The sequence below is a fragment of the Tursiops truncatus genome, chromosome 3 (assembly GCF_011762595.2).
Source record: "Tursiops truncatus isolate mTurTru1 chromosome 3, mTurTru1.mat.Y, whole genome shotgun sequence".
NCBI classification, from domain to species: Eukaryota; Metazoa; Chordata; class Mammalia; order Artiodactyla; family Delphinidae; genus Tursiops; species Tursiops truncatus.
In genome coordinates, this window is record NC_047036.1 from 79,531,225 (window position 1) to 79,660,135 (window position 128,911).

Sequence of the window (128,911 nt, forward strand, 5' to 3'; positions counted from 1 at the left end):
GCATCATATAGCTTTCAGGTCTTTTGTTTCCTTAGGTAGGTTTATTCCTAGGTATTTTGTTCTTTTTGATGCGATGGTAAATGGGATTGTTTAATTTCTCTTTCTGATCTTTTGTTGTTAGTGTATTTGAATGGAAGAGATTTCTGTGTATTAATGTTTTTATCCTGCAACTTTACCAAATTCATTAACTAGCTCCAGTAGTTTTCTGGTGGAATCTTTAGGATTTTCTATGTATAGTATCATGTCATCTGTGAACAGTAACAGTTTTACTTCTTCTTTTCCAATTTATATTTCTTTTATTTCTTTTTCTTCTCTGATTGCCATGTCTAGGACTTCCAAAACTATGTTGAATAGAAGTGGGGAGAGTGGACATCCTTGTCTTGTTCCTGATCTTAGAGGAAATGGTTTCAGCTTTTCACCATTGAGTATGATGTCAGCTGTGGTTTATCATATATGGCCTTTGTTACATTGAGGTAGTTTCCCTCTATGCCCACTTTCTTGAGAGGTTTTATCATAAATTGGTGTTGAATTTTGTCAGAAGCTTTTTCTGCATCTATTGAGATGATTATATGTTTTCTATTCTTCAATTTGTTAATGTGGTGCATCACACTGATTTGCGGATATTGAAAAATCCTTGCATCCCTGGGATAAATCTTACTTGACCATGGTGTATGACCCTTTTAATGTATTGTTGGATTCGGTTTGCTAGTGTTTTGTTGAGGATTTTTGCATCTATTTTCATCAGTGATATTGGCCTGTAATTTTCTTTTTCTGTGGTATCTTTGTCAGGCACAGGTGTGCTGCTCCCAGCACTCCAGATCAAAATGCCAGGTTCTTCACACAGTAAGCTGCGGCCATCTTGAAGTGTCCTGTGCAGTGCTTGTGCACACGGCCCACTGAGCTGAAATGCATGTAACCATTTTGCACTAGAAACTCCAGTCTGAAGCACTGAGTGCAAAGCTTCTACATACAGCACCCTATGAGCAAGTGAAACTAGACTAAGTGCAGATTCTATTTTCATTTCCCAGGAACTGTTAATGGGCTTTGTTGGTGACATAGCTAGATGAAAATATCCCATGGGCTTCTAAAAACAGCACTCTAGAGTTTGGGAGAGGTCACCATTACAATGCTGTGGAAACCATGCTCTGAAACATAGTACTTAAAGATAGGAAAGTCGATGGGATTGCCAAGGGAGAATGTGTCAAGAGAAAAAGGAGAGCTTTGTACATTTTTATGGATTTCAAACAAGGAAAGAGGTCTGAGATAAGGGAGATAAAACATGCACTATGTAGCAGGCACTATTGTTTGCCTCTCAGGCACATTTTTCCTCTTTCATTTTTGCTGTCCAAGTCCCAGTTTATTCCATGTTGCCGTACTTCACTCAGGGAATGGTGAGCTACTGCCAGCTCCAGGGCTAAATTCTAAGTGATCTATGCTGATCATCATGCTCCATTCCTCTTGCCGTAGATTGATTTAGGCACATACACATACATATATACACATACACATACATGTATACATACACACAAGCCTGGCCAATGCATTATGAGGGGAAACCTGCTGTGGAGACTGCCAGGAAAGATATATTTGCTACCAATAAAAAACACATGTGAAGAGGAGGTCCTCTTCTCCTGTGGTTGTTGTGCCTCTTTGAACTGCTGCAACAACCTTGTAGCAATGAAGGAAACTAGCTCAAGGATGGCAGAGTAGAAAGTGGAAGGAATCTTGGCTCTTGATCACGTCACTGAATTGTTGTTTACCCTACAGACAAAATATTTCAGAACTATGGGAGGTAACTTCTCCCCAGCGTTTTTAAATCAGTTGAGTAAGATTTTCTGTTATTGTATTTGCAGCCAAAAGCGCAAATTAATACATGAATTAAAGTCAGAGACTTCGAGTCAAGGTGAGTAAGGATCAACTGTGTCAAATGTTTCTGATAATTCAAGAATAAGGAAAAAAAGTCATTGGTCTAGTTTCAAACCCAAAACGAAAATCTAATTTTGTAAAATATACATGTGCTGTATTAAATGAATGCAGGTTAGAAGTACATTTTAATCATACTTGTGTGAATAAATGAAAAATATATGTCAGAGTTTAATTAGAAAAGAAGAATGACTAGGAGGTAGATGATGGATGGATGCATGCATGATGAATAGGTAGGTAGATAGATAAAATAAGGGGATTTGGGGCTTCCCTGGTGGTGCAGTGGTTGAGAGTCCGCCTGCTGATGCAGGGGACACGGGTTCGTGCCCCGGTCCGGGAGGATCCCACATGCCGCAGAGCGGCTGGGCCCGTGAGCCATGGCCGCTGAGCCTGCGCGTCCGGAGCCTGTGCTCCGCAACGGGAGAGGCCACAACAGTGAGAGGCCCGCGTACCGCAAAAAAAAAAAAAAAGGGGGGGGGATTTGGTACAAGGATTTGACCTTATTGATTGTGAGAGCTGGTTAAGTAGTCTCTATAAGGTTGTTGACTTTGCATCTGATGCTGTAGCTTGAAGTCCACATAGCAGACAGTTGGGAAGGGAAAATGAATATAAAATGAGGAAGAGCAAAAACAATCTCAAACTCACAAGGATGAGCTAGAGCCCATGAGAACAGTCTGACAAATGTGTCCGTTCTTGTTGCCTCTCACCTTAATGGAATGAGTGTCCTGTGGGAACCAGGGCCCTTCATCAAGTCAAGGAGACAGAGACACTAACTCCAGGGGTGGCAGACTCCAGGGGTGCAGTCCTGGCCACTTCCTCACCCTAGGTGAGCCAGCAGATAAGCAACAAGATGTCTAACACACATATGGCTGCTTCTTCACCTCTGCTCTCCAAATCCCCCACAGAAATATCCCTTGTGGCCCACCCTAACTGGCAACAAACAGGTAAAGGAATTTAGGGGAATGTAATGTAGCCTAGCCAAGGTGACACATTACAAAGTCATCAAAACTTGCCTGTCTCTTATGAAAGAAAGAGTCAATAATATCATTGTGTTACTTTTTGTAATCTAATAAGATGGCCTTTGGAAAGAACATTTAAATATTAATATGCATCCTTACCAGAGCCGTTTAGTAGCATCTGTTTTGAAAAATACTTGCACCTGCTCAGGCATCCTACTATTTCAATTAGAAGTTATAAATAAGAGAGCATATCACCACTAAACTTGGTGAATATGCAGATAGTAAGAATATATATTCTGAAAGCACTTGCTTTTACAGACATAAATTCCTTGTTCTGATGGCAAGAAACTTCTACCAAACTTCCATCCTCTAGTCTTAATTTTGCCCAAATTTATCAAAAGTACTGTTGTCCCCACACAGAAGATTTAACCCCATAATGAAGGTCATGTGGGAACAAAGTAAATGTAAAAAAGATATTATTTAATATCTGAAAAACCTATTTTGCCAAACATGTTTTTCTATGTTATAGTCAAACTAAAGTCTCAGTGGCAAATAAATCATAGATATGTTCAGAACTATATAAAAGGCAAAGTCAAGAAGTATGTGTTTACTACTGATTTCACAATTAATTAGCCTGTATCCACTTGGGCAGGTCAGTTGACCTCTTTGCGTCTCTCTTATTTATTAATTGAAACACATGAAGCAAATTCTAAGATTAATCTCTGACTCTGATTCTATATAAATAAAAACCTTTAGATGTATCCATATATTTCATTCCAAAATATTTAGGGAGTATAGAATAAAACAATTTAAAACATAAAAATACTTCTACTAACTCCTCTCACACTGGCATAAATATAGTGTAAGCATATCATTAAAAGAGGTATTAACTATTGTTTTATTTGCATAGACCAAAAAACATAAATCCAGCCAGAGGAATTTTGCATCAATTGTATCACACATCTTTCCTTACACATTTTTATTTGTACAAATTAATTAGAAACATTTAGTCCCAAATAAACAGACAATATGCAAAGAAAATATATATTGCTTAAAGATACATGTGACCACATCCGCTTTGAGAACAGCAAAGAGGGTAGATTTGCCCTACTACATAATAACACTTCTGTGATATAATAATAAAGTGGTCAGACAAGTGGATGATGCAAAAAAAATAGGAAGCACAAACTTAGACTCATGCCATGTATATGTAGGAACTTGGTATATCGCAAAGTTTACACCACGGATCAATGGGAATAGGAAGGACTGTTACCTAATAATGTTAGAGGAACTGGTTCACAATAATGGAGAAAAGTAAACCTATATTCTCACCTAAAACTATGAACAAAGTAGCTTCTAAATGAATTAAAACTTAAATGTGAAATCTAAAACTATAAAAAGTGAATAGACGATAATGGAGGAAAACATTTTGTGACCAATGTGCAGATAAAGGACTTTTGTACCAAAAGTATAAACCATAAGGCAAGGAAAAGATAATGGACTTGATTATCATTAAGAATTTTTATTCAATAAAAAATACCATGAAAAAGTTAATGATAATAAATTGGGAGGTGATATTTACAATATTTTAAACCAATAAGGGACTAATTTTCTGGCATCCCAAAGGAATTAAGAATCAACAAGAGAAAAGAAAAGCAATAGAAAAATGGTTAAAATATATGATCAGGCAATTCACAGAAGAAACATAAATGAATATGAGATATATGAAGGTATGTTAAGAGGATGCTCAAATTCACTGCTAATCCAGAGAAATGCAAAACAAAAATGAGAATTAAAAAAATAACATATGGAAAGACGTTCATCATCATGTATCATTAAGGAATTGCAAATAAAAATAATGATGAGATATTACTACACACTTATTAGCGTGACCAAAATCCAAAACACTGACACCGCCAAATGCTGGAAAGGATGTAAAGCAGCAGGAACTCTCATTCATTGCTGCTGAGAATACAAAATGGTAGCCACTTTGGAAGACCGTCTGGTAGTTTCTTACAAAGCTAAACATACTCTTCCTATACAATCTCTTTGGTATTTACTCAAATGAGTTGAAACTTAGGTCCACACCAAAACCTGCACATGAATGTTTATGTGAATGAATGCTTCATTCATAATTGCCCAAACTTGGAAGCAATCAAGATGTCCTTCGATCTATCAAGGGATAAGTAAACTGTTACATCTAGAAAATGGATTATACTTCAGTACTAAAAACAAACAAACAAACAAAAAATTATCAAGTCATGAAAAGATGGAGGAAACTTAAATGTATATTACAAAGTGAAAGAAGCCAATGTGAAAAGTCTACATCCATAAGATTCCACCTGTATAATACTCTAGAGATGGCGAAATTAAGGAGAGAGTAAAAGGATCTGTGGTTGCCAGGGGCTGCGGGGAGGAAGGGATGAGTAGGCAGAGCATAGGGTATTTTTAGGGCAGTGAAACTATTCTGTATATTATAATGGTGGATACATTTTATTATACATTTGTCAAAACCCATAGAATGTAAACAACCAAGAGTGAACCCTAATGTGAACTATGGACCTTGGGTGATAACAGATGTGTCAATATAAGTTCATTGAGTATAACAAATTTACCACTCTGGTGAGGGATTTTGGTAGTAGGGGAGACTGCATATGTAGGGGTAGGGAGTATATGGGAAATCTCTATACCCTCCAATCAGTTTTGCTGTGAAACTAAAATGGCTCTATAAAACAAAATCTATTTTTTTAAAGACAGAAGCAATAAAATAAATCAATAAAACCAAAAGCTGATTTTTGTTTTTTAAAGAGCAACAAAAATGGTAAACCTCTAGCTAGACTGAAGAAGAAAAGAAGCTACAATGTTCCTGATTAATATCAGGAACAAAAGAAAAGGAAAACATTACTGCAGATCCTACAGACATTTAAAAGATAATAACTATAGGCCAAAAAATTTACAACTTAGAGAAAATGTACAAATTCCTTGAAAGACACAAATTGTCAAAACTGAAAAAGCAGAAAATCTGAATAGTCCTATATCTACTAAAACCAGTCCATATGGCTTCACTGGTAAAGTTCTATCAAACATTTAAAGAAGAAATAATATGCCTACACAAACTGTTTTAGAAAACAGAGAAAAGGCACAGCAAAAGAAACCATCAACAAAATGAAAATACAACCTACTGAATGGGAGAAAATATTTGCAAATGATATGACTGGTAAGGGATTAATATCCAGCATATATCAACAGCTCATACAACTCGACATCAAAAAAACAAACAACCCAATTAAAAATTGGGCAGAAGAATTGAATAGACATTTTTCTAAAGAGGAAATGCAGATGGCCAACAGGCACATGAAAAGTTGCTCAACGTTGCCAATCATCAGGGAAATGCAAATCAAAATCACACTGAGATACCACCTCACATCTGTCAGAATGGCTATCATCAAAAAGAACACAAACAGCAAATGTTGGTGAGAACGTGGAGAAAAGGGAACCCTTGTACACTATAGATGGGAATGTAAATTGGTGCAGCCACTGTGGAAAACAGTATGAAGATTTCTCAAAAAACTAAAGATAGAACTACTATATAACCCAGCAATTCCACTCCTGGGTATAGATCTGAAAAAAAACAAAGACATTAATTTGAAAAGATATGTATACCCCAATGCTCATAGCGACAATATTTGTAAACTGTAATTGCCAAGATATAGATGCAACCTAAGTGTCCATCAACAGATGAATGGATAAAGAGGTTGTGGTGTATATATATGGTTGGACTTGGGGTGCATTATGCTAAGTGAAATAAGTCAGAGGAAGACAAATACTGTATGATATCACTTATATGTGGAATCTAAAAAATACAACAAACTAGTGAATAAAACAAAAAAGAAGCAGATTCACAGATACAGGGAACAAACTAGTGGTTACCAGTGGGAAGAGGGAGGGGCAATACAGGGGTAAAGGATTAAGAGGTACAAACTATTAGATGTGAAATAAGCTACAAGGATACATTGTATAACACAAGGAATATAACCCATATTAACTATAAACGGTGTATAACCTTTAAAATTTTAAATCACTATATTGTACACCTGTAACTTATACAATATTGTACAGCAACTATAATTCAATTTTGAAAAAACTAAAAATTACACAACACCATAAACAAAATGACAAATGGTTAATACCCCTAATATGTAAGATCCTTTATAAACCTGTAAGAAAATGACAAAATATTCAAAATCAAAATGGACAATTAAAAAATTAGCCAACATATTTTTAAAAATTTTCACCTCCACTATTTTCAGTCATCAAAAAAGGAAACAGGGATCTGCTGGTGGGATTGGAAAATGATCTCTCAGAAAGGCAATTTGGAAATATTTGCCCCAAATCTTAAGACCCACAAATTCCACTTCTAAAAAGTTATAGTAAGGAAATAGTGATGTGCCAGGTATATTTCTTAAAGTTTTATTTATAATAAGGAAAAATAGAGTCTATATGCCCAACAGTGGGGATTGGTTAAACAAATTTGTGTTATGCAGTTATTAAAAAATATATAAAACCCATTTTATATCATATTGCTGTTATATCACATTGTAATATCACATTATTAAGTGAAAAGCAGGCTATAAATTAATACACATACACACATCAAACATATAAATACACATACATGTGTGACCACAATATTTTAAACATTATATTTAAAATATTTTAAAAAATATTAACAGTGTGGGCTTCCCTGGTGGTGCAGTGGTTGAGAGTCCGCCTGCCGATTCAGGGGACGCGGGTCCGTGCCCTGGTCCGAGGGGATCCTACATGCCGCGGAGCTGCTGGGCCCGTGAGCCATGGCCGCTGGGCCTGCGCGTCCGGAGCCTGTGCTCCGCAACGGGAGAGGCCACAACAGTGAGAGGCCCGCGTACTGCAAAAAAAAAAAAATTAACAGTGGTTACCTACAGACAGTGGGGACAGTGCTGGAATTTTTTTTACTCTTCTTTGTATTTTCCACATTTTCCAGATTTTCTACCATGGGAAAAGATACTTTTTTTCTGGGAGTCTGAACTTTGTCATTTTCACTATGTCTTATTTTCACAATTTTTGCCCTTTATTTTTGATACCAAATAAACATTAATAGCTCAAAAAAAAAAAAAGAGAGGAAAGGAATATACTTGTCACCTCAACCTACAAGATCAGCGTTATCCTACTCAAACTAGAAAAAAAAAGTTATAAAATAATACAACAAAACTACTGACAAATAGCACCATGAATATAGATGTAAAATTTTAAACAAAATATTAGCAAGTTGAATCCAACAGTATATGGAGAAGGGAAATACACCTTGATAAAATAAGGCTTATCTGAGGAATGCCAGGTTGGTCTGACATTTAAAAACCAATGTACTTCATATTAATAAGAAAGAACAAAGAACACATCTCAACAGACATTTATGATAAAATGTCTCCACAAACCAAGAAGAGGTTAACTTACTAAGCCTGATAAAAGGCATCTATGAAAAACTTACAGCTATGATCATACTTAACAGAGCAAGACAAATGCTGAGATAAGGGATAAGCCAAGGATGTCCACTCCCAACCCCTCTCCCATATCAACACTGTACTGGTGGTAAGGAAAGGAAAAAAGTATACAGTTAGGAATGAAGGAATTAAAGCTCTTTTTATTTGCAAACAGGATCATGTACATAGAAAGACCTAAGGAAATTATCCTCCCCCTCCCTTGCAATCTACTGGAATTAATAGTTTAGCACATTGGCAGGATGCAAGGTCAACACAAAAATCAACAGTATAACTATACACTAGAATCAAAAAATTGGTAATTGAAATAAAGTACTTACAATAGCATCCAAAATACTAAATTTGGGACTTCCCTGCTGGTCCAATGGTAAAGAATCCGCCTTACAATGCAGGGGATGTGGGTTCCATCCCTGGTCAGGGAACTAAGAACCCACATGCTGCGGGGCAACTACGCCCGCGCACGGCAACTACTGAGCTCAGGCGCACCTCAACTAGAGCCCGCATGCCGCAAACTACAGAGCCCACGTGCCCTGGAGCCTGTGCGCCACAACTAGAGAAGAGAAAACCCACACGCCACAACTAGAGAGAAGCCTGCACACCTCAACGAAGATACCGCGTGCTGCAAGTAAGATCTGACGCAGCCAAAAAAAAAAAAAAAACTATCAAAAGTCATCTAAAAAAAATACTAAATTTGTAGAGATAACTTTAACAAAGTAAGTGTAAATCCAATTCACTGACAACTGAAAAAACACTGCTGACAGAAATTAAATACATAAATAATTGGAGAGATAAAGCATGTTTGTAAACTAGAAGATTCAGTGTTTTATTAAGATGCCAAGTCTCTCCAAATTTATCTGTAGATTCAACACAATTTCAATAAAATCCTAAGAAGATTTTTTTGGTAGAAATTTACAAGCTGACTAAATGTATAAAGAAATACAAAGGACCTAGAGTAGCCAAAACAATTTGGAAAATGTACAAAGTTGGAGTACTACTCTTAGTACCTGACTTCAAGAATTATTTATAAAGCTACAGTAATCAAGATCATTTTATTTTGGCCCAGGGATATTAGATATAGATAATAGAAAAGAAGAGAATGTCCAGAAATAGACACACATGTGGTCAATTTGTTTTTTTTTTTTATAAAGGAGTCAAAAAATTCAATGAGGAAAGGTTACTCTTTTCAATAAATGATGCTACAGAAACTGGACATCCATATGGAGGGAAAAAAATGAATCTCAACTCTTCACATTGCACAGAAAAAATTAACTTGAACTGAAACAATGATCTAATAGAACAGCGAAAACTCTTCTAGAAAAAAAAAAGCTTTGAGATTTTAGGTTAGACAAAGATTTCTTACATGGGATACAAAATGTATAAAATATTAAGGAAAAAAATTAGAAAATGGACTTCGTAAAGATTTAAAACTTCTTTGCAAATTACTGTTAGGGAAAAAAAAGGCAGACCATAGATTTGGAGGAAATATTTACAATATACATATCTGATAAAGAACTGGTGTTCATAATATATATTAAAAGTGCTTATGGAGGATGTTGATAATGGGAGACACTATACATGTGTGGGAGCAGAAGGTATATGGGAAATCTCTATAGCTTCTGCTCCATTTTGTTAACACTGCTCTAAAAAATAAAATGTCTTTAAAACTACAACAGATAAAAAAGCTTACAGTTCACTAGCAAGAAAACAAACAACAAAATAGGCAAAAGATTTGGCAGGTACTTTACATAAGACATACAAATGGCCAAAAAGCACATGAAAAGAGATCAATATCATCAGTTATCAATAAAATGCAAATTAAAACCATAATATGACTGCATTACACAACTATTACAATAGCTTAAAAAAACTTGACAGTAGCTCATGCTGACAAGGATGCAGAACAACTGGAACTTTCATACATTGCAAAGTGACACAGCTGTTTTATGTAACAGTTTGGTAGTTTCTCTAAAAGCTAATAAAGTACTTACCATATGACTTACCAACTCTTTTCCAAGGTATTTACCCAAGAAATAAAAACATGCAAAAAACAACTTGTAAAGGAATGTTCAAAGAAGTTTTATTCATATTAGCTAAACACTGGAAACCCATTTGTGAGGTGAGCAGTATATCCATACAATGGAATTTTACAAAGTCATAAAAAGGAACGAACCACGGATATATGCAACAACATGAACTAATCTCAAAAACACTATGTGGAGGAAAAGACAAAGTGCATACACTGTATGATTTTTATTAATTTACGTATTAAACTTGTTAGACAAATCTAATATGTAGTATTTTAAAGCAGACCAGTAAGTAGTTTCCTGGGCTACCGTTTAAGTATGGAGATTGACTGGAAAGGGGCAATGAAAACTTTTGGAGTGACGAAAATATTCTATGTCATGAGTATGTTATATATTTCTCAAACCTCACCGAACTGTGCACTTACAGAGCAACAGAGCACTTACAGAACTGTGCACTTACAGAGCAACTTATTGTACATATATTACACCCCAGTAAAGTTGACTTAAAAAAACCTCTCATTTGAGAGTTTCTCTTCTCAGGATGTAAATAGCTCCAAGAGAACATTCCTCCTGTTCTAACAAGAAAAAAGATGGTTAATCTAAAAAAAAAAAAAAACAAGTTTTTCTTGAACCCATTAGAGAGCAGAGGTCACCAGGCAACCAAGTGAGCCGAATCATAAAGAATGGCAAGACTCTCCAAGAGGAGCTAATATACATTAACTGTATACTATATTTGACATATTATGACAGGAAGAGAGTGTTTTATAAAGCAGGTAGGAAGAAATCAGTTCAGTTTGAATGAATTCTTAAAGACTGTGTGTGGGCTACTGCTGTGGTTTGCAAATGCAGCAAAAACACAGGGACGCTTCAGGAAATTTTAAATTTTCAAGGGAAACACAGTGACAAATATCTATTGGCCCAAAACAACATTAACTACCAGCTTGAGATGGTTCAGTTTCATCATTATATCCCATTACATTGCAAAGCTGTTTTTTGATGGTTTCTTTGATAAACAAGTACTGGGAGAAAATCAGTATGAAACAGGTGATAAGGGTGGCTGTCTCCAATCTGATTCCATGATCTGAGAAGTTGTACAACAGGTGCACATATCCCATGAAAAAGTACATAAGGTTATTTTAAGAATAAAAAACAAATATTTTTCTTTTAATACTCCAAAAACTAAGATTAGAAGGGAACTTCCTTAACATGACAAAGGTCATATACAAAAAAACCTATGGCTCATACCATACTCAGCGGTGAAAGACTGAATTCTTACCTTTTCCAACCCAGATGGGAATAAGGTAAAGATGCCCATTTTTACCAACATTATACTAGAGGTCATTGAAAGGACATTAAGGGAAGAAGAAAAGGCATCAAGATTGTGAAGATACAATTTTTGTCTTTTCACAGAAGATGTGTTTTTCTACGTAGAAAATCTCAAAGAATCTGGAATTAGAACTAATTAGTGAGTATAGCAAGGTCACAAAATAAAGGTCAAATCCAAAAAACAATGAACACCTAAAAATTGAAATTTAAAAAAACATAATAGTAGAAAAATATGAACTACTAAGGGGTAAATTTAACAATATATGTGTAACATTTGTACACTGGAAAACCACAGCATGTGATGAAATTAAAGACCTAACAATGGGCATATATACTGGGTTCATAAGTCAGAAGTCTCAATATTGTTAAATTGTCAATATTCTCCAAATTGATTATAGATTTAATATAATCTCAATAAAGATCCCAGCAGGCTTTTTGGTAGAAATTGAGAAGTTAATCCTAAAATATATGTGAAAAAGCAAAGGAATTTAGAATGCCAAAACAATCTTGAAAAGGAACAAAATTTAGAAATCATACCACTTGATTTCATGATTTACTATAAAGTACAGTAATCAAGATAGTGTGGTGTTAGCATAAGGGCAGAAATATAAATAGGCCAGAATAGGGAGCCCAGAAACAGACCCAAACGTATATGGACATCTGATTTTCAACAAGGTGAAATAAAAATTCAGTGGAAGAGGACAGTCTTTTCAATAAATGGTGCTGGAAAAATGGGATATACATATTCCAAAAACAAAATATGAAAACCCCACTCCAACATGCAGTTTTGATCCATATCTCATACTACATACAAAAATCAACTTGAAATGAATCACAGACTTAAAAGCAGTTCCTAAAAGTATAATCCTTCTAGAAGAAATCATAGGAGAAAAAAATCTTTGTGACCTCACGTTAGGCAAAGATTTCTACACACAAAGAATGAATCGTAAGAGAAAAAAATGGATAAACTGGACTTTATCAAAAATTTTTAAATTCTGCATTTCAAAAGACTGTTAAGAAAATGAAAACACAAGCCATAGAGTAGGAGAAAATCTTTGCAGCTTATCTGATAGATGACTTGTATCAACAATCCTGTTTTATAAAGTTGGAAAAAATGTGAACAGATACTTTACCAAAGAGATAAGGATGGCAAATAAATACACTAAAAGATGTTATCACTGGTCACTAGGGAAACGCAAATTAAGTTACCACTGCACGCTTATCAGAATGGCTAAAATGCTAAATGCTCACATGAGTAGAGTTATAAGAACTCTCATCTATATCTGGTGGGAACATAAAATGGTACATCCACTTTGGAAAATGGTTTGGCAGTTTTTTATAAAGTAAAACATGATTTACCATACCACCCAGCAATCCCACTCCAAGGTATTTACCAGAGAAAAATGAGAATATGTCTATCCAGAGACCCTTACATGAAATGTTTGTAGCATCTTTATTCATAACTCAAAGACTGGAAACCCAGTTGGTGAATGGTTAGAAACAAACTGTAGTACATCCAATACGAGAAATGCTACTCAGTAATAAAAAGGAGGGGATTTTTGCTATTTCACTTGAGAAATATTGCAAATGCAACCTATTTCTCTTGCATTATAGTGTCTTTACAAGTCGTGTTCTTTACTTGTGAGGAGGAAAAGATAGTGGCATGCCATCTAAAAACATATTTCCTCTCAAAAGATAAAATAGACAAATCAAAATGTTTTATATTTTCCTACTACATACCACATCTCTGAATATCTTTTCACAAAGTATCATTAAATTTCTTAAGTAGCCATAAATAACAGAAACCAATTTTTCATTTATATGTAAGCACATGCATATTATTTATAACAGTGGAGTTAACCTCTATTATTCAAGTCAATAAATATTAAAATCCCTAAAAATATTACTTGGGCCCTTCTCTGCCAAGTTTAATTTATGGAAATGACACTTAGTTGTTTCTCTATTTCTCAAGTGTCTCAGGTGATTTGTCAGGTTTAAAAACTGGAAGATAGTAAACAGACTCTAGTAATAGAGATGCTGATAAGGCATACAAAAGTTTCCAATAATACTAACAGATCACGTAACAATGACAAGAAAGAAAAGTTTGGTAATACTAGCCATTTATGGAACATAGCATTTCTGGGAGACATCAAAATAATGAAAAAAACAGATATGTGAGGCACTGTTTTAGGTGCTGGGGATACATCAATGAACAAAATAAAGGCCCTGCCCTACTGGAACTACATTCTAGTGAAGAGACAATGACAAATGAAAATAATAATAATAAAGTCAAGTAATGGTTAAGCATTAGAAGAGAAAGCAAGATAAGGAATGTAAAAATAAGAGCAGAATACTAATTTGGAGACCTGAGATGACATTTGAGCTGAGATCTGAATTAGGTGAGGAACAAGTTTTCTGCAAATCAGGGATAAAAATATTCTTAATAGAGGAAACAACAATCCAAAGACCCAGGAGTATTCTCGGGTGTATTCTAAAAACAATGGAAGTAACGTGAGTGAGGCAAAACAAACAAATAGCTAGGGGGAAAGTGTCAAAGATTACTGAGCTGTGAATGCCGGTCCATTTATCAAAAATTATGGAACATTTGGAAGTTGGTTTTTTTCTTTTTTTTTTTTTTAACTGTCAGTGATGGAGAAGAGTTGAATCAAGTTTTATTTAAAAAAAATTTTTTTTTACAGTATGAGGGCCTCTCACTGTTGTGGCCTCTCCCGTTGCAGAGCACAGGCTCCAGACGCGCAGGCTCAGCAGTCATGGCTCACAGGCCCAGCCGCTCCGCGGCATGTGGGATCTTCCCGGACCGGGGCATGAACCTGTGTCCCCTGCATCGGCAGGCGGACTCTCAACCACTGCGCCACCAGGGAAGCCCAAGTTTTATTATTTTAAAATTAGGTATCTATTAGATATCTAAGTGGAGATGACTTCATGGGGAGTGGTTGAAGCTGAAGATACTCAGCACAGAAATGGAAGGAGAAGGAAAAACAGTAAAGCTGTTGAGACAGAGAAAAGAAATTCAAAGGTCGTACGCTAGCAATACCATAGGAATTCCAAAAAGTAAAAAGAACTGGGCAAGAGGCAAGACGTGAGCAAATAAATAATAAAACCACACCTAGACTTAGCACAGTGAAACTGCACAACACCAGAGACAAAGCAAAGGTTTTGAAAGTAAAAAGAGAATAAAGCAATAAGTGCCAATTCAATTCCATAGCTCATTCTATAGACTGGAAACCTAATGGCAGCCTACAATAATGAAATTACAATGCAACCCACATTTCTGCATGTGAAGTATGTATGTCATCAATACAATCGATTATCCTTAGCTCATTTAATAGAATCATTATAAGCTAGGGAGCTTCTTGAAACTGTTTATACCTCTTCAATTTAATATTTAGATCAAAACGCAAATGTAGAATAGAATTTGGAATTAAATTAGGCATCTCCTTCATTTGGGAGTTTGAACTACCAATCCCATTTCAAGTAAAGGTTGGGTTTTCTGGGTTTTTTTTTAACTGAAGGACAAGATGGCTAATGGCCTTTTACAATAGAAAATCTGGCACATGAAGCCCCACTGGAGAACTTGTATAGATACTTGAAAAAAATCTGAAAAGTATTTTTTAAATTCTACTTTACCAAGTAATCTCATCTTTCATTATTTAACATAGGTACTATTTCCTAAATGTAGGTCTTTCTTTATAAAGAATCCAAAGATTTTCTGTAATAAAATCTACCTATTAGGTAGGTGCTAAAAAAAAGAAAAAAGAAACAAAATTAGCGTAAAGCATTCTGCAAAATCACTATAAATATATAGTCATTTCCAGGAGAAAATGTAATTTCAGTTGAATTATTTTCTTTTAAATGTCTAAAGTAAATGCCTTAAGAATTTAACGCAGAAGTTTTGACACTGTCTCGATATTTTTGTTGTGGCACTATTGCCTAGTTGCTTCCTTTTAAACATATTCCATCCATCAATCTTGCATAAAGTGCTGCAATAATATGTAATAGGTTTTGTTTGTATTTTTGAATTGAGTCTTGAATGTAAATAATCTTGTTTGATAGAGGTATCTATGTTAATATGCTTGAATGTATCAATTCAGAAACATTTAAAAATTTTTTTTTGCATTATTTGCTAAGTAGTGAACTACTCAAAATTTTAACAGTTAAGCCCCATTAAGCAGTTTACATTTAACTTTCAGATGAAGCTGGGAAATTCTAGGGAAAAAAATCCTATGTTTTAATGATTAGTTGCTTTTTCAAATTCCCCCACCTTAAAAACCCTCATAGAGTTATCCATAGTCCAATGATCATTTTCTAGTCAGAAACAGTAATGTGGTGCAAAGACAGAATTATGCCATTTACCCTTTGTGCATACTCTTGATAAATTTCAAGGAAATGAAATCTGTGTAAACCAGCCTATAATCTACACAAAACTTTCGTTACTTAACCTCAAAAACAGATCACAAAAGGGAAATTACATATGTAATCTATGTTTTACGCAACTTTAAGGTTCTAATTTTATTAAGCCCACTCACTGTGAAGTTAATGAATGAATCATTCACCCTCATTTTCCACAGCTTTCCAGTCTGAAAATTATCTTCTAACATACCCTAAGCAAAGAATATTTTCTTTATACGCAAACAAGCCATTGCTTTTAGTAAGAATCATTTATTGTATATTATTAAGGTGGAGGGTTAATTGGTACAGTACTATGCATAATCTCTCATTCTCGAAAAATTAAACACAAATGGATAAAAATGGCAGATCAGAATGAGCATGTAAAAAGACAAAAATTAAGCATATTTTATAGAGAATTTTTCCTGTTATATCTATGTACTAATGTTCTTCTTCATGTGTCTTAAAAAATTTATGCCTTGTTCCTTTTCTACATAATTGCTGATTCTTAAAAATAATGAACATATTTTTCATCAATTAATAAATGTTACATACAGTTTTAGATTTTTCATTCAACTCAGCTATTAGTTGACTGAAATATTCAACTAAACGTAGCATTATTAAGAAAGTTAGAGCCCATTCCATTGTCTCAAAAATGTAATACTGTTTTATGAAATTTTCACAATAGGATATAATGCAAATGTCCCAGCTACAAAGTGATGAATTAAAAATGCCAACCCTGATCTGTTTGCTATGTTAATATTATGATTTTATTAAGCATTATAATTTTTTATTAATGCGATCTTATAGAATAAAGTAATCATTTATACTAATAGTGGAAAAAACTGAAAAAGCTTAAAAAATGTGTACCAGCACTAAACTGTTTTATCACTTTTATATTTAATTATAATCAGATGTTTTAAAATTTGAGTTATTTCTCTTGTTACCTGACATACCAGGAAAAGACATTCAGGGTAACTCTGGGGTGGGGGGGATAAAGAAGCTCTGTTTTGTACACGTAGTGTAAATTTTAGACCTAATTGGATAAAAGGAAAACATTAAAAAATATATCTATGGACAAATTTCTGTACATCACTCCCACAGCTAATCAATAGATACATTTAAGAATATTATAGGAATATATCAATACACTTATATTTGTCAGTTAAGGTTCAAATTTGTTAGATCACAGCACACATCCAAGAATGTACGCCACATGATTAAAAAATTCCCACTGAATATAACAAAATAAAAAAATCTGTAAATAAATATAAGGCATTCTAAAATAATATCTGCAGAAAATCGAGTCCAACAGATTTCTATGATCTAAATTTTACTTCATAGATTCATATATTCTTCAAAATAGATTTAATTATAGTGCTACACATTAACAATATTCAACTGCTTATCAAAATATCCTTTTCTATAAGCTAAATGTTACTACTTAAAAAAAAAAGTTAAGTGCTTGAGGGAATAAGAATGCAGCAGAAAATTACAGGAGCCCACATATCCTTTTTCTTAAATTTAATTTGTCATATATAAGGTTTTTATATACAATCAGTGTGCATTGTAACAGTTTTTATTAAAAGTCAATCAAGTTTATCTAAAATGTTACCTGGCTGCATAGCACATTTGACATTATTGCCCACATGAAAAGGAAAACAAATGGATTTACAATAACTTTTGGCCATTTGGATTCTGAAAGTGTTCATACACCTACCCTTTTAAACCAAATGCATCTGAAAAAACTGTTTCCAGAGCATGCAGTTTAGATTTTACATTATCATCTCACCATTCTGTTACACAATATTGACTAAAAAAGGGAAAGGAAAGAAATAACATGTATCTAATAAAATAGTCAATATAAAAAGGACTAATGGAATTAAGTGGCCCCTTTCCCCATTTTTTTACATTCTAAACAATGATTCCATCAAGACAAATCATTAAAAAGTGTTATTACACTGATATATATATTTTTAAATGATAAGAAGGCCTGAGTTGGTAGGGAAAGGAACAGTCAAAAAAAGCCTGAGAAGGGGAAGGAAGTAAGGAAAGCTCATTTAATACATTTACAGTAATTTACAGCCATTGTTTGTGTGTGTAAAAAGGCATAATAATAGATCACAAACAGGAAATTCCTGGCTATTTTACAGATATAAGTACAGAATTTAAATATTCAAGCTTGTGATGAAAAGCGGCAAGGTGGTCGCAGTGTACATGTAAACAAGTAGCTTTGGAAAGTGAATAAAGTCCTTGAGTGTGTTTTCTTTATTAAGAAAAGAACTCTCTTTCATTCCTTCCTGAAACAAGATCACAGGTCAGAGTAAAGTTCATATACAAACATAATTTAAATGGATGTCAGTCTAAAACCACTGACTTAAAAACAGTTTTATCCAGCCTATATGGAAGGGCAGTGTTGAGGTCCCTGTAATAGTAAACATTTTCCATTTCTTTAAAAAAGAAAAGAAAAAGTACTACAATATTTGTAGTACAGTGCAGCATAATCCTTAAATATAAAAATAGTTTCTCTTCTGTTGGGATAATAGACCTTGCATCCTGGAAAGAAGTAACAATACTGCTACTGATAGAAGATCTGTTTATATCTTTCAAGTCATGTAAGGCAATTACTGTGTTGGTTTATGATATATGGCTAAAAGAAAAGTCCAGAAAGACACTATCAGTTTTTGTTATGTTTTCCGACTACTCCAGGTATGCTCAGGTGTACTTCTGTGTTCAATTGAGTGTTCAAATGGAGATCTGGAGCCATAAGGAGACCTCTGATCTAGTGGTGATCTAGAGCCACTGCTGGAAGCTCTATGGTCCAACTGCCAATCTGAGTGATACCTATAATCCCTGGAAGATTTATGGTGTGTATATTCAGAACTTGACCGATGGTCTGAATGCAACCGATGATCTGAATGAGAACGATGATCAGAATGAGTTCTGTCTTTTAAACTTCCTTCCAAATTTGACCTGTGGTCTCTACTCCTGTGATCATCCAGTTTTCTGTGTTTCTCTCTATCACTATAGTATCTAACAAAAGAGAAATTAGGAATTTTAGTTAAATTAATAATGCTAATTAAATGTTTCCAAATAAAATCTTATTAAAAATAAAACAAAATTGCTTTAAAGCATACTTTTAATTGTATACAAATTCAGTGTTTCATCACAAAACTTTATAAGTGAGCTTAAAAATCACTGGAAATATCTCTGCCTGCCTTTGGAAAAACTATTCCATTCATTAAACTAAAGTGAAACCATACAAAGCACTTCAGGTAGCATCTAATTTCTCATGCTCATTTTAGATTGGTTGCTACTTTTTATTCTATGCATCATTTGTCTTAATACATCTTAACTATCTGAAAGTTGGAATTAAGGTAACTACATGAATCTAAAATACCCCTGAAATCAGAGCCTTTTATGAACCTGTAAGCAGGAAAAAAAATAAAAACCTCTAAAACAGTCTATGAAATAAATTTGTAAAAGAGAATTTTTATTGGTTGGTGATGCCTATTAAAAGCTTCCTTAATTTGATTACTTATATAGTAAGACTTGATATATGTCATTGTGAAATTTACTCCATACATAAATGCAGCAGTTGGCTAAAAAAAATTATGGCAGTTTAATGAAAAGTAATCTCTAAAATGTTTGCCTTTTCAAATAAAATACACCAAACATAATTTAATGGTTTTTGGTTCACAAAAGGTCCTTATTATAAACAATATAAATTGTTATATAAGTCTGTGAAATTACAAACATTTACCACAACAAATATGGCTTTTCCTTTTCATTGTGTGCCTTTTTCCAATTTTAAGAGCCATTATACAATTGACATGTTTATAATGTGGCTGTGTGTCTCAGAAATTACTGCAGTGAGCACAACTAAAATACAAAAAAACCTACTCATTTCCTTATTTCTGATCTTTACTTTTACTCTTCTCAGTATTTTTGTTTGGCTTACAGTAATGATCACTATAATGAAAATATTCCCTTACCAACAAAGGAGTAAAATATATTGTTATTATATTCCAGTTATTTACTACTTAAAGGCTTCAAAAATATAATAATATATGGAGAAAACTTCCTGATTTCAGGACTATCTCAGATTGCTTTAAGTTTAACCTCAATGAATTGTTTTCACATAAATTAATTATTCACATAAATATTAGTTTTTTTTAATGGAATAGAATGTAGAATTCACTACCACCTCACTTCAGCCACAGTCCATCAATCTTTTATTTTACCTTACTTACTACATTTTGAAGAGTATTTGAGCCAATATTCTCCCAAACCAGAATAATGAATCCCATGACTTACAGAACTCCCTACACTAAACTTTTTCTTATTGTATACTTTGATCTTAAATTTATAATTAAAAATCCATTTTTATAGAGAAATTCAGCTCTTAACCAAAAGAACTATATTTCAGTTTTTCTTATTTACAAACAAAACCTTTACCTTACATAAGACTTATTTTGATTACCTGAAGACTGAATTGGCTGATAAAGTCAAATACAACAAATAAAATAAAGAAGACATCAATAAGCAAAATTTTAAAACTGTTAAGTTTACCTGCTGTCTTGCTTGTAGTGATCCCAATCACGATGATCTTTACCATTACTAAAAGAAGAATAGGGTCTTTTCCTAGAGTCACTCTTTTTATAAGAATCTCCCTGATGTCGGTCTTTATGATGATCATGATATTGAGATAAGTGCCTATCAGATGAGTAACTGTCCCTGCTGCTATCATCATGATTTGTATTCTCTTTTAATCTTTCCACATCTGTTAGATAGAAGTGTCCAACTTTTGTTAATGACTTAAAAAAATACATGGTAAACAAAAGTAACTTCACTGCTAGATTATAAGAACTTTTCAACTCCAACTAACAAAACCAGTTCTCAAATACAGGCAGTTACAGCATTTAGAAATGGCTTTACAAAAGCCACACTAAGGCTTACAAATAGGTTACTTTAATCTGAAATGTGAACAATCACAACCGAAAAGTATAAGGCCCTTTTCCTTCTCAGACTATACTTTTGTGACCCTTACACAGAAAGAATACTATTATTCCAAATAATGTTTTTTTAAATATATGTTCATTTCAACAATTATTCTATAATTTTCTAGAAACTGGTAATAGGTTGATTTATGGGAAAGTTAATAATAAGCTAAAAAGGATTATTAAGATACTAGATACAATATAATAACATGGGTATATATCATCTAAAACACCCCCCGCCAAAAAAAACCCCCCCAATTTTAAAATTTACTTTCCAAAACAATTAGCAAGACTTACTTACCTGGATTTCTAATCACTTGAGTATTCAAGTTGCTGTTCTGGTCATTATTTTGCTAAAATAAATGCACATAGGTAAGAATCTTTTAAGTGGCTTCAAACACCCTTATAAAAATCAGGATACAGAAAACCCTTATGCTAAAAGAAGTTCTCACTTAAGATATTAGAATGTATAAATGTAATATTTGCAGATATTTTTTAAAAGTATAAACTATTTGTCCCATGACTTTTTAAAAAGTTTGACTTTGAAATAATTTTAGACTTACAGAAAAGATGCAAAAATAGTACTGAGGGTCCCCATATGCTTTTTATCAGATTCTCCTACTGTTAATATCTTATATAACCATGGTATAATGATCAAAACTAAATAATTAATACTGGCACAATACTATTAACTGAACTACAGACTTTATTCAGATTTCACATTTTTCCACTGAGATCCTTTTCCTCCAGAATCCAATCTGGTACTCCATTACACTCAGTTTTCATGTCTTCTTACTTTCCTCCAAACTGGGACAGCTCTTTAGGTTTTTCTTGTCTTCCATGACCTTGACACTTTTGAAGAATACTAGATAGCTATTTTATAGAGTATTTCTCAATTGGGGTTTATCTGATATTTTCTCATGATTGGATTGAAGTGATGCTTTTTTGCCAGGAATTCCACAGAAGTGATGTACCTTTTTCAGTACACAGTGCAGGGGGTTCATGATGTCAGTATGTCTTATTACTGGTGACATTAACTTTGATAGCTTGTTTAAGGTGGTGTGAGGCAGGTTTCTCCTCTACAGAGCTATTATTTTTCTCTTTGTAATCAATAAACATCTTGGAGGAGATACTTTTAGACTATGCCAATATCTTGTTTTCTTGCCCACTCATTTTAGCTTCCCTTGGAGGATCTTACCTGCAACAAATTTTATTGTGAGATTTTCTATTTCCTTTATTCCTTCTACATTTATTAACTGAATTCTTCTGTAAGGAAAAATGTTTCAATAACATAAAGAAAAAATGATGCATTCATTTACCTGAGATTCCTGCCGTTTTTTAATAGCATGCTTATATAATTTATGTAATTTTCTTGCATCAAACTCAGTAAACTTAGATACAAAAATCCACAGGTTTCTAGAAGAAGAAAAGGCAAGTTAGTCTGGTGGAAAATATTTAGCTTTTTAATGAAATCCCTTCCCTCTACACAGAAATACACACATCTTAGCCCTCTATGGAACAAGGTTTCAGGAGATTATTTCTAGCACTTTTTTTAAAACTTCATATATGGATAAGATTCCAAATAAAACTGGACATTGTTAACTTTTACTTCTCTTTCAAATTCCTTCATTTTACAATCTTTGGATTTGAAAAGTAGTAATCAATCCTAATTTGAAACCAAAGGGAAGTAAACTTACTTACAAATCAGGAAGGGACTCATACTGTGGTTCAGATTAGATACAAAAGGAATAAACTATGTTAATAGTTTGAGTAAAGATACCATCAGATAATATGGATTAAGCTTGTGAATTAAAGGTCCTGAATAATGCATTAAAAAGCAACTGTCATTTTATAATTGTGATGTAATCGTCATGAGAGTAACATGATCAGACACTGTAAACCAAGGACAGTATTGTATCTTTAGGTCTCTCTTCCCATCCCAAGGCTGGGATCAGTAATTGATCATGGTACTCCTTCATGATAAATTCAGATGCAGTCTCTGAATCCTTCTCAACACAGCTTCTTCAGAGGCACTAATAATCAGTGACACTAGAATTGAAGTTTATCTGCCATCACTGAAAAAGTAACAGCTTCATATATTTACAATTTTTTCTTGAACCACTAGCTTTACAGTAGGTATGTTAAAGATTTTGAATCTTGCTTATATAAACAGAGGAAAGAAATTACTAATTAGCCAATGATGGAGGTTTAGTGGACTACCCAATATCAACATCTTTGCTGAGTCAAGCAATAGATTTTTGTTTTTGCGATACACAGGCCTCTCACTGCTGTGGCCTCTCCCGCTGCAGAGCACAGGCTCCGGACGTGCAGGCTCAGCAGCCATGGCTCACGGGCCCAGCTGCTCTGTGGCATGTGGGATCTTCCCAGGCCGGGGCACGAACTGGTGTCCCCTGCATCGGCAGGCGGACTCTCAACCACTGCGCCACCAGGGGAGCCCCAAGCAATCGATTTTAAGTGATTTTTAAAAAATAATAAACTCTGTGTTGTGTGAATAATGACTTCCCAAAAGAAAGCCATCTCTCAGGATATTAATGGAAGAAAGAAGGCCTAAGGAAGCAAAAATTCTTAGCTAGAAAATAACTATTCTCATCCTTTTTTATGGGAGAAATAAAGTTATACAGAAGCACTTAATTGGGGGATTTTTTTTTTAAGATTTATTTGTTTATGGTTGCGTCAGGTCTTAGTTGCGGCATGTGGGATCTTTCGTTGCGGCGTGTGAGTTTTCTCTTCTCTAGTTGTGGTGTGCAGGCTCCAGGGTGCATGGGCTCTGTAGTTGCAGTGCGCGGGTTCCAGAGAGCGTGGGCTCTGTAGTTTGCGGCATGCAGGCTGTCTAGTTGAGGTGCGCGAGCTCAGTAGTTGTGGTGTGCGGGCTTAGCTGCCCCACAGCATATGGGATCTTAGTTCCCTGACCAGGGATCGAACCTGCATCCCCTGCATTGTAAGGCGGATTCTTTACCACTGGACCACCAGGGAAGTCCCAATTTGGGGATTTCTAAACAGCTGAGACATATTTCTCTCAAATACCAAGCATCAATTGCCTATGACTACAAAACATACATTGTTACAAAGGCTTGAATGAGATAACTGTATAAAGTATCTAACCTGTGTCTGGCTAGGTACTTTATACAGTTTTTATATTTTCAAAGCTCTTTTCTATTACTTAATTCCACAAATAACCAGCCTTTAGGTAGGCACAGTCAATGTAGCAGACAATTTTTCAAATAAATGAACAAATGGGGTAATGAGGCTAAGTGACTTGCCTAAACTCATATAGCTAGGTAAGGCTAGAAGGCAGGGCTCTGGCTCCTAATTCTCTTTCCACTAAGATGAGTAATTCCCAGCTTTTTGATTTTGGACATTGATATGTGTGAAGAGCTGCTTGCTAGTAAACTCCTAAGTGTTAGTAAATTTTGGAAATCAGAAATCTGTGAGTCATACAAAAATTGCAAAATTATCCCAGCATGTGTGCATACAGAGATGGATATCTGGTGATTTTCTAAAAGAATTCTTACCAGTGTTGTTAAGACAGTTGTGGCTTTCTCAAGTGTTTTCTTTCCTTTTTGTTTTATTAATTATAAATTACCATTTATAATTTAGTTTGTGACAGCTCTTTGCTTAACTGTGTATATGATGATACCTATTCCTCATCAATATTTTGATCTATAATTTTACAAAAACTAGACTATAAAATTGTACTGCAGTTTAAAGAGCAGTCACCCAAACCCTTATATTTAATGTGCATATGTGTGTGTAATACTCTCAAAATTTGCTTCTATAGTGATACTTCATATAGCCTGTAACACTGGGCTATTTAAATAAATTATGGCATATTAACAGGCATATCAAGTTATAAAGACTAATATTAGCAGGCTATTTTAAACTAATGGGACATTTTCACAATACATATGCACAGACTATTTTGTTTCTTAATTTTCAACATCATGAAAATTTTCATACAGCAAAGATAAAAGAACTTTACAATGATCAACCATATACCTAATACCTAGATTCTCTTATTAGCATTTTACTGTGCTTGCTTTATCACATATGATTCCATTATGTCCATCCCTCTGTCAATCCCTCTAGTTTTTGTTTGATACATTTCAAAGAAAAACAGGTATTAGTATATCTCCCCCCTAAATACTTCAGCATGCATATCATTAACTGGAGTCAATATTATTTAGTTTTTTCTTTTGAAACACTCTTTAGATTATACTACTCTCGGTAATCAACTATCAGTGAAATGAAAGAATGAAGAAATAGCTAATACTGAGTCATGAAAGCTAATTCTTTCAACAAATTTGATAAAAGTTTATCAGATAGCAGTTGGGAAAATTAAATCATTCCTAAATATAGTAAAATCCTTGTAATTTACATCTAACTTAATTAGCCAAATCCTATTATTATCCATTGTTTGACATTAAATTAGAATAGCTTATTTAAAAAAGTATCAAAACGCTGATTAAAAATGGGCAGAGGACCTGAGTAGGTATTTTTCTAAAGAAGACATACAGATGGCTGACAGGCACATGGAAAGATGCTCAACATCAGGGAAATGCAAATCAGAACCAAAATGAGATATATCACTTCACACCTGTCAGAATGGCTATCATAAAAAAGGAAAAACAAGTGTTGACCAGGATGTGGAGGACATGGAGCCCTCATGCACTGTTGCTGGAAATGTAAATTGGTGCAGCCACTATGGAAAACAGCATGGAGGTTCCTCAAAAAATTAAAAATAGAGCTACCATATGATCCAGCAATTCCACTCCTCCGTACTTTTCTGAAGGAAATAAAAACACTAATCCGGAAAGATATATGCACCCCCATGTTCACTGTAGCATTATTTTTACAATAGCCAAGACATGGAAGCAACCTAAGTGTCCAACCATAGATGAATGGATAAAGAAGTCGATCTCTCTCATTCTCTCTCTCTCTCTCTCTCTCTCACACACACACACACAAATATTACACTGCCATAAAAAAGAATAAAATCTCGCCATTTGCAACAACATGGATGGACCCAGAGGGTATTATGCTAAATGAAATATGCCAGACAAATACTATATATTTCACTTATAGGTGGAATCTAAAAAAACAAAACAAATGAACACGTAACAAACAGAAATAGACTCACGGATACAGAGAACAAACTAGTGCTTGCCAGAGGGAAGGTGCATAGGTGCATGGGCAAAATAGGTAAAGGGGATTAAGAGGTATAAAATACCAGTAAGAAAATAAATAAGTCACAGTGATGTAACGTACATCACAGGGAATATAGTCAATAAATACAACAACTCTGTATATTTACAAATCACTAGGTTATACACCTGAAATTAATAGTGTAAGTCAACTATATTTTAATAACAATAAAGTAAAATGCAAATTTGGTCCTGTTTAAAAATAAATGAAGTTAAAATTATGACTAATGTTCATGAGGTTCTATTAATTTATAAAATACTTGAGTTATTTATTAAAGATAAATGAGTGTAATCTGGTTTTCATTTTGTTACTACAACAAAAGGCTAAAAAAATCAGTATGTCTTTAAATTGTTAAGAATACTGTGTTAGGGCAGTGGTCACCAGATGATATTAAAACTTTCACTATTGGTATGACATTAACCTTGAAATAAAATTTATAAGCAAACTTAGAGAAAATTAATTAAATGATACCTGAGTGAAGTGAAATCCACAGCAGCTGAGAAAATTCATCGCCTTTAAATGAATTTATAGACTATCTCTAGACTATCTACATTCTACAGTTAACTCAAAAGAGTAAAGAGGTAGGAATTAATAAACTGTGTTTTTATTAGTAATTAAATTTCTTTTTAAGAATACTTTTTTCCCTAGAAAAAACCTAGTTGAAATTAGATTCTGGTCCTAATTATATCACCTGCTGAATTGTGTGATCTTGGGCAAAACTCCAGACCTGGAACTAGCATAAGAGTGAGCGCCTTGTTGTTAAAGTTCATGCCCTATGCGCCTCCTTGGCCATTACCCCAGTCCCAGCCCTACAAAGCTGTTCACCTGAGTCCATTTTTTTCTTCTGTAAAAATGGAAGTATTAACTATTAAGATTGCCTAAATACAGCATTTTTAAAAGGATCAATTAGAATGACGCATATGAAAGTACTTTGATATACAAACGAAACACAAATATACATTATTATGGTTATCACTTGATTGTAAGTGATTTTTAAATAAAAACTAGTGTTGCATTTCTTCACCATTTGGCCAAAATATTTATATATAAACATCTATAAGCAAGAAATAAAGCAGATAATTATGGTTACTGTAAAAATTTGCTTAACGTCAACTGCTGTATAATTATGGGTGAAGTCCCTATCTTTAAAATTACAGGTAAGGTCTTGATCTTCCTTCCTTTTGTAGAATCAGTAATTGTAGCTGTGTTCTGTGGGTTGGAGTGGAATAGAGCAGGGTGGTCGGAAGTTCAACCTTAACACAAGGGACTCTCCCTTCTACATTTTTCCCCAATCTTTCTCTAAAGACAGCACTCAGACCAGAGCAAAAACTAATTTGCTTTTGAAATATTTTTCAGTTGGGGTCTTTCTGTTCTTTCCCATTTAAAGGAATCTGGTATAACCAGAGACAGTGGCAGCAGGAATAAGTACCAAGGAATATGAAATCAAGGTAGATTGGGAGAAAAACAAAAGCTAATTTGCCCAGCTGGGTAAAAAGAGGAATAAAACCTTGGGAGAGGGCTTCCCTGGTGGCGCAGTGGTTGAGAGTCTGCCTGCCGATGCAGGGGACACGGGTTCGTGCCCCGGTCCGGGAAGATGGCACATGCCGTGGAGTGGCTAGGCCCGTGAGCCATGGCCGCTGAGCCTGTGCATCCGGAGCCTGTGCTCCACAACGGGAGAGGCCCGCGTACCGCAAAAAAAAAAAAAAAAAAAACCTTGGGAGGTAAGGGCGAACACAAAGAAAAATGTCTCCTGGCTATTTGGTCTCTCTTCTTTTAAAGGTTTTTTTACCCCCCTCCCCCATTTCCTAATAACAACCTAAACCTGAAATAACATCCAGTTGTATTAGTCGACATGTAATTTCAACGAGATGCTGCTTATTTCTAATCTAGAAAGCAGGTAAAATAGATATTCTGCCTTCTTCACAACATCAAAAATCTAAACTCTAACTATATTAAGGTTTAAAAACTGGTATGTAGTACACAAGTTTTGTCAGAGAAAATAAGCTCCTTTACACTAAAAAGTAGAAAATAACTTTAATATAATCCTTTAAATTAACTAAATTTAGCTTTAAAAATAACTCACTGCATTTCCTTTTTCCCTAATTTTATCACAGACAAGCAACAATCAAGAATATGTCTGGGAGCCACTGACAGAGAACATTTATTTAACTTTGGATCTTGAATATAAAAAGATAGAGGAATTCCGCTATCTTCTCATTTAATCCTAGTATATATAATTAAACTCTACTGTATTCATGTCCATGTCCTGTGGTTCTGTACTTTAGGGGTCCCTGTATGAGTTGATAAGAGCTTGAGAAGGATGGAGTAATTCTATTTTATAGTATTTAAGGAAAGCATTAAGCTCCGGTGTATATATATTCCAACCATAAATAAAAGATTCAACTAGACACTATGAATAGTACTTGAGAATTATTGCCTCTCATTCTGCATAATATATCTTATCATTATCCTTCAATAACTGAAAAATACGCAGTGCCTTATCATTTTACAGATGATAATACTGGGGGGCTCATAGATATTGGTAACTGTTTAAGGTCACAAAGCCAAAAATTAGCCAGGATGGAACTAAGCATGCATGTCTTGTGATGCCAACTCCAGTGATCATTCCATGTCATTATAGGCACATGACTTTAGGCTCTTCTTCATGTCTGTGAATGGTTTCAGTTTCTTTAGACATGAGCTCAGTTTCACTTGTTTTCAAAAGCCTAGTGATCACGATCAACTTCTATCTTCTCTTTCTAAAATGGGGGTCCTGGTTGAATTTAAGAAGAAAAGGGACAAGGATAGAAGTTTTTTTTTTAACTTTTGTGTAATCATCATGCCTCCTCCAGAAATGTGTCATTAAATTTTTTGTTTTGATGTATAGCTGCACTACATGTAGCAAAGTAATCAGAAGGCTAATAAACAGATATCAATGACTGGTTTATGCTCATTTTATTTTTTTCCTATCCTGTCCAGTAGTCTGGCTTAACAGTGTCCTGGATTTGGTAATCATTAAGTGATTGATTAGTATCATATCATAGCAGTTCAGATTTATAATTTTAAAACCAACTGTAACTTTAAAATCAATCGAATTGCTGCCACTTCTAAGATGAAGAGGAAAACAGAAGTCTGCATTTTACATTGCTTGAGGACATTGAGTTTTACAAGGCTTTAGTCATACTTAGAAGATGAATTGCTAAATTTATGTAACAAATTGGTATACCAACCTCTGAAGATATTACTGAGAATAATTTGGTAAATTGTGGAGATTTTTAAAAATAAAATGCAATTTGAATTTTAATGAAATGCCTTTCACTATTTATTTAAAGGCAGAGATGCTACCTGTGGTTTATCATGATGCACAATTAAGTAATCACTTATTTATAAAAAGCTTTAAAGTTAAAGGAAAAAGTGAAAGCAATCATCCTCAGGTTACCTTTTTAAACTTTTTGTTACCTAAACTTCAGAAGTAGAAAAAAAATTGAAATACAAGAGACAAATAGATGGTTACAAAATTACAAATTTAACACTTCCTGAAAAATACATCACTTACTTTCTCCACTGCTTGATTTGTTCAGGATTTGTATACTCTTTCAGACATTCCGTGATATGGTCTCCAATTTTTATTAAGCACTGTCTAGTATGTTCCAGTTGTTCTCTTTCTGAAAGGCCTTTCTCGGGCCTATCAAGTTGCTTCAAAGCTGCTTTGACAGGCCTCATTCTTTCTTTACACTTTAAAACAGGAAAATAAGAATACAAATACATGTATTAAAACCATGAATTCAACAAAGATCTACTTCTTTCAATCATACTTACTTACCTGAGTAAATATAGCATTGTCTAATGCTAAAACGAGCATTAAATCTCACCTCACAGCTCTTAAACATCAAGCATTTCTCCTTCAGACTTTATTCAGAAAGCAAGGCTTTCCATTATCATTTAAAATCAGTCTTTGCCTAAGTAAAAGCCTTGGATTTTACTTACTTTTTATAAAAATGGTTACTTTTTACACTGTAGAACACCATTCTAAACAGACTTAACGTTAAAAGATAACAAAATATTTCAGAGTATAACAATATTATGTATTGACTATAATATAGAATAAAATGTAAAAAAAGATCTTTATATATTGGCAAAGCTATTTTTATATATAAATACATAAATAATAATCTTTATATAATATATTGGCAAAGCTATTAACATCAATATAGCTAAAAGTATAAACTGTCTATTCTTGGGGCCGAAGTAGCTAATGATGAATTTTGCTTCTATCGTATTTGGGCAGTCGGGGACGTGGGGGTAGTTGATGGAAACCAACCTCTTCCTTGGCCTACAGAGCACTAGCATGCTAGTAAAAGGACAACACACCCAAACTGTACCATTCAGTAAAGTCCAATTTGTGTAATAAAAACTGTTAACCTTATACCAAAACCAGAATTAAAATATTACTAAAAAAGCAAACTGCAGATAAATTTTATTGTATACAAATGCAAAAACAACTTTATAGTAATTATATCCATGAGTAGCAAGTTGAGTTAGTTTGGGGAATGTAAGGATGGATCAACTACAGACAATATATTTAGTTGACCCAATGCCACCATTTATTTACATCACTGCTGTGAAGGGCCTTTCTTATTATCAATTAAGTGTCTATATTATATGTGCAAATTTGTTTATGAGTACTTTATTCTGTTTTATTGACCTATTTCTCCAAATCAGTTGGGAAACTTTCCATTTTGTCAGGAATAATTTAACACTGGAATCATTTATTCTTTAGTTAAAATCAGAACTCAGCCAAGCCTAATGTCTTCTTTAAAAAAGGGAAAATTTAAATTTCCTTTCTAATTTTTAGTGTTACTCATATTTGTTCTCTACATTTTCTGTTTCTTGTTCAATTTTCTAGTTTATATTCTGCTAGGAAATTATTTATTCAACATATGTAGGCTGGATACATACTATATTCTAGGCGTTGTTCTAGACCCAGAAAACAGAGTGGTAAATAAAACAGAGACCCTGCTTTTATGGAACCTGTAGTCTAGTAGGAGAATAGAGCCAATAAGTAAACAAGACATAGTGTTTAAGATGGTGACAACCATGATAAAAAAATAAATAAAGCAAGAAAGAACAGGGAGCTTTCTACCTTACTTAAGCTTTCAGAGAAGGGTGATGCTTGAGCAGGTATCTAAAGAAAATGAAGGAGTAAGCCATTTCAAGCAGAGGGAAGAGCAAGTAAAAATGTCCTATAACTTGTCTGACATGTTCAAGGGAACAGTATGAATTCCAGTGTCGCTGGAACCAAGTGAGTCAGGCAAACAGCAGGAGATGATGGGAGTAAACCATATGCTGTATCTTTTAGACTATTGTTATGAATCTTTTATCCTGAACGAGAGGGAAAGCCATTCAAGGGTTTTAAACAGAAAAGTAACAAGGGGTGACTTTATTATCCCTGTAACAGTTATTGTCAGTCTGGGCTGCTGTGTGGAGTACAAACTGGGGTATGAAAAGGGTATAGGGTGAGATGCGAAGGGTGAAAGCAGTGAGAACAGCTATGAAGCTATTGAAATAATCTAGGAAAGAGATGGCTGTGGCTTGAACCAGTGTGTTAGAGCCAATATGATTTACTCATTGAATGTGAGTGGAGGAAAAAGAGAGGAATTGATGACTAAAATCTATGCTAAGGTCAAGGCCTAAAGATGGGAACTGGAGCAATGATAACTAATGTTTATAAAGCACTTATTAGGTACCAGAGGCTGTGTGTTCATTGCTTTAAATTTGATTCTGACAATAGACCTTTGCAATACCATTCACTCTATTTTATAGAAAAAGAAATTGAAGCTTAGAATGAAATGACATCTGTGAAACCCAGTTTTGACCTCAAACACTTTCTTGACTGCTAAATTATACTGCTATCTAGGAAGGCAGATCAATAAGACACAAGAAAATCAAGAGATGCTAAATGAGGCAAAGATGTCAAGGAAAATGAAGACTGGGAAAAGACCAGTGAATTTCTTAATAATCAGAGCTATTCCCGAATACAATAAAATGTATATACCAAGAAATTTTTTTTTTTTTGCCGTACGCAGGCATCTCACTGCCGTGGCCTCTCCCGCTGCAGAGCACAGGCTCCGGACGTGCAGGCTCAGCGGCCATGGCCCACGGGCCCAGCTGCTCCGCGGCATGTGGGATCCTCCCAGGCCGGGGCACGAACCCGCGTCCCCTGCATTGGCAGGCGGAATCTCAACCACTATGCCACCAGGGAAGCCCCCAAGAAAATCTTAATCATACAAGCTCAGAAAATCTGGAGTCCATGTTTAAAACTATTCCATTATTCCTTTCCATAATACAAGAGATTTTAAATCATTTATGAAGGTTAATGAAGAAGAAATTCATGCACTGGGCACAAAAGAAAACTTTCCATTTCATCGGTTACATGAACAAGTCAGATGGCTAAGGAGGAAATGTGGGCAAAGAAGAGGCAAGAGGTGCAATTTCACTTACCTCAGTAATGGAGCACATAGTGTAGGGGAAGCAGTTCAGAAGAGTTCAGTGTTTTCACCTCAGAAAAGCAAAAGCACACCATCACCCATTCCCACCCAATACAAAGGGGGTAAAAAACAAAAACAATAGAAAATGGATAGAGAGGCTAGATTAAGATCTAGGCCATAAATAGAAAGGTTAGCCTTAAAAGTTGCTAAGGAATCACAACATGTGAACCTGGAGAAAAGATAAAAATGAAAGTCAAGAGATAAGATATATGTTCATTCAAGTAAGTAAGATGGAAGACAGGAGCTGCAACAGCTTACTTGGGAATGTCCCCAATATTCTCAGAGATTAGAGGGATGTAAACAACAGCCAAAAGTGAGGAGGACAAGAAAACTGTGGCAGGAACTATGTTATTTAAAGAGCGTATCTGGAACTATATTAGGGCATGTAATGGAATCAGTAGGAAATGAATAAATGCGTTCTCAGTCTTAATATCATCTAGTCAGAGTACACAATAGGAGAAAATGGGACATGAAGATGAGCTGGGGATCTAAAAGGACGTAGTAGGTCGAACACAAATATAATTTTAGAAGGTGAAAATTTCCATCTTTCAAGTATAGCATTTGATTAGTATCAGTGATAAAACTGACTTAAGATTACACCCATAAGATTATTTGCGTTCCTGAATATATACAGCAAATAAACCCTTTGGAGAAAGGCCAAGATAGATTCTCCCTGACTCTGATGAATATAAAAGCATGGTAGCATGTAAAACCAGTAATATTTTAGACCAATGTTCCTCAAAGTGTGGTCTATGAACCTGTGTTAGTCCAAAGCAGGATAGGTACAGAAATTTTAGAAACCTTTATATCAGTTTGACAGTGCAAATTTATACCTACTGAATCTAGTAATACAACACCAGGGCTTATATTTTATATTCGTTTCTTCCTAATTTCATTTTTATTTTATTTTCTAAAAACACTGGTCTGTAGAAGATTAGAAAAGAAGGGTCCTTCACTGTAGATAAAAAGCACTGTTATATGGATAATAGGCTCAGGAATTGAAAAGTTTAAAATTCTAAAGTTGGAGGAAAAAAAAGTTTATTCCCTAAATACCTCTTCTTAAAATCTTTAATTTATGAAGAAGTTTTTCTAGGTTGATTCTAAATTTAGGATACCTTTCAAAATTTAAATCTATTGCTTTTGTCAGCTTGAACTGCAATGCTATCAAATTCAAACACATTTCTAAAGTTAAAGTTTTAAAAGATGAATATAAATTAAATAAAATGCTATATGAATTATTCCTAATAACCAGAAACTTTACTACTTACTATGCTGAATGTCTTCTGATCTAGCTCTTCCGATTCTTCAGATATGGGAACTGGTTCACCACTTGCAGTGATATGAACTGGAGCATCCGACACTGAAGATTTCTTAGATCTTTCCTTGCTATCAGACTTGGATTCACTCAACTGATGAAAAAAAAACACAACAACAAAGGCAAAAATGATTAATACTTCCAGAAGAATTACGGTCCCATTTTATTCTATAAAGTTTACTCACATTTAACATTCTTATCTATTTGATCTTTCCCCCATTTTATTTGGGGAAACCAAAAATAAAGCTATTCTGTAACATTATTTATTAGGTAAGGCATCAAAAAGGATTCAAACCTGTTCTTCTCCTCTACTAGATACCCATATGCATTTTTAAAGAACTCAGTTATTGAGACTAATTGGGCTGACAGACAATTTATTCTCCTAAACTGTAAATATGCTGTTGTGTCACTTTCTAAGTTTTATATTATGATTTGCATACCTTTTCTTCCTTTATGTCTTTTTCTTTCTGTATAGCTTCTTTTACTTTGTTTTCTCTTTTCTCTTTAAAATCTTTTTCCTTTATATCTTTCTTATCCTCTTTTTCTTTTATCTCCCTTTTAAGTTCTCTTTTATTTTCCTTTTCTTTCGCTTCCCTCTTTTCTTCTGGTTCCTTCTTTATACAAACATCTGGCTCAGGTTTTTCTTCACTGTCTCTTTCTGTTTTAACTTTTTTATTTGGATGTTTCACAGAAGTGATCTCATCCTGAAAAGTGCAAGTATGGCCAATGTATTACTAACCAAATCTTGACAAAGACTAATTTCTTTTCTTTGCATGACTACGTATTGCGTGTATGTGGATTCTGAGAGAAGTAACTCAGAATCCCATTAGTAATGATACATGCAATATTTACCTTCATATAAAAATTAAGGTAAGCCAATCCCATTCAAAATTCATAACAAAATTAAAGGAGACAGAATGTCTTCAAATGGCAAATGTTTGAAAAGGAAGGACCTTTGCTCTATCCCTGTAGTGAAATATAATATTCTATTGGATGGGTAGAAATTCTGTTCTGTAAATGAGACTACATAGCAAACTATAAAAAAGAACTTCAGTATCTAAAAGTAAAATTTCAAGCCTTACTTCAAACTTCAAATGTAAAGCATACTAAAAATATGCCATGTTCCCTTTCTATATAACAGGTTGCTTTTCTAAAACACATTCTTACCTTATCATCATCTTCATCAGACTTTTCTGAGGGCAGGGGAGAAGAATCGCTCTTTACTTCCTCTTTCATTTTTATAGACTTCATTGCTTTATTCTTCTTAGCTCTTACTTTCCTCCTTTTTGAACCTCCCTAAAAATAATTATTTTTATTCTAACCAACCCCACAGATTCCATTAAAAAAAAAATCTTAAATACCACATCTATAAAGCTAAAGAACACACACTCCAACTCAATCCTTAATCTGCTGGCACTAAGCTACACCAATCTTAGAAAGTTATTATCAACAAAAGTGATATAACTTAATGAATCAAGTACAAATTAATGTGAATAAATGCTAACCAACTGTAATTATTTCTTAAAAAAAAAAAAGAGAAATAGGAGGGTTGTTCACCTTCCTAAATTATTATTATCTTCAACTAAATCCAATGTCACCAGAGATAGCCTTAGAAATTTTTTGTTTGTTTGTTTGTTTTGCGGTACGCGGGCCTCTCACTGTTGGGGCCTCTCCCGTTGCGGAGCACAGGCTCCGGACGCACAGGCTCAGCGGCCATGGCTCACGGGCCTAGCCACTCCGCGGCATGTGGGATCTTCCCGGACAGGGGCACAAACCCGTGTCCCCTGAATCGGCAGGCGGACTCTCAACCACTGCACCACCAGGGAAGCCCAGAAATTATTTTTAATAATACACAGGTAGTTATTGACACTGTGGTCACAGGTAAACTTTCAAGGGTTGCTTTAGTTTCCAATCACCTCTGTTTTAGTGTCTTTTTCCTTCTTTTGTGAAACGCCCTCATAAATAAGCTTGGTGATCTTTAATGCTATTCCTTAAGCTGCCCAATGTCTCCAAATGAAACAATAATGGAAGCCTGTCCTCTCAAAAAGCACTCCACTCTACTCCAAAAGTTGCTCCCACTCTCTTTCTAAATACTAGGAAAATACAGATCCCATTCTGAAAGATAGGACTCACTAGAGGTTTAACATGAATGCTGAGATCATTTAAGGCAAAATATTACCATATTCAAATAAAGCTAAATTACAGATAAACATACTGATGAGCCCATGCTAACCACGGGTGTCTAGGGTGATCAGAAAACTAGATTTATCTTATTCAAAAGTAAATGCTCTTAAGCATATGTTAACTTACTGAACCAGAAAGCCTCTGAGCTTCTTTTCTTGCAAGATCTTTACTAAGTAATTTGATGAGGTAGTCCGCACGTGTCTGTAACTGTTTTGCTTGTGGTTTTTTATCAGGATCATCTGGAAGAATCTGAAAAGCAATTAATTTTTTCATCTTGTCTTTAATAAATAACATGAGAAATAATAATCATTGTTTAAAAAAGGGTTACTCATTTAAAAACTATGTGTAATTCACTAACAAGTTACAACTCTTAAAATCTGTAGGAATAAACAGCTTAAAATGCAAAATACATTTTTTATAGCTATGCCACAAAGATTCAATTTATCTGGGAATGAATTCTAAATACATGAGAAAAATATCCCTCTATTCAAAATGAGACTACACAGTATGAGGTTAGAAATTTCTTTCAAATATATAATGGTGTATTGGCATTCAGTGTTATTAAACATCATAGTATTCTTAGATTTCCTTCCTTCTCAACAGTATATTTTAAGTATAAAGTATACAAAAATTCCTAGAATATAAAGTATCATCTATCAGAACTTCTAGGGTAGCGCAGTGGTTAAAAATCCGCCTGCCAGTGCAGGGGACATAGGTTTTCATCCCTGGTCCAGGAAGATCCCACATGCTGCGGAGCAACTAAGCTCGTGCACCGTAACTATTGAGCCTGTGTACCACAACTACTGAAGCCTGTGTGCCTAGAACCCGTGCTCCGCAACAAGAGAAGCCACCACAATGAGAAGCCCGCGCACCACAATGAAGAGTAGCCCCCGCTCGCTGCAACTAGAGAAAACCCGTGCGCAGCAACGAAGACCCAACACAGCCAAAAATAAAAAATTAATTAAAAAAAAAAGTATCATTCATGTAGAAGATGACCCAAAGCATGTACTGTGAGGAAACTCTTACAATGAAAACATAAACTAATTTTGTTTTACAGTAGCAAATGACAAATATCTGAAGGTTCCCACTTGTCCATGAAGAAGTAAAATATAAAAAGATAAATGATAAGCATAGGGCAATGCTTCCAATGTTTTCCATTCTAGGCAAAGAAATGATTATAATAACTAGTGTGGTGGCATCAAATCACCAAAACACCTAAACACTTTGTTATTTTAAAAAAATATATAAACACACACACATAAAAAACAATCCTCTTTTGCTTTTGAATAACATAACTGAATGACAGGTTTACTTTTAACCTGATACTATGAAGAAAAATATACCTATGCCTTAATAACAAAAATGTAATTTCAGAGGTAAAGCAGAATCTAGAGATCATTTAAATTCAATCCCTTCATGAAAACCAGATTCCAAAGAAGCCAAGGTCACACAGCTAACTAGAGCCATGGTTTCCTGACTCCCAGTTGAGCTTATTTCTAACATAATTTGAAAGCAAAAAATTCAATTTAACATCAGTGGTCAACAGAATCAAGAAATATTTAAGTACCTTGTGTGTCAGACTGAGGTCAGGATCCATTTTAATCATTTCCCAGCTTCCATATCCATATTCGTAGATACCAATTAACAAATTGGAATCATCTTCTTTGCCCCAGTCTATATCAAAATGAGCTGCCTTCGTGTGGCATGGGATGATATACCTATCATTAAAGTTAACAGCCACTGTCAAGTTATAATTGCCTTATTAAAAATTAATTTTGAAAAACATATATGAGTCATTACAACTTCTAAATACTATGCTTTATTTTAGTTTTAAAAACATTTTATTCAAATTGGCCAATGGCATAAAAAACATTTTTAACATACATTCATATCCAAATTATTGAATAACAACAAATATTTTACAATGGTAAAGTAAAAAACTCACTGCTTTCTTTCTTCTGGGTCTGAAGGAATGGATTTGTGCAACGGTATTAATTCTTCTTCATGGGAGATGACTAGCTTGGCATTCACTTGTACTCCTGATATTCGGAATGTTGGACCCTTTACTTTTCCAAGTCTACCACCTTATTTGGAAAAGAATATTAAAAAGTATAAAATATATACTACGAAACGCAAAGCAAAATATGTTATTACTTATATAAATAAGTACTATTTACCTATATTTTATTTTATTTATTTATTTATTTATTTTTTGCGGTATGCGGGCCTCTCACTGTTGTGGCCTCTCCCGTTGCGGAGCACAGGCTCCGGACGCGCAGGCTCAGTGGCCATGGCTCATGGGCCTAGCCGCTCCGCAGCATGTGGGATCTTCCCGGACCGGGGCACGAATCCGTGTGCCCTGCATCAGCAGGCGGACTCTCAACCACTGTGCCACCAGGGAAGCCCCTACCTATATTTTAAAGTATTACTTATTTGTGTTAAGGGGAGGCTTGCTGGCAAACCCTAAATTTCACTCGAGATTTTTCAGTACATACTACTGATTATAATATAGCACATGAAGATTCACAAAAAGCATTTCATGTACTTTAGCAAATGCATAAGATACATCAATCTATTAATATGTCAGCCTTTCTAAATAAGAGTTCCAGAATGATTTTTTTCAGTACATATAATTACTGAATCTTATCTATTTTTATTTAGATAGATGAATTACAAAATAAGTATAAAGTAACTAGGCTAAAACCATTATCACATGTGTATACTTATAATATCTCATCTATACTAAAAATATAGTACAACTAACAATAATTCCTGATGTTACCTCCCAGCCAGAAAATATACCAGGCAGATGGATTCTACTGCCTTCAATGATATAATTCTGCTGCCCATTTTCTCTTACCCAGAAATGGCCTTGCTTTGTTTTATAAAGCATCTTTTAAGACTAATGAATAGGTAACTTAAGATATAATACCTAACTAACTCAATAAAAGCATATTTTGAAACTTCCATTTACCTCTCTTTAAATCACTTTCATTTTAGTATTACCTGTTCGTTCTGTTCCTGAAGAATTGTCCTTTAAAGCTTTAATGCAACCATTATGTACCAATTCTCCTAGTCGTCTTAGGTCTGTCTCTGACTTATCAACTAATTCAGCATCTCGAGCAATTGCATCTAATCTATAATAAAATAATACAATTTTCAGGTAAATATGCAGAATAAAATGGAGCCATTTAAGACAGATATTATAAGAGTAAAGTTCTATAATTTTTTAATTTCTATACACTGAGAAAATATGAATAATAAATGTTCAAAACATCTTTTTCATCATCTAAAATAATTATGTAAGTATTTCATTGTAACTTCATGCAAGTCATCTCAAAATAAAACAGAAAATATCTCTATTTTAAGATGGAGTTTTGGGGAGAAAAACAGAATTAAACCAATCTGAGTCTCTGCCACTCTATAATTAAGATAGTGGTTATAGCGGTTATTGAGAATAACCGTTAAACAAAATTGGTCTTTAAGTCAGAGGCTAGGTTAGCAACTTAGCTTCTCTACAGATGAATCTGCTATTTTATAAGCTTGTGATGAAAAGGTAAGAAAAAGCATTTGAAAAGTAGCTTACAATTATAAAAATGCAAATGTTTTACAGGCCATGTATTTTATAGAAAACTTCACTTGTAGATAAAACTTTAGACACTAGAAAGGATTAAGGATAGTACAAAAAGCTTTCAAAAATCTATCTGAAATTTGCTTTCTACAGGTTAACTTTATAAAAACCTTTTACAGCAAATTTAACAACAGTATAAATAAAGCTGACAGCATGTGATACATTCTATAATTCTACTGAGAATGACAGATGTATTTACCTTTCCAGAGGGCCACCAAATTTCTTGTAACTCTTGATAAACCTAACAGAAAATAATTGTTTGATTTAAATGTGGGCTTCACTATTCGTTAAAAAATAGATATAAATATATAGAAATAATACTTGTTAGTGTAGAAATTCAAGGCACTGTTACTAACAAAAATGAATAAACTATGCTAGAATCAAAACATTAAGATAAACCAAGTAAGACAAGATATATTTTTTAACACCCAGGATGATGTTTAGAAACTAATATAAATAAAACAGAAGCTAAATTTTATTTTAGAAATTATTTTTTCCACAAGACAAAAAAGGTTCAAGGCTACCAGAGGAAGTGTCTCCAGAATTATCAATTACATTACACCTCCTCACATTTCAAGTGTAGATAAAAGTTTACTGAATATAGCTTTAATTCAGATGTATGGTATTATACCAACAATGGAAAAATAAATATTACTTAAGCACAAAGCTACCCAAGTGGTTGATGGATGAGGGAAAATATCCAGGAGAAGTAGAAGTTGAAATGCCTCTTCAACTAGAGACAGAAAGTCCAACAAATCAGGTGGTCATAAAAGTACCCTAAACAAAATCTAACAATATATTTAGTTTTCTGGTAGAAAAAAATGAGGAAGAACTTTATTAGTCAGGTCTATGATTTAAAAGAAAAGAGTTACAGTGGCTTGAAAGAAACAACAAACTCTCAAAATACAACAACGAACAACCTTTCACAAATTTCATATGCAAAAATATTACATAAACAAAGTAAGCTGCTATCCCATTCCCCTTAAATAAATTTGTATATATGAACAAACATATTTTGAAAGAAAACTACAATTTATCCTGCCTGGCCAATCTTACCTCAACTCCTATTTGGACATATCAGAAACACTTTTAACATGGTGAGTTTCAAAAAACCAATCACCTCTGTGTAAAAAACTAGAAAAATATGGAACTAAATTACTCCCATGTAAAGAGTAATGTTGGGAGTCATAAATACAGTCAGAATTTTTAATAAATAATCTAATGTACTGAAATATACATTCATTATTCAAAAGGGCCACTATTCTGAACCACATTAATAAAACCAAAATAATATAGCAGTCTAAATAGAGTACCAATAAATAACACAGCAAAGATTAATGCCAAATTCATTTTTTACCCATAGTTATAAAGAACAACCAAAAGCAGAACCACCCAATCCCTACACAATTATCATATATTTGCCTCCTCTAAAACTTTCATCTTAATCTTTAAAATTTATGGAATTTGTTTTAATTTCACCCCCTACTAAAAGCAAGTTGAAGTAAAAATGGTCTTATGTCATCTTACCGCCGAATTTCTGCATCACTAAATCCTTTAATATTTTCCCGAGGGATAGTTCGTGGTCTTCCACGTTTCTTTGGCCTTTTCCGTTCTGAGACTGAATCACTATCAGATCCAGAGTATCTCCTACTTCTACTGCGCCTCCCTTCACTTCCATTGAAACTAATCTGGAATTTGAAAATAAAATTTTGCCCAAGTTTCGGTAAAGCAGGCTTCTATGTTAAGGGCAAAGAAAACATTATAAAAGATTGACAAAATTAACAAATATGTATCAAAAATATTCTATAAACAAAATTAAAAAGCAAACAAAACAGAAAAAATAGCACATTAATGACAAAGAGTTATTAAGAGCCTTAACACTTAAAACATTCTCATAAATCAGGAAAATATCCATTGTCCTTTTGTAAAAATATATGAAAGGTTATTAAAAAGCAATCAAATAACATAAACACAGAATTATACAACCTCACTGGTATATTTCTTAAAATGTGAATTAAAGTTACAATGAAATGTAATTCTTTCTTTAATCCATCAACTTGACCAATACTAACTAAGCAATAATAGCCAATACTGGTACTGGTATAGAATAACAGTCAAACATCTCTGGTGTGTATTCAAACTGGGACAGAGGGCAGTTTGGCAATATTGTATCAAACGTCTTAAAATTTATCATTCTGCTGACCCAGCAACATCCCTATTAGGCATTTTTCTTGATATCAGAAATGTAAACGAACACTGGCCAAGTCATTTTTATCATATAAAAAAAAATTGCAAACAATCTAAATGTTCATCAAAAAAATATCAGACAAATAATCTATACAATAGAAAGCTGAGAAGCCATTAAAAATTTTGTAGAATGACTAACATTCATTATATACTGTCAAAAGGAAGAAAGCAGGTCCCAAATTAATGACTCCAATTAAACCTGGCAAATGATATGTATGAAAAAAATACTAGAATTATGTATACTATATACTATAATAATAATATTACTATGATATCTCTGAGTGGACAGACACTCTTCCTGCAAGTCTTTGGAGTTCTTCCAAAGCCTCAGTACATATTCTGAATCCCTAATATGCTGAAAACTAATTGAAAGTCAATGATGGTATTTAGTTCTTATTTGTTCTAACCTTCTCCCATCCTTTCACTAGATCTAATATAATGCTGTGCTTCCCTTGCACTATAAAAAGAAACCACTAAGGGGTTTGCAGAAATAAACACAAACAAGAAACTACACAAACAATTACTCTCAGGCCAAACACAAATTACTGGGCTCCATTTCTGCCTGGGATGTAAAAGTTGGTATGCTGCTCCTGCCCTAACAACAAATCTAATCTACAAAATCATAACTTTTGTTTTTTTTTTTTTTGCTGTTCGCGGGCCTCTCACTGTTGGGGCCTCTCCCGTTGCGGAGCACAGGCTCAGCGGCCATGGCTCACAGGCCCAGCCGCTCCGCGGCATGTGGGATCTTCCCGGACCGGGGCACGAACCCGTGTCCCCTGTATCGGCAGGCGGACTCTCAACCACTGCGCCACCAGGGAAGCCCCAAAATCATAACTTTTATTACACGCATCAAAATCACAAGGCAATCTAGTAGTCTAAAATATAAGGAAATAAAGCAGATTATAAGAAGAGATGGAACCTGGACACTGGCTCACTTGTGAAGAGCATGAATGGCAGACATCAAGTACCATTCAAGCAGGAAAGAGGAAAGTCAGCTAACATTTGCTAAAGACTGAGTGTGAGCTACCATGAGAGCAGAAGATCCCTGGGAACCAAAGACACAGGGAGAACCTGTACCCACTCTCAGGTGCTTCTCCACAAACCTCCACCAGCTGCTCATGAGACAAACTGGAAACAGGGCTGGAGATTACAGAAACTTTCCTTCACGGTGAAGGCCTAGAGAAAGAGAGTAGTTACCTTTGAGGGGACAGGCAGAAAGCCTGGCCAGACCCTTCTCACCTACTGAACCAAGGACACAGAAGAAGACCTAATATGGTTGTAGGAAAAGAAAACGAAAACAAAAAACTAGCAGGGCAAGGATTAGGGTAGGGTGGGTTCCTCACTTTCCTCAGACTCAAAATTTAAGGAGATACCAAAAAATTCAGTAATCAGGACAAACCATCTTGTAGTGCAACAGTAGTCTAAAAACAGAAGTTAACGCAAAGAGCTCTAACATTCAAGTTTTTCCTTTTGCCACAGGACCCAATATAGCTTGGCATGGCGCTGCTACCATTATTTAAAAATCTACCATTTTGTTCATTTAGGCCATAAAATAAACACCAACAAATTTCTAAAAATTCAAATCACACAAGGTATGCTCTCTGACCATAAAAGAATTAAACTAGAAATCAATAGCAAAGATACTTGACAAATCTCCCAAATATTTGAAAATTAAACACCACACTTCTAAAAAAAACCCTATGGGTCACAGAGGAAGTCACAGAAGATATCGGAAAATATTTTGAAATAAATGAAAATAAGAACACAACAAAAATCAGAATTTAGGAGATTCAGAAAAGGCAGTGCTTAGTGGGAAACTTGCAGCATTAAATGCTAATATTAGAAAAGGAAAGTCTTGATTTAATGATCCAAGCTTACACCTTTAGACACTTAAAGGCCTAGATGGCTTCCCTAACGCTGCCTAACATTTAACGAGAAAATAATAACCTATCCTACACAAACTCTTCCCAAAAATAGAAGAGGAGGGAACACTTTCCAACTCACTTTATGAGACAGGCATTATTAAATCAGATGAAATCATTACTAGGGAAAAAAAAAAAGCTAAGAATCAATATTTCTCTAAACAAAAAAGACAGTCCAGATGTAAATACTCTTACAATACAGAAATATCTTTTAGATTAAAAAGTCACCTGTTTTGCACAGTTTCTCATTCTGGGGAGCATATAAATTTCTTCAAGTTCCTTTTGTCTTTCTTCCTCTTCTAATCGTCTTCTTTGATCTTCAGGAATGATTTCTTCCCAATTCTTTGAATTTCTTTCAGGTTCCAACTCAATGTCATCCTCATCCATATTTGAAAAGTTGGCAACCTGATAAATTCCAGAATGTTAGCAGAATAAGATTAAAGAAGAACTCATCCTTAAATTATATTTTTCTTTTTTAGCGGGAAGGAAGAGGTACACCAGAATAAGATAATATAACTTAAATAGCCTCAGGATAATGAATATGACTATGGGTTAAACCAAATATGACTGCTAAGTTTATTTCTTCATGAGGTCAAAGTAGATCAAACCAAATGACTTCTAAGATTTCTCTTCCAGGAATGATTCTCTTTTGCCTTGCTTATCAACAAAACTATTACCAATAACAGAACTAGAGGAAGTTAACAGAGTAACAACAAAGTAATTTATAGAGTAATATGCTAAATCACCTTCTGCAGAAATTACCACACCAGTCCATTAACTACAAAGTGCTATAGAACAACCCGAAATTCTTATTTTTATTGATCATAAACGAAGTACCTAAAGAGCTAATGACAAGACAGAAGGAGCTCTGAGACCATAGATAAATTTATTTAGGTTCCCTAAGCCCTAGTTTATTCAACTCTGAAAACCGAGGGCTAGTAAGAGCTCACTAACTTTTGTGAGGATTAAGTAAGATAATGCATTTAAAGAACTGTGCAGAGTCTGGTACACAGAAAGCACTCCTTAAAGCTAACTGCCAATACTAGTACATTAAAGCTTACAGATAACGGAAAAGACAAGAAAACTGTGCTCATGCTATACAAGGAATGGGGCTGAAAATATAGTGCTTATTCTCTCATGTATGCTATCTAAATGTTAATGACAGCCTTAAAGCCAGCTGTGTATGAGTGGCAACTCACTGGTATAAACATAATCTGTATTTATTCAAGTTAACGTATCAGTGACTTTTTCAAATTGCCAATTAGTCAAATTAAAAGCAAATAGTATAACAATGTTTAAAAAAACAAAAGTTCATTAGACAATACCCAGAGTGAGTGCCGGTTCCAGAAAACTTTACCTCTCACCAGGATTACTGAAATAGTCTTCTAACTTTTCTTCCTGCTTCAATTCTTGCCCACTACAGTAAATCCTCTGCACTGCAGCCAGAATGATCCTCTGCACTGCAGGCAGGGTGATCCATTAAAATTGCAAAAGTTTCTATTCACTGCTGTGTCTGTGTGTGGCACATTGCAGGTGCACAATAAATATGTGTGAAATGAATGAATGACATTAATTGACCCTTAAAAACCTCAGGTTGTAGGAAATGGCTAGGATATAGAGGAAGCTGCTTCTTTATGCTAAACAACTGGCACACACTTTATGAGGCTGGTTGACTTTAGGACTCCTTGCAACCTTTTAGCCCTCACCTAACCAGGGGTATTTGTCAGTGTTACTGCTTACTTTGCTTACTTTGCCTGACTGATTTGAGTCAAACTTGAAAACTTGAGTTTTCTTAGTTGTGATAATGCTTAAACTAATCTGATGTCAAAAACTGCTCCAATAAAGATTAGCTAAAGTCTTCAGTCATGAAAACGTAACTGTTCATAAATGATTTGGTCCCTTTCAAATCAGGTCACTACTGGTTTGTCAGAATAAGAAAGAAAAATTTTTATACACCATAGCAAATTTTAAGACAAAGATGTTTTTAACATTTTTTAGATTATCATGCTGATCCTGCTTAAAGAAAGAAAAGATGAATAAAACACTAAATGACAAAAAAAAATCATCCCTTATCAATTTATATAATTATAAAGAAAAATTAAAAAAGAAAACTACCTTGAACTGAGAAAGTAATTCATCTCCTACAGTTAAAGGTCCTGGTTCATTTTCATGAGTTTCAGCCCTCTTCAAGATTTCATCTATATCCATTTCCTAAAATAAGAAAGAAATCTTTATTTTAAATATGCTTTATGTTTTAAAATAAATATACTTTACATTTATAGCTTAAAAAATGACACATTTTGAGACAAGTTTGTTTTACCTGGGGCTCTTGTTCTTCTCCCTCGGGCTCCTTAAAAAGTTCCTCAGCACCAAACTTTAAAATGGCTGATAACTCTTCTTTATTGAAAGGAGTAGAACTAAAATCAGGACAAACAAAAATACTTAACACTAACAGTCACAAATTTAACATTTACATAGCACTTCTATGAGTTATTGACATAGTCACCTTTACAACAGTTAATATGACATAGATAAGTGAAGCATTACTAGTATACTTATTTTAAAACTAAAGAACTTGAAGCTTAGGGTTTTCCCCCAAGATTACAAAACTAGAGTGGTGAAACCATGTACTGAATGTATGCCATTGACTAGAAATTAGCTCAGTGCTTTAAAAAATAACACTAAATATAGTACTTCAATGACCTGTTTACACTATGTAACATTTCAGAAAAATGAGTATAGTATGATTCTAAAAGGACTTTTTTTTTTAAGTAAAGTAACTACCTTGAGGGAGCAGAACCCGTGTGTAATACTGTCTTCCCAGTTGTGTCCATTCGTTGAATCACAAGATGATCTAAAACCATCTTCTTTTTGGCCCTTTCAAGAATATCCTCTTCAACTGATCCCTTTGTAACTAGACGATAAATGTTCACCTGTAAAGATACACACGATGAAACTTAAAGTGCAGTAAAAAGGATTCGTTTTGCTAATGTTAAATGCCCAAATATCGGTACACAGACTGATGTTCATCTGACGTAAAATTTTCACTGGTCAAAAGCAATATGAAAATTAAAAAATATAAAACTAAGTTTCTTCAGTTTAAAGACTGAGAGTATGTCCTTCCTTCTTACATTTTGGTTAATAGACTTTATTTGCTTCATTTTCTTTTTATAAAGGAATGACAGTAATTTTTAAATTATCTTTTAGCTGGGAAGGAGGGGGAATGGTAATAAACTTATGACAACCTTATACCAGTTCCCTTAATTCTGATTAATGTTTCATCATTCCAATAATCCAAAATTCCACAAATCACCTGCCAAGTTAATGATGAAGCCCTGCCATTAAAAAAAAAGAAAAAGTTTTCCAAAATAGACAAAAATTGATGTGTAGTAATTCTGCCCTACTTCTCAAAGTCAGTGGTTCTATATCAAACAATACCACCATATAGGGATATTATGAAAATTTATGGAAACATTTTTAGTTTTCAGTGATTAGGTGGGCTTACCAGCATTTAGAGCATAGGGACCTGGGATACCAGGCATTCTTCATTAAACTGGACATTTTGGCTCAATGAAAAATTATCCTGTGCCTTTTGAGTCTTCCAAATGATTTTTAAAAACCGTTCTAAATTATCATGAGTCTAAATTATAACTGTTTTAATATAAACATGAAGCATTTTTACAAAGTTACAATACACACTAATTTTTTCAGGATTGGAACTACTGTATAAATCAGTAGATAACTGGATATTATTTGCATCTTTATCAAAAGTTATTTCTAAACATTTATAGTATTGGGTCACCAATAAAACTCATCTGTATTAGTAACCTACAACTACTCAGTTTGTAGTTGCTGCATGCAAATATTTAAAAGGAGGTCTTAGACTCCTTTGATCAGATTTAGAACCAACTACTACTAAAATAGCAAGTACATGAAGCACAGGAATCTTATATGTCACCAATAATGAAACAGTAAAGAATTTACCTCATTAATAATAAAAATATATTTCATATATATACCTATGTTTAAAAATTTTTGTTAACACAATGGTAAGAAATCTGTATTGCATTATTTTGTGATCTTATTTAGGTATTCATCCCAGAGTTCTACCACACAGCTTTCTATAGTATCTTGTCTTACTGGTTCTTTTCCTAATATGTATCCTCTATTTTCTATCCTGTATTAGAAAATGTGGTAGCCAAGGTCTTTAAGTAGTATAAGTGGAATGTTTAGTCTAGCCATGTGTTGAGGATTTCAATATAGGAGGTATCTTGTTCAGTGCAATTAATCACTTTTCTCCATCTCATTCATAATACAGGAATATGCTGTCTTTTCACATATACATTAGGCCCAGCTCACCTGTGAGAATATCCTATTTCCTCACTTTCTCATCTTTGACAGTCTATAATTTGTCTTGGCATGTTGTTATCCCTACTTCAAGTTTCCCTCTCTTTTATAAGAATTATATGAGTAAAACATTTTTTTCCTTTTATATTATGGATTTATTTTTCAGTAGAAAATATGAATGTTTAAAAGTAAATAAAACGTGCCTTTTTGTGCTACTTGCTCATATCTCCTACTTTGAAGAAGTCTGAGAACACTACTGTAGATGGAGGTAAATGAATTAAAAGTACAAGGACCAAGACATCAAAAGGATGACAGATGGTTTTTCTCAAGGGCTATTACAACTGTGCAAGACAGTTGTACAAAACTTATGAGAATGGCTTTTTTGCATGGAGAATCTTGTGAGCACATGGATAAAACACAGCCTAACAAAAAGGAAGCAATGTACTAAGCAAAACTCTTTCAATAGTTAAAATAAGTATATGAAGACATTTTAAAGTTTATATACTGAATGAAGAACATTGTATTCTATAGCTGTAAACTGAATTATGATCAAAAGAGAGTGCACGATCTTATTTAGGCATAGTTTTCTCAGTTCTGTCAGAATTTCCAGGTGATTCTGGTAAATCTGAGTTCCTCAGTACGGTATCTGTTCAATAGCAATATGACTGTTCCAACAATCTTACCAGAAGGATAAACCAAAATCACTTCTAAACACTGATCATAAAAAAGATTCTAAAAGAGTAAAATAGGGCTTCCCTGATGGTGCTAGAATCCACCTGCCACCGCAGGGGAAATGGGTTCAATCGCTGGTCCGGGAAGATCCCACATGCCACGGAGCAACTAAGACCGTGCATCACAACTACCGAGCCTGTGCTCTAGAGCCTGCGAGCCACAACTACTGAAGCCCGTGTGCCTAGAGCCTGTGCTCCGCAGCAAGAGAAGCCACCGCAATGAGAAGCCTGTGCACTGCAATGAAGTGTAGCCCCCACTTGCCACAACTAGAGAAAGCCTGTGTGCAGCAACGAAGACCCAACACAGCCAAAAGTAAATAAATAAAATAAATTTATTTTTTAAAAACTTTAAAAAAATAAAAATAAAAGAGTAAAATAAGGAGAATAAAAAAATACCTGTTTCTTTTGCCCAATTCGATGAGCTCTAGCCTGTGCCTGAAGATCATTTTGTGGATTCCAATCAGAATCAAATATAACAACAGTGTCAGCTGAGGCTAAGTTAATTCCTAAACCTCCAGCTCTTGTGGAAAGCAAAAAGCAGAAATCCTGTAAGGAATTACAAATAGGCACAATTTTAAATTTTTCTAAACTGGGACTGTGAATAATCAATGTGAGACTTTTACAATTGAATTTCTGAATTTAAAAAGTATTTTACCAATAAAACTGAAAGGTAGTTTTAAAAATTACTAATAAAATATATAAACATCTAGCAAAACCAATCAACAAGACTCCAAAATACAAATATATATATGGGAATAATAAACAATTCATAAAGAATTCTAAATCAAAGTGGGCTAATTTATTTGGAAGCAAATCTAACTGTCCTATATTGTAATAGTATTGATACAAAAGGGTAAAATTCCTCAGATTTAACACAGAATACTGATTTAAAAAGCTCACTTGCAAATCGAAACTGGCTACCACCAATAAAAAACTACAAGTTATGTATGACTAAAATAATGACTAAAACAATTTATTTACAATTTTGAAAGCATTCATACCTCTGATCCTTCAGCATTAAAATGATCTAGAGCTTGTTTCCTCAGCTCTCCTTTTATTGATCCATCTAATCTCTGGAATAAAACATTAAAATACTGCATTGTAACAGAATCAAAACTTTAAAAAGGAATTAAAATCAATTATGAAATTAAGTATGAAAATGCAGCATTGCTTTTGCTAACACTAGAAGGTACTTATAGGTAGGAAAGCAATGCCCAGGAATTCTGTCTCCAGAATCTGTGCTCTTAACCACTGGAACTACTTTCGCTAAGAGTAAATAATAGCACTGGCTGTCATTTTACCTGAGACCCACCATAAGAATACATTTTACATGTGAATGACGTATACAGCTATATGCCCAAAGCAAGTTTCATGACACAATGTACTGTGATATACCCTCATTATTTTATGATTAAAAAAAAAAAGTTGGTACAACCCATTAAACTGATTCCCAGATCCATTAATGGGTTACAGCCCACAGTTTAAAAAACAGTCCAGTGTGGTTATGGACCAACACATTGACGTCGCCTGAGAACTTAGAAATGCAAATTACTGAGACCCATTTCAGACCTACTGAATCAAAAACTGTGAGAGAGGGATCCAACAAAAGCCCTCTGTTTTAAAGTATGAGAATCACTGATTTGGGGCACCATGGCTCTAGATGAATAGCCCACATTTGAGTATACTGAGTATTCACGGGTGCCTTGGGCAAGTAATTTGCCTTTTTCTCCTTGTAAGTTTCCTTCTCACTAAATGGACATAGGAAGTAGTGTACTTCCTTCATACAGAGGATTCAGTTAGAGAACATAGTAAAACACTTAGCACAGTGTCTGACATATTGAGTGTTTACTAAATATCACCTAAACAAGAATGTCCAAAATCAAAAAAGTTTTTAAAGTATTATGTTTCTTTTTCACTAAAAATTACAATTAGTAAAACCTTTCACTCTTTCTACTTTTTCCCCTAAATGACTACATGTATCTCAATCAAGTTTATATCACCCAACACCTGCTCTTCATAGCACTTACCAGAGTTGTAACATTACATTTGTAATTACCTACTTAATGGCTATCTCCCACACCAGATTGTAAGCTCCAACAGAGCAGGGATTATGTGTATTGAGGTTCATCATTATAATTCTACTTCTACTTTACTGCCTGTACTAAATATACATCATTTATTAGCTGTATATGCTATGTGTTCGCTATGTTCCAGGTACTGTTCATAAAATTGCTCTAAGGACTAAAGTAAAGTGCTAAGACTGACTCTAATATTAAACACTCATTCATATTAGCTGTAATTATATTGAATGAATTTCAAAATAAATATTGAATAGACGGAATATAAGCCCATTTTGGTCTTTGGTATATTTTCTAAAGTCATGTAAGTTTTACTCAGCAAACTATGCATTAGAATAACTATGAGCTCATAATCTTCAGAATCTGCAACAGTCCTGGCAACATTCACAAGAACTGCTCTCTCTTATCCTTCCTAAGACTAAAGCCTAATACATAAGGCTGCCCCTTAGGATTTGAACACAGGAGAGGAATACAAACTTAAAAGAAAGACTGCTTTGCTATAAGGTCAAGAAGAAAAAAAAAAAGAATGACAAAAATTTTTTTAACAGATCTATTTTCTTAAACAGAGTATGATTTATATAAAATCTATTCTTCATTTACAAAAGAATTTCAAAGGTAATTTTGTAGAACACGCCCAGGAATTAGATGAAATTTAAATCAACCAAAAAGACAAAATGAAATGCTTACTTGAAAGGGGAATTGACGATACTTCAAATATTCTGCAAGTATATCTAACATCCGCACCATTTGAGAAAAAATAAGAACTCTATTGCCTCGCTCTCTTAGGCGAATTAACAGTTTGTCAAGAAGAATTAATTTTCCGCTACTACGGATTAAGTGCTATAAGGAAACAATAAATTACAACTGTTATGACGCGTTAAAAGAACTATATCAAATGAAATAAATGCCCAACAACACCTGTTTCTTTATTTTAAATTGAGATTTTAAATTTTCATAATGTTGGAAAGTTTATTTCAGTTTTTGAAATTTTCTAGAAGCTTTATCAATTTGCTCTATGACTTAAGCTAAATTTTCCTTGCCATTTAGCACCTAGGTTTTTGCTGTATTTTCTGGAGACAAAAAAACAAAAGCACTGTTTCACTCTATTTGCCAGTTATTACACCATTTCTCCAAAAATCTTAGCTGAAAAACAATACACTGAAAGAAGCAACAACTAAGTAATCAAAGGTCTTGAAAGAGTGCGAAAATGTATTCTAATTTATATGTATAAGTCACTGATAGCACTTCAAAGCACTACTATGGCTGGATGACAATTGTGCCTTCTTCACACTCTTCATTTGTCTTCCAGAAGTGATAGGAAATGTAAGATCTAAGGTCCAGATGCCCTTCTTAAGACTACCATTTGCCATGTCACGAATTCAGCACAATCACTATTAGTGAATTTTTTCCACAATGAAAAATACACTAAGGGGTTTTTGCTGGATAAAGTGCGACAGTCCATGGTTAGAGAGATTTGTTTTTAGAAAAATGATCGAAATGATTAAATGGATAAATTATAATTTTAACATCTTTTTATAAAGACTAAAAAATAAGCAGCACCATTATTTAAATATACCATTAACCAAAGAGAACTTCTAGCCAATATATTAAAGCACTGTGCCATTTTCAGTTAAAACTGAAATAAACCTTTCTAGAATTTTGCTTTACCACAAAGTTATAAAATTTTTAAATTCTTACTTGTAAGGCCTCCTGTTTATTATAGAATTCATTATTATCTGGTGGTTTAATGAGGTAGCAATGGTTACAACATTTCTTTAGCTCCATCATAATATTCAAAAAGCCTGAGGTACTGCCCTTGGAACCTTTGCTGAGGGCTTTGTAATTCCTAGTTAATATCCATCTGTTTAGAAAAATGATTATGAAAATGATGTAGCAGAACAATTATCAGGATGAATTCTAAAACCATAAAAAATCAATTAAGTACCAAAGCAAAACTGCACCATTAAGAAGTTCAACTGCATATACAATGGACCAAACTCTGTTCACAAGACTACTGAACCTCATTCATAAGACTCATGAGAACACATAACTTCTTATCCGAACCATTAACTATACAAAGTAAAGGCTTAACATAACATAGTGAATATAGTATATTAATCCCTTACCCCAAAAATTTATTTTTAAAATGGTCAACTGTATTATCTATCTTAACCTTCCTACAAATTTCACTATACTGGGTACCTAATACGTCATGAGGATATCTGGTTTAGCCCCACTGCCTTCTCTAAATTACAGTTACACAATACACATGCGACTTAGAGAAAAATTGTGATTACTTTATTACTGCAAATTATACATAACATTTCCTCTCACCATGATCTAACTTGACTAATATCTTTTATTTTCTTCCTTTTTACAAAGTTAGTCTTCGAAGGGACTTGAAACAATTATATCTGATTTGCCTCAAAATGACAGGAAATAGGGGAAGTGGGGGTGGCTAGAGATAAAATAAGACTGGCTATGAGCTGAAAACCAAGCTGAGTGATGGAGTTTAATATATTACCCTATTCTGCATATGTTTGAAATTTTCCATAATAAAAATGTGAAATTTATATAATAAGTGTATTTTTTAAGTGGATGACACAGATTTGTCATAAAATATGTTTCTGAGAATTCAAATGCATGTAGCAGTGCATTTTATGCAATTAAATGTTTAAACAGATATTAGGACACATATTTCTTTTTGATTCTTTGAAGTGTTACTATATAGATCCAACATACATAATTTATACAAAATATGATTATTAACATTCTTCGAAAAGCAGGGGAAGCCTAAAATTTTGTTCTAAGTTTGTTTTTCTGGCTTCTACTTCTATCTGTCAATTATATAATCATCATAATTACATAATAATGCCTTGGTATCATGGCAATCCTAACACTTAAAAAGAAACCCTCCATAATGTAACAGTACGAAATAGAGAAAAACAATTAATGATGTGTTATAAGATGAATTATTTAGTCTTATGTCACCCATGATCTTGGACATGCCATTAAATCTCTCTGCCTCAATCAATATTCCAATGAATAAACCCATTCTAAAATTCAAGAATTGTTACTGCTCTAAGACCCAAATGGGGCTGGGGGGCACCTGGATGAGAAAAGGACAGGGATTATATACAATTAAATGTTCAGAACATGTGCTCTGTTTACAGCTTACTTGTAATATTGTTTCTGTAAAGCACTCATTTCCATTCTTAAAATCTGTTCAACCTTGGCAGGAAGAGATTTTTCCACATCTTTCTTAACCCTGCGTAACAGAAATGGCTCAAGCTCCTTGTGGAGGCTTGCATAACCATATTCTCTGCCTTTGCCATGTTCTTCTTCAAAATCTTCCCAGGAAGAAAACCTTAAAAATTTAAGCAAATGGAAGAATCACTAAAAGAAGTCAAATTGCATTTGAGATTTTTCAGGATAGTCAGATGTAAACAAAGTACAGATTTTTAGGAAAAAAAAAAATTAGCTAAAATGAATCACTTCTAATAACTATCTTTCCAAGAAATCTATTGTATATCTATATAGAGGTAAAATATAAGTTGTTTCATAAATAATTTTTGACTTTCCTTGAGTTAAATAAAGGTGAAATATTTTCAAATACGGGAGTAATTATCAGTAAAATATTTCTCAAAGAAAGTTCTGAATCTATTCAAAGAAAATATGTATGTGAACTTGGACGAGTTGTTTACCCTTACTTATTCTGGTTTCCCTCATTTAGAAAATGGAATTTTCTAAGAGCACCTTGTTACTGTTGTTACTGCTACTGTTAAGTACTAAGAATGATACTATTTCCATTTTTTAAGCAAGGTATATTTTGAACCCAGGCAAAATCAACTGTTGTAATTTATGTGGCTCAAGCTTATTTACAAAATTGGAAAATTAAAGTATTATTTCAAACATGAAATATTCCATCCCATTTCCATTTCTTTTCTTCTTAATAATCCCTGGTCCAATGTTTGGGACAATAAAACCTCCTTCTGACCTTATTACCTACACTAATTATTTTCCTGCTAAACTTAGCATACAAAACTAACAGTAACATTGTATATCTCAATTTATCTTACTTTTCTGGCATAATGAAATGTAGCAAAGACCAGAGCTCTTTGAGGGAGTTTTGCAGAGGAGTTCCAGTGATAAGGAGACGGTGATTGGACTTAAAATCTATTAAAGTTTTATACAGAAGAGAATCATCATTCTTTAATCGATGTGCTTCATCTACACCTATAAATGCCCAATTTAGGCCTCCAAGGAATGCCTTAAAATGAACAGAAAAACATAGTTAATATTTCGAGAGAAACATTAAAATGGGGCAAATTTAAAAACAAACCTATATCTAATATTCAGATAAAAATTATGTATTATTCTAAGATTTATTGGAATCTTCAAATCAAGTAACTCAACATGCAAAATAAAGTTCCTTCCATGACTAACTGAGCCATTAGAAAAACAAAATATAATATAATAAAATGAAAGTTTTTTTTACCAGCTTACATATTGAAAATAAAACTATAGTATCATTTAAAAATTTTACAGAAGATTTTTAAGCCTAAGCCCAGTAGAAACCTCTATTAATGTTAATTTGGAGAAAATATATTTGGAACAGTGTCTTACTCCAAGTGTAGTTATAATTTACTGTATAATTTTTATGAATTGTATATCTCCAATAATATAAACGTGGGTCTCTGACTTAAAACAGAGACAAACCTGATTCTGCTACTTAATAGTTGCATGACCTTAGGCAAGTTCATTAACTTCCTTGAGAATTGACTTTTCTTCACAATAGGGACAGCAATATATTATAAAATAATTATGAAGAATTAAATAATAGGTATAAAGCATTTACCCAGTGGTAGCATAATCCTGTTAAGTATCTTCCTCCTCTTTAAAGACTTCACAAATCAACAGACACTACACCAAACTAGTTTCATATTCTTTGGCTTGTTTTTACAACACTTTAAAAATGTAAAAATCATTCTTACTTCAAGGATCATAAAAAAAATAAACAGATAAGCCAGATTTGACTCACAGGCTTTAATTTGCTGACCCTTGATTTAAGTTATCTTCTCATCCTATCCACAACATATGGTAAAGGAAAAACTGATGTATACCAAACAGAGAAACACAGATAATACACACCTTATCCTTCAATAAGATTTCATAAGTTGTTAACAGTATATTAAACTTTAACCGTTTGGTCTGGGGATGCATCCATTCATGAGTTCTTATCTATCAAGAAATTTCAAAGACAATTTTAAGACAAACAGTAAAAAAAAAGTATACTGTTACTTGAATATCTAAAATAAAATCCATTCAAAATACACAAAAAACTATGTCTATATGTTTAGGTAATAAAATAATTTTAACTATTCTTTATATAGTCCAACAAGCTACACTGATCTTATCATAAATAAAATATAAATACTCCAGCATATCAAAACCTTCTATAAAAAAAGACACATTTTTAATATACACTTTTTACTGAAGGAAGTTCTCATTTGACGAAACACAAATGATTTTTTTTTTTTTGAGGATGAAATATTATGTCTGGGGTTTGCTTCACAATAACTGGGGGGAAAGTACCATGTAGAGGTACAGATGAAACAAAACTGGCAGGAGTTAAAATTGTGAAGTTGGACCTATGCACATGGTAATTTATTATACTCTTCTGTAGGCTTTCATGTATATTTGAAACTTTCAATAAGGCAGGAAAAAATATATATAAAGTAACACTAAACCAAAAATTAATTTTTATTAAGCCAGTCAAACACGTATTGAATCTTACTGTGTGGCAAGCTTAATGCTAGAAACTAAGACTTTATAAAGACAAATCAAGATGTGTCCTAAAGACAAGTTTGTCTAAATTTCTAAATTTGTGACGAACAACTTACCATGTTTCTGCTGTTGATGTCACCTAAATAAACCACAGCATTCATTTGAGAAGCCCATGTTTGAATCTCCCTTTGCCAGGAAGTGAGAGTGGAGAGTGGTACTACTAATAGAAAAGGTCCATATAATTGGTGTTCATGAAACAAATAGTTCAGAAATGAGATCGTCTGTATTGTTTTTCCAAGGCCCATTTCATCAGCGAGTATGCAACTATTTCCTCTACAAAGTTAAAAACAAAAATCATGTATGCAATAGATTCAAATTTACAAGAAACCTTTTTACATAATCCATGTACAAGTTTATATGAAGTTAAATAAGATGAATCTGATAGTATTATGTATAATATGCCACTTATATTAACTATAAATAATAAATGTCAAGGCCATTATAATAGTGTAAGAGAAGAGTTTATCATTTTAGACCAGAAGCAGCTAAAAGATTAACAGCATTACCTATAATCAGATATGTAGACAAGAACACAACCCATCACAAGTGGTAGAGCCCAGATAAAACTACAGCTATGGTAGTTTTTTTAAAAAATTGCACCTCAGTCACCTCTATTGCCAAGAACAGAGTAGGGGACATAGGAGAGAGGAAAGAAAAATAGAGGCCTAAATGGATATTAGAAATAACTGGAAGAGAAATAGTCCAGAACTACTGTGAAACAGAATGTATACATATTCTGATTTCAATTTCAATAAAAATTTATTTAAATACTGCAACGATCAAAAGGTTCTTTCTTCTTAATATGTAATAAGTACTGTTTATATAATTGGAAATTCAAAGACCTGCATATAAACACCAAAGGGTCTTATTCTTTACATTGGTAGAAATCTTTTCCAAACCCTGTATTTGTAAAATTTTTACCCTCTATAATAGACAATTCAAAATATACTTACTTGACCCAAGAGTGAGCAAGCCAATTTAAACCATTCAGTTGATAATCTCTTAATTCTAATCCCTCATGTCCTCCAATATAGGATGGCTGCTTCTTCAGGGCTACAAATCTTGGCCTTTGTTTTAAAACCTTTAGTAGAAATAAATGTTAATATGAAGAATTCTTAAACATAAGAAATCATATTAAAAGATGAAGATCTTTTATCTTTTACCATAAATTTTAAAATTTCATTTCAAATCATCAAGCCCAGAAATTCCATGACTCAAAATATATCTGAGGATTCAAAGAAGACTGTTTTCTATTACTGTAACAGTGTAAAGTAAAATATTTTGCTCTCTTTTGTGAATAAAATGATAGATAAGTTCTTACTGAAATACTTGGGTCTCACATGTTTCACAAGCAAAAGCTATGTTAAACTCATTCATTTAACCATTGCTCCAGCACTGACCTAGAAATAAACCATAAAACTGGTTTAACTTCCCATTTGATTTCTGATTTCTAAATTACCATTATGAATTTAATTCCATCTTGTAATAAGAAAACAAATTCTAGTAGTACAGACCCCAAACTATTACTAATAGTAATTTTAAGTACAAAGATATTATATTAGGCAAGGTAGTCCTGGATACTTTCTTATGGGGACATCCCTCTTTTCCTACCATCACGGAAAATATTCACTACTTTTTAATAAATAAATAAATAAATAAACAAATAAATTTATTTATTTATGGCTGCATTGGGCCTTCATTGCTGTGTGTGGGCTTTCTCTACTTGTGGCAAGCGGGGGCTACTCTTCATTGCGGTGCACGGGCGTCTCATTGTGGTGGCTTCTCTTGTTGTGGAGCGCGGGCTCTAGGCACACAGACTTCAGTAGTTGTGGCAGGTGGGCTCAGTAGTTGTGGCTCGCGGGTTCTAGAGCACAGGCTCAGTAGTTGTGGCGCATGGGCTTAGCTGCTCCGTGGCCTGTGGGATCTTCCTGGTCCAGGGCTCGAACCCGTGTCCCCTGCATTGGCAGGCGGATTCTTAACCACTGCGCCACCAGGGAAGTCCTTCACTACCTTTTAAATCAAGCATATACATCTAGTTTCCAAGGAATTTTCCCTTTTTGATCTCCCTAACCCACTCCCCACAACTACCACCACCAATTTATTATCTTTCTGATACAGATTCACTCAACAAGGCTAAAAGACAGTGCCACATGTAAGATGGAATAGCAATTACAGGAACATCATTTCCTGTAAGACCTACCATCCAAGCAGTTCTCTCCTTTAGCCTATGTGAAATCAGGATCCAACTCTCTATGTAGGCTTGTAATATTTATGATGCATAAATATATTTTCAATAATTAAAAATGGCAAACAATACTTACTTTGCAGTCTTTAAAAGGAGTAGTTTTTGACTGATTCCTGCTGAAATACTCATCTATGCACGCCTGAAACTTTTTGGAAATGAGAGCTCCATCTTCCCAGCTGCACTCTGAGTACGGAAGGCCCTGCCATTTGCAATAATAATCAGGATAGCCAGCAGCTGACTTTTGATTTGAATGAGCTGTGAGATAAATCAGGTATTTATTTTACTTTTTACACTGAATCTTATCCAAGGAATAATTCTTGGTTAAAAGCTATACAAGTAAAAATTAGCCAGCTGATTTACAATGCTCTATTATTATTATTTTTATTTTTTTTGTGGTATGCGGGCCTCTCACTGTTGTGGCCCCTCCCGTTGCGCAGGCTCAGCGGCCATGGCTCACGGGCCCAGCCACTCCGCGGCATGTGGGATCTTCCCGGACCGGGGCACGAACCCGTGTCCCCTGCATTGGCAGGCGGACTCTCAACCACTGCACCACCAGGGAAGCCCCTATTATTACAGTAAGAGCAAGCTACTGTATTTGATGTGTAAGCAGTAAATTTAAGATTTTTTTCAGATGACTTCAAGCATGGAAAGATAAATGTTTAATTAGAATCATTTATTACTAACCAATTATTCGCTCCACTATTTGATACTGCTTATGGAGATCATCTGTAAGTTCTTGCTGGCAATTATAATATTCCACATCTTCTGGAGAAGCATTTTTCAACCTGAAAGATTATTAATCCAAGAACAGACTTAAAAATCTCCCCCAATAACCCATCCCCCAAACACCATCTGTAGCACAAAATCTCCCATTTTGCCACTCATCATGTGAATCAGTTTGAATAATGAAGAAACTGAAAAAGAAATAAAGTTAAGCATCATTAATTTTTAACTCTAATATAAAACATACCATCTTTTTGTTTCCTGATCTTTTTTCTTATAATTATCTAATTTTTTCATTCCTCTAACATTCTGCTGCTTAAGGGTTTCTTCTGTCTCCCAAGTATTGTGGATATGTGACCATCCTTTCCATTTAATTAAATACTGGATCTCTCCTGGTTCCTTGTTTTTTTCAAATCCTGCATTTGGGTCACCATCTGCTTCAACTGCATAGATGGTTGTAGTAGCACCAGTAGCTGAAAAAAAAAGCACAAATACATTCCATATAATTCTGTTATAGAAGCATTTCAACTCAAAAACTCAAGAATATAAATAGAAAAATATATGCTCTTTTAAATAAAAAACAGGGTGTAAGAATTTATGGGAAATTATATTACACATTTATAAAAGAAACTCTGAATTCTAGAACAGAAAGATTATCTAATTTAATTCCCTCGGTTTTAAAATTAGAAAAAAAAGGTCAGAAGGACAGCAGCTCACATGAGATCATACAGCAATATATGATAACTGACGACTGAAACATTAATAATTGGAAATTAAAATAACTAAAAATCATCTTTGAAAACTACATTTCCAAAATCACTATGTGGAAAAGATATCTGCACCCCCATGTTCACTGTAGCATTACTTATAATAGCTAAGACACTTTGGAAAGAGCGTAAGTGTCCCTTGACAAATAACTGGATTTAAAAAAACGTGATACATACATATACATATACACGTACATATACATATATTATTATATACATATATTACATATATACATATACATATATTACATATACATATGTTAAGACATACATTTTAAGACATATACATATATTAAGACATATATTTTATATATACATATATTAAGACATATTTTAATATATGTCTTAATATATTAAGACATATATTTTATGTCTTAAAAAAACTGAAAGGAAAAAAATGTACGTCAAGGTAATTAAAAAGTAACTTACATATTTGAGATAGAAGAAAGAAGTTTTAAACCAAACCATATGTCAAATTGAAAATACTTTAAAAACAACCATTTATTTAGGCATGGTAACAGAAAAACTCAAACGCACAGGTTAAAAATTCCCTAATATCCACAACGTATGATGAGATCAAATGGATACTTCCTGGGAAGAAAATATTCAGGCTAAGCAAAGTATATTTTATAGCAAATAAGAAAAAAATCCACCCTCTTGGCTTTCAAAGTTGAAAAACCTTCAAGAAATACTTTACTCTAATAAATATTACTGAAACAACCAAAAAATAAATGTTTTTTAAAAAACTACCTCCTTTTCTCCCAATCCGACAATCCATAAACCGTTCTATTGTTTCAAATTCCTCTTCCTCGGGTTGAGGAACATCCTCTCCACAGACTTCAAGTAGGTCATCAGAATCTGTTTTCATTTCTTCGTCTTCCTTATAGCTAATATTGACAGTTGCTTGTCGACGAGAGCTTCTTTTATCATTATCATAGTCTTCTTCATCCTCCTCCTCCTCCTCAGATGAATCAATCTGTCTCTTTTTTTGTCCAATAATCTTTTTTCCATTTTTTGACTTAGATCTAGTGAAGACCAGGGGAGAGAGGTGTTTTACAGAAATACTGGCATAAAAACAAGATTTGAGAAACTGTGAGAAAAAGAACGAATACCTTCTATAACCAACAATTTTCAGAATCAAACCAAGAACATACTATGCTTACCTATTTTGAGGTTTTCTACTTCTAACTTTGTTTTTTGGCTCATAATCAGATTCTGTTTCATCACAACTACTTTTATCTCTTTCTTCTTCAGATTCTGAATCTGAACCAGACTGAGATGGAGATCCTGACCCAGACATCTGCCAATCTTCACTGTATGTAAAATATATAAAGGATGTTATTCATACTTATCATATTGCAAATTATGTCTGATAAGATATAAAAATAATCAGGCTAAATTACATTCCAGCTGATATCAAAAATATTGCTTTCACCATTATAAAAATATTCAAATGTCTATAGAATAAGAAATATGTTAGAAAATATTCTTCATAGGTTTCTCCAACTCCATAGTTTTCTGTTAATTATTTAGTTATACCTCAATGAAAGGCAAATTAAGTGGATCTATTTTGATTATTAGTATAGATGAAAACACAGTATGCTAATTTGAAGAGTCACAGTGTTTAATTTTGAAAACCTTGTATAATTATTATACTTGCCATTTCAAAAAGAGATTCTAATCCCTTTAATTTTCTGGAGATTGTGACTTTTAAAAACATACTCTTCAAAAATGGTTTTTAAAATACAACACATTCATCAAGAAGCTTAAAATAAGGTATCAGAAAATGCAAAAACAAACAAAAAATTCCATCTTAACCAACATTCAATTATTACCTTAACTTTATTACTATTTTTAGTCTATTTAATTCCAATTAACATGTAAAGAAAAAAATATTGGATGCACTATTAATATTCTGCTATAATATAAACTTCAAATGAAAGATACACATTAAGTTCTTACATATACACTACATCCTGTCTCACAGCTGCTGTGCTACTCCATTGCTCTGCATGGCTTGCATCAATTATGACTGTGTTAGGGGTTACAAAAGCAAGCACACATGATAAAATTTGGTTTATGATAAAAAACATAATAGAGAAGCTAATTTTTTTATCTTGAGATTTTTTTTCAGAGTTTGCACATTAGACAATAGCAACAGCCAGCATATATGAAAGTCTCCGTTTTACATTTTTATAATAAATATTACGATTTTTATATCCAACCAAATCTATCCATCATCCCAAATTACTTTTGTTTTAAAATATTCTTGCTTGCACCCATGCTAAGTTCAGAAATTACTAACTCAGTGGAAGAGTTACAGTTGATGAGACACAGTAGTTGAAAATACACTTAGTAAAACAGAAGACAGATATGAAGAAATCAGCCAGAATGTAGCATAGCAATAAAAGGATAAAAAACATGATACAGTAAGATTCATGGATAGGATGGATGATCCAACAAATATATACAATAGATATGATCCAGTAAGACAGATACAATATATATCTATTAACTGTAGTAACAGAGAAGATTTACAGAATGGGAAAGAGAAAATGCCTAGAGATACAATGACTGAATTTTCAGAAACTAGTAAAACTCATGAATCTTCACATTAAAGAAGCATAAAATAAAGTGCATAAAGTGGGATAAATAACAAATCCAAAGCTGGATGCACCAAAGTGAAAGTGCAGAATACCCAAGACAAAGAGAAAAATAAGAGACAAGACAATGGAACAATGAGAAACAAGAGGAAAAAAAACTCAGACCATCTAAAATATCGGAACTGAGATCTGAGGTACTCAACACTTCCTGGGTCAAGATCTTTAAGAAATTACAGTGAGTTTCTAAATGAGTTCTACAGAAGAAGTAAATTTCATGTGCAGATAAATAGTAAGGATAGCTATTAACATCAGAATCACCTAAAATCTATCATCTGTTGGTCCCTACACTCCTATATAGGTTTCTCAAGTTATCAAGATTTTCTGATATTGTGACTAAGAAGATCTTTGAAGTTTAAAAATATATAGAGGAGAGGGGTTATAGGAGATAAACAAATGGTACAAAAAACTCAGGTTGTCACAGAAAGATAAAAGTTAAAAATTAATGGTTTAAATTAACCTAATAAAATGCCATGAACCAAGAAGTTCACTTTTGGCAACAATTGTTCATAAAGGAAGAAATACAAAATCATTAGGATTTTCTTGATATAAAAGTAATCAGTTGAACAAAACGGCATACTCTTTATGCTTCTTCCTTTTGACCTCACTCGATGAGTCATCAGAATCTTCACTGCTAGAAGAATCCTGTAGAGAAAAATATATAAAGTTAATGTTATTAATGATTAGAATTTAACCATAATACATTTTTATTACTTTTATTAACTTTTTATTACTTTACTACTTTTATTACTTTTTATTAACATTCACTTTAATAATAAAGGCTCTTTTTTCATGTTATGTTTATACCATTAATTAGCACATAAAGTAATTAATAACATTTTTATTGCAAATATGTAACAGCCAGTGAAATTAGGTAAACATCACAATGCCAGCATTTTGTATAAAATCTTATAATCTATTGGCTGTGAAGACTATTACTGTTGCCTAGTATGGCCTCAAAAAGGAATCCTAATTGTTGGTATGTCAAATTTTCATTTAATATGTTTCTTCCTCATCAGGCAGTTTTTGATATACAAATATCCCCCACTCTTTGAAAGTTCAATTTCTACCACTTCACTTTTACAAAAAACCTTCATTGGTACCTGTTTTCACTAACTGAAAAAAATCCAAAGAGAATTTTTACTTTTACAAAAACCGGCAAAAAGCAAAAACAGCATTCAGCATTTGTTTTGCAGAGAGCTGTTATAGAGGCATCAAGGATGCGGAGCAGCAAGAACAGCACCTCCAAGCTCCTTCCCTGGGAACTACACTCTGCATCTCAGCACTAGCTGCCATAATTCTGAACTGTGTCTGTGAGCATCTGTGCTTTATCTCCGTTTATTCTGCACAACAGTTAGCAAGATGTGTCCTAAGGAAACAGCTTCTTTGCTTTATACCATTTGGATTAGGAAAGGAACACTCTACTTTCGGATAGTTGGGGAAACCTACAGTTCTTCCTGAATGTCTTTGTGCAAACATACCTGCATGTGTGCTCATGTGCACACAGGAACTACATTGTTTACAGTTGCAGCCTATTCTTTTAAAAACATGTTGAGAATTCTCTTATTAATGTTCTGTACAAATATGATCTAACAGTATGGTATTTCTTCATATATGTGAGTGCATACATGTGTGTGTTTGTGTATGTGTATTTTCCTAGTATTCATATTTAGTTTATTCTAGTTTTGCTGTGATGAGCAAATGCACACAAATTTCTGTTGTTTGTTTTAGAAACAAGAGGAAATTTGGATAAAAATATGTCTACATTTCAAGGCTATTGATACACATATTTAAATTTAGTTATTTTCCTATGCTTTTAAAACCCTTACTGTTTCTAGTAATTTCATAAATAGCTACCTAAATGATTACATATCATGTCTACTTTTCAGATAAGAGTTTTCACAATGAAAACTCACCTCTTCTGATCCACTATTAGATGAAGCTTGATGTTGCTGCTGCTGCTGCTTCTTGAGCATTGCAGATCTCTGAACAGCCAGAATACTAGGGCTAGATTTCCAAAACTATAATAGAAATATAAACAAGAACAAAGTTTTGAGAAAACTGGAAAAAGGTTAATTTATTGAAAAGTAGTACCAACATTTTCACTGCCTCCAAATAATAAATTAAGACTATTTTTCTTACATTATACATAATACAATATTACTGCAATATAATTAAAATAAAATGCTGAGCTTTAGTTGTATATAAATAATTTATGGTGTTTTGAGTTTCACAGACAATCAATCAATATGTTCTTTGGTATTAAGATTATTATTTTCAAAAAAGATGTGATAATATACGACACCAGTGCTACTCAAAGTGCGGCTGCTATTTTTTTTAATTGGTGTGAGGTGAAGATGAAGAGCTTGAGTCAGAATGCAAATCAACTAAGCACAGTTTTAGTTCAACTGACTTTTTGTTTTTGTTTGTTTTTGGTAGCAAGACTTCCTGAATGCAGGAAGATGTATGTATATTCTGGCCCAAGCATCTTATCATGACTGGTATTCTAAGTAACACTACTGTACACTATTCTGAGGTATAGACAAGTTTTAGTAAATCTTGTAATAGCCTTTTTTAAACAGAATGGCCCTTAGCCGATTCTACCATGTATCTTCAAGGAAGCAGAGTTCTATTAAAGTCTCCTATTTGCAATAAAGTATCTCCTCTGAAGATCTTGAAAGTAGAGATCACACTGTAAGATTAACAAAAAGACCTCACAAAGCCTTACATTTTTATCCATGAGACAATGAATGTTTATGCAACAATTTCTGCCTCAAAAAGAGAAAGTTTTGTATGTGTTCATTTTTATATGTGTTACAAAGTTTTGTATAGTTACAAAGTTTTGTATGTGTTCATATAGTTACAGACCGCTTCTCTTCCAAGCCAATCAGTCCACAGATACTGAACCACAAGCCTGAGAATCACTTGAAGTGTATTTTAATATGTGAAATCAACATTTTCTAAAAGCTAGATTAAGAATGCTCTAAACTAAAGCTATAAATTTTCCCAAAGTAATACAAGAAATCTACCTTTCATTGGATAGTTTATTTATTACCTCAGCTCCATCAACTTTCGGTGGTTTTGCTTGAACTTTATTTTCTCGGGAATTGTCTGACTCAGACTCTGACTGACTGCCCGATTCAGATCCAGAGTCAGAGTCACTGCTACCTGACTGGCTACTGCTTCCATCACTACTGCTTCCAGAACTTGAACCAGATCCAGAGCCTGACGCTGACCCAGAATCATCATCCGACTGGCTACAATTAGAAAATAAACAGATTTCAAACAAAATTCATTAAAAAATTTAGTTTTTCTTAACTCAGCAAAAAGCCCCAAATCATTAAACCTTGTTTAGTTCATATGTCAACTGTCTATAACCAAACAAATAGAAAAGGAATTAATGTTAATCTCTGGTAATAACTGACATACTAGATAGATTTAGTACAGTTTGGGATAAAATACAAGCAATCAGATCACAATCTTCCTCCAAGATAATGAACAAAACCTACCAAGTACAGAATCCTGGGCTAGAAAGTTGGGAAAACAAAAAGTTTAAGCCGCAGTCCCTATCTTTAAAAGGCTATTTGATGTAGTAAACATAAAGAATGAATTCTGTGAAGAAAAGGTTAAATGTGTTAAAAATTCTCATAGCAAAAGGTAGAAAACAAATTAATTTACAGTTTCAACTTGTTTTCAGGTTTACATTTTATGTTCTATCATCTCAGGGGAATGTAAATTATTACCACTAACCTATGATAAAATACAATTTACTAAAAAATAAGATCAGTAATTGCTTCTCTGAGAAAATTATTGAATCTTTTATGGTTCCTTAGTAATAAATCTGAAATAGAAAATTCTCAAATCTTTCCTAGCCTCTATACACACACATGTGAAAGCAATTAATAGTTCAATGAGAATATCTCATTCTCCAGTACTTATTTTCAGTCCAAAGTAGTCTAGAGATGGTCTGTACTAAATAAATGATTGTATAAATTACTATTATCCAAAAGGCCATTTGTTCACTTGGTGTTTCCATTTGAATTGTTGAAAACCAGGGCATTAAATTTTTGAAATACATGGTAGACTCAGCTTTTGATGTAATTTCATCTGGCTTCATGAGAAACAACCGGTAATATAATATACACCAACACACAGCAAAACTCAAGCTTCATGTTCTCTTGCTGTAATTTTCAGAAATACCACCAGATGGAGGTATTACTCTAAGAAAATCCTGCAATATCAAAAAGTAATCCCTTCCTAAAAGTAATTTCTCCTTTTCGAGAGCGAGAAGTTTCTACATGGAAACACAGACATAAAAGTTTTCAAGAAGACTTTTGATTCCAAAAGTTAGATATAAATTAAAATGCTTAAGGTGTGAACAAACATATGCCTATTTTTAAAATCTGGGAATCTAGTGGAATATATGTTTTTCTACATTTCTGCCACAATTTCTACCCTCTAGACACCTGGTTCAAGAACAGCATAGTGTCTTAATTAAAAAACAAAAACAAAATTTACCATACTGTATTTTACTTGGATCCCTTGAAATTTCAACAAGAATATCAGAGAAGATATTTTTCCTGACACAATTTTATTTTTCCTTTAACCCACTAGGCAAGAGACATTTTTCATTTATTCAATAAACCTTACTGAGAACTTTCATTCGTTAGGCACTGGGAAGACTGAGATGAGACAAAGTCCTTACCATTAAAAGAACTTCTAACCTGTTATGGAGAGACAGTCATGTCAACCAATAAATACCACACTGGGCATATTTAAGATAACTGAACTAGGAGTATGCACAACACTGAAGATACAAACAAGTCAGGTACAGTAATCGGGGAACATTTAAAGAAAGTGAAGATGAACTAATCCCTTAGGAAAGAAGAATTAAGCAGAGGGGTATCATTTTAACTGCTTACAAGCTTCTTGAGGGTACTGTTTATTTTTCCCAGCATACCTTACACAGGTGGGCGCTCAGTAAATACCTGAAAAGTAAATGGACGGATGATTGAATTTGGGAACTATCATGAGCCTATATTATTAATTATATCTTGATTAGTCATGAAGTAGCTAGTCAAAATTCCCTGTTAATAAATCAAAATTCTTAAGTGAATGTAGGAATCTTCCTTTCATACTCTCTAGGCAAAAGTTGGCTGGAGATAAGCTAACAGCCTGAGCCTAGACTACTCTAAAGGCATATGTTTATTATTAGAATGTCTTCACCTTAGGTATTAAAAGTATAAAGTATTTATTTTATTTAGTTGTTTATAGCAGGATTAAGAATAGACAAAGAATTAGTAAGGAATGTTTTACATACTTCCATAGAATGAACTACAGGATATATAGTTAGGTAAAAAGAGCAAGATACAAAAGTGTTTATAGTATGCTTCCTTTGTATATGAAGGCGGAAATGTTTACACATTGTTGCTTATGCTTCTGAAAAAAGCAATAATGACAGCATAAAACAATTAAATTAAAAATGGTTACCTACAAAGGGAGGGGAAGAAGAAAGCAGAGGGAACAAGGATTGAAATGAGTTGTCAGTTTCTGAACCATGTAAATGCTTTACATAATTTATTTTAAAAGGAAATCCTAACAATTGAGAGAAAATATATATAGGTTCGGGGGCGGGGGGAGAATCTATATTCAGACATAAAATTCTGAGCGAAAATAGGTGAAAAGCCTCTCCCTAATGAAGTAATTCTATTTCAGCCCACTGCTGCATATGCTCTTTCTAGACAGCCACTGCTCATAATGCTCTTTCTAGAATAAAAATTAAACATGGCCTAACTTGAGAAGTTTTCAGTGTTTCTGTAACAAAGGTCAAACACCTATGAGGTGCAGGAATTTGTCTCTGCCAACCTATCTCCAGCCACTTTCCCACATAAACCCTTAGTTTTAGTGATAGCAAACTACTTGTAATTCTCTGAGAGCGAGTTTCTCTTCCCACTTCCTGCTTTTGCATAATTACTTCCCTTTTTTTTTCCCCACTATATAATTTCTACTTGAGCCTCACTTCATGGGTACTTCTCCAACAAATCTCTCTTGACTCCAACATTAAATCACCTGAACATTAAATCAGGCTTACCTCAGCATTCCCACAGCATCCTGTACCTATTACTATCTTGCCACACAGCATATAATAATCACTGTAGTTTTCTTTTGTTTTTTGGTATCCTACCTTTGGTATTCTACCATATGTTCCTGGAATTCTTACTTGTTCTTTGTATGCTGAGCACTAAATGAAGGGCTCAATATATGTTTGGTGGGTGGATAAATGTATATATAAGCAAACAAATCAAAGATATATATGGATACAACGTCTTACATAAAATTCACAAATTGAGTTTGACTATAAAAAATATTTCTAAGCTCCAATTAACATTTTATTTATTTAGGTAGTAATCAATAGCACTGATTTTTTAATACAACATAAGTATCTGTATACCATTTAAGAGTTATTACTTATATTAGATCTCACTAGTCCAACAGTAATAAGGTGGTAGATTATTAAAAAAATAAAAACACTGAATTCTTTTCCTCATCTTTCTCAATTTACCAAAAAAAAAAAAAAAAAAACCCACCATCATGTTTATGGGTACTTTGATAAAATTATAGTTTTCTTAGGGTAAATTAAGTAGAAATACAACATTTAAACATAAAATAGCAATTCAAATTAAAGTTTCATTTCAAGCTTGTTTCTATGCTCAATTTCAAATATAAACAAGAGTAGTATAATGAATTACCATTTATCTAACAACCAGCTTCGCAATTAACAACTCATACCAATCTTGTTTCAAATAATCCAGCTTCCCACAAACACACAATCTCAAACATGTTAAAATTTCATCCATAAATACTTTAGTACTCATATGTAAAAACAAACAACAAAAAAACTCCTATTTTTAAACACCCACAAAATGAGTATCATTTTTAAAACAAAATCACTTATTCCTTAATGTTAAATATGATATTATTATTAAATAGTATTAAATATCCACTTTAGTTTATCTGTTTAGTTGATTTTGTTTCTTCATGGACTGGAAATCCAAACACAGTTCATATACTGCAACTGAATCACATATTTCTTAAGTCTCTTTCATTAACCTGACAGTTCCCTCTCCTTTTTTCTTCCCCTTGCAATTTATTTTGTAGAATAAGTTAGGCAGTTTTTCCTGCAGACATTTCCTGCTTTCCAGATTTTACTGACTGCATCTCTGTGGTATTATTTCACAGATTTTTCTGTCCCTTGTATTTCTTGTAAACTGTTCGATCTAGAGGCTCAGATTTAAATTCAGTTCTTCTTGACAAGAATGTATTTTAAGAGTTGTTGTGGACTTCTATTAGAAAAAACAATGTTTGGTTGTCTCTTTTTGTATGAGGTTGTTTGATCTGTGTGTGCAGGTTATTTTCAGCCTTATCCTTCCATTATACAGTTCCTCATAACCCCTACAGGGAATTCATCCACTATTTATTTAGAGGCAGTAAAATGGTGATATTATATCATTCTTTATTTACCCATTATATCATTTCTTCACTAGTAGGTGGAATACTTCTTCTATAAGGAGAAAATTTCCCTCACCATATTTGTTAACTTTGAGGTACAGTTCATATAGGAAATGCACTTACATTTCTTTTCCTTCTTTTCCAGCTTTCAAAATGAGTTAAATTGCTAGCATCCTTTCAAAGTAAGTAGACCAGTAATTTTCTAAGTCTCATTATGAACTCATGGATTTGAAGTTATTTGATGAGTTTTAACAATCCATTATCATTGTTAATGCCCAAATTGTCCCCTCTTTAGCGAACAGGAAACCCTTTACTACTTCCTGAATCCTTTTCACAAGACCTCAAGTCGTCTTTGATAGCTTCCTCACTTTCTGGTCTGATGAGATGAACCACGCTCATCTTATATATTTCTTGCCTCAGACTGTAACTCAGGCATTTCATCAAAAAGCCCTGCTTCTGTTTAAGCTGGAAATTAAATTGCAATCTGAGTACTAGGTGAGCCTATTACTACTGGATTGGTCATTGTTTTTAAGATATTTTTTTTAATAAGATGAGCTAGGATACGTGTATTTTTAGAGACAATGAATTAAGAATTTACACTGTAATTCCAAGTCAAATTTGTAGGTTTTTTACTTCTCTGATTTTATATTTATACCATCACTTGGGTTGAGTTTCTTGGTTCCAAATGACACTAATAAAATTATTTATTTGCTTTATCTTAGAATATACATAACAGTTTCAAAATAGCAATAACATTGATTAACAATGTTAATTAAAAGTTAAGATGTCTTAATTAAAAGTTAAGATTTCTTCACAATTCTCCTTGGCCTTCAGGGAATACTCACCCCTACTATCAAATTACTGCTTTCAAGCCAACTAAAATAGTGATATTTTATTAGTGATATTAGTTTTGATCACCGAACTTCTGTATGGTCACTAATTTTGTTTAATTAGGGTCATCTGCTTTTTTTTCATTTTTAGGAACTGCTTTTTATTCACTTTGACCTAATGTTGCTTTATTATTTACTTGGATCCAACCTGAGCTACCAAAGTTATCATCAAAATCCAGCTTCCATCCTTGTCTCCTCTACACCATGACCTCTCTCCCCCTTCAGAAATTATTTTTTTAAGTTTTTCACTTATTTTCCCTTTTTCAATATAAGCAAATTATGAGTAAGAGTATATGTATATTCCCTTTTCACAAATGATCATTAACATATTTAGAATCTTATATAAATGTCATATTATACACACATTGTATCCTGGAGGTCATTCCATAGCAGTGTAGGGATACAGTCCCCTTTCCTTCATGCAACTGCATATACTCCATTTTGTAGATACACCATAGTTTCAACCTGTCCCTCAAAGATGAACCAGTCTTTTGATACCACAAACAATGATACAAAAAAATGACCCTCTGCATATCTTTTTTGTATTTATGGCAGTGTATCTTCTTATTTGCTATTTATCAACCAGTGTAAATATATCCCCTTTGAAATTTTAAATTTACAATCACCTAGCACCCAGGTCTTGATTCCTAAATACAAATCCACACTTAAGTAAACTAGAAGTCCTTTGAGAAATGGCAGATTCTAAGGCTGGGACAGGGAAGGCACCGGATGAACCTAAACAAGCTTGCTGTGCCAAAAAGCAAAATACTAAAGAGAAAAGAAGAAAAAACAGGATATGGGAGCCAACTTGAAGGAGCTTCCATCAGCTCAATCTGATTTGAGCATCAAAACAGACAGTAAAGGATTATTACCTAGTAAATAAAACAGGAATCCTCAAGTCCATGCTTATGATAGGTAGGTAGGTAGAAAGACAGACAGACAGATGGCAGATGACAGGCTGAAAGAATTCTGAATGCCAACTGGTAAATGTGGACAGAGTGGCAGTGTTAGAAAATTACCATTTTGCAATCATCATAGAAAACACTGGTTCAGGCAAAAATCATCAAAAGATGCTAAATCTAGGGGGAGAGTTTGATGAGTAAGATATTTACACAGTCTCAAAGTATCTTCTCACAAATTGCTTATTAGCTGTATTAATGGATAAATTAGAAACTACAGTGGAAAAACCAGATATCACCCTGTCCTGGTGATCAAAACTAATATCACCAATAGGGACAGACAGACATTATGAGCCTCCAGATTTGATACCTTTGTGAAAGACATATCATCACTCACACCGTCCTCCAGCCAGGGGATGCAGAGTGCAGGGGATATATAAATTGCATCAAATCATAAGTAAACATAAGACAAACCTAAATTGAGAAATATATTCTATAAAATAACTAGCCTATAGCCTTCAAAATGCTAATGTCATGAAAGACAAAGAAAGAGGAATTGTTTCAGATTAAAGGAGATTAAAGAGACATGACAGCCAAATCCAATTTTAGACTGAACCCTGTACTGAAAGATGACTGGGATGATTGACCAAACTGGAATACAGAATAAAGATTAAAGTATTATGTTAACGTAAATTTTCCTGAATATAATAACTATACAGGGCTTATATAAGGGAATTCCTTGGTTCTTAAAAATATATATACTGAAGTTTTAAAAGCATAAATGGATATGATTTTTGCAACCTACTCTCAAATTATTCAGGAAAAATAAATACATATTACATAAATATCATGTATATAAACATATATGTATAAAAAGAAAGAATAAAAGGGAAATGTGGCAAAAAGCTAAAAATCAGTGCATCCAGGCAGAAGCATATTACAGGAACTATTCTTGCAACTTTTCTGTAATTTGAAATTCTTACAACTTTTCTGTAATTTGAAATTAATTCAAAATTGAAATGTTAATAAACAAATATAACTTTTTCCAATACCACAAGATTGTGTCACTAATATTCAATATTGTGGTATCTCATATTCAAGTAGTAAAAGGTACAAAGATGAGGAAATTTTAAAGCTGCAGAAGTCAAATGCATATGAAACAGGCAAGTAAGTAAACATTCAGTGGCATGAAAAATAAAATATCTAATATTCAGCCAATAAAATGGCCAAGCTGAATAGGTAAAAATATAAGAACTGCATAAAGCTTTTCCTTAAGAGATATGGAAAGATAAAAACACTAAGGAAGGGAAATTAAAGACCAGCTGTATGTAACAGCTGCCTCAGAAACTGCTGGTCACCCAACTCAGTATGTCTTCTTTTCCTTAGTAACAGAAATCCCAATGTTATGGTCTACAAAGTATAAAAAAGTGTACAGCAAAAACTCCTTGCAGCTAAAGTATGGCTATTAGCTAAAAGTTCTGACAAATGAAACATAAGCAGAAATGTTGGGTTGTACTTCCCAGAAGGCTACTCAACCAGGCTGACTCAGCCAGGAGATGCTCCCTTTTTTGGCCCTTCTGATTTGCCTTCAAAATTTCCAGCTGTCTGACAGTAGGAAAAGTACTCAAAATTCACATTTGCAAGGTTCTTTTAGTATAAAAGCCAATATTCTTTTCCAGTATTCCCAAGGTTATGGTAAGTGAATGTTCTTAATAACCTGAGTGACCATGAAAAATTAATATTCTGTTCAGTAAGACATTAAATCCATTTTTAAATTATTTTATTCAAGTTAAGTTTTTAGGAGCTTTAGTGCAGCTATCATCAATGGTTTACTTCCTCATGAGTTCCACATAACTAAAATGTTATGATTCTCTGTATGTATGGATTGGCTCTGAGAAATGCTTTTCAAATTCTAACAAACATCAAGATGACCATCCCTCTCCAAGTTTTCAATTACATATGCCTTGGCCCCATCTCATAGCCTCTGGTGAAGCTAGTACCTTGAGGAGTTTTAATGACTCACTTTTGTTCTTGGGATAAAATGACTAAAATCTGATCTCTGCCTACCTCTCCAATTTATCTTAAATGTCTCTATTCTGCACCCTAGTCTCACTAACCTCCTTTAGCCCTTGAATTTGCCATGCTTTCTCACCTCATAGCCTTGGTATGAAGCAATTCTCCCTACCTGGAAAACTTGTTAATCTTCATCCCACCTTCTTCCCTAGTTCTAGACCTCTTCCCCCAGACTACATTAGACATCTAGCATGGTATCTGGCACTTAGTGTATGCTTAACATAAACTAGTATGAGCACAGGGGTGTTTTACTTAACAACTGTATCCCTACTTTCTAGCACTCTACCTGACATATTCTGAAAATATATTTGTGAATTAATAAATGGCTAATACTACCTCCTCATTACTTTTATTCAAAAACACCATAAGCCTAAATCTTCCACAGAAATTTTCTTGTTCTTACTCCTGGTTTCTCTGCCTCTACTTTTCTCTTTTGGGTTTTTTCTTCCTCCAAGTCATCTAACTTAAAACTCTTTTAGAGAAAATAATTTTAAGAAGAAATTTTTTCTTCGTTTTTTTTTATTTTGAAGAATCAGACGATCTGAAAACACCAGGTCCACTTCCCACATGGTCACAATTGTCTATATCTAAGTAGCACTGGTTCCTTTTGATGAAGGATATGACCTCCAATTCACCAGTCGCCTCCCCTAAACAAATGTCTTATACCTGGACAGCTTCATTCATTTATGTTATCCGTTTGGCCCTTATGGCTCCTTTTCTCATTTATACTCCAATTAAGACAAAATTTTTAATATCTCTTTATAGCTTTCAAAATATTTTGGTAAAACGAATTCCATTTTATCCTCACCACCAAAAAATGTCCTTGAAGGCACATATAGGGAGACTTCATAAACTGTCTTCAGAGAAGACAACCCTTCTAAGGTCCCAGCTTTAAGGAGACTTAATTCTGTAGTCAAATACTAAGTTCCAGTCCCAATCCCAGCACCCTGTCCAGAGGGCCCCTTCCAAATATCCTACGTTGCCCTGTCTGCTCAGAGCTTACTGCTCTGACTTTGAGTTCCGTTCTGTTCCTGGCACATCAAAGTTTTCTCTAAAGTTCAGCTGCACATCTACTTTTTTTTCCTTTGCTCTATATTATTTAGCATTTTCACGTGTTTGTGGGTAGGAAGTGCTTCAGAGTGAGAGTCTATGTTAGCTCAGCCCAGCCTATAACAGAATTGCAAGACCTCCTTTCTCTATACTCTACTTTCCACTCTTATCAGTCCTTTGAACTAAAGAAAACACTACTATCTATACTGAGTACTTGAAAATGATGTACTCTCAAGTGAATAAACAAAGATTCTTCTACGTTACAGGAAAAACATGCTTTTTTTAATCACAGGAATTGGAAACTAGCCTGCAATGGAACATAAAGAAAGAATGAATAAAATAATGACCTTCTAAGAAAGTGGTAGCAACGGACAGCTGCTTTCCTTACCACCAGATCGCCAACAGAAGAAACTGGCCCTGATAAATCTTGGAATAGATTGAAAAGTCAAAAGAAAGTAATACTGAAGTGGGTGTAGAAGTACTGAGGAGGAATGAAAGGAACATCTCAAAACAGTAGCACTAACGAAGAAGAAAAAAACACTGTGTATTTAAACATCATATGTAAGTTAGACTACCTTTATCAAAGGCTTAAATCAACGATTTCATTTTAAAAACATATCCATTTGTTTACTTCTTTACTTCCTAATATGTAAAGATTTTCTTTCTAATATATCACATTTCCGTAATTTTTCTTTCCTTTTTTTAAACTGGTAGAATTTAGATGAATTAGACTCTGGAGAGGAGGAGGGGAAGAGAAGTTATAGGGTACATTGATAAAAGGTAAACTGGTTTTATTATAATAGAGGCTTGTGTGCCTGATAATTACAGTAATAATTTATTTATTATATTACAATAAATAGAACTGTATTTGCAATCAAAGAACTGTATTTACTGTTCTAAAGAACAAGCATATTGCACTAAATTCTCACTTTACGCCTTGCTCCCTTCCTCCTTAACTACTGCTTAATTGTCAATGCCATTCAAAAGGACTTCTTTGAGGGAGTTTTTGAAAGAATTTTTTGACAGACATTTGTGGGGAAATTCGGGACTAACTTGATGGTGTTCTGAAATTCAACTGACTTATTTTCTCCTCGCCTCCTAGCCCTTTTGTCTCATTATATGTATATATTTACACCCATTAGATAAGCCTCAGGTTTCTACCACATGGAAATAATAAAAATACTTAAGGATTACTGTGAAGATTTAAAAAAATGTAAAGCATATTATCTGACATATACTAGGAGCTCAATATTAATAGCTATTAGAATTTTAAAAACTGATTTTTTTCTCCTGAGTTCAAGATCAGAATCATTACTTCAAAATTTGTGTTAGGTGTTCTTTGGACTGTCATAAGTATAAATATATAAAATGTCTCTGAATAAAACCTGTAGAAATACTAACATTTTCAAAACAAACTAATAAAAAAAAGGAAGACATGGTGATTACTAACAGGTGCTATGTGCCAAACACTGGGTTCTCATCTAATCCTTTCATTTTCATATAATAAATAAACAAACTGAGGTTCAGAGAAGGCTAAGTGAAGAAAACAAACACTAATATTATGAAGAATTGAAAGAAAATTCAGAAAAATGAAAGCCACTAATTTCTTAGGATGATAGGAGTGATTTATTTTTAATTTCCCTTGATGTTGTGCCATATGAATGTTGTCTACTTGCCCCTCCCCACTCACCCAGTATCCACTGTGCTTGCCCTTTGGTATTACATAAGTGGCACTCCAGTTTTAAATGGCACATGCCAACCCAGCTAAAGATTAGATTTCCCAGCATCTCTTTCAGCTAGGTGTGGCCATGTGAACAGGTTTTGGCCAATGGATTATGGCTAGAAGTGATGTGAAATTTCTACATCTTCGTCTTAAACATTAACTGGCTTGCCTTAAATCCTCCCCATTTCCATTTTCTTCCTGTTGACTGAAGATGGCAACCACTGGAGCAATAGAAGCCACATGTTACAGATAACAAAGCTGTCCTACTAGCCAGAGTACCTGGATAACCTCAAGAGGTAGAGCTCACTTACCTGATAATGAAATGAAGTAATTATTTTTGAGACCCTGTGTTTTGAGGACTCTAGTATATATGGCACCTTAATTGGTTCTCTAACTGATATGCTATAATAATGTTTTTGCAATAAACACTTTTGAAATAACAAGTTTTATACATATGTAATTTGAATTTGTTTGCTCATCTCTTCAACTAACAAGTATTGAACAAGGGTTTCTAGCAGGGACAAAATGCCATGGGAAAAGTAAAACTTGTGAGAATCAAAGATATAAGGATGATGATTAAAAAAAAGGAAAAAAAGACATAAGGATGGATCTGCTGTTGATTGAGGAACCAGAGGTAGGGCAAATGAAATTAGGCACAAGGCTTCATGGAGGGAGTAATTTTAGAGCTGGGTATTGGTGTATTCCCCACACTTTCCCTCTAGAAAACACTTCTTCTCTGAGGCAACTGATAAAACTTCTCACTCTTCAAGATTACTCAAAAATATCCTATCCTTCATGTAACTTTCCCCAGTTTCTCTAGGGACAGGTCATTGTTCCAGCCCATGTGTTCACAATATTTTGCTCATATGTTACTAATAATTCCTTCACAATATTACAAATTATGCTTATACATGTATCTCTCTTCTAACTACATCCTGGAATTCATTAACTTGGGGCCTTTAGTTATTTTTATAGACCATTATCCACTTCAACAGGGCTAGAGAAACAATATGGAAATTAGCAGGTACTGAGTACTTACAATTAAAAAAAATACAAATTAGTGGTCAAAGGCAATGGCTTTTAAACTTTTTGGATGACTTAAATAATAAATACATTTTATATCATGATGTAGTATACACATGCACACATGTAACAAAAGTTTGATGAAGTAATACTCTACAAAAGGAACACTATTAGTTTACATTATTCTCTTTCATTAAAAAAAATTCAGTTATGGTCCTCTAAGGTGTTGCAACTCACTATTTAAAATATATTAGCATAGAAGCAGTCACTTAGAAAATGAGAAGGGTTCAGCTAGATGATAACTAAGATCAGATCACCTTCAAATTCTATAAAATTACACTGTATTAAAATTTGTTATCCTTATCTTTCACTACAGGCTATAAAATAACTATCAAAGGTTTGAGAAAATCTGGAAAGTATTCATCCTCATGGGTCTGAAAACCAGTTACTGCCTTTGTTAGGAACTAAAGAACACACACAGCAGCTCCTTCTAGCATTCTAAATTACCAATCCAATGCAAAATTCTATCATAAACTCTTCTTAAAGTACAGTATTATTCTTAAAGTCTCTAACTGAATAAATGAGAATAAAACTGCTAGAAATAGATGCTAAGAAAGGTAACATTTAGCAAGACTAATTTCAAAGATGACTGGGTTTAGTCATGCTGAATCTGAGGCAAAGGCAGTAAACTCAAAAGTTTCTCTAATAAGCATTCAGGGAATCAGATGAGAAATAAGGACTATGTATACATACACTTCAAAGTCACTTAACAAGTTTCATAAAACATGTATGAAATTTGTTATAATATCTATGATATGATAAAACCCTCTAATTCTATTATTTATAATTATAACAAGTAGGCAAAACTTAACGTTTATATTTTTTCCCCATTAGTGTTACCTATCATGTGAAGTCTAACACATGTAGAAATTATATAATGTTTCAAAACAATCCACAAAGTAATTGAGGGGAGGAGTAGTAGGTAGGATTTACAGATTAAACTAGATTGACCATGAGATGAAATATGTTGAAACTAGATGACATATACACGAGGGTTCACTTTATTATCGTCACTACTTTTGCATATGTTTGAAATTATCCACAATTTTAAAATTAGCACAAAGAATAAAATAAATGTCTACATTTAAAAGTTCAATCTTTAAAAGATTAATCATTTGATTAATTTGCTTTTTTAAAAAGGTTTTAAAAATACTTATATACTTTTAAATTACTTTAATGAATACTCTAACAAGAAAACAAAGTTCCCAGCGCTATATATTTTACTTTCTAACAAAATTATTTGTAATTTGGTATTCATCACAGTCTGCAGATACCCATGAGAGTGTGCTGCACATAAGAACCTGCATCTACCGTGTCATTTAGTGAAAAAAAAAGTGAAATGATCAATGTAGTACAGTATGACTGAGATAAACTACTGCACACTAGGTCAAACCTTTGGTATAAAATACATGCTAAAACTGGAATAAGGAGATTATTTACATTTTCAGCTCTCATGTACCCCTAATTGTAATTCTTTTCTTATAAAATTTCCTTTCAGATCAAACTGCTTCCTTTTATTAATGTAATTCAGGATTTAGTAATTTAGAACTGGAAATACTATAGTATTTGCATCAGATGGCAATCATCATATTATAATCTACCTCAAGCACAAAAACAAGAACAGCCTTCTTTGAGGGAATTTAGACTAACTCCACTCTTCCAATGGCCCCAATCCTTTACATATAAACTCTTCAGCATAATGTATTGCCTTCTAACCTCATTTTTCCTCAGTATAAAAAATTATTCTTTGCTTTTTGCCTAAGCCTGTCAAAACACCTCACCACCATAAAAGCCACATTACAAGGACTTTTAACATGCATAAAATTTAAGGCTACCAGAGGTTTTAAATGATCTCGCAAAAACAAACAAAAAAAGCACAAAATTTCATTCTGATATTGGGTTTGATACAGAAATTAACCATCTGTCTTATGATCAAACTTCCTTGTCTCCTACCTTTGAACTGCTGCAGACTGTATCTCTCTGTATTTACCATACCCACCTGATACTCAGACATTAAAGGTTTAGGTCTCTTTCTTGATTTTAAGTTTTAGAGAATAATCTCAAATTTTAGCATCTTATGATATTCATTACATAGTAGTTGCTCAATCATCTAAATAACTATCTGAGAACAGAGAAGTGTATTTCTAAAAGCAGTGAGATGTGAAACAGCTAATGAAAATGGTTTTCATTGAGAAAAGTGCTCCCCACTATTTTTGTGCCTATGCCACAGCTCTGATAGATACTGTAGACAGTGGATCCCATAAGCCAGTACTGTTTAGCCAGAACTTTGTGGGTCTCTGTATTTTAACCTCAATAACTGAAATCTCAATCTATCCACACCAAAGCAACTTTCAAATTCAGTTTAACATTTATTTAAAGTTGACTTCTTAGCAGTCACCTCATATCACAATGACAGATAATATACTAATTATAAACAGCAATTTTCTCAGTCATTAATACACAAGAACTTGATTCTGGTACAAGAGATTCCTAGAGTCTCTCTCTGAAACCAGTGGGTCTGACCAGTCCATTCACATGGGTAATATACTCTCCCATTAGTATCTCTTAATACACGTAGTGTTTATTCAGCTATGCTTCCTTTTTTCCTCCTTCCTCCACCTGGGACTAAACCATCCAAAATTTCAGTATGACACTAAACAAACCTCAGGGTAAAGAACTGCAAAACTAAGATGTCCAACACATTCTCTGCACTAGGGAACTTGTACTTCTTTTACTGGGGGACTATGAATCCTGTGAAAACCTTCCTCTCCATCATGTTTCTCAGTATACACCATTTGTTCTTCTTTTCTTTCCAAACCACATCATTTCTGATCAATAAGATTACAAAGTTCAAAAACTCCATGAAGACTTCCCATATAGCCCATTACCTCACTCCAGTAATTTGCCCAATTCCATTTTCTTTCACCTCACCTGAATGCCTATATGACCCCATGAGTTTGAGCATAGTCACTTGATTGTGTACTTAAACTTGGCTATTCCATTATCACCTCTAGATCAAAATAATCTTTCTGCAACTTAATTTATAATTTCAAAACATGGCAAGATACTGAATGACTCCAGGTAAATAGTTTCATATATATTCATATAAATTTAATATGCCTATACATTTCCGTGGGAATTTTGTTAAAATGAAAATTCTGATTCAGTAGATCTGGGACACAGAGGGCAACTTTTAGGGTAAAGGAATCATTCTGTACAGTACTGGGGTGGAGGATAAATGATTCTATGCATTTGTCAAAACCCATGAAACTGTATATCACAGAGTAAATGTAATATATGCAAGTTTAAAACATAAACCCATGTGACTGAGGATCCCAGGATAGAATGCAAACTGATATATGAATCTAACTATTACAAACTTATGACATAACCACACTGAAGGGGATGAGGGGAAGAAAGCTACCTCAAGTAACTTTGGAAATCAGTGTTCTGACTAGAAAATATAAGGCTAAATATAATAGGAACTGTACACTGTACATAAACACTGTATTTTAGTTGGTAAATCTGTTTCTTCTGGGAGTATAGTCTAAAAATTCTGAAACTACTTTACTTGTATACTGAGGTTGGAGTGCATGCATGGTGGATGGCAGATGGTGGGAGCCAAGTTTCTCTCTACTAGAGATGGAAGTTATGAAGGTACAAGAAAGGAAGATTAGGATGAATCCTGTAGTATAGGATTAGAATTGGAGACAACAGTACTAATTCATGTTTACCCTAATATGCACACAGATGGGGGCTTCCCTGGTGGCACAGTGGTTAAGAATCCGCCTGCCAATGCAGGGGACATGGGTTCGAGCCCTGGTCCGGGAAGATCCCACATGCCACGGAGCAACTAAGCCCGTGAGCCATAACTACTGAGCCTGTGCTGTAGAGCCCACGAGCCACAACTACTGAGCCTATGCGCCGCAACTACTGAAGCCCGCGTGCCTAGAGCCCGTACACCACAATGAGAAGCCCGCGCACCACAACGAAGAGTAGCCCCTGCTCACCGCAGCTAAAGAGAACCCACGCACAGCAACGAGGACCCAACGCAGCCAAAAATAAACAAATAAATAAATAAAATTTTTAAAAATGCACACAGATGGACAGACACAGAAACAACTATAGATACACATGGTTTAGTATATATAAACATCTATAGATTGATATAACTCTGTCTGCTCTGTCTACTGAGAGGACTTGAAGCAGTGACACCTGAGTAGCAACCCAGCACCCAAATCTTGGTTTCTAATTACCCTTTTCTCCAATAAAAGAAACCAGCCAGGGCTCTTTGGAGAAATGGTTGATTCTAGGGCAAAAGAATGGGAGGGTGTAAAAAGAACACAGAAGCCAACTTGAAAGCGTTCCCAATGGGCAAGGCTAAAACAATTTGAACAATAAAATTAACCTACTGGATTATAACCCAAAGAATAAAATATACATAATAAGTCCGTGCTTATATAAGTGAATGACAGAATTAATGAGGGAGAAATTATTTCTTTATAGAAGAATTCCATTTAATATTATGTAGTTACTCCCTCCCAGCAGGAGACAGAACTTAATTCCCACCCATGCCACCACTCACATCCCTTGAGAGTGGGCTAGACATAGTGACTTACTTCCAAAGAATACACTATGGAAAGAGAAAAACAGTAACTTTATAGTGGAGAAACCTGGCAAATACTACCTTGGTCAAATGATAAAGGTTAACATCATCAGTAATGTCAAGTGGATATTCTGCTCCCCATATGATGTGACCAGTAGAGCACTTCATCTCTGTGATACTCTTTCTAAAAACTGGTAACTGATAACCCTAGTTTATCCTAGCAAAAAAAATCAGACAAATCCAAATTGGGGGATGTTTTATAGGATACCTGGCCAGTACTTCTCAAGACTGTTAAAGAAATTAAGGAAAGACTTAGAAACTCTCACAGATCAGAGGACACTGGGGAGAGTTAACAACTGAATGCAACATGGTACCCTGGACTGAATCCTGGAATAGAAAGAGGGCATTAATGGAAAAACAATAAAATCCAAGTAAAATCTGAAATTTGGTTAATAGTTGTTTGGTATTTTTTAAGACGTTTAAAAAGGCTATAAATCTGGTTTCCCCTTCTGGAGAATGGTAAACATAGTACTAAATACATCACAGGAATTTTGGAAGGAATAGCTACAATAAATTAATGTAATGCACCATGTACACCATGGCTCAGTCAGAGTAAGAGCTCAATAATTACTGGTTGCCATTATTACTGAGAAATGAAATGTACCCAACTTCTTGCTTGCATGGCCTATGACACAGTTCTCTGAGGGGTTCCCAGAAAATAAAAAGCATGTATAATGACATCAATAACAACAAGTAGCAAGGTGGTGAATGACTCCATGCAAACAGCTTCATATATAATGCATATGAACTTATTATGAATACATATCACTTGGGAATCTTGTTAGAAAGAAGATTCTGAGTCAGGAGGTCTGGGGTGAGGTCCAAGGTTGAACATTACAAACAAGCTCCCAGGTGATGCCAATGCTGCTACACCAAGTACCACAACTGGAGCTATAACTTTTCTACTTCTGTAATGTTTTAAAATTTTTCATAAAAAATACAAAAAAAAGTTTTCGCCACCAAACTTTATGTCTTCGCCACAAATACTTGTATTTTTAAACACAGAACTGTACCAGCTATAACCCGCAAGTCATCAATATCTTAAATAAGCAATGACTTAACCAGTATAAAAAAGGGGCAACTACACATTAATATTTGCCCCATTATCTCACGCCTGTGAAGATAAAAATAATGTCTTTGAAAGTCAAATCACATACAATTCTCTTATCTTTACCAATTAAAAATTAGTCTAAATACATTGCAGTAATCTAGATTAACCACAATTTTCAGAAGTCCCAGGAAAATTTTAATTCCGTGAATTCGGTTTGGAGAGAGTAACCTATTACCAAAGCTCCTGATTAACAGTTTATTGAGTTTTCAAAGCATAAAAAATGATCTTAATAAATGATCTGAGATTCAGCAGCATGTACAAGATATTTGAGGAAAGAGAAAACTAGTAGGAAAAGATGAAGAAAGTACATACTGAATCAAGAAATAGGGATTAACAAAAAAATGAGATGTAAAACAGTCATACTTTCCTACAATTAATGACATCACAGTTAATTTTAAAAACCAGTTTCTTTAACTCAATGATTTCTAGCCATTCTGGCTTTGTGATTTCACATTTTCCTGTCTTCCTTAAAATGCTTCTTCGCAAAAACTTTTGAAATTTAAGAATTGAACCTTTTAAAAAACACTCTGAGGACTTCCCTGGTGGCGCAGTGGTTAAGAATCCGCCTGCCAACGCACAGGACATGGGTTCGATCCCTGGTCTGGGAAGATCCCACGTGCCACAGAGCAACTAAGCCCGTGCACCACAACTGTTGAGTCTGCACTCTAGAGCCCGCGCGCCACAACTACTGAGCCCATGCGCCACAACTACTGAGCCCATGCGCCACAACTACTGAAGCCCGCACACCTATAGCCTGTGCTCCGCAACAAGAGAAGACACCGCAATGAGAAGCCCGCGCACCACAATGAAGAGTAGCCCCCCGCTCACCACAATTAGAGAAAGCCCGTGCGCAGCAACGAAGACCCAATGCAGCCAAAAATAAAAATTAATTAATTAATTTAAAAAACTCTGAGATAACATCAAAGTAAGCTCAGGAAATACCATTCTATTGCCTTTAAAAAATGTTCAAATTCATTTATTGAAAGAAACTGATTTTGATGGCAAGAAATCTTGCTGGTATGTGTATACATAAAAGCAATGTTTCCAAAAACGGTATACCATAGAAGTCTTTGATAGGATACTAACAGATACATGGTGAAATACGCAGCCCTGTCTTCAAATTAACTTTGACTTGGTGTTCCTTAAATTTAACAGGTCATTTCGACTATCTGGCTTTTTTCTCAAAGCCTTTAAAAAGTGTTTAAGTGACTCTGAATTTCTAAAAATGAGATTTTCATTTAGAACATTTCCATTGATATTTCCTACTCACTGCCTACTCAAAACACTTCCAAAGTTGAGACCCAAAGATTCTTGAAGCTTAAAACAATTAAAATATTTTCAGTAAGCCAAGGAAATTTAATTGCAACAGAGTTCCTCTAAGTAAATATAAAATTTACACACATATATATTTAAAACATATTTATAAGTATGTTAGGTCAAGCACTGTTAATGTTATAAAAAGCTATAATATATCAAGGAAAAGAATTCTTTTAGGGACTTCCCTGGTGGTCCAGTGGTTAACAGTCCACCTTCCAGTGCAGGGGACATGGGTTCGATATGTGTCAGGGAATTAGGGTCCCACATGCTGCAGGGCAACTAAGCCTGTGTGCCACAACTACTGAGCCCGTGCACCACAACTAGAGAGCCTGTGTCAGAACTACTGAGTCCATGTACTCTAGAGCCCACATGTCACAACCAGAGAAGCCCTCGCGCCGCAATGAAGATCCCGCGTACCGCAACTGAGACCCAATGCAGCCAAATAAATAAATAAATAATTTTAAAAAAAAATTCTTTTCGAATCAGGTCAACATAGCTCAGTTGCCAGCTCTAGATCAATTCTAAGTAGGTAAGACTGTTATAACACATCACCAAAGTTTCCTTCACTCTGTGATAATTTTTCATAAGCATACTATATAGACTAAACAATTAAAATAAATTCTCAAATTTACGTGGGCAAATTTACATTATTGAAAATTTAATCTACAGGCAAGCAGAGAAATTACTTCTGAGTATTAAGCATTTATCAACTGTCCAAAAATTAGTAAAATGTAACCATGTATTTATGGTCTTTACCCACAAATCTATTTCTGGAGCAAATCATCATTCACGTTAACTTTAAAATAAAAAATGTCTAACCAGGCTTTGAAAAACTTCATTACAATTAACAACAGAAATCTAGAGAGCTGGGAACTGATGCTTTGAAATCTTCCAATAGTATCTTCAGAAAGCTTAACTTCAGTTATATAATAAACTTTGTGCTAACTTGAAACTGAGGTACAGGTGCATCCTGACACACGTTTCTTAGTAAATAAGTTTCAAAATTGTCAGTTATAACATAGCCAAAGAAACGTTCTCCTGTGTATTCTTCTTCCTTTCTGTCAATGGTTATGGAAAGGTTTTCACATCAAAAGAAGCAAAACAGACACTTTTGAGTAGAAAGCTAATCATACCAACTAAAAATGCCAAATGACTTCTTGCTTAATTCTACTTCGTTTCATAAATTTCCATGAAGGAAAAAAAGGAAATCTGAAGCAAAAATACATGTAAAAATTCTAGCCAATAACAATCAAATTCTACAGCATATATCAATTTTAAAAACAAGCATAGGGCTTCCCTAGGGGCCCAGTGGTTAAGAATCCACCTGCCAATGCAGGGGACACGGGTTCAATCCCTGGCCCAAGAAGATCCCATATGCCACGGAGCAACTAAGCCTGTGCACCACAACTACTGAGCCCGCGCTCTAGAGCACGCTAGCCACAACTACTGAGCCCACGTGCCACAACTACTGAAGCCCCGGCGCCTGGAGCCTGTGCTCTGCAACAAGAGAAGTCACCACTGTGAGAAGCCTGCGCACTGCAAGGAAGAATAGCCCCCGCTTGCTGCAACTAGAGAAAGCCAACAAAGACTCAACACAGCCAAAAAAAAAAAAAAAATTAATCAATTAAAAAAAAGATGTGTGCTTTATTTTTTAAAAAAAGCATATTTCTCCCCTAATCACTCTATATTAATATTCATAGTTATGGTGACTTTTGGTTTTTGCAAGAAAATCCCTGTATCTATAAAGTTCACCTCACTCTTTTTAACTAGGCACAATCTCCCTTCTCTGTACTGCCTTGTTATGAAAGCTTCTGGTATGGGGGCACTGAGGCTTAGTAACTACGGTAGAGCAAAGGAAAAGGACAGCGTAACAGCAGAAAGGAAGAAAATGAAAGGAAAACAGAAGCAGGTCTCCCTTCTTCAGATAAACACCAAGGCAGTTGCAAGAACTAGATAACCTGACAGCCACGATTCTAAGAAGTACATAAAACCTATATGGTAGAAATCATGACTCAGAATAATTAGAGAATATACATTGCATTTACTTAAAATGAGTATGCATTGTAAAAGATTCAAGTAAACTTGATTTCACAGGGTTTAATTTTTTTTCATCTCTACTATATCAAATTTGATTTAAGACTCCCTCTTTGCTTTACATATGGCAGCAAAATACATAAAAGATTACTGGAAAAGGTAAGGGGTCAGAATATAACAGCATGTGATCTCTCTACATGCTCAACCAGAAGATTTACTCTCAAGAGTCTTATTTCCTATTTCGTGGGTAGTTAGGCTCCTGCGTTTCCCCTAGATATTTCTACCTATTAACCATTTCATTGTTCACCAACGAACAAGAGAATGTGGACAATGTGACTCTCCTATTAACTTACTCCAGTCAATATACCTGTAGAGATTGGAATCAAAGCTGAAACTCAAAGGTCTTCTAGTTTAGCCCTTCAACTTTGGCGTTTCCAGTTAAACTCTGTTGTTAAATACTTTGTATATTAAGTAGTAGGATGAAACTTCAAAATCATTTAATTCAACTCTCCTTATTTTACAGTTCAGAAGTCATTCAGAGAACGAGTTAGTGCAGAGACAGGTCAACTCAGGTTTTGTAACTCCTAGACCAATACTTGTTCTACTAAATCATTCTGCTTCCCATAACTACTCCTTGTTTTCTATGATGTTCTTGTTATCCAAACATTCTGCCTGTGAAACTGATAAAGTATACCTAGCATAACCAGAAAATCCCAAGCCTCAGGTCAAATACATATCCCACTGCTTCATTTTCTATCCAACATTTTCCTGAAGCCCTTTTAACTGCCAAAACTTTCCTGTTCCTTGTCCTTCACATTTCTCCATCACTGTAATTAATGTTTCAGTTATGTAATATTCTATGTTATATAAAATATGATGCTAATTATAATAATATAGAGTGCTCATTATAGCAGGAACTATTTTAAGACCTTTACAGGTAGCATTTCATTTAATCCTCAACTTTAAATAAGATAAATAATACTATAATCCCCATTTTATAAATACAAAACTCTAAGTCTCAGAGGCTAAAAAATCTGCCCTAATTCACACAGCTAATAAGTACAACTGGGTAAGTAATCAGGCAGTCTGACCCCAGTGTCCATATTCCTGACCTCTCTATATGATAAGCATATATGATAAACATATGTAACTACATGGGATTGCATTATTAACGTGGCTGGTAACTTAAAACTGGGGGGCTACAGAAGAATTTAAAAGTCTTTGTATTTGAAGAGGTTTCTTACACATTAAAATAGCTTAACATGGCTTACTCCCATAAACCATATCTTCTTTGCAAAGACATGGCCCACGTAAGAACTCTTAACTCAGTCATATATAATTAAAACTCAAATTTGAAAAGGTAATGGGAGAAAAAAGTGTTGCAGCAATACTCTAACAAATGTCCAGATCAGCAGTGTCCAAAAGAACTTTTGCCATGATAGAAATGTTTTCAATTTTTCTCTATTCATCACGGTAGCCACTAGCTACATGTGACTATTCGGCACTTGAAATGTGTCTAATGTGACTAAGTACTGAATTTTGAATATTTTGTAATTTTAACTAATTTAAATTTAAATAGCCACATGTGGCTACTGACTACTACACTGGACAGCACAGGTATAGAAGACAAAATGCCAGAAAAAAATGAGTAAAGAAATTCTTATGGCCTTTATTTGGAGAGTGCAATAACAGTCAAATCAATTTAAATGTCTTCCTTTACTTGCTCTAGTTTCAATTATTAACCCAAACAATATAGACCTCCAAAGAGATTTAAGTATCCCAAATTTTCTATATTTAAATTTCTCTTTGTGCATCTCAATGGAAAAAAATAATTAAACTCTGTATTTTCAACAAAGCTTTATTTATTAGAAACTTTTTAATGTTTGGAGAGCTAACAGTGAATCTGAAAACTCTGCCACCTATTAGAAAAACTAAAAAGAGTCACATAAGTTTTCAACTGTTTTCATAATAAAAACTTGATAATAAAGTACTTACCTTGACTCTCCACTACTGTTTCTAACACTTTCTTCATCACTGTGTCCATTCATTGTAAATATCAAGAAGTTTTAAAATAAAATATAAATCTTCCCAGTTTAAAAGACGAATATAAATACTGACTCCTCTTTGAATATCAAAAATTCACAGATGAATTTTCTTCAACATTCACAGGTTTCCTGGGACCCTCTGACTCACCTAAAAAAAAAAAAATTAAGAAAGTGAGAAAATTTCCTGTAGACAAAAAGATAAATAAGTCTATTTGGAACTTATACAAATCTATCTAGGCCAACTAGATTAGAGGTGGTAAGGAAGGGGTAGGGGGTCTTTTTCTCAAAATACCTAGGCTTCTATTAACTACATTCTTGACTACTTACTAGAATTTAGCACACCACTGCTTATTTTTGACAGAAAAAATTAAAATATTTGTGGAGCGATAGAACTTTTAGACTAATTGCAACCGTGTGTATATACCACACATTATAGACAAAAAACTAAAGCAAAATGGTAGTATATAACATATACATACGTTCCAAGAATAGAAAATAGTCTTATTAGATACTTGACCAAACAAATGAAATAAGGGGGAAAAAGGTTACCTTAACCAAGCACTAATTCCTATCACGAAGGACTTCGTATACCAGAGCGAGGGGAAGTGTTGAAAATGCTCACATGAGAACAGGAGAGTAAAAGTGTATCATGTAATCTTAGCCAAAATAATGTACAGGTCAAAATAAATGTATCCTTTCACAGGTAAACCGATAGCGCAGTTTTAAGTTTAAATAATACAGTATATATATCCAGTTTGGACATGCAGAGATTCCTCCGGGGGAAAAGGTAACAGAATATACACTATGATCTTTTAAGTAGGGGGTTTGGGGCATCATGGACCAAGATACAACATTTCCACCTTTCAACATATCAGCACAACACTGGAGAGTCACCTACAAGCCACCCACTAATAAACAAAGGAGATCTCTGGCAGGGGAGGGAGAGGAAGAAGCGGGGGAAGGAGACGTCAGATCCTTCCCCAGCCAGAAAGTACCGAGACAGACGACTGAGAGCAGAGCTGTCCTCCGACCTCAGCAAAGAGAATTTACTCCTACGATTATTTCCATTCCACAAAAAAAGAGGGGGGAAATAGGCTGCTGCCAACTTAATCATAGCAAACTCTGCATCTAGATCGGGATTTTAATAATCCAGAAACTACAGTCCAGTAGACTTAGCAAGAATTGTTATCTAAAAATTATTTCACGCAACATTTATTCCTAATGTTAAATATTAATTCCAACTAGCCAGAGAGATTAACTATTAAACAATTAGATCTTAAAAATCTAGGTACTCTAACAAACTGCCTCTCCCGAAAGTCTCTCTTCATTGAGAAAGTTCACTCCTCTTTTCGTTCTTTCTTTTTCACCTCCCTTTCGCCCCTCAAAATGGCTTTCTCTGTACTTTGTAACTTCCTTTCTCCTCCTCATTTTCCTTCTCAGAGTTAAGTCCTCTTTCTGAGCCCCTTCTTACAACCGTAAGTTCTGAAGCTCCAAGCACCCGCAGCTCTCTCCTGCCTTTCACTCGTCTTAACAATGATTCTTCCCTAAATCGTTAAACCTCTTCAATTCGCCTTTTCTTTGCCCCGTCTTTTATCAGTTGCTTTCCTCCTGCTAAGTTTTCAAGCGGTTCTCGAAAGGAGGTTGGAAACCTTCCTCCCCCGTCCGTCGCAGCTTCGCTCCAATCAGCCGGCCACCCGGACGCACCCCCCCCCCACACTCCCATCCCTCCCAGGGCCTCCATCTCGGTCCCGGAGTCTCCCTTCCCGCCTCAAACTTCCTACAGACCCACCCCGCGCCCTCCTGGGCTCGCCCGGTCTGCTGCCCCCTCCCCCTTCCCGCCGCTCCCCACGTGCTGGGAGCCCGGGTGGCGGCGGGACCCACGCACCGGCCAAGCGCACAGCTAGCTTCTCGCAGCTTTCCCCTCGCGGCCCGGCCTGCCCCAGGCCGAGGAAGCCCGGTCTCGACCGCCAGCTGCACGCCCGTCCGGAGAGAGGATGCGGTCTTCGGCGCCGGCCTGCTCTCGCCACTCACACGCCCCCTGAGCGGCGAGTCCATCCGCCGCCGCCGGCCCTCTCAGACCGCCCCGGCCTATGCCCGGCGCCCGGCCGCTGGGCCGCCGCCCGGACACCGCGCCGCCCCCGCCCTCCGCCTGGCCAGCTCCCGTCCTCTCCGCCACATCCAGACCCGCCCGCCGACCCCCTTCTTACCGGCGGGCGTGCAGGCTTCGCGGGGCGGAGAGAGCCAACTCGATCGGCGGCCTCCCCTGTGCCCGGGCCCGCGGTCTCCGCCACCAAGAGTCCTCGGGCTCCGGGGGTTTCGGGGTAAGCAGGAGTCCGTGAGGGCGAGAGGGAAGGGGAAGGACGCGGAGGAGAAGGGGAAGCCCCGGCCCGCGGCTCCAACGCGCTATCCCCTGCGGAGCGGATCCAACAATCAATTCATTATTAAAGCACCAACGGCGAGGTCAGCAAAAGCAAGAAGTAACGAGTCGTCGTCTTCACCGCGGCCGCGCGCGCGCCCCCGCTCCCGCCGCTTATCGGCTCCCGGCAGCCGCCATGACGCCGAGAGAGCTAGCGCAACCGTCTCCGTCGTAGGCGCCTCCGCCGCCGCCGCCGCCACAGAGGTACCCGTTGCCTCCGCCTCCCGCGCGACGTAAGCTTCTCGGCTCACTCCCCTTCCCCACTGGGCGCGAGGCGGGCAAGCGGGCGCGCGCACGCCGAACTCCACCAACTGGCGCGCGGACAGTGGGAGGGGCTACGTTTTGGAGTCGTGGGGCGTAGGAAGAAGACGATTGGTGCTGTGTCGGGGCGGAGGGCGAGTGCGCGCACGCGCACTGATGGGAACGCGCACGCCGGCCGCGCAGAGGCTGCTGGACTCTGGCTACCGTGGTGGGCTGTTGAGCCTTGCCCGGGTTCACTCCCTTAGCGGCCCGGACTTGAATTCCGGGAAGTGGGAGCTGCAGGCTCGCTCCTTGCGGGTATGGAGGCTACTGTCACTCGGGGCGGTTGCGTAAGGACGTCACAACCGAGAGCCCGAGAAGGAACTAGGGAAACAGAGGGGTGGGGAGATATTGAAGACTGATGGGGCTTGGGGAGCCGCGGAAGGGCTGTGTTGGATAAGCCGAGGGGGCGGGGTCGAACGTGCGGTCGGTAGCCCAGGCCTCGGCCCCGCGCCGGGTCTGAGCGCCTGTCTGGAGAGGCGGGGAGGGGAATGCTGCGTCACACCAGGCAGCTTGGGAACCCAACTGTTGGGCCACTGTGGTCACCTCCCGCCGCCTCCTACGCTTAGGCGACCTGAGACAAAGGCTCCCTAAGGGAGGTGCGAGCCGGGCACCTGAGGAGGCGGAGAGAAAACAGAGACCGAGTTGTTGACACCCTGTGACCCTTCTTGACTCATTTGTGGGTAGCCCGTGCCCGGTTCAGGAATAAAACGTGTAGAACGTTTCCAGGTCGCTTCCTGAAGGGCTGGTGGAGGGTGCGGTGCCAAATCACTACAAAAAATGCAACGCGAGAGACGTTAGTAACTGTCGCAGGTTAGCGTACTGCAACTTAGTTGACGGTTTCTTTCATAACTGTAACTGAGGGCCTCAGTTACAACCTTTTAGATCTGTCCAAAGAAACACTACCTTTTCAAGCACGGGAGTGTTCCGCTTCTCTCCTTTAAACCATTTTTTTAAGTCAGAATTATTTTACACTTCCATTATTTTTCTCGTCCACAGATCAGTCTTGAGTCAGCCCAGGTTAATGATAATTTCTGAAACTTTCTAATCCCATTCTTCAGTTATTTGATCTGATGTAAAGGACTGCCTTCCAAGTCAAATGAGTTTGAATGCGGTAGCTTCATTCCCAAAATAATTATTTTCACATGTGGGAAATATTCAAGTTTTAGTCTACTGTCTGTTTAAACAGTTTGTTCCGAGCCCTCAAAAAGATCTCCAAACATAACACCAAATATGTATTTATTATATGGAAAGGTATACTCACCCTTGGGGAGTAGGGGAAGGCAAACAGGTAGACACAGTCTCTCGAAAAAAATGAGTATGTCTGTGGTCAATGAATAGTGAAACAAAATGAAACACCACCATAGTTTGCAAAATGATCTATGCGCAGCCTCTTTTTTTATCCTAGTTATTAAATAGCTATAATTCTGGGTTGTGAGGAATAAAAAGATCTTTCAAATATTCATCTCTGAAGTCCTTAGAAACTAAGTGCTAATTTTTAATACTGTGCTTTATAAAATTATGATAAGGTGCCTTGATAATAGGAACTTCCTGTTCCTCGGACTAATTTATTTCTTGGATTACTAGAGTGGTAAGTAAAAAATAAAAACCCGAGAAAAACATGGCAGGTAAAGAATTTTGTAATCAGAAGTGTGATTCAGATAATAAAGTCTTCAATTATAACCATATTGCATTTTGTTACCTCACCAAAAAATGCTTACTGTATTGACTTAATCTGTTTTATATGTTTTTTGAAAGCACCTTTTTAAACTGAGTTGGTGTTTGGATGTGATACGCTACGTATAATTTTGAGACACTTGTTTTGCAGACAAAAGAAAAAACCTTGCCAAATTTTTAATAATATATTGAACCTTGGAGACTTATATTTCTGGTAAAATTATAATATACTTTATGACGTCACAGGATTTTAGAATGACTATTGAGACTGTGGAGAAATACAAGGTAAGTGGAAAATTGAAAAATCTTACCAGTTCAGTTTTTTAAAAGTCAGTTGATAAATAAGACAAAAATATTTTTTGACCATATTTTATCTGCATAGTTAAATTCTCAGTTTCACTTTGTTTAAACAAACTGTATGTCTACTTTTTGAAAAGTCTACTGAAAACAATAGACAAACAGTAAATAATCTGAACACATGAATAGCAAAAATCCCTGAAAATTAACATCAACCAGGAGGTCTTTATTACTATCTGATTTTCCATTTGGGAAATTTCATATTCTTTGGAAAGAATATTACTTTTACAAAATCTGGGACAGCACTTTATAGGTTCTTAATTCTGACATGCTCTACTAGGACTAGTTACCAATGGGTATGGTATCCTTAGGTGGGAATAGATTGAAAACCACTTACCCAGAATTGTGAGATGTGCAGCATAAAGACAGTAACAACTCTTGCTTTTCTGTTAACATTTTGGATGCCAAGATAGTATTTTAATTCCATAATTATGTTCTTGTTGCCTAGAGGATTTGTATACAAAAAGCTGCTAAAACAATCAGGACAATATTAAAATACTCTAGAATCTCAATCTATGACATCATTTCCCGGGTTTTTGCCAAACAGAGAAAGTGTCCTCCAAATATGATACTTAAATTTACAAAGTCTGCTATAAATAGAACCCATGAAATCCCAAGTCACCTTATAGTGAAAATTTACTGTACATTTTCTATTTTCTTGATCTTAAAAATTATAGGAGAGTAGCTGTGGTTCCCAGTTTTGGGCAGGGACAGGAGTCAGTCACCTTGGAAAGTTTTTCCTAATTACACATGCTGAACACTCCCTTTCTGAAATGCACAATTTCTAGGTTCTAAGCAGTGTTTGGAAAAACTAGATTGTTCTGATAACCACCAACAGCTCATCCACCTTGTTTATGGCCACTGTATTTGGAGATTTTTAGTGATAAATTCTTAAATCATAGTAAGTAAAATTTCAAATGTAACGCTCTTAGAGATGATACTAAGAAGCAACTGTGTATAAAATCTAATAGGTATTGAAGTGGATACAAAGATTTCACTTAAAAATTAAGTGTGCAGATGGGGAAAAGTGTTGTTTAAGTAGCTAACCTCAAAATATCAGATTGGTGCCTTGATGCTGTATCATTCCTTCCTCTCCCCCAAATCCTTTGTTTAGTGTCCATTTTACCTCATGTATGTTGTCTTCAGCCTTTCTCCTTAATCCCCACTACTTTGTTTACTTAGGTTCTATTCCCTACACCTTTCCCTCCAGGTCACCCTATAGGCTTCCTTCAGATTTGAAATCTAGTGATATCACTCCCCTGCTTCAAATACATATGTTTAAGTGTACCACATATATTTGCATACGTAATATTTTAATTACTTTGTTCACAATATGATTCCAGCATTGCATCCCATCATTCCTAGCAGACACTTGACACTCCAGCCATACATTTCTCCAGGTCTTTGGGAATGTATCAGTATCACTGTAAATGGATATAGTCCATCTGTCTTATGAATCATTTTATTTTAGATGTAAGTAAATCAATAGCTGTTGAGTACACTGACAAATTGTGCCAAAACCCTACGAGACATGTCATGTAGCTCTCTCATTTCCCTTTTAGGAAATTTTGTATTCTGCAAATACAGCATATCGTTATATTGTAATAAAGCATTTGTTTCCATATTACATTGTGAGCTCCTTGAGCAGACTCTGTTTCCCATTGCATTATATCCACATTTATTCAATACATTGCATACCAGGCATTCTACAGGGGTGGGGGAGGGAGGGTTATAATAGAGCAAACACAGACACTTTCAAGAGTTAAAGTCTAGTGCAAGAAACAAACACACTTGGAAATCATAACTGAGAAAAATGGTATGAAGAAACATAGTGCTGTGAGAATTCATAGTTCAGAACCCTAGTCCCAAAAGTCTCCCTAAAGGAAGTGACATCTGAGAACTGAGAATTTTTTTTTGAATTTTATTTTTTTATACAGCAGGTTCTTATTATCTATTTTATCCACATCAGTGTATACATGTCAATCCCAATCTCCCAATTCATCCCACCGCACCCCCCACCCCCGCTTGCCTCCCTTGGTGTCCATACGTTTGTACGCTACATCTGTGTCTCTATTTCTGCCTTGCAAACCATGAGAACTAAGAATTTAATGTGGATTAGATAAAAGGAAAGTGAAGAGCTTCGTAACAGGTAAACGGTAACAACATGGCAAAAATTCGGGGGCCAGAAAGATAATATCAACTTACATCCCAGTTTGCCAAGGATAGGCCTTTTTTTACTTTCAGAAGTGTTCTGGTTTGGATAAGTTACATTGTCACTCTATAAGGGACTAAAAGAAGTACAGTACTGCTGGAGCAACAACTGAGGATGATGAAGCTGCATGGTGGCCAGACCATTCAGGGCCCAAAGGCCAGGTTAAGAAGTAGGTTCTTTGCCTGGAATAAAGGGAAACCTTTGACAGATTTTAAATTGGGTGGTAATGATAAGATTTACAAATTGAAAATTTTAACTGTAAATTCCAAAAATGGATTAAAGGTGGGTCAAAGTCGACACAAAATTCTTGAATTAGGAGGCTAAAAGATTAGAAATAACTTTAATGAAGCAGGGTAGTAGTATGGAAGTAGAGAGAGTAGATTTGGAAGGAAATGTCCATAGGATTTGTTGATGCAGTTGGATTCAGGGTTAGGAGAAGGAGGGAAGCTGTACATACAATGGAATGGAACTGAATGGTAATATGTTTGGAAATGGGTAGGTGTGAAGATGATAGATTTAGTTTAGAATTTAGTTTAGAGTTTCTCGTGTCATTGAGTCATCCAAGAAGCTTTTGGATAGAAGTCTGGACCTGAGAAGGGAGATCTAAACTGAAAATAAAAACTGTTAAGTGTGTAGGGGGAAATTAAAATCTTTAGTGTATGTGAAATAGGCTTGGAAGACAGCCTAGGACTGTACAGTGAAGAACTTCAATTAATTTTTGGCTAGGTAGAGGAAGATTAGCTGGATAAGGAGTTGCAATGTCAGAAGGGTGTTGTGCAATAGAGGACCAAGGTCTGAGTGCTTCAAGGAAGGAGTGGTGAATAGTGTCCAGTGCTATGGTGAAATAAGGCCTGAATAATAGCCACTGGATTAAGTAACATGATGGTCATCAGTTACCTTAGGAAGAACTATTTTGTTGGAATAATAGGGCTAGAAGCCAGACTGGAGTAGAACGTGATAAATGAAAAAGTGGAATCTGAGTCTGAATTTCTCATTTAGGTGATTTAACTTTGACTTGGGAGGGAATATGAGTTGTTTTTTTTTTTTTTGCTGGCTTTTGTGGATTTTTATTTAGGTGAAAGATTTAGAGTGTTTCAAAGACAATGGAAAATGTCATTATGAGAGAGAGAGAGTGAATATGAGTTAGCTACAAGAATTAGCTGGAAAGATTACCACATAATAATCATTCAAAAAGAAAATACATGAACATTTCAAAGTAATTTGGGGAAAAAATAGAATTTTTTTTTTCAATCAGGAACTGAATACTAGATAACCAGTGTTTATAGTTATGGACTATAGGTGGCCATTTAATTGCTGTGATTTGAGAGTTTCTGTGAGCCTTCTACTCCCCAAATACATGCCTTGTGCTCTACTAATGTTTGAAAAGTTTTTGGTAGAAATCTGTTTTAAAGCATATATTCATGGGAAAAGTAATCTGTTAAGAAAGTAGTTCTGAACTGTGCCAAAATTTAGAAATACCTGAGGAACTTCACGATAAAAATGCTGAAGCCCTACTTCAAGGAATTCCATTCCATTGTTCTGAGAAGGGACCTGGGCATATGCATTCTTTAAACGCTTTTTAAATGATGATTCTAATGTGCCACTGACGTTTAAAAACTATGGACATCATCATGTTAACACTGCATTGACTCAACATTTAGTTTAGATGAAGTAGGGAGAGGCCAGGTCACTTATTTTGAAAACGGTGGTTATTAACTGGGAGATTTTGCCTCTCAGGACATTTGACAAAATATGGAAACATTTTTGGTAGTCACAATGAATGGGAAAGGGGGTTGGAGCTGCTGACATATGGTGGGTAAAGGCCAGGGGTACTGCTAAAGATACTACAATGCACTGGACAACCCCCCACATCAAAGAATTATCTGGCCCAAAATTACAATAATGTCATTGTTGAGAAACCCTGCTATAAAATAGGATGACAAGCTAAGTAGTAGTTTTTTTTTTTGCAGTACGCGGGCCTCTCACTGCTGTGACCTCTCCCGTTGCGGAGCACAGGCTCTGGACGCGCAGGCTCAGTGGCCAAGGCCCACGGGCCCAGCCACTCCACGGCATGCGGGATGTGGGATCCTCCTAGACCAGGGCATGAACCCGCGTCCCCTGCATCATCGGCAGACCACTGCGCCACCAGGGAAGCCCTAAGTAGTGTTTTTTAGTAAAGTCTTAACGGGTGGGGCTTACAGTTTAGTAAGAGTGCTAATGAATGAGGATCTACCTAACAACTTAGCTCCACCTAACAACTTAGCCTTGCTTATAACCAGCAACAAGAGAACCTCAAATAAAATAAATTTGTAGAACTATGAAGTGTGACTAGCTCAATAGACTGGTTACATTATTTTCCTAGTTTAAAAAATATAGTGCAACTGAAACTCTTATTGCTGGTGGGGGTATACTTTGATTGCAGTCACTTTGGGAAATGGATAGACAGTATCCATTACAGCTGAATTTAGGCCTGTAATTCAGCAGTTTCTCTCCTGAGTGTATATCCAAGAAATTGAGTGCAGGTGTCTTCTAAAAGTCTTGTATACAAATATCCATAGTAGTTTGATTCATTATGGCCTCAAATAGGAACAAAGTGAAATATATTCTTACAATGGAATATTACCCAGCGATAAAAATGAATAAACTGCTACACATAATAATATGGATGGATCTCATAGGTATTTGTTGAGTGAAATAGACAAAAACCAATTCATATTGTATTGGGTAGGCCAAAAAGTTTGTTTGGGTTTTTCCATAAGATGTGATGGAACTCGAACAAACTTTTTGGCCAACCCAATATTATTCCATTTATATGAAATTCAAGAAAAAAAGTAATTCATGTTGATAGAAGTCAAGATAGTAGTTACCTCTCTGGGCATGGGTATTGACTTAGAAGGGGCAAAAGGGAGCCTTATGAAATGATGGAAATGTTTTGGATCTTGATCTCATTGGTTGTTATATGAATGCATACATATGAAAAAGTTCATCAAGCTGGACATTTAAATTTTGTGAACTTTACATATGCCGTACCCCAATTTTTAAAAATTAAAAATTATGAAAAAAAATCAGGAAACCTAATTTTGAACTACTTGAAATCTTGTATCTTAAGGACTTGGTTAAATAAAGGGTTGGCTACCTAACATGTTCTCAACAGATAAAAGCAACTCTAGTGCATTGTATAGTGAAAGTAAATTTTGGATTTGGAGTCAGACCTAGTTTTGAACCACACCTTCATCCATTATTACCGTATGACTTTGGGCAAGTTCTTACATTGGGACCTTATCTTTGTGATTATGGAAGAATAGAAGATCAGTGAGTTGGGAGAAGTATAAAAAAATTCTTAAAAAAAAAAATTCAGCCTTGATTCATGATCCCCTACCACTGAGGAATATCCAGAGACATTTAGGGTGGGCCTCAGCAGCTATATATGTATAGGTATCCCCTTTTCAAAAGTTCACTTTATGCCACTTCACTTTTATGAAAAACATACCTTAGTACCTGTTTTCACTAAACAAAAGAAATCCGAAGAGGACTTTTGCTTTTACAAAATAAGATGAAAAGCGAAAATAGCATTCAGCATTTGTTTTGCAGTGAGCCGTTGTACCAGGTGGCATGCGCCCTGAGCAGCAAGAGTGGCACTTCCAAGCTCCTTCCCTGGGAACTACACTCAGCCTCTCAGCATCAAGCCATCATGCTTTGAACTGTGTCTGTGAGCATCAATGCTTTATCTCCATTTATTTTGTGCATCCATTAGCAAGATGTGTCCTAAGGTAATTGCTTCTTTGCTTTACCTCATTTAGGTTTGCGAAAGGTTTCATAGGAACACTATCCTAGCTTTAGCCAGGATGAACAACTGAACCCTATCTGGACCAATCAGATTGTTCTGATAATTTAAAATTGGAAAGTTCATCAGACAGCTGATCTTTTCCTGAGAAACGTAAAGTTAGGCCAGGGTACTTTGTTTGGAAGCAGCACATGGAAAGTCAGAGTTGTGTTGCAAAAACAAGAATAATCTCAGATTACTTACTGTATCACTTGGTGTTATAAATGTTATAACTATGAGATTGGTACTGTTATCTACAGGTAAGGAAACTGAGAAGCTTGACTAAAAATACGTGCTGAAGCGCTGAAGCTAAAATATTTTTCTTTTCTTTCTCTCTTTCTTTTTGGAAGCTAAAATAAAACCTGGGCAGTTTGAATCCAGTCTGTGTTTTCATGAAGTGCTGACATATCAGACACATGTATAATAGCTGCCTTGGTTCCTGATAGCTTTCCAGTTCCTGAGCTCAGTCCCTTGAGAAGGGTAGTCTGCTCCCTATCTTTGAATTATTTATCATAATTTATCCTTATAATAAAATTTCATGTCTTTGCCTAAGTGGATCAGCCAATTGCAACTGAAAGTGTCCTGCTCTAGTTTGACTATGAATGGGAACGCAAATAACAAAGCTCAGAGAAACTAAAACTGACTGAATCGAGGTGGGGCTGCAGGTAATAAAGACTTTCCTACCTTAAGATGGGAACCTGTTAGCTTCTGTTGTGCAATAGTGAATCTTTTACCCAGGCTTTCTCCAATATTGTCTCAGAACTCAGACTAATGTAGTCACTGAGGTAGGGCCCAGAGATCTTGGTAGCCAAATATAAAAAATATTGAGTGCATTGGTTTCTATGTGTGGAGTTTTGAAAAGTATGTTGGAAAAGAGAGGAATTCTGAACAGAGTTCCTAGGTGAAAGTAGATTGGAACGGGTTGTGTGAAATTTAGCAAATTTGATTTAGCAATTATTGGAAGCCAATTTGCCTTTGGGCTGAGAATGTACAACTAGATCAAGAGATTACTCAAGGGGCTCATTGAATGGCAACATAATTTTTTTTTTCCACCTGTTTCTAACACTAAAGTTTTGACATTGAATACCAGAAAGTGAAATTTTAGTAATAGGAATAGGACTTTCAAGGAAGAACAAATGATATTAAGGACTCTAATTCCTCAGCTCCTTCCAAAACATTTTCCACTTCCCATCCCCTCTCATGCTTCACAAAAGTGTGATGATCCTTCACATTGTTTATCAATAGCCGCTAGGATTGGAATGCAGTATGTGTCTGGGAATATTACTAAATGACAAACTGCAAACTGCCTTGCCTACTTTTTCTCTTGTTTGCTTTGAGGCTAAAGCAGAGAACAACAGGGATGGACAGAGTCTCAACTGTTGCTAAGAAACAAGTCCAGATTGACAACTTAAGGAGAAACCAGACTCACTAAAGTCTTCAGCATTAGCTAAATGGAAAAGGAATCTGCCTAAAAGAAAATTAGCAGGCTCTCCTCCACAGTAGAGCAGTTGCATGCCGTAAAATCCCAAAGTAGACTCAGACCACAGACTATCTCAATCCCTCAAGCACCTCCTGTTTTCAAGTACAAAAGAATCTGCACCAGGTAGAAGTGGGTATCCTTTCCCGAAATGAAGAACCTTAGTGTCCCTTGTCAAGAGTAGCCCTGGAGGACCCTGAACAAGAGAATCCAAACTGGATATAGACAGATTTTCTAATAACTGACTAGGAATGTGGTCAGTTAACCTATGCCTTATGAGATTTCAAGGGCCATTATTTACTATCCCACTCCTGCTGGGTACAATGTATACTTTAGCGAGCTAGTTAAATTTATATTTAGTCCACAGATTGCAGAATTAATCCAAGTATTTCTTGTGTGGGCTTTATATACCTATCCTAGGGCTAGTTACATTCAAAATAGTGTTAAGATGGACAAGGGTTTTTCTTACTTGGAATTGACATTCTAGTTTGGGGAAGGAGGAGAAGAGAGGTTAATGAGGAAATAAGCTTACAAGCTGGGATGGGCTCTATAAAGGAGAGATAGATAGTGTAATGTCAGAGAGAGTAGAGAGAGACATACTCAGATGGGAAGAGCAGTGGGGTGGTCAGAGGAGGCCTCTTTGAGCTGTAACTGGAAGAGTGAGGTAGAGCCTACTGTGGCAAGAACCACAAGAAGAGTAGTAAGGAGAACAAGTGCAAAGACCCTAAGGTATGAAAGGGTTTGTGACGTGTGAAGAACTGAAGGCGACAAATATAGCTGAAGCATAGCGAGGGGGAAGCTGGGTTGACATGAGATTGAAGAGATGGCCAAGGAACCTCCTTTGATCTAGAGCCTTGAGGGCTATGGAAAGCATTTGGGGTTTAATTCCAAACACAGCAGGATGCCGTTGGAAGTTTTTACACCAGAGAATTGCATTATCTGATTTGCCTTCCGTAAGATTGTTCTAGCTGCTGTGTAGAAAATGGATAATAGTAGTAGCAAGAGTGGCTCTCCACTCTCTAGCTCTCCACTTAGGGACCTACTTTAGTGTATAATGGCCTGTTAGGATTAGAGGAGTAGCTTTAGAGATGTAGACAAGATGGAATCAAGATAAATTGGGGATGGTAAAGTAACAACATTTGAGTTGAGGTCCTCATTTGCCATTCATTAGTATCTAAATACGTTAATTGATAAAAAGCAATACAAACATATTATTTGGAAATGTGGAGACATATCAAAGAGCTAGAAATGCTGAAGATAGTTGGGAGTGGAGAGGGGTGGGGGAGAGAATGCTACTTTTTGTTATAAATATTCAATATCATTTTCTTATAAAAATTGTATATATATATGTGTAAATGTGTTTATGTGTAACGTTTGCTGTGAAAAGTTCAGAGAGGTGTAGTGATAGATGGAGGAAGTCAGGATTTTTAAGTAGGAAATACTAATGTATGTGGGAAGAATAATAACTAATGTATGTTGCATGAATAGTAAGTAGAGAATGAAAATGTGATGAAGTGCAGTAGACAAATGGAGTAACTGAAGAAGCAAAATACTGAGAAGAAAAGAAACTGTAGGTGTTAAGAGTTAGAATTGCCCATGATAGGAAAAATGACACTCTTTCAATTTTTTACAGAAAAGAGGCTGAGAAGGTGAGTACAGATGCAGAGAGGTGTGAATATTTGTTGGAATGAAAATGAAGTAAATCCTCTCTGATGGTTTCTGTATTCACAATGAATTATGGAGTAGGATCACCAGCTGAAAATGGGTAGAGTGAAGGAGTTTGACAAAGCAGGAAAAAAATAACACATTTTTACCTCAGGGAATGTGAACATGAACTTCCTAGGGAAGCATAGTAGGACTGCTAGGTTGTCTTGAGTGTTCATTTGCAGTCTGTGGTCATGAATTTCAAAAAAAAAATCAGTCAGCTAATTGTATTGTTTCTTTATTAAGTTGCTTGGTTCTCTGCGCAAGGAACCAAACTGAGTTCAAGCAGTTCTGGGATTCTGTTAAGTGAGTTCAACAGAGAGAGTTGGTGATTGTGCTTAAAAAGGAATGAATATAATGATGAACCTTGAAATTCAAGCTGGGTAAATGTGGGAGTAAATACAGATAATTAAAAAGTAGTGGGGTGAGGGTGGGAGGTGGGGGTCAATGGACTGGACATCTCTAAGAGGCCAAACACTTATTGCCAACCTAAAGTGATGGTGGGCTGAATAAGATGCCCAAAATTGACATTTCACAGGTAGTGCAGTTATTAGGGCTTACGTGGTCTGGGGTTAGTCTAAGATATGAGTTTAGGTTGTGTAATAGTCTTTGGAGGTGATAAAGTTAGAGAATTAAGTTGTTTCTGGTTCGGCGTGTAAGGAGCTTACAAGTTTCCGCTCCATCCTAACTGAGTGAAAAATCAACAACTCTTTTTGGATCCGTAAGATGGGGGAGGACACAGGACAAACCTCTGTCCCCGAGATTGGAGAGACAGGAGAATATTGGGAGTCACAGTTTACCTAAGCAGAGGTGAGCATAAACTACTGTGGGAATCAGTCCAGGGTAAGAAAATCTGAACTATAATTATGAATTGCTGGAAGCCCAGTGCAGACAACTCTAAGAGTTAAAAACTTCAGGGGACTCAGTCATGGGCGGGTAGGGAGGACAAAATCATAACGTTTACCTCTAGGAGTTCGACTAGGTTCCCACAGTACATATCTGACAAAAAATCTTCTTGGGCTTCCAGCAGGAGGAAGGGAAAAGGACCCATTTTGAAATATCTAAGAGCACTCTGTTCTAAAGAAAGCCTGCTCTCGGGGGGGACCTAGTTAACCAGAGCCCAATCTGCTGGGATATTATCAGAGCCTAACTGACCTAGGGGAAGGGAAATACCCAACTCCAGCCCACTCTAGCCGTCCTGTCCCACCCAAGAGGGCAGAAAGAAAACTGAGGAACACTTGTGAAGTACACAGTCCATAGGCATAGGCTCACTAAAAGACTGAGACCTAATCATAGGACTAGAGAATGCTTCCTCTGTCCCCACACATCACTGCTGCGTTGCTGAAGACCATTTCCAGCAGTTTCTTTTACCCGATACAACATATCTGGATATCAATAAAAAAAAATTACCAGTTATATCAAGAGGCAAAAAACATAATTTGAAGAGAAAGAGAAAGCATCAGACCCAGACACGGCAAGAATATTGGAATTATCAGACTGGGAATTTAAAACAATTATTATTAGTATCCTAAAGGCTCTAATGGATAAAGTAGATATCATGGAAGATAATGTAAGCAGAGAGATGGAAAACCTAAGAAAACCAAAAAGAAGTGCTAGGGATAAACAGCCAAACCAAAAAAACAAATAAACAGTGAAACAGAAAAGAATTAAGGGCTTCCCTGGTGGTGCAGTGGTTAAGAATCCGCCTGCCAATGCAGGGGACACTGGTTCAAGCCAGTGACCAGGGGACACAGGTTTGAGCCTTGGTCCGGGAAGATCCCACATACCGCAGAGCAACTAAGCCCGTGTGCCACAACTGCTGAAGCCCGTGAGCCACAACTACTGAAGCCCGTGCGCCTAGAGCCCGTGCTCCGCAACAAGAGAAGCCACCGCAATGAGAAGCCTGCTCACCGCAACTAGAGAAAGCCCGCACGCAGCAACGAAGACCCAGTGCAGCCAAAAATAATAAATTTTTTAAAAAAGAAAAGAATTAAGAGACTGTGCTGTTGGATGGGCCATCTACATATATTTTTGAAAGTCACTGGGAATGACTGTATATAGTCTTTTTTTTTTTTAAGATGTTGGGGGTAGGAGTTTATTTATTTATTTTTGCTGTGTTGCGTCTTCCTTTCTGTGCGAGGGCTTTCTCTGGTTGTGGCAAGGGGGGCCACTGTTCATCGTGGTGCGCGGGCCTCTCACTGTGGTGGCCTCTCGTTGCGGAGCACAGGCTCCGGACGCGCAGGCTCAGTAGTTGTGGCTCACAGGCCTAGTTGCTCCGCGCCATGTGGGATCTTCCCAGACCAAGGCTCAAACCTGTGTCCCCTGCATTAGCAGGTAGATTCTCAACCACTGCGCCACCAGGGAAACTCTGTATGTAGTCTTGAAAAGGGAAAATATGATAGTAAACCAGGAACTAAAGTTGATAATAAATAAGAGAGTAACCAGAATGGACAGCTACAGAGGACTGATCAGTGGTAGAGCTGATAACATTAGCTTCAAGGGAGCATATATTCTTGGAGAAAGGAGAATAGTGGCCCCAGATCCTAATCCTGAGATTCATAATACAGGAGCAAAGAAAGTCTTCATTTGAAAAGGATATAGTTGAATCATGAGTTTAAGACAGCCTAGACTCAGTTAATGTTAAGAATATAGGTCTTAATTTGAAAAGGACACACTATTATTCAACAAGTATGTGTTGAACATCTGTGTATTGTGCTTTTTGTTTTAAGTGTTTGAGATACAGCAATCAACAACAACCAAAAGTAGTCCCTGCATTGTTTGGGGCTTATATTCCTGTGAGGGGAGCCAGAAAATAAACATATGTTATACCTAATAGTGGTAAGTGCTATGAAGAAAAGAAATGAAATGTGTATATATATATATATATACACACACATATACATATACACACACATACATATATATATAGAGAGAGAGAGAGATAGGGATGGTATTTTAAACAGAATCACAGAGAGCTTCCCTGAAAAGGTAATAGATATGTGAGCCAACACCTGCATAAAGTAAAGAAGAGAGACTTGCAGATATATTTCAGGGGCAAGGGCAGGGGCATTCCACCATGTAGAATAGTGAGAGAAAGCCATAGACTAGAGTGGGCTTATTATGTTTATGGAACAGCAAGGAATCTAATGTGATTTCAGTAGCATGAGCACTCACATACTAATTTTTAAAAATTGTTTGTTTGCATTTATACTAATTTTTGTGTTAAGACAAATTTCAGGAAGTAAGAATGCTTATTTAGCTAGAAGCTTCTCCATAGATTTTAATTTTTCAACCTGAAATTTGAAGTATTTGGAAACTTCGTATAACAGTTATAATAAAGCATAAATGCTTTATTTTTTAAAAAAATAGAAATCAATTTGATTCTATGGTTTCTTAGTATTATTTGTAACTATGGATCACCTATTTTTTCCTCTGTTCAGTTAATATCACTATAATTAGAGAAATGTAAGTAAAAATTACATGAAACTATCAATTCATATGTATCACAAGCAAAACTTTCAGAGGAAGTGAGCCTACGTGATTCATCTGAAATAATTAGCCAAGACAAATAGACATATTTGAAAGGAAGGAAAAATAAATGTGAGTACCTTGTTTAAGTTTGATGTCCTATGGGTCTTCATAGTTAAAATTAACATTTAATTTAAAGTGACAATACATTATTAAATAAAGCTGATTAGACATTTTCAAAACTGTTCAAAACCATAATTCAAAAAGAGTCATGTACCACAATGTTCATTGCAGCTCTGTTTACAATAGCCAGGACATGAAAGCAACCTAAGTGTCCATCGACAGATGAATGGATAAAGAAGATGTGGCACATATATACAATGGAATATTACTCAGCCTTAAAAAGAAACGAAATTGAGTTATTTGTAGTGAGGTGGATGGACCTAGAGGCTGTCATACAGAGTGAAGTAAGTCAGAAAGAGAAAAATAAATACTGTATGCTAACACATATATATGGAATCTAAAAAAAAAAAAAAGTTCTGAAGAACCTAGGGGCAGGACGGGAATAAAGGTTCAGATGTAGAGAATGGACTTGAGGACATGGGGAGGGGGAAGGGTAAGCTGGGACAAAGTGAGAGAGTGGCATGGACTTATATACACTACCAAACGTAAAATAGTGGGAAGCAGCCGTATAGCACAGGGAGATCAGCTCGGTGCTTTGTGACCACCTAGAGGGGTGGGAGAGGGAGGGTGGGAGGGAGATGCAAGAAGGAGGAGATATGGGGATATATGTATATTTATAGCTGATTCACTTTGTTATAAAGCAGAAACTAACACACCATTGTAAAGCAATTATACTCCAATAAAGACGTTAAAAAAAAAACCTCTTTTTTAAAAACTGCCTTTATAGGACAAAATGTACAGTCCAGTAGAATTGCTATGAGGAAGAGAGTGGCGGTAGTACCCTGCTTGATTTTCATACTTCCATTTCTGCCTTACCCTGCCCCCTACCTTCCATCCACTCTCAACATAGAAACCAGAGGGGTCTTTTAAAAACATAAAGCAAATCATATCACTCTACTGTTTAACACCCTTTCAGAAAAAGCCAAACTCCTTTCCATGGTCTTCCAAGAGCCTGCATGATCTCACTTCAGTCTAGCTCTCCAAAGTCTTACCCCCATCATTCTCCCCCCTACTCATTATGTTCCAGCTACTTGGCCTCCTTTCTATCCTCATGCCTTACAAATTGTTTTCCACTCACTGGCTTTCGCTTTGGTTGTTTCTAGGTGTGGAATGCTTCTTTCAGCTCTTCTCATGCAGGCTATTCGTTATCCTTTGGGTCGCAGGCCGGATGTCACTTCCTTACAGAGGTCTTCTAAACAACATACTCTAAAGGGGGCTTCGTCAGTGACTTTTCTAGTTACTTTGTTTTCTTCATAGTAATGATCATGATTTACAATGACTTCATTTTACTTGTCTTACTTGCCCATTGCTTTCTCCCCTTCTTACCAAGAAGGTGAGCTCCTTGATAGACTGCTACAGTGAAACATTTGGAAAAGTAAAGGATATGTGGAAAGTAAATTTTGTAGGATTTTTTTTAAAAAAGTAATTAAAAAGTTACAGGTAAAGTGTAAAAGTTCTACAGAAAGGAAATAAAATCCTAGTACCCTATGGCCATCTTTTCCATGATCATGATAAAGTTAACACTGTTACTGTTTCAGATAAATATGATGATGTAATTCTCTCAGTGTGGTTGGGGTGGGAGGGGTGTGTGAGTGCTAGATGCCCACAGTGGAAGTCAGCATTGCCATTCAGCATCCCTTCCACCTTTCCCCCCTGCATAGTGGCCATGTACTTCAGCTTTAGAAGTGGGCCTGATTAATCCTAATTGACTCATGTAATCCAATACCCCATGCCACTCTAATAAATTTATAGGTGGGCAGGTGTAAGCCAAAAAATTCATGACATTCCTTAGGCCATAGGGGATAATTCAGGAATGAGCTGTGACCCAGTTTGTAGTATAAAGCTGTCTAGGAATTCAGAAAAAAAGAGATTTCCTTATTCCAATGTGAAAGATCAGAGAATGAACCTCTTTCTTCCTCTGGATTTTGGGTGTGTCAGTGTGAAACCAGGAGGTGTTATAGGTCTTTGCCCTCACAGGAGAAGCAGTCTAAGGATGGGATGTCACCCAGAGGAGAATAGAACTGAGGAAATGACAGAGAACTGGAGCTAGAGCCACTGCATGAAGCTGACTCAGGTTCATTGCACACTCTGGGCTTCTAATTGTGGAAATCAGTGCATTTCTTAATTTCTTAAACCAGGTAGGATTGGGATTACTAGAAATTGAGGCATCCTAACTGACAAAATCCAACTCTCTCTTAACAAGTCAAGAGATATTTAAAATATGTAAATTATATGTATATATGTTAATATGCATTATTTAGAAAAGTGGAGCTTGCTAACAGAAGAAATAGCTTTAAATAGTTTAAGTGTTTTCTTTTTGGAAACAGGGCCGAGAGATGGAAGGAAGGGAGATGAGCCCCAGGCTATTCTTTTTCATTGTTCGCCTTACAAAACTATTTGATTTCTTAAACATGTACCTTAATTATTTAGATTTTTCAAAAAGAACCTAATGAAGTTTAGAATTTTAAATTGAGTCCATTTAAAAAATTATTTAATTACTTTTTTTTTTTTTTTTGGTCCTGCCGCGTGGCTTGTGGGATCTAGTCAGGGAACTAGGGACTGAACCCAGGCCCTTGGCAGTGAAAGTGTGGAGTCCTAACCACTGGACCACCAGAGAATTCCCTTTAATAAGGCAGTTTAAAGATTAAAATATTTGGTGTTCTAGATCTAAAAAGAATAAAGAAGTTTGAAGATGTCTTTGTTTAAGTGTCTAATGGCCAGTATCTTTAAATGTATGCACTATGCTGCGAAAGTGTTGAACCGAAAAAGTACTGAATGCTTGTTTATTAAGACGGATTTCTTAAAATGAAATGGACATTTTATATATATGGTTATCATAGCCTGTTTCTGACTGGTAAGAATATCAGCTTTTCTTTTTCTTAGGGTGATATTGTTAATACACTTTCCCTACATAATATTATGGCCCATGTTCCTCTTGTAAAAAACTTTTTCTATGTAAAGCAAATTTATTACTCCCCAGTAGATGGTCACAGTGCTCTCGTGTTCACTCTACATAAAATTTCAGATGTTTGATACTTTCCTACTCCTACTACAAATTCACTTTGTGTCTTTTCTCATCCAGATTTCAAGTGTCATCTGACATATATTTTAGTGGAGTGTTTCAGTATCTTCCACAACCACTTAATTTTTATACAGTCTAAATAGTTGGAGACACATTGAGTAATTTTTTTCAGTACACACAGAAGTGTCCACATGAGGGGAAAGCGGTGGCTGAAATCCAGCCTGTGTCCACACACTGTGTAGTCTGGATTTTGCTTCCAGGAAGAAAGGGCACATTTTGTCATTCACACCAAGTTTCTCTATGTATTAGTGGTGAACAAGGTTGGAGAGGGAAATAAAAACAGCAATAGGAGAAGGTCATAGAATATATAATCAATTTCACCTAAGCTTTTTGGAGCACAAGCTGAGTGTTAGGCACTGAGATCACATTAATGAAGCAATTGGTGGGCCCATAATGAGTAGGGGAACCATAGACCTGTCTGCATAGGGCTACCCCAGTTCATACCTGTTTTCTCAATGTCCCATCTGATTAATGTCCCCTTTCACTCTCAAATGTGTACCAGTTTGGACAGTAAATTATGTAAGTCACCCTAAAAAGAAGGAAAAAAGTCATTCTAGACTGAGCAGCAAAGTCATGAGTAAGTGAAAAAGCATGATCTTCTCTGGTTTGGCATGACAGGGAGGTTGGTGGGGGGAAATGGCATGAGGTAGAAATATGACTGAAATGATAGGGAGTCTGAGCCGGTGATGGGCCTGATACACTACTTTTAAGGAGTTTATTTTTCTGGAAGGCATTGGGGACTGATGGTGGTTTGGAAGCAGGCAAATGATAAGATCAGATCTTTTTAGCATTGAAAAAGAGCAAAAGTACATTTGCCTACCACTATCCTCCATGCTCCTCCCACACACATGGGGGGAGGGAAAAAGAGATGAGAATCATGTCCTTTCTGAATGTAAACACACTCATAACTGAGCTCCACTTAATCTTTAAATCTACTCTAACTCCTTGGAATGAATAACAGATCCTCTCCTTTCCATCTGTAAAACACACTGCTGTCACTGGAATGCTGAATTTCTAAATGCTTACAGGTGGTAAACTACTCTAGTACCACACACACATTTCTGCTCCTATATGTTGAATTGTGTATTTTAAGAGATTATGTTTTTGTTCTTAAGCCTATTTTTGCTACTTATACTTGTTATTGCAATTATGTAATTGAAAAATTTATGTAAACTGATGAACTAAGAAGGCAAACGGTTCTTTCCATGAAATTTTTGTGGAATGCTTTTTAAAAACCAAAGGCAACTGACTAAAAATATTCAGATAAGTGAGGTGTGGATGAAACAACTGTAAAAACAACAACAAAAACAAAAACAGGAAAATAGCATAAACATTCAGAACGTTCTGTGCTCAGTTTGCTTTTTCACATACTGTATACCTGAAGCCATGTTAATATGCTTGAGTAAAGACAATTCAAGGCTGTCACCTACAATTAGGGCTGCTACTTGGTTGGGCTTGCTGTTGTCTATGGTCATTCTCCAGGATTCATCCAGTTTTTGTAGGAGACAGACAGGTGAATTAAATAGAGAGATGATAGGGACTTCCCTGCTGGCACAGTGGTTAAGAATCCACCTGCCAATGCAGGGTACACGGGTTTGAGAGCCGTGGTCCGGGAATATTCCACATGCCGCGGAGCAACAAAGCCCGTGCACCACAACTACTGAGCCTGCGCTCTAGAGCCGCGAGCCACACCTACTGAAGCCTGTGCGCCTAGAACCCATGCTCTGCAACAAGAGAAGCCACCGCAATGAGAAGCCCGCACACCGCAACGAAGAGTAGCCCCACTTGCCGCAACTAGAGAAAGCCTGCACGCAGCAACAAAGACCCAACGTAGCCAAAAATAAATTTATTAAAAACAAATAGAGATATGATAGGGACCATATTAGTCAGGAATCTCCAGAGAAACAGAAACAATAGGATATCTATAAATAGAGATTTATTGTAAGGAATTGGCTCACGCAATTGTATAGCCTGAGGTGTCCCAAGATCTGCAGTTGGCAAGCTGGAGACCCAGGAGAGCCCGTGGTATAGTTCCAGTCCAAGTCCCAAGATCTGAGAACCAGGAGCGCTGATGGTGTAAGTTCTAGTTAGAGTCTGAGTCTGAAGGCAGGAGAAGACTGATGTCCCAGTTCAAAGACAGTCTGGCAGAGAGAGCAAATTCTCCCTTACTCAGCCTTTTTGCTCTATTCAGGCCTTCAACAGATTGCATAAGGCTCACCCACACTGGGGAGGGCATTTTGCTCAGTCAAACAATTCAAATGTTAATCTCATTCAGAAACACCCTCATAAACACACCCAGAATGTTTAACCAAATATTTGGCACCCTGTGACCCACTCAAGTTGACACATAAAATTAACCATCTCAGACGACCCTTGTGAGTTTTGAGTGGCACTGATCTCCACCATCCTCACCTAAAATATATGTTGCTTTTGGTTTATTTTGTCTGAAGTGGGCTGGGTATAAGTTTCCCAGACTTCTGCTTGGCCTTCCCCACTATGATAGCTCTTACTTCAGGAGCTAAAACCCAGTGTGGGGATTACTCCAACTGCCAAGTGTGTCAATCACAATTGTAACCTTCAGAGACTGAGGAAATGACCACTAGCTGTTTTGATGGACCCAGTACCCACTGTGAGCCAGGATTTAGCCAGGACTACATTTATTACCTGGCCTCTGAATGTTTCTACCCTTAATGGGGAGGCCAAGATGATGATACTCCAGATCTCTAAGTATCAATGTCAACTCAGACCCTGTGTCTGATTTTCCATGAACTGTCTGGATATTCCCTGTTTCTTAGTATGGTATGCAGTCACCTGAGAAAATGGCCTAGATGCCTTTAGGGAAGGACTAGAAGAATTATTACAATATACACTTGCTGTAGTGTTGTGGGGTACTTTCCTCCAGGACCTGGCCACTTCTACAGTCAGCACGTTCTGGGTTGGCTCAGATCTGGGAACTAGGCAAGAGATAATGACATTCTCTTATTGTAGTAACTACCCTCAGTCTCCTCATCCAGTCTTGCTTTCTTTGGTTATGAATGGTAGGCGGTACTCTTGTTGCCTGCCCATCAGTTTTTCTCCTTGTAACACTGGGTTCTATAAAACACCTCAACTAGTTCCAGGTCAAGCTCCCTTAACTGTCAGTCCAGTTTTGCTAGTCATTATGATAATTCTGACTGTCCTGATGTTTGGCATTAAGTTCTGCCTCCTGGATCTACTATGCTTCTAGGCCCCATCATTTCCATTGCAATTTAATACACCAAGCCTGTGATAGCATTTCCTACTGTGAGCCTTGACCCTCAGAGGTGAGCTGTCACTGAGCTTCTTAGGGTAGTTATCTCTCTTAGCAGGGCACTCCTGATGACCTTGGTGAAGTGTGTACCCTCTGGCCCCTCCCATGGAACATAACCTTCCCTGTGGGCTTCTGGCCTCCCATAATATATTCAGTCCAGCCTGCCCACTTCTCTCAGCTTTTTAATCCCACTCTCCACTGTCTGCGATTCGAACATTTCAGCATCTCAGCACAGACTATTACTTTGTGCAGACTTTTAGGAACCATCCTAACAGGAAGTTGGCACCATCCCCTAGTGTCAAGGTATTAAATCCCATATTCCAAAAATGCCTCCAACTCAATAAGTTCACCCTTATGCAGTCTCACCTTCTAGCTCTCTTGATCAAGCACCCTCAAAATCCAGTCCCAAATACTCCCCTGTTTCCTGCCAGTATATGCTGACTAATTCTTGCCGTTTCTTTGGGGTATAGATCAGACCTAGCACATTCCCATGTGGGTTATGCTGTGATTTGCCACTAGTTGTTGGTGTGGCAGCCCTGAGAGGAGGTGGGGTAGTTTTTTGAGAGGGCTTCTGTTGTCTTGCTCAGAAGCACTCACTGCAGTGGCTTTTCTGCTTAGGGGGAGTGCTAGCTTTTAATAAGGAAGGTGGGTGACCTCTGCAGGCTCCGAGTGTTCAGAGGAGTCTCAGGACCCAGAATCTTTGGGGGCATCCACCCAGCTGTCCCCATTCTGTGTGTCAGGGTACCAAGTCTTTCAACAAGTTATCTCTCCTTGGCTTTAATGACCTTTAAAGCATCTTGACGATTAAGTTCTAAGTTTGGTGTTCAATTTTCTGTTTTTCCAGAGATAAGGCCTTCTTTGGAAGCTACTAAAGAAGCCATCTGGCAATGAGTTTTCACTTGTTTGTTAACTGCTTTCAGGTTTTTTATTAACTTCCTGTAGGCCTCAATGCAAGTTAATAATGGCTAGCCAACAATAGCCTGTATCCATTGTTCCATACACATACATAAAGTTTTGAACTGCCTGCATTTTTCCCCAGCCAGGGCATTCCTCCATATCAGAATGATCTTCCAAGTCATAACTGGTGAGAGTTTTAGTAATCAGGCCACCACATTCTGCCAGGGACTATCTGTGCCCCAAACACCATATGGAATTAGGTTCATTGATAGTGGGACAGTTCTGATCTAGCCCAACCCCTATCTTACTGCCTGCTTTCCTGGACTACTCCTTTTACCCACTGTGTCACTCTGGGTGTTCCAAGAAATAGAAGATGACATGAAGTTAGGTGTGCAAGAAGTCTACTGTAAAAAAGAAAAAGAGGGAGAAGGCAGGAATGGGAAACATCTTCAGATTGTGCTACAGATAAGACAAAAGCTCAGTCAACACAATGTGGAGCTCTGGAGCAAATATTGCCTGTCATGGAAATCCTACAGTGGGCAGAAATGGCTCGACCCTAGTACCATCACATGCTCAGTCACTGGCTGAGGGCTGCTAGGGAAGAGATGGCCTCAACTGGAAGTCTGTAGCATATCTTAAAATTGCTGCAGATGGAGGCAGTTAGCTTATTAGCATTCATGGCAGCTGAATGGCAAAGTTATATCTTGAAGGGAGATCGACGAAGTGCACTTTCATGGCTGCCCTATTGATCTAGCCCGAGAAGGTTCAGGGGGAACCAGCAACTGGAGCAGGAGAACATGATCGGGGGAATGGACCTTCATGAAGGCTGGTTGAAAGCTGCTGAAGAAACAATGAGAATGCTAGATGTCCCCAACTTCTTATCACTGGGCAAAGGCCAACTGCAAACTGAAGTTTCGTTGGAACATAGCCATGCCCTTCTATTTACATATTGTTTATGGCTGCTTTCTTGCTACGACACAGAGTTGAGCAAATCGAAAACACTTAGTACCTGGCCATATACAGAAAAGTTTGCTGACTCCTGACCTCTGTTAAGTTTTTTACATCTGCATTATTTCTGTGGTAGAAATACTATAAAATGCTGTGCTGCCGCCTATCTCTTCCCAACTCTGCACTCAGAGGAATCACATTGGTAGCCTGACGTTGGCTGAAATAGGAGACTTATTGCCAAAGAAATAAGTAAATGCTAAAATTCAGGATATTTTCTTTTTGGAGAGCCAATTATTAAACATTTACCAGCAGCATTTATTGGTGCATGGTGAGCACTGTGGACTGAATTGTGTCTTCTCAAAATTCATTTATTGAATCATAACCCCCAGGACCTCAGAATGTGACTGCATTTGGAGATAAGGTCTTTAAAGAGGTAATTCAGTTAAAATGAGATCATTAGGGTAGGCCCTACTCCAATATAACTGGTGTCCTTATAAGAAGAAATTTGGAAACAGGTACAGAGGCAAGACCACGTGAAGAGTTGGGGAGAAGACGGCCATCAGCAAGCCTAGGAGAGAGGCTTCAGAAGTCTACCCTGCTGACACCCTGATCTCAGGCTTCTAGCATCACAGGACGCTGAGAAAATAAATTTCTTTTGTCTAAGCCACCCAGTCTGTGGCACTTAGTAATGGCAACCCTAGAATATAGTGAGTGACCCAAGAAAGCATTAAAGTTTCTACAGAAGTAAATTTATTGAGATGAGTTTCAAAGAGCTTTGATCTAGTGAGTGTCTACACCCCACTCTTTTTACTCCAACACATTTTGGTGACACTTAGTACACATGTTGGGTACTCCAGGTGCCAAGTCAGACTTTCATACTCCTTGAAGGCCAGTTGCCTTAGGAAATAAACAAATACTTGCTATCCTAGTAGTAGAACTATGCTAGTACTAGAATATGTATTTGAATAGACTTTTTAGCAAAGCATCTTTATTACTTCTTTAGGCATAATTTGACTTCAAACAGTTTATAAATACTTTGTTTTTAAAAATGAAGTACTCGGGCTTCCCTGGTGGCGCAGTGGTTGAGAGTCCGCCTGCCGATGCAGGGGACACGGGTTCGTGCCCCGGTCCGGGAGGATCCCACATGCCGCGGAGCGGCTGTGCCCGTGAGCCGTGGCCGCTGAGCCTGTGCGTCCGGAGCTTGTGCTCCACAACGGGAGGGGCCACAGCAGTGAGAGGCCCGCGTACCGTAAAAAAAAAAAAAAAAAAAAAAATGAAGTACTCTAGGGAAGATACTATTCTATTTTCAATTCAGATTAATATTACAGAAACTATAGTCAGAAATACATTTTTGAATGTGAATAGATTTGCATTCAGTTAATAAATATAGTCATCTACCTGTGTGTGGGTTTTTTGTTGTTGTTTTTTTTTCTCTGTAATTTCAGAACCTGAACTTGAGGTCAGTAAATGAAAAATGCTTTCTTCAGGGGGCTTTCAAACATGGACAATATATTTTAAAAAATCTTCTTGCATGAAAAAAGAGCAATTCCTAAAACATATACCACGTACTAAGAAACCAGTTTAGTGTTTAGGTGGTGTTGAGCAATTTTCTAGGCAGGATATTTAAACTGTGGGTGCAGTACCAGGTATGTACCTCCTCTGGACACTGTGGAGTAGTTTAGCAAATGCCAAAATTTTTAAATGTGTTTTTTTTAGCAGTGAAGCTGTTTTAAAACAAAAGCTTGCTTAGAATCTTATGAAGTCAAAGCTGTTCGAGTAAGTTAGGGAGAGATGCAGAGGCTCTTCTACTTAGCCACCCCTCCATCATCCTAGAAGCCCTGTAGGTTTCTCCAAGAATCCTGGGTCCCTGAGAAATATAGTTTGCAAACTATTCTAGAGGAACAAGCATTAGGTAAGAATCTGAAAGCATTAGGTAAGAATTGAGCTGAACACTAACTCTCTTATGGTCTTTGCTTTCCTGATCTGTACAGTGGAGATATAGGATATAAATTATCTCTAAGGCATCACCCTGTTCTAAAATTCTATGATCTCCTGTTCTACCTGGTGACAAATCATTCCTCATCTGTTCAGCTAATACCAGAGATTTAGTCTATGCTCACGAGCAGGCCAGGCTATGCAAAGGGGAAACAGTTCTTGACTCTGCACATTGTATTGTTTTTAACTTTGGAAGCTTATTCTATTTTTCACATTGGCTAAATTCATCTCTGGTCAGGAACCAATGATTATTCCAACATTGCCTGGTTTATCTGGCATAGCTATGAAATGTTCATATTGTAATTAGAAAATTCTGACTTCTAGTACATGAATATCAAATTGAACAGAAACCTAGTACATAGTAGGCCTTCAATAAATAGTTGCTGTCTCTTGTGGCTAAAAACCACTGAATTGTACACTTTTAAAGAGTGAATTTTATGATATGTGAGTTATACCTCAATTTTTTTTAAAGTTGTTGAATGAATAAAATAGTTGTGTTTTGAATGTAGAAGTAAGATAATTCATTGCAGTTTTAAAATGCTGATTTCTGATGCTTGGAATAAAATGATAGCAACAACCAAAACAAAAAAACAAATAAATAACACAAGATAAAAATGAAGGAAATTTAAATCAAATATCTAAACAGCACAATTAGTTGTCAGGAGACATTAAAGATACGTGGGATACATCCTTGAACTTTGAGATTTGGCAAGCATATATAAAATAGAAATTTCTTTGCTGCCTTTTGAGAGGCAAAATTGTGACTAGATCAACTCTGCTCCTTTTTTGGCATAAAAACATTTTTATGCTTTGTAAGTATTACACATATTTAATGACATGAATTCATGATGCCTAACAATATTATTTTCTTGGGTAAATTTCTTAATGCAATGATAGCCATGGGCTTTCTCATTCACTGTAAAATTTTACAATCAAACCCACATGAATGTAGTGTTTTAACATATTTCCTCCTTTCTGAGTAAATGAGTATTTGTCAGGAGGGGTGGTAGGAATCTTATAAATTAGTTAAAAATAAAGCACTGTGTATTTGTTTTGTTATCTTCACCATATAATTAACAGAAGAGGGCAGTCATAGACTGCTTTCAAGAATTCTATAGCTTATATATATTTCAGAGGCAAAATCCTGTAATTCTGCTTTAAAAACTCTTGCTTCAGTAACAGGTGCTTCATGCTATCTAAACTCATTGCCGATGAATTGTTTATACATTGGTTGCCTTTCTTAGACATGAGGGGTCCTTAGTAATTGTCTAACTAACTCTCATTTTTTAAAATTGAAGTATAGGTGATTTACAATACTGTATCAGTTTCAGGTATACAGCAAAACAATTCAGTTATACACTCACACACACACACATATATATATTTTTTTCAGATTCTTTTTCATTATAGTCTATTACAAGAAATTGAATGTAGTTCCCTGTGCTCTACAGTAAATTCTTGTTGGTTATCTATTTTATATATAGTGGTATGCATGTATTAATCCCATACTTCTAAGTTATCCCTCCCACCCTGCCTATCCCACCCCCCACCACTATCCCATTTGGTAAACACAAATTTGTTTTCCATGTCTGTGAGTCTGCTTCTGTTCTGTAAATAAATTCATTTGTATTCTTTCTTAAATTCTACATGTAAGTGGTATCATATAAGATTTATCTTTCTCCGTCTGACTTACTTCACTCAGTGTGATAGTCTCTAGGTCTGTCCATGTTGCTGCAAATGGCAAAATTTCATTTTTTATGGCTGAGTAATATTCCATTATATATGTATAAATACATACCACGTCTTCTTTGTCCATTCGTCTGTTGATGGACACTTAGGTTGCTTCCATGTCTTGGCTATTGTAAATAGTGCTGCTATGAACACTGAGGTGCATGTATCTTTTCAAATGAGAGATTTTGTCTTTTCTGTATATATGTCTAGTAGTGGGATTGCTGGATCATATGATAGTTCTATTTTTATCTTTTTAAGGAACCTCCATACTGTTCTCTATAGTGGCTGCACCAATTTATATTCCCACCAACAGTGTAGGAGGGTTCCCTTTTCTCCACACCCTCTCCAGCATTTATTATTTGTAGACTTTTTTTTGGCTGTGCCACGCAGCATGCAGGATCTTAGTTCCCCAACCAGGGATCAAACCCGTGCGCCCTGCATTGGCAGGCAGGCTGTCAACCACTGCGCCACCAGGGAAGCCCCTATTTGTAGACTTTTTGATGATGGCAATTCTGACTGGTGTGAGGTGATACCTCATTGTGGTTTTGATTTGCATTTCTCTGATCATTAGTGATGTTGATGTACCTGTTGGCCTTTTCATGTACCTGTTGGCCTTCTATGTATCTTCTTCAGAAAAATGTCTATCAAGTCTTCTGCCCATTTTTTAATTGGGTTTTTTTTTTTTTTGTTATTGAGTTGTATGAGCTGTTTATATATTTTTGATGTTAACCCCTTATCACTCAGATCATTTGCAAGTATTTTCTCCCATTCAGTAGGTTGACTTTTCATTTTGTCAGTGGTTTCCTTTGCTGAGCAGGAGCTTTTAAGTTTAATTAGGTCCCATTTATTTATTTTTGCTTTTGTTTCCTTTGCCTTAGGAGACAGTCAAAAAAAATATTGCTATGATATATGTCAAAGTGTGTCTGCCTATGTTCTCTTCTAGGATTTTTATGGTTTCCAGTCTTACATTTAGGTCTTTTATCCATTTTGAGCTTATTTTTGTATATGGTGTTAGGGTGTATTTCATTCTTTTATATGTAGCTGTCCAGTTTTCCCAGCACCACCTATTGAAGAGACTGTCTTTTCTGCATTGAATATCCTTGCCTCCTTTGTCATAGATTAGTTGACCATATGTGAGTGGCTTTATCTCTGGACTTTCTATCCTGTTGCATTGATCTATATTTCTGTTTTTGTGCCAGTACCATATTGTCTTGATTACTATAGCTTTGTAGTATAGTCTAAAGTCAGGGAACCTAATACCTTCAGCTCTGTTCTTCCTTTTCAAGATTATTTTGGCCATCTCTAACAGTTTTTCTGAGATCTAGATGAAAATTTCCAAAGATCTTTTTGACCTCTCAACTTGAATTTTCTACAGGCACTTCAAATTCATCATGTTCAAAATTAAACTCATAAAGGTACTGAGCTTATGGAGGAACAAAACTGCTCCCTCACAGAGTCTCCATCTCTTTTTATACAGTCACTACCTTCCCAGTTTCCCAAATAAATTACCTTAATCATTGTTATTCTTCCTTTATATCATACTAACAATTGGTCACCAAGTTTTTTTTTTAATTGAAGTACAGTTGTATGATATTATGTAAGTTACAGATGTACAAATATAGTGATTCACAATTTTTAAAGGTTTTACTCCATTTGTAGTTATTATAAAATTTTGGCTATATTCCCTGTATTGTACAGGTCACCAAGTCTTGAAAATTCTAATCAGAAGAGTATCTAAAATCTATTTTTCCCTCTGCTTTATTCAGGCCCTCACTATTTTTTCTTTTATTGCCCCAAACCATACCTACATATCTTATTTCTTTAATCATCCTCCATTTTCTCTTTCAACCTTGCATCTCTTAAGCAGTGTTACTCACCATGCCACTTACCTGTAGGCTATAAAAGAAACTACCCATTGGTGTTTGCAGAAACCATTCTGGCCTCTACTTCCTTGGTTCTGGTCCATTTCTTATACATATTGTGATCCCTCATTCCATCTCTTCTACTTCCTAACCTTGGCATTTATGTGTAAGTTCTGGCCCTTAAATCTTGAATTTGGGACTGTGCGTTGGCCTTCTCTATTCTGGACCTTTGCAGGTAATTTAGTCACCATAGTCATGCTCATGCCCAGTGGTCTGCAGCCCAGGCAAGCCTAATTCCCAGTCCCTGTGTGGAGACAATGGATATTTTGCTGCTAACTGTTGATTCTAGGAACATAGTCTTTAAAAAGATATATGCAAAAAATACACTTTAAATCAGCAATTTTTTCAACAAATATTTTTTGAGCCCACACTGTATGCTAAATGCTATTCTGATTACTAATGATAGGGCAGTCAACAAAAATCCTTACATTCTAATGGGATAAGTGCATCTGTTGAAGCTCAGATATGAGGGAGGGGAATGCTGACCACAATAGTTATACATACCTACTTGGCTTAAAAAGAGAAACTGGGGCTTCCCTGGTAGCGCAGTGGTTGAGAGTCCACCTGCCGATGCAGGGGACACGGGTTTGTGCCCCAGTCTGGGAGGATCCCACATGCCGCGGAGCGGCTGGGCCCGTGAGCCATGGCCGCTGAACCTGCGGAGCCTGTGCTCTGCAACGGGAGAGGCCACAACAGTGAGAGGCCCACATACCGCAAAAAACAAAACAAAACAAAAAAAGAGAAACTGCTTGTCCTGCAGGTATCAGCAGCTCCTCCCACAGCTGTCTAAGGGATCTGCAAGCCGTCACTGCTTCATCTCCTCAAATATGTCTTGGGGTCACTAAGAAAAACTGCCTTTTTTTTTTTTTTTGGCCATGCTGAGCAGCTTGTGGGATCTTATTTCCCCGACCAGCATGGAGTCCTAAACAATGGACTGCCTTGGAATTCCCAAAACTGCCTTTCTTACTTAAGCAATTGCAAATCCATATGGAAACCCAAGACTCATAATTGGCATGTTTAATAGGATGATATTTTATTTTATAATATTATACTGATACAACTTAGTGCTTCTTTGCAGCCTTCCTCCCCCTGGGTTTGAGGCTTATTACACAAAAGGAGCCCAAGGCTATTACACAAAGGATGCTATACCAAAAAAGACACAGATGAGCTTTAGACTCAAAAGCTGACTTTCCTGACCTCTTTAGGAAGATAATTGTCTTGCAAACCTGGAGGGTGAAAAGGTTTTCCCAATCTTTTTTTTTACTCACATTTAACGTATCAAAAGCTAGGCCTGATAGCTACCAGACTTTCAAAGCACCACTAACCACAATAGGAAACATTGTGTTATGACACAGTTCACATATATGTATAATATTTAGTATATATATATGTTACAGAAACAACAGTTTTGCCTAAAAAACTTACTTTTATTACTTGCAGTGCATTTTGATATAGTCTATGTCCATTACAAATTACAATTTCATTTCTTTTTAATCCACTATTCATGATACATTAAAAAAAAAAGAACTTGCCTAGGGTTTTTCGAAAGGGAGGATTCAAAGAATCAGAAAAAGGAGAGAGGTTAAGTCGGCTTCTGGAGGGGATGATGGGGTTGGGGGCCAGCGCTGAGGGAGAGAATCTGACGATCTGGATTGTTCAAATTCCTGGTGTTGAGTAGAATTGATCAGAGGGAAAACACCTTATATTGGAGAATGGAATTGTAGTAATGTAGGTTATAAAAAGCAGAATGTATGAAGTCCCTGAATTCAGAGAGAATTGTAAGGTCATCAAGACACTGAGAAAAACAGATAAGGATGATGCAGCTGCAGAATGTTTCCATTCTTATGATGATAAGCACAGGAGTTTGACCAAAAGAAGGACAGACTGTAACTGATGTTACACTGTATAGACCCTACTCCTGATGGCCTGGGCAATCAAACCCCTCTTCTTGATACTAACATTTTAATAAGAAAATAAAATAAGAAAATGAATGAATTGTTAAACCTGTGGTCTAGTTAGTGTCTCCTTAAGGAAAAACTAGGGAGCATTTGAGGGGGTAAGGGGTAGGGAAGTTGTCCAAGAAAGATGAGAAAGTAAAAATTATAAACTTGGGTTAGACATAAAAATGTACAGACTTGCATACTTAGAATATACTTGGGTGCCTTAGACCTGTTATAATTAAGTGACAAGGTTGCATTCACTATAGATGGTAGAAGTTTGTGTCTCTACATTGCCTTATCAGTGTGCCTCATCCTACACATTTGAGGCAACAAGTAGATTAGGGTGAGATTTTCCTGGGTTGCATTAAATTTAATTTTTTTTCTTCCTTGCTTCCCAAAATGGTAGGGTCTCACAAGAAGGATCAGATAAGCTATAGAAAATGCAAAGGCCTCATTGTCATACATCTGAGTGTAGTGAGTAAATGTGTAACCCTATCCTTATGATCTTTGTTCAAATATCACTTTTCAGCAGGCCTTCCCTGACCACTCTGTTTATAATTGTACCCCGAATACTCATTCTCCTATTCTGCTTTACTTTTTTATATAGCATTTATCACAAATGAGCAATTGTGTGTGTGCATGTGCACATGTGTAAATGGTATAATGAATGCCATGTTCCCAATACCAAGCTTCAATAATTATCAATTTTTTTACCAATTTTATTTAACCTATACTCCAACTACTTTTTTTCTACTGTATTTTAAAGAAAATCTCAGATATTTTGGCATTTCCTTCCTGTGTTTTGCTTATTTTGACTACTCTCTGTCTTATCTTACTAGCATGTACACTAGATGAGGGCGGTGATTTTTATCTGCTACATTTACAGAAACATTCCCAGCTATTAAAAAGTTTCCTGACACATAGTAAGTGCTCAATAAGTATTTTTTAATAAATAAATATGGAATCTACAAAAGCAACATTTTTATTCTCTTGCTAATGAGGCATAGATGAATGGTTAATTTTATTTAGATAACCTGGCAGTTCCCCTTTGGGGAATTATGGGGGGGTTTCTGGCCATCTCCTAGTCTGTGTTTGAAGTATCCAACCTACCCTAATAGAACAAGTTAGCACATCTCTTTTGGACAGTATGGATATAGAATTAAGGTTCTTCTAGCAGCCGGTGATCTGAAACTGACCCATGCTTATGTCTTAGATCAGGAGGACCACAAGAGAGCACTGACTGAGAAGCTGGCCCAAACCATGAGTCCACTAGTTGGCCACAATTGGCAATAACTGAGATAATTAGGCAGAAACAACAAGTGGAGATGATACCTTTAAGTGTCTGGTAGTGAGCCAGACACAGCCCCGATCAGGTCCTAAACTAGACAAAAACACCTTGCCCCATGTTTCAAATGAGGAAACATAAACATGAATCTTAATTGTGTCCTCCTGCAATGTTGCTCATAGAAATTTCACATGCTCCCTCTTCCAACACAATTCCCTACACTATTGCACCACCCAGTCATGTACTTCTTTGGGATCAGGAAATCCCGGAAGACTTTCTTCATTCACTCCAAGTCCCTAGCCCCTCTGAAAAACCATCACCATGGATTTCATAAAATACTTGCATCTTTCCAAAGATCACATCACAGTCTTGGTAGATGCACTCACCAAAATTCCAGACTTCATTCTCTTTACTGAACTCTAATCCCCTGTCATTGTCATATGACTTAAGAAAAATTGCCTAGCCCTGATATCTTACCATTGAGCCCTTTTCTCCTCATGCTTCCAGCTGTCACTGCTCACAGTTTTAAATCCTCATATCCACTTGTCCAACACCTACCATCTTAGAACAATTAACTCACCAAACATGTTCTAAAAGATCATTTATAGAAGATCACTTCCACGTACATACCATACAGGCCCAAGGAATAATCCACTACAGTGGAAATTTCAAAGAGTATATTGCTGTACCCATTCAGCTAATCACAACATTCATTTTCATCACAGCTTCCATCCCTACTTCCCCATTTTTTGCCCCTCCATTAACAAGCCTCTGATTAATACCTGGATGAGCTGCTCAAGGAAACCTACAGGATTCCCTCTGCTCTTGGACATTTGTTGTTTTAGCTTAGCCAGAACAGCACATTCTCCTGTCTTATAATAAAGGCATCAGCTTTTTTTTTTTTTTTTTAGGGCATTGCCTGTCTTCTATTGTCAATCCACATTGTTAGGTTGGGACTGATGCCACCAGTTTGATCCAGGAGTGATTATGTGATCCAGTCAGAGAATCACATTAGCCTAGCCACAGTGCTTGGGTCATGGATAACTACACAATAGAAGACAGGAAGATAATTTCTGAGCTATATGTTGCAATTGGGGTACAAAACTTCCTTTACAACAGATTTAAACCTAATAATAAAAATCTTGAGATGATGATAGCAATTTTGTTACCATTTGTGGAGAGCCTGTCTGAGGAGAGCCTATCTGAGATTGAAGTTAATGCAAGGAAAAAGAGAATCAAGGTATGGTTAGAATCAAGAATTGTTGAGCAATTACTATGTATTAATTAACCATGCCTTTAATCATTTAGTCCTACAGTAGCTCTTAGAGACAGGGTTGACATTTTTCATCCCCACTCTAGAGATGAGGTAAATGAAGCTAACTGTCTTGGCCTACGTTTTACAGCCAATGGTAAAGCTGAATTTCAACCTACACAGTCTGGGTGTAGAACCTGTGTTTATTACCAGTATGTTACACTACCTCAATATATGCTGTTGGGAATAAATACACAAACTTAAGAGAGAGAGAGAGATTGAGAGAGAAGGACCGAGATCCACTTTGTTTTTGAGTCCCTGGATGTAGTCATGCCTGAAATCATGAACTTCAGGATATTTTTTCAATTAAACAAAGAAATTTCTCTCCACTTCCTATCTTTTTTCAGAAGCCAGTTTGACTCTTAAAAATGGGAAAACTGAGTAATATACTCTCCCAATATGCAAGGAGCAATATAAAGTACATAGAAACCTATACTAAACATCATGGCAATCAGGCCATATGGGAAACACTGGACGGTTCCCCCTACCTTATAGACATTTACACTTACACCTGTTGGAGGACAACTGATAAGGTTCTTTAAGATAATTCATTGAATTAACCAACCCTTTAGTATTTCCTCCTATATTTATCCCTGCTCATCTATGCTATATTTAATTCCTTCATGCCAAGCCTGTCTGACATACACACTGCTCCACATCTAGGGCCTGCAGCTTCAGGTAGGGAATCAGAGTACACAGTGGAAGCAGTGCCCTGGTGACCTTGTGTGCTGCAAACCCAGCCTCCCATACCAAGGCTGCCCCTGAATGCATGCCAGCTTTTCCTTAGGTCATTCCAAAGAAAGAAAATATGGTGTGTGTGTATATATATATATGAATACTATTCAACCTTAAAAAGAGAAGGAGATTCTGCAGTATGTGACAACATGGATGGATTTTGAGGACATTATGCTAAATGACATAAATCAGGTATAGAAGTGATTCCACCTATATGAAGCTTCTTAAGTAGTAGAATTCATAAAGTCAAAGGTTGGAATGGTAGTTACCAGTGGCTGGGTAGAGGGGAAACGGGAGTTATTAATCGACAGGCATAAAGTTTCAGTTAAGTAAGATGAATAAGCTCTAGAGATCTGCTGTACAACATTGTACTTATAGTCAACAATACTACACTGTCCACTTAAAATTGGTTAAGAGAGTGGATCTCTTGTTAAATGTTCTTACCAATAAAATAATAATAAAAATGAATAAATAGTGTGTGGCATAGTCATAAAATAGAACACCATTCAGCAGTGAAAGTGAACACATTCTATAGCTACATACACAGTGTGGATGTATCTCACAAATATGCTGACTGAAAGAAACCAGACATCAAATAAAACTGCATGATTCTATTAGTATAAACTTCAGAAACTAAATTTTAGAAGTTAGAATAGTGGTTAGTTTTGAGGATGGGACAGCAGATAGCTCCATCTTGATCTAGAATACCTCTAGTAACACACATACTCTCATGGCTAACTGTTTAGTGAGTGATTCTACCTTCTACCCCAAGTCTTGCTCCAGACCACTGGCAGGTTCTCCATTCTGCCTACCCAACCTGGCAATGGAAGTGGTGGTGAAACTGTGCTACAACAATTGTTGACAACTCTAATTTTCCTGAATGTCCCATGTATATGAGTATCTATTTGTTCATACTGTTTCCTCTGCCTATGATAGAATTCCCCCTTCTCTCCCAGCTGTGAAACCAGTACTCGTGATTCAAAACATAGATGGCACCCACCTGAGGCCAGAGAAAGAGGCAAAAAGGTCAGACTTGTCATTAACTCTTGACTTGCCACTTTAGAGCTGTGTATGCTTGGTCATCACTTAGCTTTTTAGCCTTAGTTTCTCATCTGTGAAATGAGAATAATGATATCGAACTCACAGGCTGTTGGGGGAATACATAAGATGATATGGTAAGAGTTCATCACATATTATTTTTCTTTGCTTTCCTTTTTCCTTGTGGTATTACTTGTTTTCTGTTATGTACTCCTCTAGCACCCACTTGGAATAATTTTGAAGCCTTTATTCTATTTTATTTTATTTCATTTCATTTCATTTTATTATTTTTCCCCACTGCATGGCATGCAGGATCTTAGTTCCCGGGCCAGGGATTGAACCCGTGTCCCCTGCAGTGGAGGCACTAAGTCTTAACCACTAGACCGCCAGGGAAGTCCCTAAAGCCATTAATTTAAAAAAATGATTTAGTATAGGAGCAGGGGTTACAAAAATGAGGAAGATATAATTGAAGAAATTACTACCAATATTTTGGCCAACAATAGCAGGTTATTGAATAAGAGAATGTTCTAATGGAATAATTTTAGGAAAAGTAGTAAGGCTAGTATGCACAGAAGATACTAGAGTTTTTGAGAGAGAGAGAGAGAGAGAGAGAGAATAATTCAGAATCTACTTCAGTCATACTGATCTAAAGGTATCAGTACCTAGCCCACTAGGATGTGTCAATAGAAAGAGGAAAAGAAGAATAATACATGAGACATTAAGAAGGAAGAAGCATTAGAAGCATTTTTTTTCCCTAATGGATATTGTACATAAAGAATAATATAATGGGAAGTTAGTTTGAAGCTACACAGCTAGGAATAGTGTTTATTCTGAAAACAAAATCCTGTGTTATTTTGTCTCATCCAAGATATAGGACTCAGATCCTTCACATAAAATTTAACTCACACTGAAGTGTTAGTGAGAAATATAGATTTCATTTGAGCTATTGCAGGGGACAAGGAGGAATAGTTTGTATGCTATGGTTCATATGCTTATGACATCATTGATTTCCTAAGTTCTTTCTCAGATAACATGCCACAGGGATTTTCTCTTTCTGGCCCATCCCTCTTTTATACATC

At 35.8% G+C, this 128,911-nt stretch overlaps 2 protein-coding genes across 12 annotated transcripts; one reads left to right on the forward strand and one right to left on the reverse strand.

Annotated features, from left to right (window-relative positions):
* Window positions 1-3,756: 3,756 nt before the first annotated feature.
* CHD1 (chromodomain helicase DNA binding protein 1) lies at window positions 3,757-92,386 on the reverse strand. 11 transcript variants are annotated; one of them, XM_019929652.3, is made up of 37 exons: window positions 92,249-92,386; window positions 89,992-90,189; window positions 66,697-66,898; window positions 65,558-65,662; window positions 64,222-64,286; window positions 62,145-62,294; window positions 61,732-62,006; window positions 60,462-60,687; window positions 60,176-60,276; window positions 59,568-59,746; window positions 58,200-58,327; window positions 57,303-57,519; window positions 56,551-56,640; window positions 55,479-55,669; window positions 54,578-54,766; window positions 53,098-53,260; window positions 52,087-52,239; window positions 50,323-50,394; window positions 49,718-49,867; window positions 47,028-47,176; window positions 46,564-46,660; window positions 46,359-46,454; window positions 44,472-44,648; window positions 41,602-41,762; window positions 40,274-40,315; window positions 39,450-39,580; window positions 38,389-38,527; window positions 38,011-38,161; window positions 36,570-36,692; window positions 35,427-35,555; window positions 34,700-34,963; window positions 34,213-34,353; window positions 29,953-30,131; window positions 22,493-22,589; window positions 21,475-21,526; window positions 20,746-20,956; window positions 10,477-19,206 (listed from the first exon to the last, which is right to left on the reverse strand). In XM_019929652.3, exons 2-37 carry the CDS (start codon window positions 90,042-90,044, stop codon window positions 18,861-18,863), a joined length of 5,394 nt encoding a protein of 1,797 aa, XP_019785211.1. In that variant the 5' UTR covers window positions 90,045-90,189; window positions 92,249-92,386; the 3' UTR covers window positions 10,477-18,860. The 11 variants fall into 11 exon arrangements, with proteins under 11 accessions (XP_073658443.1, XP_019785211.1, XP_033708945.1 ...); XM_033853054.2 differs by having other exon boundaries at window positions 41,602-41,807; XM_019929650.3 differs by having other exon boundaries at window positions 41,602-41,810.
* Window positions 90,877-101,206, forward strand: LOC109549083 (uncharacterized). Its single transcript, XM_073801947.1, has 4 exons — window positions 90,877-91,032; window positions 91,825-92,690; window positions 94,586-94,719; window positions 100,595-101,206. Exons 1-3 carry the CDS (start codon window positions 90,877-90,879, stop codon window positions 94,650-94,652), a joined length of 1,089 nt encoding a protein of 362 aa, XP_073658048.1. The 3' UTR covers window positions 94,653-94,719; window positions 100,595-101,206.
* The last annotated feature ends 27,705 nt before the right edge of the window (window positions 101,207-128,911 follow it).

Excerpts from the sequence above, each read along its gene's own strand:
- LOC109549083 (XM_073801947.1), top strand. The coding sequence starts at position 90,877 with ATGGACCAAGATACAACATTTCCACCTTTCAACATATCAGCACAACAC. Across the intron at positions 91,033-91,824 it reads GATCCTTCCCCAGCCAGAAA|ACCCACCCCGCGCCCTCCTG; the intron begins GTACCGAGACAG and ends AACTTCCTACAG. Across the intron at positions 92,691-94,585 it reads GCCTCCGCCTCCCGCGCGAC|ACAAAAGAAAAAACCTTGCC; the intron begins GTAAGCTTCTCG and ends CTTGTTTTGCAG.
- CHD1 (XM_019929650.3), bottom strand. The coding sequence starts at position 90,044 with ATGAATGGACACAGTGATGAAGAAAGTGTTAGAAACAGTAGTGGAGAG. Across the intron at positions 40,316-41,601 it reads AGTGATGCAGAAATTCGGCG|GTTTATCAAGAGTTACAAGA; the intron begins GTAAGATGACAT and ends ATTTTCTGTTAG. Across the intron at positions 38,528-39,449 it reads TTCAGGAACAGAACGAACAG|GTGGTAGACTTGGAAAAGTA; the intron begins GTAATACTAAAA and ends TTTCCAAATAAG.